The sequence below is a fragment of the Coregonus clupeaformis genome, chromosome 36 (assembly GCF_020615455.1).
Source record: "Coregonus clupeaformis isolate EN_2021a chromosome 36, ASM2061545v1, whole genome shotgun sequence".
In the NCBI taxonomy this organism is placed as follows: domain Eukaryota; kingdom Metazoa; phylum Chordata; class Actinopteri; order Salmoniformes; family Salmonidae; genus Coregonus; species Coregonus clupeaformis.
The window spans coordinates 12,883,384-13,027,562 of NC_059227.1; the positions used below are offsets into that span (position 1 = coordinate 12,883,384).

Here is a 144,179-nt window from a genome sequence, read left to right on the forward strand (position 1 = left end):
GAACGACAGGGTGTTGTCCAGGGTCACGCCAAGGTTCTTTACACTCTGGGAGGAGGACACAACGGAGTTGTCAACCGTGATGGCGAGATCATGGAGCGGGTACTCCTTCCCCGGGAGGAAGAGCAGCTCCGTCTTGCCGAGGTTCAGCTTGAGGTGGTGATCCGTCATCCACACTGATATGTCTGCCAGACATGCAGAGATGCGATTCGCCACCTGGTTATCAGACGGGGGGAAAGGAGAAGATTAATTGTGTGTCGTCTGCGTAGCAATGATAGGAGAGACCATGTGAGGATATGACAGAGCCAAGTGACTTGGTGTATAGAGAGAATAGGAGAGGGCCTAGAACTGAGCCCTGGGGGACACCAGTGGTGAGAGCACGTGGTGCGGAGACAGATTCTCGCCACGCCACCTGGTAGGAGCGACCTGTGAGGTAGGACGCAATCCAAGAGTGAGCCGCGCCGGAGATGCCCAACTCGGAGAAGGTGTAGAGGAGGATCTGATGGTTCACAGTATCAAAGGCAGCAGATAGGTCTAGAAGGATGAGAGCAGAGGAGAGAGAGTTAGCTTTAGCAGTGCGGAGAGCCTCCGTGACACAGAGAAGAGCAGTCTCAGTTGAATGACCAGTCTTGAAACCTGACTGGTTTGGATCAAGAAGGTCATTCTGAGAGAGCTAGCAAGAGAGTTGGCTAAAGACGGCACGCTCAAGAGTTTTGGAGAGAAAAGAAAGAAGGGATACTGGTCTGTAGTTGTTGACATCGGAGGCAATCGAGTGTAGGTTTTTTGAGAAGGGGTGCAACTCTCACTCTCTTGAAGACGGAAGGGACATTCAGCAGGGAGGAGAAGGTGGCAAAGAGCTTCCTGGGGTTAGAGGCAGAGGCTTGAAATATAGAGTGGTAGAAAGTGGCTTTAGCAGCAGAAAATGTAGAGAGGAGGGAGTGAAAAGATGACAGGTCCGCAGGGAGTCTAGTTTTCCTCCATTTCCGCTCAACTGCCCGGAGCTCGCAATGAGTCGTCAAGCCACGGAGCAGGAGGGGAGGATAGGGGACATAGAGAGTCAAAAGATGCAGAAAGGGAGGAGAGGAGGGTTGAGGAGGCAGAATCAGGAGATTGGAGGGAGAAGGATTTAGCAGAGGGAAGAGATGATAGGATGGAAGAGGAGAGAGTAGCGGGAGAGAGAGAGCGAAGGTTGCGATGGCGCATTACCATCTGAGTAGGGGCAGAGTGAGTAGTGTTGGAGGAGAGCGAGAGAGAAAAGGATACGAAGTAGTGGTCGGAGACTTGGAGGGGAGTTGCAGTGAGATTAGTAGAAGAACAGCATCTAGTAAAGATGAGGTCAAGCGTATTGCCTACCTTGTGAGTAGGGGGAGACGGTGAGAGGGTGAGGTCAAAAGAGGAGAGGAGTGGAAAGAAGGAGGCAGAGAGAAATGAGTCAAAGGTAGATGTAGGGAGGTTAAAGTCACCCAGAACTGTGAGGGGTGAGCCAGCCTCAAAAAAACATGCATCCTGTTTGCAATAAGGCACTAAAGTAAAACTGCAAAAGATGTGGCAAAGAAATGAACTTTATGTCCTGACTAAAAAGTGTTATGTTTGGGGCAAATCCAACATAACATATCACTGAGTACCACTCATCATATTTTCAAGCATGGTGGTGACTGCATCATGTTATGGGTATGCTTGTCATCAGCAAGGACTAGGGAGTTTTTTTTAAATAAAAGAAACGGAATAGAGCTAAGCACAGGCAAAATCCTAGAGGAAAACCTGGTTCAGTCTGCTTTCCAAAAGACACTGGGAGACCAATTCATCTTTCAGCAGGACAATAACCTGAAACACAAGGCCAAATATACACTGGAGTTGCTTACCAAGACGATATTGAATGTTCTTCAGTGGCCTAGTTACAGTTTTGACTTAAATCGGCTTAGAAATCTATGGCAAAACCTGAAAATGGCTGCCTAGCAATGATCAACAACCAACTTGACAGAGCTTAAAGAATTTTTGAAAGAATAATGTGCAGATATTGTACAATCCAGGTGTGCAAAGCTCTTAGAGACTTACCCAGAAAGACTCACAGCTGTAATCGCTGCCAAAGGTGATTCTAACATGTATTGACTCAGGGGTGTGAATGCTTATGTAAATTAGATTTTTCTGTTTCATTTTCAATAAATGTGCAAACATTTCTAAAAACATGGTTTCACTTTGTCATTATGGGGTATTGTGTGCAGATGGGTGAGAAAGCTAATATATTTAATCAATTTTGAATTCAGGCTGTAACACAACAAAATGTGAAATAAGTCAAGGGGTATGAATACTTTCTGAAGGCAATGTATATCTTGTCATAAGCGCAACCTAATTGCAAAAGAGACAATTATCTTCAAATTAATGGAAGTTTGAGTGAAATACAGGACAAATCAACCTTTTTTTGTAAATTAGTGGTGTTTTAATATGTTGATAAAATGTGGGATTGTTTGGTTGGGAGACACAGGACAAAGGGCCAAAATGCTTGACTGTCCCACACAATCCGGGACATGTGGTGATCCTAGTCCTATTATGGAGGAAGCGAGGGAAAGGAGGAGGGTGCATGGGGAAAAAAGCATTTACTTATCATAGGGTCCTGGGTGAAAGAGGTCTGAATGCAAACTCAGATGCTGCAATACTTCCCACTAGGCAAAAACTGGTTGAATCAACGTTGTTTCCATTTCATTTCAACCCCAAAAAATGAATGTGTTAACGTTGAATCAATGTGAAAAACTGATTGGATTTGCAAAAAAGTAATCCATTTAAGGGCATTTTGTGGGGGGTTTTCACCCACATTTTAACCTAAATCCAATGACAGGGTGACATTTTTTGTTGATTTCACATTGAATTCATGTTAGTTGAAAACTCAACCAAATGTAAATCAAAACTAGATGTTGAACTGCCATCTGTGCCCAGTGAGTTCCCTTTACCGTGCATTAGTCGTTGGTTATTGGTTTTTGTGAAGTCTTTATCTAGGTATCTTTATGCAAGGTGATTTGTAGATTTGTTTCTACATAGTCCAACTGCAATGTAGTCTATCTCAAACACACCCATTATTTCAGCTCTGTTCTTCTCCATGCATCCATGAACCCTTTTTGAACCTGAGAGAGGATGTGAGGGTTTGCGACCGATTCAAAACAAAGTCAAGAGGAGGACAGGAGTAGTTGCCGCTTTTAGGTTGTCGCGGGATAGGATATCCTGCGTGAGCAAATGGCTCTTTCTGGTTTCAGGGGGGCAGCCAAAACATACTTAAGCAGTTTATTTCACTCTGTTCTCAGTCCTAGGGCTTTGGGTTCGAAGAGTTCATTTGCAGAACGTACATTCTTGCCCTCTGGAAGCCCTTTTGGGCCAAATATTGGACCTTAGCAGTGTTAGGTGGAGAGAAACTGGGATCAAAATTATACATAGCACACATAAGTTTGGTACATTTACGTAGACGCTCTTATCCAGAGCGACTTACAGTTAGTGAGTGCATACATTATTTTTTTCATACTGGCCCCCCCGTGGGAATCGAACCCACAACCCTAGCGTTGCAAACAACATTCTCTACCAACTGAGCTACATCCCTGCCGGCCATTCCCTCCCCTACCCTGGACAATGCTGGGTCCAATTGTGCGCCGCCCCATGGGTCTCCCGGTCGCGGCCGGCTACGATAGAGCCTGGATTCGAACCAGAATCTCTAGTGGCACAGCTAGCACTCCACTGCACCACTCAGGTGGTACCAGCCCACATACAGTATATCATGACCACATATAATATTGGATTTTCATTGATAGTTTTCATTCATCATTTTCATTCACTTTCTCTTCAATGTAAAATAATTATTTATCCCAAGCAGTATTCGCCGGTATGTTCAGTCTATTATTTAATTCCATTATTTTACATTTAGATTTGTGTGTATTGTTGTGAATTGTTAGATACTACTGCACTGTTGGAGCTAGGAACACAAGTATTTCGCTAAACTGCAATAACATCTGCTAAATATGTGTATGTGACCAATAAAATTTTATTTGATTTCTTTACTTGCCGAAAAACGTCTCAATGGGTGGATCCGGTTGTGTGTTCCACATAATGGCAGAATCATGTACGTTCTATACATTACGTTTCTATCTAGGGAAAAAGGCAAGGGGTATGACTGACCAGCAAACCCTTCTTGAATTAACTAATGAGTTAGAGTCAGGGTTATGGGTTGGCTTGACATCCCTTTAGTCAGTCCCTTCTATCCATGACATTTTACTAGATAAGCCCAAAAGTCAACCAAATCCACCTGGACCAGAAAGACAATTCTCTCTTAGGATAGGAGAAATGAACTGGCCATAAGGCAGTTTGGGCAAACAGCAGATGGGCTGGACCATCTTTAGCCCCCATAGGCTTATATAAATTGGGGTTTTGCACAGAATTATAATTATTTGGCTAATAATGGGGAACTAGAGGGCTAGGAAGTGGCAGTTCCGGCAAGAAAAGGGGGAAAACATTTGTCCGTCACTGTCAAGTGTCTTCGCTCTTGTTATCCATTGCAAAACCTTTTTCTATTGTGTGCACTAACGAATACTCACTAGAAGTATACTTAAGTACAGTATCCTGCATGCACAGACATACTGTAGCTACATTTGAGTCCCTGTTAGATTTGCATGTAGCTGATTTATACTTTAGGTTTGGCCTGAGTCTGCGATAATGCTGCTTAAACATGAAGAGTCAGATTCCTCTCAAAGTGTGGTATGACATTTCCCCATTCCTACATCTGCATCCCAAATCGCACTCTATTCCCTATATAATGCAATACATTTAACCCTATGGACCCTGGTCAAAAGTAGTGCACTATATAAGGAATAGGGTGTCATTTGGGACGTGACCTGCCTCTATAAAGGTTCAAATGTGTGCGACAGTTTATTCCCACACTTGTCTGGCAGTCTACCAGTGTTGTTTCTCAGTTATGCATCAGCCACGACCAAATGCCATGATACAAGGTTAGAATTTGAATTTTTGTTAGAATTTTGACACTGCATTAACAACATTCAAAAACACATGTCAATGTTAAAAACACAACCCTCTTGGAAATTCAGATAGGATAATATGTAGGTGCTGTAACGTTGTGTTTTGACCGTGAAGTAAACTTCACTATCACTGTGACATCTAAACATTCATTCATGTCCAGCCCCATGCAACGCTTAACAAACATTAAATGGTCTGCTATATAATGCTTCGGCAACCATATTTAAAAATGCCTAAGGGGTTCTTGGGTATGAGCATTGGGAAATAGCAGAATATTTTTGTCAAAAATGGGACCTAATGCCTCTGCTCAGCACTCAGAATTAAGGAGATGGATTGGGGGTAAGGCCCTGCAACAGACTTGCGTCCTGTCCAGGGGATGTATTTGTACATCAAATGCCTCTTATTACATAAACAGAATTGGAACGCAGCCCTTATCTGAAAAGTCTGGTAAATGGGATATGGAGAACCTTGCTTTCACCTATCCAGTCACATGCAGAACAGAAATCACTGTAAGGGAGGAAGGAAGGTAGGATGAATTTCAAAAGTACTGGAACTGGCCTCAGTCTTAGACCCCTTTAGAGTAAAAGCATGGAACAGGCCCCATCCAGCAATAACCATTAGTCCCTGCCCCATATATAGGCACTTGGTGTAATCTGAAAATAATTGAATGTATACATTGGCTTAAGAACATCAGTGGCATAACATTGGTATTCCATTGGCATCGTTTTTACAACTGCTACACTGCTAACGCCTAAAATAGTTTAAAAAAAGACAAATCTCCATTAATTTAAGACCGATCTCAGGAATAGGAATTTATATCCTGTGACCAGCTGAAAACTATCCAATCATCTATGCAATTGCAGGCATATTGCTACGGCAACAACGTACCCCTCTGCATCCCAACATGACAATATGAGCTCACGATGAAAATGCAAGGACATTACGGAAAGGCAATCCAGCACACTACAAGATTTGAGATGTAATTTATTTGCGACTGTGGATTACAATATACCACATTTAATCATGACTGTTCGCCACAGCCTTTAAGCATCAGGGCGTATTCATAAAGTGCCTTAGAGTAGGAGTGCTCTAGGATCAGGTCCCCCCCTGTCCATGTAATCTTATACATGGGTGGGTTGACAACGTCACCAACGTGTGCCTCACCAACAATTTCACAACCGCCCTCCCCCACTCTCTTTCCTCAATGATTAAAGATAAAAGAGAGTCGACGCAAGAGGTCATACATTCAGGCAGGGGTGCTCTATCAACTCTCAAAGGAAGAACCCATGAAAAATGGATGAGGAGAGAAATCTCCCCCCCCCCCAACCCTAACCCTGGGAGGGAGGGAGGGAGGGAGGTCTACAAACCCCCAACAGTGCCCAACACCCCGCCTCCTTGAGGCCCCACCCCCCTCCCGCGCCTCATAATCCTCTTCTTCACCACTGCCCCCACCTCCTCATCTACACACACTTCCACCAGTGAGCCACTGCTGGGGCTATCTGGGCACTTATTTGCGTCCCTATCTGATGACATGATGCCTCTGGACTGGTGAGAGGAGAGGGTCGTGCCCGGCGGGTGGGGGGAAGCCTTGTCTGGCACACACACACACACACAGCCTTTGTCAATCGGCTTCACGTTCATACACATGTGCATACAAACACACATCTCTCTCTCTCTCTCTCTCACACACACACACACACACACACTCCAGGCTCCTTTTGAGGTGCCTGATAAGATGCGTGTGTGACTGAATGAAGACTGACGGTGGAGTGTTGAGAAACTTGTGCTATGACTCCTCTGTAGGAAGTGGTCGCCTAAAAGGTGGTCAGGAATTCTGAAGCTGTGAGTGGATTGTTTGGCAAAGTGCCAGAACAAGCAATGGATGTCAGTGACGTTTGCCAAAGGAGGGCCTTTATTGCTTATTTCCTGTCAGACAAAAAAATAGAGGCCTATCGATAAGTAACTCAATATCTCGCAGTCACAAGTAACTTACAGTATATTGCAGAAATCGAAGCGCATTATCCACACTGGTAGCCTAATGAGCCGATGTACGGAAGAGGGCGCTCTCAACTACATTAATTCAGCAAAGCCCACCGTCTGTCTGGGTCTACTTATGCTGTGATAAATCGATAAACTCGTTATTTTACGCTATTTTAAAAACAATGGGTAAAGCCCATGCTTCGAGTAAAGTGAAATCAATGTTGTAGGCTATTTGCCGAAAATGTTAATTCATACAGAATACATTCATTCAACATTTGAAAAAGGATCTTAGATTCACAACAATTAGTCTAGTGCAAATCAATTGCATATTGCCCGTTGTAAATTGGCTGTGAGCGGCTGAATTAAGACATAGGCCTACCCAGAGAATAAAATTGCAAACCTACAGCCTAAACCACGGTATTCAAAGGGCCTTTTAGCCTGTATTTGGATGTATTTCTCAAATTTTGTATTTAAATAACATATAACCTGACAGACATAGCCTATCACACACAATGTCCATTCGGTCTGTCTATGCGGCTTCTCAGTTTTCATGTACCCAAACCATGTAATTCAAGGTTTTTGGAAATAATCCGCCCCCGGTGCCAATGGTTGGCTCAGGGACGGCTCTTGCCAATTGCAAGCATGCAGATTTGTGAGTGGTTTGTTGAGCTGCCAATCAAAAACACATCCTCAGGCGTGCTGTAGCTGGGAAACATATCAGTTGCTGTGGAGTGATTTGACCGAGGTTCTTGTGGCTGGACCATCACCGCGCTGTGTCCGCTGTCTGTTACACACGCATGTCGGTTTATATTTCGGTGAATTTAGGAAAAATACGGAGGAAAAAAAGCACGCTGTAAATTTTGCATGTCAGGAGCGGAGAACTGTGTCGCCGGTCAACGGCTCTTTTCCGTTTTGGATTGCTTTTTCCCTATGACATACTAATTGATCGCAGGCATGTGGAATTGTACAAGGATTACGAATTGCCTCTCAATACTGTGCCTGCTGTTGACGATATGGACGGAGGTAAGAGGGCTGTTGTCAAATATTACGCCAAATAAATTTGATAAATATCTAAACAATCGTTGTCAAAAGTTAGTGGGCGTGGGCCTATTCATTTGCCTATTCCGTATTCAGATAATATTAATCGATAATTAAATTACGCAGCCGTCAATTGAATCATGTGATCATGCATTGTAACCATGACGAGGTTGAAGTGTGAGGAATTGTTACTCTCCATTTTGCTGTCATGCACTTGGCATATTTGGCTATATTTTAAATAGCCTACATGGTCTAAGTTTCATTGCAATTAATTGTTTCTAACGATCTTAGCAAATATGATCCTCATGCATAGGCTACTACACAGATGCAATACTAGCCTATGTATTTTCTTGGAAAGATATAGGCCTATTGTTGTAGGTTAATGACAGAGCATTTTGTGCCAAAGGTAGGCAACATGAGTAAACAACGCTTTGTAATATTATTGACCCAATTATCCCCAACCTATTAATTACTTGGTAAACAAGCCTATCAAACTCGGGAGATACTAACGTTAAAAGGACACAACTGACGCTTAAACCGACTAGCCAAAACCTAAAACGGAGCCTTACCTTAACCCTAAACTTAACCCTAACTCTAACCTAATTTTAATATATTCTGAAATGAAATATCGGTTTGGGCGTCAGGCGTGTCCTTATAGCCTTTCCATCAAATTCCCGGTGGTCGCGTGCAACACTATCTGTTTACGCACGTATGTAGTTACCCGACCAAACAAAGAATTTCCAGTAATTCTTTAACATTTTAATGTTATTTTTAGGTGTCCAAGTGCTCTGGCTATTTTGAGCTGCAGCTGATTACGGTTCAGAATGTAAACGGTGAGTTGTCGGACGGGGAATGCTGCGACGGCACAAGGAACCCACAGGATCTGCGCTGTAGTCGGGACGAGTGTGATACCTACTTAAAAATTTGCTTAAAGGAGTACCAAACCGAGGTCACAACCACTGGCTCTTGCACCTACGGAGTTGGATCTACAGACGTTCTTGGTGGAAATATTTTTTCTTTTAAGAATTCGAAGAATAACCAAAACAAAATCAACGACGCTGGCAAGGTTCTCATCTCTTTTCAGTACGCATGGCCGGTAAGTGTGCATCTCGTTTCCTAATCAATCCACCACCATTAAATGTTTTAATAAGCCATAGTGTATTTTAGGTTATTTCGAATGTTTTATTGGATCTTTGTCAGTGCCATACACAGTAGTAGGTGTCACTATCAGGCAGTGTATAGTGTTCGTGTTGACAGGCTCCATAATTTCCAAGGTAGCCTTTGCCACCGAAATACCATAGAGTGTATACGATTGTTATTCTAGACAAAGGTCATGATGCATTCGTGTGATTTGGGATGACTGCTATAGCTCCCTGTTGCTAGACCCGAATTCCCTTGAGTCCATGTTACAGCAGTAACCTCAATTGCAACGGCACTACACAAGGCTAGTGTCCCCTTAGATTATTATTATGAGGGTTTGTTATTCGGAGCGTCCGAGTGCACTAGTTTGTGACGAGCTCTTATTAAAACGAAATTACAGCTGCCTACAGGCAAGCGAGGCAGTGCATATAAGGTGACGTTCTTGATCCCGCTCTCTTTGCATAGAGCTCACGCAGCTTCTCCTGCTGTCTGCGTGGGTGGCAGGTGGCACCTTGGGCGCAATTGCGTGTGCCTCACCGTGTGTCTGTCTGTGTGCATACGGATTAGGCAAGTACATACTTATTTTCACCACTATGGTAAGAAAACAGTTGTATTTGAATGTAATGTAAAGGTGTATAGAGAATAGCAGTCTCAAAAATGAGCTTCTCTGCGTTTTTTTCAGTAGGCCTAAAACCTCCCAGGCGCATTTTATTCATTGGAAAATTAGGTTAAGATTACGCATCCCTTACAACATAACAAAACTGAATCTATTTTTGAAAAAAAATGACAATTGGCTGGGAATTGCCAGGGACATCAGGATACTATATGTATTGCTCGCTATATGTCTGCTGCAGAGAGACAAGAGCATGAGAAAAGGCCAACACTCGCTCACCATTAAAAATGTTGGCTCACTATTTAAAAAGATGGAGAACAAGGTATAGGTTGAAAACTACCAGCGTTTTGGTGCAGATGCAACCGACTAGTGCTACTTAATGCTACCCCCCCCCCACAAGTGTACATCTACCATAAATTCCAATATTGCAGAGACTACATTTTTGCGCTGTTTAGTCCATACACACTTGGGAAAGTTGGATCATGTCATTGGTTAAATCATTGTTATTTAGCCTATAGCTGATGAACCTCACCACCAAAAGCAGATCTCAAACGTTTTTATCTCGTCCACAAACTTAAGTCCCTCATTCCGTTCCCTTGATCATCCTGAGGGAGCTGAAAGGGATATGTCTCAAGTCCCTAAGCAACATGTATGCCTTACGACACAGGCAAACAGACCTGTTCTTGTCCAGCGCCCCTGTCATTCCCTTAAGTGCCCAGCAGCTGCTACAGCGGACGCATCTCAATAGTCTCAAGTAGCTCTCTCTCGCTCCTCCCCCCTCCTCTCCCCTGAAAACACAAGCTAGGTTAAACGAAACACTCGGAGGACACCTAGGTAGTTGTCCTCACAAGTATAGATTTGGACTGTCAGTGGTGTGGAAGCCACGTTAGACTGTTGAGATGGGCCCAGTGCCCTACTACTCCAGTGGCAGATGTCACAGCTAGCTGGTCTACTCGCTGCTGTGTGTTACAGGTTGCTAGCTGAAGCAACAAAGATGCAGTGTAGTATTGACTGTCAGCCGTGGCCAGATGCCCAGTTGGAGCCTCGTTGCGGGCTGGCACACACACACACCGTCCATTATCTACGCCTGGCTTCTAGTAGCCCATATAGCCTACAAGCAGTAGTTGATGAAGTTGCCCTTACTCACAGATCTTAGGTCAGCTTGGAGGGAGGGGTTCCCCTAATGGTCAAGGTTTGGACTTGGGGGGACGGTAAGCTTATCCTAGATCTGTGGTTAAGTGCAACTTATACCTGGTAATGAATTGGCTTTAACTAGCCTGTGGCAAATACCAGTGTTTTCCCTACCATTGCTTAGACAAGGAGGTCCACCAATAATAATAATTTACAGTGCATTCGGAAAGTATTCAGACCCCTTGACTTTTTCCACATTTTGTTATGTTACAGCCTTATTCTAAAATCAATTGACTTGTTTTTTCCCTCATCAATCTACACAAAATACACCATAATGACAAAGCAAAAACAGGTTTTTAGAAATGTTTGCAAATGTACATAAGTATTCAGACACTTTACGCAGTAGTTTGTAGATTACAGCCTCCAGTCTTCTTCAGTATAATGCTACAAGCTTGGCACGCTTGTATTTGTGGAGTTTCTCCAATTCTTCTCTGCTGATCCTCTCAAGCTCTGTCAGGTTGGATGTGGAGCGTCGCTGCACAGCTATTTTCAGGTCTCTTCAGCGATGTTCGATCAGGTTCAAGTTGGGCTCTGGCTGGGCCACTCAAGGACATTCAGAGACTTGTCCCAAAGCCACACCTGTTGTCTTGGCTGTGTGCTTAGGGTCGTTGTCCGGTTGGAAGGTGAACCTTCACCCCAGTTTGAGGTCCTGAGCGCTCTGGAGCAGGTTTTCATCAATGATCTCTCTGTACTTTGCTCCGTTCATCTTTCCCTCGATCCTGACTAGTCTCCCAGTCCCTGCCGCTGAAAAACATCCCCACAGCATGATGCTGCCACCACCATGCTTCACCATAGGGATGGTGCCATATTTCCTCCAGATGTGACAGGCCAAAGAGTTCAATCTTAGTTTCATCAGACCAGAGAATCTTGTTTGTCAGGGTCTGAGAGTCCCTTAGGTGCCTTTTGCCAAACTCCAAGTGGGCTGTCGTGCCTTTTACTGAGGAGTGCCTTCTATCTGGCCATTCTACCATAAAGGCCTGATTGGTGGAGTGCTGCAGAGATGGTTGTCCTTCTGGAAGGTTCTCCACAGAGGAACTCTGGAACTCTGTCAGAGTGACCATTGGGTTCTTGGTCACCTCCCTGACCAAGGCCCTTCTCCCCCGATTGCTCGGTTTGGCCGGGCGGCCAGCTCTAGGAAGAGTCTTGGTGGTTCCAAACTTCTTCATTGGAGGCCACTGTGTTCTTTTTTTTATTTATTTTTATTTCACCTTTATTTAACCAGGTAAGCCAGTTAAGAACAAGTTCTCATTTACAACTGCGACCTGGCCAAGATAAAGCAAAGCAGTGCGATTAAAAACAACACAGAGTTACATATGGGGTAAAAAACAAAGTCAATGCTTTGGGACCTTCAATGCTGCAGAATTCTTTTGGAACCCTTCCCCAGATCTGTGCCTCATCACAATCCTGTCTCTGAGCTCTACGGACAATTCCTTCGACCTCATGACTTGGTTTTTGCCCTGACATGCACTGTCAACTGTGGGACTTTATATAGACAGGTGTGTGCCTTTTACAAATCATGTCCAATCAATTGTATTTACCACAGGTGGACTCCAATCAAGTTGTAGAAACATCAAGGATGATCAATGGAAACATAATGCACCTGAGCTCAATTTCGAGTCTCATAGCAAAGGGTCTGAACACTTATGTAAATAAGGTATTTCTGTTTTTTATTTTTAAAACGTTTGGCAAAATTTCTAAACCGGTTTTCCTTTTGTCATTATGGGTTATTGTGTGTAGATTGAGGAAAATGCATTTAATCCATGTTAGAATAAAGCTGTAAGAAAACAAAATGTGGATAAAGTCAAGGGGTCTGAATACTTTCCGAATGGACTGTATATAGCGCCTTTACAGATGCTCCTCAACCACTAATGTGTGGCACTCTAGGGTGATGCACTGCATCAGCTATCAGATGGGGATACAATAGAACTAGCTTCTCAGTCACTCACTCAATTGATAAATGTTCTATCACCCCCTTTCTCTTATCTTCTCTTAATCTCTTCCCTTTTTACTTTATCACTTCAGTTCCCTTATTCAATTAATTATCTTTCCCTCGATCTCTCCTGTACTGTGAGAAAGGCTTCCGTTTGTCGATTGACTGCCCTAGGCCCAGCAGGGGCACAGTTGATCCAAGGCTAACCAGCAAGCACAGCCACACCTGATTGGGAGCTCGCTTGGGCTGTCGCTAGGCAACGGTTAGATAGGCCTTTAGTAAACAATTATGTGGCTCCCTCCCTTTCTCCTGCCCCCTATGGTGCTTTCAGCGGAGAAAAATACATATGTCCCAAATGGCACCCTATTCCCTATATAGTGCACTACTTTTGACCAGAGAGAGCCTTATGGTAGTGAACTATGTAGGGAATAGGGTGCTATTTGAGAAGCAACCAGAGAGACACTCGTGTGAGGCTCACCTGGGAAGCTAGGGTCCCAGCCACCACGTTGATTACACTATTGATTGTGCATTTAGCCAATTTAGAGAACAGTTGGCTACCGATTGCACTCCAGTACGGATGGAGTGTCTAGCTCATGTCCGACTGGGCTAAAATCATAATTTTACATTTGGTTGATGTGTAATAATGGTTAGTTTCAGAAGGGGTTGGAAAATATGACTACTAGATCTGATTTACCTCTAGGATGTGTGCATGTCACCTGAACCAAAATGTCCTATTTAACCAGATAAAGATCAGGGTTGTATAGGGCTGTCACAATCATGAAAATAAAATAACCGTTATTTTATAAAAATAATAATTGTGTGGACCAAACAGCTGACTGAAGACGGGATGGCTGGCATTCGTGCGGTTGAGTCAATTTTTTGGCGTAAAATGATTAAATTTTGTTGCACCTTGCTGAAACAAGGAAGGTGTGGCAAAGCAGTCTTCCACAATGCAGCAGCACACATATAAATATAATTAATACAAAGGGCTTGGTACCTCTGGTATTGTGATACAATAATTTCCATGGTAATGTAGAATGTTAACAACAATTTAATTAACTGATGTGGCTCATGCAATACTCAGAGTTGATATTCACGTAATAATAAGGAGTTCTCCTTGACCACACGCACAAATTGAGCAAAACAAACTTTCTTTCCCATTGACCCCCATTGTAAAAGAGACGACTTCGTAGTCAATTTTGAGTTACACAGAAATGACAAAACATGCCAAAAAAGCTGCTGTATTTAAGGCTGGCCCCATTTAGTCGATTGGTCGATAGTCTGTTGGTCGTCCGAGATTTGTTTAGACGAGCAGTAGCAAAGAAAAAAAAAAAGACCTGTCTGAATCGCGCGTCTGAATGGACTAATCATTGTGTAGGCCGTGGGGATGGCACAGTCCATCACTCTTAAGACGTGATACTGAATTGTATATGCTTATATTATGTAAGAACAATGGTGCAACACTAGTACAAATTATATTATTTTATAACAAAGGCACTTTCTCCCGCGTTTCTGAAACGCATCAGTGCACTGTTGAATTGACACATTTTCCTAGACCATGTTGCTACACTACAAAAATATGTGCACACCCCTTCAAATTAGTGGATTCGGCTATTTCGGCCACATCCATTGCTGACAGGTGTATAAAATCGAGCACACAGCCATTTAATCTCGATAGACAAACATTGGCAGTAGAATGGCCCGTACTGAAGAGCTCAGTGACTTTCAATGTGGCACTGTCATAGGATGCAACCTTTCCAACAAGTCAGTTCGTTAAATTTTTGCCCTGGCAGAGCTGCCCCAGTCAACTGTAAGTGCTGTTATTGTGAAGTGGAAACATCTAAGAGCAACAACGGCTCAGCCGCGAAGTGGTAGGCCACACAAGCTCACAGAACGGGACTGCTGAAGAGCGTAAAAATCGCCTGTCCTCGGTTGCAACACTCACTACCGAGTTCCAAACTGCCTCTGGAAGCAACGTCCGCATAAGAAATGTTCATCGGGAGCTTCATGAAATGGGTTTCCATGGCCGAGCAGCCACACACAAGCCTAAGATCACCATGTGCAATGCCAAGTGTCGGCTGGAGTGATGTAAAGCTCGCCGCCATTGGACTCTGGCGCAGTGGAAACGCGTTCTCTCAAGTGATGAATCACACTTCACCATCTGCCAGTCCAACGGAAGAATCTGGGTTTGGCAGATGCCAGGAGAACTATAATAATATTTATAATAATAATAACTCTCCTTATTATTGTTATTATTATTGTTATGGTCATCATTATTATAATAAGTAATGTCAGTATCATTAGTAGGCTTAGTATAGCAGCCTTGTATAACCACCATCGAGCTGTAGGCCTAAGAGCACATCCTGTTTAGTCTTAATAACTTACCTTACGCCAAAATTTCAATACTTATATAGGCTTTTTGTTTTTATTTTATTTCACCTTTATTTAACCAGGTAAGCCAGTTGAGAACAAGTTCTCATTTACAACTGCGACGTGGCCAAGATAAAGCAAAGCAGTGCGACTGTATCAATCATTCATTCGTTCATCACACAGCATACGATTCATTCATTATTTTAAATGCAATCAAGCATTTTAGTTATAAAATAAAATAACAGTGACCTTTGACTAATTAGCGTAAATAAGAATTGAACTACTCCATTTCGGAAATTGCATTCACGAATGAATGTGACTGTTTTTAGTCTTTGCTGTAATAAAGGCTTAGCTATTTTTTTTTGAACAGACTCTATGGTACGCTTAATTGATTTAATGTTTACATTTGTTCCAAATGTTCAGAGAAATTATATTTATATAATCTATCAGAAATTATATTTATATAATCTATCTATATATATATTATATAATCTATCAGCACCAGTTTGGCACACATAATATGCACGCAGCACTTGCTCCGTACCTTCTTTTTCTTGATCGCCAGTATTTTCCACAACTAGTCAAATTTATTCCACACATCTGACTTCCCCTTTTACCTCCTGAGCAACCAGTAAACATTCCCCGTTTCGAGTTTATTTGTCGTGTCCTCTGCATCCATTTTGCTGTTACGGTGTTCAGAGTTTATAACCAATTTATTGATGTGATTATGATATGCTATATGTCAGGCCCTATTGGTGACATGCATGTGACACATAAAGAGAGCAAGGGTTGAGCGAATAGGGAATGTTTTCCTAAACAACTGAGCGATTTCTAGATTTAACTTTGGATTGGAGATGCTTAATGTGAGTCTGGAAGGAGAGTTTACGGTCTAACCAGACACCTAGGTATTTGTAGTTGTCCACATATTCTAAGTCAGACCCGCCGAGAGTAGTGATTTTAGTCGGGCGGGCGGGTGCAAGCAGCGTTCGATTGAAGAGCATGCATTTAGTTTTACTAGCGTTTAAGAGCAGTTGGAGGCCACGGAAGGAGTGTTGTATGGCATTGAAGCTCATTTGGAGGTTTGCTAACAGTGTCCAATGAAGGGCCAGATGTATACAAAATGGTGTCGTCTGCGTAGTGGTGGTTCTGAGAGTCTCCAGCAGCAAGAGCGACATAATTGATATACACAGAGAATAGAGTCGGCCCGAGAATTGAACCCTGTGGCACCCCAATAGAGACTGCGAGAGGTCCAGACAACAGGCCCTCCGATTTGACACATTGAACTCTATCTGAGAAGTAGTTGGTGAACCAGGCGAGGCAGTCATTTGAGAAACCAAGGCTATTTAGTCTGCCAATAAGAATGCGGTGATTGACAGAGTCAAAAGCCTTGGCCAGGTCAATGAAGACAGCTGCACAGTACTGTCTTTTATCGATCGCGGTTATTATATCGTTTAGGACCTTGAGCGTGGCTGAGGTACTCCCATGACCAGCTCGGAAACCAGATTGCATAGTGGAGAAGGTACGGTGGGATTCGAAATGGTCGGTGATCTGTTTTATTAACTTGGCTTTCAAATACTTTTGAAAGGCAGGGCAGGATTGATATAGGTCTGTAACAGTTTGGATCTAGTGTCACCCCCTTTGAAGAGGGGGATGACCGTGGCAGCTTTCCAATCTCTGGGGATTTCAGACGATACGAAAGAGAGGTTGAACAGGCTGGTAATAGGGGTTGCGACAATTTTGGCGGCTAATTTGAGAAAGAAAGGGTCCAGATTGTCTAGCCCAGCTGATTTGTAGGGGTCCAGATTTTGCAGCTCTTTCAGAACATCAGCTATCTGAATTTGGGTGAAGGAGAAGTGGGGGGGCATGGGCAAGTTGCAGCGGAAGGTGCAGAGCTGGTGGCCGGGGTAGGGGTAGCCAGGTGGAAAGCATGGCCAGCCGTAGCAAAATGCTTGTTGAAATTTTCGATTTATCGTATATTTATCGGTAGTGACAGTGTTTCCTAGCCTCAGTGCAGTGGGCAGCTGGGAGGAGGTGCTCTTATTCTCCATGGACTTTAGTGTCCCAAAACTTTTTGGAGTTAGTGCTACAGGATGCAAATTTCTGTTTGAAAAAGTTAGCCTTTGCTTTCCTAACTGATTGTGTATATCGGTTCCTGACTTCCCTGGTTGAAGACAGCGGAGGTGTATTTAGAGGGTAAATTAGTCAGGATGATATCTATGAGGGTGCCCATGTTAACGGATTTAGGGTTGTACCTGGTAGGTTCCTTGATAATTTGTGAGATTGAGGGCATCTAGTTTAGATTGTAGGACGGCCGGGGTGTTAAGCATATCCCAGTTTAGGTCACCAAGCAATACGAACTCTGAGGATAGGTGGGGGGCAATCAATTCACATATGGTGTTCAGGGCACAGCTGGGGGCTGAGGGGTGTCTGTAGCAAGCGGCAACAGTGAGAGACTTATTTCTGGAAAGGTGGATTTTTAGAAGTAGAAGCTCAAACTGTTTGGGCACAGACCTGGATAGTATGATAGAGCTCTGCAGGCTATCTCTACAGTAGATTGTAACTCCGCCCCCTTTGGCAGTTCTATCTAGACGGAAAATTTTGTAGTTGGGAATGGACATTTCAGAATCTTTGGTGGCCTTCCTAAGCCAGGATTCAGACACTGCTAGAACATCAGGGTTGGCGGAGTGTGCTAACGCAGTGAATACCTCAAACTTAGGGAGGAGGCTTCTGATGTTAACATGCAAGAAACCAAGGCTTTTGCGGTTACAGAAGTCAACAAATGATAGCGCCTGGGGAGCAGGAGTGATACTGGGGGCTACAGGGCCTGGGTTAACCTCTACATCACCAGAGGACCAGAGGAGGAGTAGAATAAGGATACGGCTAAAGGCTTTAAGAACTGGTCTTCTAGTGCGTTGGGTACAGAGGAAAAAAGGGGCAGATTTCCGGGCGTTGTAGAATAGATTCAGGTCATTATGTACAGACAAGGATATGGAAGGATATGAGTACAGTGGAGGTAAACCTAAGCCTTGGGTAAAGATGAAAGAGAGAGCATCACTGGAGGCACCGATTGAGCCGGTCTCTGCGTGTGTGGGGGGTGGGACAAAGGAGCTATCTGAGACAGGTTGAGCAGGACTGGGGGCTCTACATTGAAAAAGTACAGTTAGAACTAACCGAAACAGCAATAGGCAAGGCATATTGACATGGGAGAGAGGCATAAAGCAGTCACAGGTGTTATTCGAGAGCGCTAAGACAACAGCTGGTAATGGCGACGGAAGTTTGAGCTGAGGCTAAACAGATAAACAGGATGGGGTACCGTATAAAGGAACAGTCCAGCAGGCATCAGCTGTGTAGCTGAGTGATCATAACGTCCAGTGAACAGCAATAAGTAAGTCCGGGAGCAGTTCAGTGGCTGCTACGCCACAAGCAAGCTGGAGGCACGGCTGTTGATTGCGTGTGCTAGCGGACAATGGCTAACAGATGGATCTTCGTGGTAGTCGCAACGGGAAGCCTGTTGAAACCACATCAGACGATTACGTCGGCAGACCAGTCGTGATGGATCAGCAGGGCTCCGTGTCAACACTAGGGGGTCCCGTCCGGTTGACAGAGAGGTAGATAGCCGGGAGATGGGTCTGGCTCGAGGCTAGCTCAAGGCTAACTGGGGTTAGCTTCAGGACAGTGGTGATTAGCCAACAACGACAACAGCCATTCGGTTGCAGCTAGCTAGTTGTGATGATCCGGTGTTAAGGTCCAGTGATTCCGGCAGAAAATCCAATATGCTCTGGCTTGATAGCGCGATGTGCAGACTGGCCGATAATTGTCCAGGCTAGAGCTGGCTGGTAGGTAGTGCAGGCCACGGACAATGGTGAAGACCGCTAATGGTGGCTAATAGCAAGTAGCTAGTTAGCTGGCTAGCTAGCTAGTTTCAGCTAGAGGTTCTGGATAAAAATGAATGAATAAATAATAGAATCCATTCCACATTGGGTGAGGCTGGTTGCAGGAAAGTATATTTAGTTAATGGATGGAAAGTGAGATTGAGAAATATATACGAAGAAGACAAAAAAAAAAAAACTGGCTATTTACATGAGGACACTACAGAAAACACGACCGCACTGCTATGCCATCTTATGTGTGTGTGTGTGTGTGTGGGAAAACCTTTCATCACAGGTAAGACATTTAACTTGTTTAGTATAGTCCATTTGTAACTCCACTCACTATTTGTAGCTGTATAGTCAGTTTGTGTTGTCTTGGCTAGCTTATTGTTCTGGTTGGTAGCTAGCTAGCACTCACTCACTCATGTGGCTGCTTGCCTCGTCATGAAAAGGGGCATGTTTTACGTTTTTCCTAAGTAGTGAGGATGCTTGGGAGCAGGCAATGTTGAAAAGTAATCTTTAGACAGGTTGTAGTTTTCTTAAATGTAGTTTTGTAATTGAATAAAACAAGCAGACAACAAGAAAATTGCATTTGAAAAAGGTCAAGTATTTGCTGTGAGCCAACCTAGGTAACCACAGGTTGTTTCCCCCATAGGTGGAAATCTAGTACCAACAGGGACTATCACAGCACGTATTTTACTTCCTGCTTTGCTCCTATGGGTACACTTGCAAATGGCCACCAGTCCGCCCATTATACCCCTGTTCTATTCAACAACAAAAAAATAAGTTCTTATTAGACAAGTTCTTGTAGGTCCTTCCTCGTTTGGTTCCCGTAGGCTTTGGGGTTTGGGACTCAATCTATTTGACATTGTGCCATGATATTATTTTTTAAAGAATAGATCAATCATGTGACAACTCAAAAACAAGGTCAAATCCAATTCAACCTTTATGAAACATAAAGGTTGAATGGCGCAGTGGTCTAAGGCACTGCATCGCAGTGCTAGCTGTGCCACTAGAGATCCTGGTTCGAATCCAGGCTCTGTCGTAGCTGGCCGCGACCGGGAGACCCATGGGGCGGCGCACAATTGGCCCAGCGTCGTCCAGGGTAGGGGAGGGAATGGCCGGCAGGGATGTAGCTCAGTTGGTAGAGCATGGCGTTTGCAATGCCAGGGTTGTGGGTTTGATTCCCATGGGGGGCCAGTATGAAAAATTAAAAAATAATGTATGCACTCACTAACTGTAAGTCGCTCTGGATGAGAGCGTCTGCTAAATGACTTAAATGTAAATATGCTGTATCAATCGGAGTCTTTCTTCTCTATGCTTTTCATGCCAGTCCCCAGATGTAATGTCAGTGGACGTTCAGACTCTGGGGCACGTTGTCCTCAATTGCTACAGTTGTGTTGTCGTGACGATGCAGAAATGTTGTGCAGTGAACCGTCGTTGATTTTCTCACACCATTTTGCCAGGAAGTCTGCATTCAGAAGGAATCTGCGGGTCTATCTCTGGCCTTTTTTCCCTTTCCTCTGACACAGACAAAATCGCTTTTTGTCTGCCAGCTCAATAAAGATTTTCCCTCTTTTGACCCTGAGGCTGTGTGGGGCTTTTTGCAACATCTTCCCATGAAAGGGAAAGGAATGGACACACTTAAGAGGCCACATTCTCCTCTCCCCGGCCGTCATTGCACCGGTCATGGGAGGAAGATATTTTTAAAAGTATGGCTGGGCAATATGGCCAAAAAAGAATTAGACTGTTTGACTTATGTTTTTTAATATGAAAGATCAAAATTTGCTTTGAGTAGTGTGTGACCCTAGGGTGGCAACACATACATTCTAAGTGATTTCAATGGTTCCTTTTCCATTCTGATTTGTTTTATACTGTTCAACTTCAACCAAAACATTTGTTCAGCATTTTCATTAGTTTCTGCATTTCCTGCAATCATTTGAGAGCATTTCCACACTGCCATGTAGGGCTGCACGATATGGGCAAACAATCTAAGCCTTATTTTTAACCAAATGTTGCAATTGTGATTTTACTTGTGATTTAGAGCACTTGGGTGAACTGTTGAAATCATGGAAAGACTGATTTATTCCAATTCTATAGTTAGAATATAATAGTGGGCACTTTGAATACAGTGTTTGACATGACAACAAATGAAAATGCCAGGGAGGAGTTATTGTGACAGGGTAGGAACCAAAGTGTTGATAAGTGTTTCCTAGGGAACCCTATAATCTTTGGCTACGTTTAATGTTTTATCTTAGCTTCTTCATGTAGCTAACATATTCATGCTTCGCCTGTTCCTCTTTGATTTAGAAGATACTGTTGCACAAACATGCTGATTTAGGTCTATACCATCACTGGTATTATCAGGCTGTATAGCTAATTACGTTTGTTCTGACTCGGTACATTTATTAGCTTGCCAGCTAACTAGCAATTAGCATTAGCGGCTAACAAAACTTAGGCCCAACTTGCTAAGAAAAGACAAACTAGTAGTTTGCAGATGTAAGAAACACAAACTAATAGTGTAATTATAGAATGCTAGTGGATTTAGCAAAGTGAAAACCGCATCATTGTCATCAACATTGTTGCTTGTGCTGCATTGACCATGCAGACTGAACGCAAGTGTCTAGTGTTCGAGGAACAACAAATGCGGTCCTTGAGTGACTGGGCGGGGCTAGGTCTGTGGAAAGCGGCATGGAGAGAGAGAGTGAAAAATGTATGCACTCACTAACTAAGTCGCTCTGGATAAGAGCGTCTGCTAAATGACTAAAATGTAAATAGCTCAAGTAGCGAAGTAAACTATAAAAATGGACATTACACACGGCGTATAACATTTTAACAAACTAATTCAAATACAGTTATAGAAGGTAAAGTAAAAACCCAAACCGGTCAGTGCATCAATAACGTTATATCGTAAAATACGGTATACCGCCCAGCCCTAAGCTGAAGACACCACCAATTGGCAAGGCCAAGCGCTCCAAAGGTGAACCATTTATGAAACGCTTCCCCCTGCTTTTTACACCATATCAGAGGTTCCCAAACTGGTTTCAACTGGGTTTTTCTTTGTGACCCACCAAGTCATGACCCCACAATAAACCATTCATTAAACAAATCAGTGAGATTATTTGGGCATGCTAATTTGGGGTACATTGACTTCCGTTGGTCTTTGGTTAGAAAATGCTATTGCTTTTATTTTACATTACATTTTAGCAGACGCTCTTAACCAGAGTGACTTACTGGAGAAATTAGGGGAAGTGCCTTGCTCAAGGGGCACATCGACAGATTTTTCACCTAGTTGGCTCAGATATTCGAAAAGACGACCTTTCGGTGACCGTAGCGAGGTAAACACACCTAAAGCTTTGATTGCTGTCTCTGCTTGTCCATAAATTGCCTTTGTGCAAGATGGTGTGGGTCTCTCTCTCGTGCGTGTGTGTGCATATGTGCAGGTGTTTGTTTAGTCTATGTGATCGCCGCAGGTAGCCTACGTGTTTGTCTATTCAAACACTCACACAGTCGTGTAGCCTCCTTTTTCTTACTCCCTCTTGGAGTGCGTCCCAAATTGCACCCTATTCTCTTTTTATAGTGCACGACTTTTGACTAGAGCCCTTAAGGGAATCTGTGGCCATTTGGGACGCAGACTTGGGAAATTAGTTGCGTGCAGGTGGGCCTCCTTGCCTAGGTAATTAAAGAGTGTTTTTACACGGCCAGTTGAATTCTCACTCGAATCTTGAACCTGTTTGAAATGATAATGGGCCTCAGCTTGAGGTGGCCTGGCTTCCGCATAAGCACTCACTAGGCATGCAGCCTCTTGCACTAGCTCCAGGGTGTAGTTTTCCCTAGGTACAGATCCAGGATCAGCTTCCCCTCCCCAATCCTAACCTTTACCATTTAATGTGGAAAATGCTAAACTGACCCAAGATCAGCGTCTGGGGGCAACTTCACCCTACTTTGCTGGGCTCCGTCAGGAGCTAGTGCTAATGCGTTTTTTTTTTATGGCTAAACATGCTGATTTAGTTATGGTAGAGATGTAATTCGACCATGCTTGCTACAAGTTTAGATAGTCTACTGGCCAGCTAACTTACCAATCAAACAGTGCAAATGAGCAGATTAATTTGTGAATAGATGTGAGCTTTTTCCCATTGGTCTGTTTTGGGTGGCACACCTGTTCAAATACATTTTGTTCCCATTTGGAGATTTCTGAGTGCGCCAGGTAGGGCTGCTGCAGTACCTGGGAATGTGTGGCTGTTCAGAGATCTAAGCAGAATGACTTAATCCCACAATATACTTAATGTGCACGTCCATATTGCAGCGGCTATAGCCTAGAGCAGGGATGGGCAACTTTGATGGGGGTGGGGGCCACAAAAAAATTAAACTCAGGGGCCGCAGTGGGTCTGCGTAACCACATCCATAATGTATGTATGTGTGTAAGTGGGAGGGCACTAAAATGGGAATGTGCTATCATATAAATTTCCAACCCGCTTTCTCTGTATCCCATCCTCCCCGGCCTGTTGTATGGCTGCTTTATCTGGTGCGCCCCAGGTGCAGTATGGGAGATGTAGCCCTAGACTGGTGTAGACTTGTTTGGCTGTTCCTCTGACAGGCAGACAGAGACAGACCGAGATGTGGTGTTGACCTGGCTGTGAAGGGTGGTGCTGTTTGGCTTAGTTTTTAGAACATTGCATTTGCAACTCCAAGATCGTGGGTTTGATTCCCGCTGGTGCCCACCCATACGAAAAATGTATGCTCGCAATGTCGCTTTGGATAAGTGTCTGTTAAATGGCTTAATATATACTAAACAAAAATATAAACACAGTGTTGGTACCATGAGCTGAAATACATTTTCCATATGCACAATCCATAAGCTGCCTCCAACGTCGTCCTCACCAGGGTCTTAACCTGACTGCAGTTGTAACCGACTTCAGTGGACAAATGCTGACCTTCGATGGCCACTGGCACGCTGGAGAAGTGGGCTCTTCATGGATGAATCCTGGTTTCAACTGTACGGGGCAGATTGCAGACAGCGTGCATGGCGTTGTGTGGGCGAGCGGTTTGCTGTGTCCCATGGTGGGGTTATGGTATGGGCAGGCATAAGCTACGGACAAGGTGATGGCAATTTTAATGCACAGCGATACTGTGACGGGATCTTGAGGCCCATTGCCGTGCCATTCATCCGCTGTCATCACCTCTTGTTTCAGCATGATAATGTCCAGTCCAATGTCGCAAGGATTCCTGGGAGCTGAAAATGTCCCCAGTTCTTCATGGCCTGCATACTCACCAGACAGGTGGTGGTCAAGGTGGGCTACATCACAACCCATGGCTAACCAATGCACTCCCTAATCAGACATCCTCCTCGTCTCGTTTTCCTCCGCTGTCTGCAATCTAAATGATTTAGAAGGGTGGTGAAGCATCTAGTTAGGATTCAGTCAGTCATTCAGACGCATTGCTCGCTCACCTAACCTGTCTCCTCAGATCAGTGCAGATGAAGGGAATGAGTGGAGGAAGCCACTTTGGCCCGAGGCTGTTGAGATGCATCTGGTCTGAAACTGGTGTTCGCCTATGTCATCGTGTTCTGGTCTGTCAGGGGGTTAATCAATAGTCTCTAGTGGATTCCTCTATTTGTTTCCTTTAAAATAGGTAGGCCCTAAATTGTATGAATATCTTTATATCCTTTAATGCCAAATGTAATATACATAAATCCTTGCACATCCATTATTTTTTTGAAAATCTGGAACTTGGGAGAGTTCCCAATGACATGCATTTGACTGTTGCAGGGTTCTACAGTGCTACCATTTTACTCGCATATGCGGCTAAATATTTTTCTGTGCGACCTGGAATATTTATTTAGGAGCACCAGTGTGCCTAGAGAAATTATGGATTCTAGCTTTATTATCTCATTGTGCTCCTACATTTCTTTAAACACCTAAATTCACAAAAAATAGAAAAGGTCAGCGTAGAGCCCTGTGTTGGTTTATGATTCCGAAGTGATGGTTGTCGGGGCAATAAAATAATGAACATTGTGTGTCTGTGGGCGCATGTCAGTGTGTGTGTTTGCGTGTTCCCTTCAGGTAGGTGCTTACCCTTGAACCCTGCACTGGTTTATTAGCACCCCAGAGGGGAGGTGTTTTTTTTATTGTTGGCGCATGGCTAATGACTTTGTTGGCATAGTAGCGGCATGCTCAATGGGCCGTGTGTGTACACACAGCGGAGTGTGTGCGTGCCGGCCAAGTTCTCAGCGTTAAGCGCCACATCTCTTGGCACACTGCTCCAGTAAACGGCCTCGTCTACATCATTTTTTTTCTTGTACAAGGATATATGGCCAGGCACTAGGGCTGCCATTTAGCCACTCTGTCTCGTGAGTCGTAGAACACTACAGATGGCTGTCTTTTGTAATGTTCCAGAACGGGGTCATGTTAAGTATGAACCAAACAGAAGAAACAGCTCTGAAACTGTGTGAAACAGGAAAGTAGGCTATTCTCTGAACTTGTCCATACGCGTTCTGTTGCGTTTTGCTACAAGGTGCTCTAATGAACCTGACCCAGCATTTCATTTGTCCAGCGGCTGAAACAAAAACCATTTGGAAAGTTGGGTGTGTGTTTGTGGGAGGTGGTCTAGGGCCCTATAAAATCAGTTTTATTTTTTGTCCAATTCCATTTTGCCCACATTCAGTTTTTCCAGTTTTCAGATTTTCCTCATTTTTCACTCTCAATCTAAAAATGTTTTTATAGAAAAACAAAAAAATTGGATGTTCTAAGTACACAACAATGGTTAAACTACAACAGGAGACTACTTTTGAGGTGTGGTAAAAATCTAAAACTGATGTATATGTAGTTACCCTTTTAATTCAAGTGTGCGCCAGCCAGAGACTGTTTGGTTAGCAACGTTTCTGTAGCGCTCGTGATTGCAGAGTTTGCTAAACAAATTTAGGGATGGGGGTTTCAAATAATTTCACTATTCGAATAGTATCATGATATCCGGATATTGTATTCGAAACGCAAGGGTTTTTTGAAACTAACTTTTTTTAACCTGCGCACTGCTGCGCAAGGGGGAGACGCTGGCACTACAGAGGGGCCATGTGTGCATGAGCAAGCAGAAAGGGGGGGGAGACGCAGTAGCCGCTACAGCCAAGACTAGCTAATTTGTAGCAGCCACAGTTACACTATTTATGCAACAGTATGTGGACACCCCTTCAAATTAGTAGATTTGGCTATTTCAGCCACACCCGTTGCTGACTGGTGTATAAAATCGAGCACACAGCTATGTAATCTCCATGAACAAACATCTGCAGTAGAATGGCCCTACTGAAGAGCTCTGTGATTTTCAACGTGGCACTGTCATAGGATGCCACCTTTCCAACAAGTCAGTTCATCAAATTTCTGCCCTGCTAGCGCTGCCCCGGTCAACTGTAAGTGCTATTATTATGAAGTGGAAACGTCTAGGAGCAACAACGGCTCAGCAGCGAAGTGGTAGACCACACAAGCTCACAGAACGGGACCGCCGAGTGTTTTTCATGGTTCGGCCTAGCTCCCTTAGTTCCAGTAATGGGAAATCTTAACGCTACAGCATACAATGACATTCTACACGATTTTGTGCTTCCAACTTTGTGGCCTTTGGGGAAGGCCCTTTCCTGTTTCAGCATGACAATGCCCCCATGCACAAATCGAGGTCCATACAGAAATGTATTGTCGAAATCGGTGTGGAAGAACTTGACTGGCCTGCACCGAGCCCTAACCTCAATCCCATCGAACACCTTTGGGATTAATTGAAATACTGACTGCGAGCCAGGCATAATCGCCCAACATCAGTGCCCGACCTCACTAATGCTCTTGTGGCTGAATGGCAGCAAGTCCCAGCAGCAATGTTCCAACATCTAGTGGAAAGCCTTCCCAGAAGAGTGGAGGCTGTTCTCGCAGCAGAGGGGGACCAACTCCATATTAATGCCCATGATTTTGGAATGAGATGTTCGATGAGCAGGTGCCCACATACTTTTGGTCATGTGGTGTATTTATCATCCGATATAACAGTGCCTGTCTTGACTGGAGAAGCAAGCTAAACTAGCCAGCTATAGCTAGCTAGGCTAATTGAGGCCACGTGCTATGCTTTATCCCCAACCCCATTCAGATAAAACAGCCTAACTGTTGGTTGCTCGATGTAGTCTACTCTTTCTCATTTCGCTAACTTTTTTAATTCTGTAATTTTATTGGATTAGTTAACTCTCTCTACACATTGAGCTGCTTTGATTGGCTAACATAAACAAGCTACACACGTGAAGGCTACCGGCCTTTTTATGGGGCGCACGTCATCAAAACTAAATTGAAGAGTTTGTTTTATTAAGTTAATAATTTGAAATGTCATGGTATATCCTTGTACAGTATGTAACAATGTCACATGGATATCTTAATTTAGAAAAATTATTTTAAGTGATACAGTGAGGGGGGAAAAAGTATTTGATCCCCTGCTGATTTTGGATGTTTGCCCACTGACAAAGAAATGATCAGTCTATAATTTTAATGGTAGGTTAATTTGAACAGTGAGAGACAGAATAACAACAACAAAAAATCCAGAAAAACGCATGTCAAAAATGTTATTTCCCTCATTAAAATGCAAATCTATTTATAAGTATTTGACCCCCTCTCAATCAGAAAGATTTCAGGCTCCCAGGTGTCTTTTATACAGGTAACGAGCTGAGATTAGAAGCACACTCTTAAAGGGAGTGCTCCTAATCTCAGTTTGTTACCTGTATAAAAGACATCTGTCCACAGAAGCAATCAATCAATCAGATTCCAAACTCTCCACCATGGCCAAGACCAAAGAGCTCTCCAAGGATGTCAGGGACAAGATTGTAGACCTACACAAGGCTGGAATGGGCTACAAGACCATCGCCAAGCAGCTTGGTGAGAAGGTGACAACAGTTGGTGCGATTATTCGCAAATGGAAGAAACACAAAAGAACGGTCAATCTCCCTCGGCCTGTGGCTCCATGCAAAATCTCACCTCGTGGAGTTGCAATGATCATGAGAACGGTGAGGAATCAGCCCAGAACTACACGGGAGGATCTTGTCAATGATCTCAAGGCAGCTGGGACCATAGTCACCAAGAAAACAATTGGTAACACACTAAGCCGTGAAGGACTGAAATCCTGCAGCGCCCGCAAGGTCCCCCTGCTCAAGAAAGCACATATACAGGGCCGTCTGAAGTTTGCCAATGAACATCTGAATGATTCAGAGAAGAACTGGGTGAAAGTGTTGTGGTCAGATGAGACCAAAATCGAGCTCTTTGGCATCAACTCAACTCGCCGTGTTTGGAGGAGGAGGAATGCTGCCTATGACCCCAAGAACACCATCCCCACCGTCAAACATGGAGGTGAAACATTATGCTTTGGGCTTATGCTGAAGGTTCGAGTTGCCAAACGTCAGCCTCAAACTTAATGACTTGGAGAAGATCTGCAAAGAGGAGTGGGACAAAATCCCTCCTGAGATGTGTGCGAACCTGGTGGTCAACTACAAGAAACGTCTGACCTCTGTGATTGCCAACAAGGGTTTTGCCACCAAGTACTAAGTCATGTTTTGCAGAGGGGTCAAATACTTATTTCCCTCATTAAAATGCAAATCAATTTATAACATTTTTGACATGCGTTTTTCTGGATTTTATTGTTGTTATTCTGTCTCTCACTGTTCAAATAAACCTAATATTAAAATTATAGACTGATCATGTCTTTGTCAGTGGGCAAATGTACAAAATCAGCAGGGGATCAAATACTTTTTTCCCTCACTGTATATGCAGTACCAGTCAAAAGTTTGGACACCTACTCATTCAAGGGTTTTTCTTTTATTTGTACTATTTTCTACATTTTAGAATAATAGTGAAGACATCAAAACTATGGAATAACACATGGAATCATGTAGTTACCAAGAAAGTGTTAAACAAATCAAAATATATTTTGGATTTTTCAATGTAGCCACCCTTTGCCTTGACAGCTTTGCACACTTGGCATTCTCTCAACCAGCTTCACCTGGAATGCTTTTCCAACAGTCTTGAAGGAGTTCCCACATATGCTGAGCACTTGTTGGCTGCTTTTCCTTCACTCTGCGGTCCAACTCATCCTAAACCATCTCAATTGGGTTGAGGTCGGGTGATTGTGGAGGCCAGGTCATCTGATACAGCACTCCAAGTCTCTTCTTCTTATTGGTGTCCTTTTAGTAGTGGTTTCTTGGCAGCAATTCGACCATGAAGGCCTGATTTCACGTAGTCTCCTCTGAACAGTTGATATGTTGTGTCTGTTACTTGAACTCTGAAGCATTTATTTGGGCTGCAATTTCTGAGGCTGGTAACTCTGCTGCAGAGGATAAGTTCATTAGAGGTAACTCTGGGTCTTCCTTTCCTGTGGCGGTCCTCATGAGAGCCAGTTTCATCATGGCGTTTGATGGTTTTTGCGACCTGCAATTGAAGAAACTTTCAAAGTTCTTGACATTTTCCGGATTGACTGACCTTCATGTCTTAAAGTAATGATGGACTGTCATTTCTGTTATTTGATCTGTTCTTGCCATAATATGGACTTGGTCTTTTACCAAATAGGGCTGTCTTCTGTATACACCCCCCCACAAATTCCACAAATTAACTTTAACAAGGCACACCTGTTAATTGAAATGCATTCCAGGTGACTACCTCATGAAGCTGGTTGAGAGAATGCCAAGCGTGTGCAAAGCTGTCATCAAGGCAAAGGGTGGCTACTTTGAAGAATCTCAAATATAAAATATATTTTGATTTAACACTTTTTTGGATACTACATGATGTATTATTTCATAGTTTTGATGTAGAGTAATAGTGAAGACAATGTAGACTTGTGAAAAGGGAGCTAACGAAGCCTAACACACACCCTCTGCAGCGTCAGTATGGGGAAGACTGGGACTGGGATTGTGGCTGGGGGTGGGGTGCAGGAGAGCAAATGTCACCAACGTTGCCTGTTCAAGACTGAGAACAGGCCTCTGCATTTTTCTCACCACCTCCTCACTCCCTTTCATTACTCCGGCTTAAAATATTCTCCTACAGGAGAGGGGGGGCTTTGACCGTTGTCATTCTTTGCCTAGACCTGGTAGTTGACCTAACGTCTGTCTCTTGTAAAGGTATTAACATCTGGAGGTTTGCAAGAGTTTTGATGGCCCGTCACCCTAGTTCAGAGATATGTTGTAAAGGGAAGACTGTTAGGACTTAGCCTTGGTCCCTGGTGGGTCTTGGAAACCTCGATGTTGGGCGTAGCTCTCCACCACCTGTTTGCACCCACAGCAGGGACCTTTGTGAGCACCCCATGGGAGGCGAGGGCACTCAGGGAGTGGGTGATGGAACGAGCAGCAGACCATCCTTTTCTCCTACCCGTCAGAGGGACATAATGTCACTGTGTGTCTCGTCCTGTGTGTCTCGTCCAAGAAGACCAGACTACATTCTTTCCCATCTTGTCCGCCAAACGACATAAAAAAACAGACACCGTAATTGGCAAGGCAGTGTCCCTCATTTGGGCGTGGCTGAGAGCAGCTGTCGTTTGTGCATGCCGTCTTCCTGCCGAGGTTGCCTCCCTCGGTCGATTGCGCCTCCCAGAAACCCATTGACTCAGCCCTGGTAAAACCGAAAGCCAGGATTGACATCCCAGATTAACGAAGATTACATGCACGGCTATTACTAGCCACGGGATGAATGGACAACCTTGCATCCCCTGGAGGGCAATAAATCATCAGAGGGACTGTCACTCTAATTCTTCCAGGGGGTGGGTGGGAAGGCGAGTGTTGTGACGTCTGATGTAAGGGGTGGGTGGCGTTAGTCGAGATGGTTGGTGGAATCCGGGCTGATTCTAGAATCCTCAAACTCTTCACTTTGGTGTTTAGCAGGAAGGGAAGGTTGGTGTGCATAAATACCCTTATTGAATCCTCAGGAGGGATGTCCCCCAGCTGTTTTGGTGACTCTGCTTTACTGGAGGGAGGGAGGGGGGGCTCGCTCAGAACATTCTGAGATGTTTCTCTCGGAAAGGACAAAGCCGGAAGTGGACACTCTCTCCCTCTATCTGTAAGGGCAGTGGCTGGCTGCTGAGGCTTTAAAGAAACCAACCAAGCTATCTCGCCCTCTCTTTATCTCTCTCTCTTTCACACACCACTTTGGCTGCAGACGAGGCGTGTTGACGGAGAGCGCAGAGTGGCGTGCACTGACAGGGTCAAGGCGACCTTTTCAGGGGTGGCCATGGCGAGGGGAGTTAGGTCAGCCTAAGCTGACAGCGGGTCACAGAAAGAAGGAAGAGGAGCTCGTCCTTCTTCCGTGTGTCCCAAATCCGCCTGAGATCAGTTGAGCGATGCGTCACAAAGCAGGGTAGAAGCACGCTGAACGCTGAATTCCAAATCAACCACTAGCCCCTATACTCCCTAGCCACTCCTCCTGTAGATCTGGGGCTGTATGTATCAAGCTACTCAGAGTAGAAGTTCTGATTTTAGGATCAGGTTTGCCTTTTAGATCACAATGAATAAGACTACATGGACAATAGAGCTGCATGATATGGGCAATTATTATTTATTAATTTGACAAATATTGTGATTTGACTTGCGATATAGATCAAAACACTTGGGTGAACTGTTGGAATCATAGAAAAGGAATATTAAGAAGCAAAGTGGAAAGCAGCATCGTTCTTGTTTGGAACAGTCCTGCATTTGACCTAACAGAACAGGATGCAAACTCAAAGCGAATGTAACAGCGAGGAGGAGGAACTGCGCTGCTTGAGTGACAGGGGCGGGGCTTTGTGTGTGTGGGAAGCTGCAAGAGGAGGGAGAGAGACGACAGAGTAAATGATAGCCACGTTACATCCGTTTTTAGTGGGGGTTCAAAATATTGCATGCAATATGGATCTCTTGCGACATGGATATTGCACATGTCAATACTGTGATTTCGATGTGAGTTTGATTAATTGTGCATCCTAGATCAGCACTCCTAACTCTGAGACGATTTATGAATATGGCCCCTGAAAGGAATCGGATAGTTGGAAGCAAGATGGCGACATTACCATCATTCTTATATATCCAATCATCTCAGCTCTACAGATGTGCCTGCAGAGGGTGGACGGGTTAGGTGCTTCTTAAACCTTAGCCCCTTCCCCTTAGGCATTTTGCAGATCTGAAAGCATTGGACAAGTTCTCTTTAGCATATTGCTCATACCTATCCATTTCTTTCAGATATAAAGTGCCTTCAGAAAGTATTCACACCTTGACTTTTTCCACATTTTTGTTAGCCTGAATTTAAAAAGGAATAAATTGAGATTTTGTCACTGATCTACACATAATACCCCATAATGTCAGTGGTTTTAGAATTTTTTACATATTAATAAAAAATGAAAAGCTGAAATGTCTTGTCAATAAGTATTCAACCCCTTTGTCAAGCGTAAATAAGTACAGGAGTAAAAATGTGCTTAATACATTGCATGGACCCCCATCTCTGTACCACACACAAGGTCCCCTCAGTTGAGAAGTGAATTTCAAACACCGATTCAACCACAAAGACCAGGTGCCTCGCAAAGAAGTGCACCTATTGGTAGATGGGTGAAAAATTAAAAAAGCAGATACTTAACTTCACCTCAAAGAGATAATCAATTACTTTGGATGGTGTATCAGTACACTCAGTCACAACAAAGAACAGATGTTCTTCCTGACTCCTACACCCAAAGGAAGGAAACCATTTAGGTATTTCACCATGAGGCTAATGGTGATTTTCAAATGGAGTTTAATGGCTGTGATAGGAGAACTCTACAATACAAACCTAAATGAGTGAAAAGAAGGAAGCCCATTCAGAATACAAATATTCCAAAACATGCATCCTGTTTGCAATAAGGCACTAAAGTAATACTGCAAAGAATGTGGCAAATAAATGAACTTCTTGTCCTGAATACAAAGAGTTACAGTAAGGGAAAAAAGTATTTGATCCCCTGCTGATTTTGTACGTTTGCCCACTGACAGACATGATCAGTCTATAATTTTAATGGTAGGTTTATTTGAACAGTGAGAGACAGAATAACAACAAAAAAATCCAGAAAATACATGTCAAAAATGTTATAAATTGATTTGCATTTGAATGAGGGAAATAAGTATTTGACCCCTCTGCAAAACATGACTTAGTACTTGGTGGCAAAACCCTTGTTGGCAATCACAGAGGTCAGACGTTTCTTGTAGTTGGCCACCAGGTTTGCACACATCTCAGGAGGGATTTTGTCACACTCCTCTTTGTAGATCTTCTCCAAGTCATTAAGGTTTCGAGGCTGACTTTTGGCAACTCGAACCTTCAGCTCCCTCCACAGACTTTCTATGAGATTAAGGTCTGGAGACTGGCTAGGCCACTCCAGGACCTTAATGTGCTTCTTCTTGAGCCACTCCTTTGTTGCCTTGGCCATGTGTTTTGGGTCATTGTCATGCTGGAATACCCATCTACGACCCATTTTCAATGCCCTGACTGAGGGAAGGAGGTTCTCACCCAAGATTTGACGGTACATGGCCCCGTCCATCGTCCCTTTGATGCGGTGAAGTTGTCCTGTCCCCTTAGCAGAAAAACAAAGCATAATGTTTCCACCTCCATGTTTGACGGTGGGGATGGTGTACTTGGGGTCATAGGCAGCATTCCTCCTCCTCCAAACACGGCGAGTTGAGTTGATGGCAAAGAGCTCGATTTTGGTCTCATCTGACCACAACACTTTCACCCAGTTCTCCTCTGAATCATTCAGATGTTCATTGGCAAACTTCAGACGGGCCTGTATATGTGCTTTCTTGAGCAGGGGGACCTTGCGGGCGCTGCAGGATTTCAGTCCTTCACGGCGTAGTGTGTTACCAATTGTTTTCTTGGTGACTATGGTCCCAGCTGCCTTGAGATCATTGACAAGATCCTCCCGTGTAGTTCTGGGCTGATTCCTCACCGTTCTCATGATCATTGCAACTCCACGAGGTGAGATCTGTTGTCACCTTCTCACCAAGCTGCTTGGCGACGGTCTTGTAGCCCATTCCAGCCTTGTGTAGGTCTACAATCTTGTCCCTGACATCCTTGGAGAGCTCTTTGGTCTTGGCCATGTTGGAGAGTTTGGAATCTGATTGATTGCTTCTGTGTACAGGTGTCTTTTTATACAGGTAACAAACTGAGATTAGGAGCACTCCCTTTACGAGTGTGCTCCTAATCTCAGCTCATTACCTGTATAAAAGACACCTGGGAGCCAGAAATCTTTCTGATTGAGAGGGGGTCAAATACTTATTTCCCTAATTTAAAATGCAAATCAATTTATAACATTTTTGACATGTGTTTTTCTGGATTATTTTGTTGTTATTCTGTCTCACTGTTCAAATAAACCTACCATTAAAATTATAGACTGATCATGTCTTTGTCAGTGGGCAAACGTACAAAATCAGCAGGGGATCAAATACTTTTTCCCCTTTACTTGGCTCATTGCGCTCTAGCGACTCCTTGTGGAGGGCCAGGTGTCTGCAGGCTGACTTCGGTCGTCAGTTGAACGGTGTTTCCTCCAACACATTGGTGCAGCTGGTTACCGGGTTAAGCGGGCGGGTGTTAAGAAGCGTGGTTTGGTGGGTCATGTTTCGGAGGACGCATGACTCAACCTTCGCCTCTCCCGAGCCCGTTGGGGAGTTGCAGCGATGAGACATTGGGGAGAAAAAGGCGGTAACCTTAGACAGTCCCTTCAATACGCAACTTTTTGATTAGGTTTATTTGTTAAACATTTCACTGAAGTAAATTATTTTCTCGGCATACCGACCCACACCATTTATTTCAAGGGATATGTTGCCTGGACACTTTCCGCTCTCAAATTGGATGATTAACTTTGTTACCAACATACAGTTGAAGTCGGAAGTTTACATACACCTTAGCCAAATACATTTAAACTCAGTTTTTCACAATTCCTGACATTTAATCCTAGTAAAAATTCACTGTCTTAGGTCAGTTAGGATCATCACCACTTCATTTTAACAATGTGAAATGTCAGAATAATAGTAGAGTGATTCATTTCAGCTTTTATTTCTTTCATCACATTCACAGTGGGTCAGAAGTTTACATACACTCAATTAGTATTTTGTAGCATTGCCTTTAAATTGTTTAACTTGGGTCAAATGTTTCGGGTAGCATTTTACAAGCTTCCCACAATAAGTTGGGTGAATTTTGGCGCGTTCCTCCTGACATAGCTGGTGTAACTGAGTCGGGTTTGTAGGCCTCCTTGCTCGCACACGCTTTTTCAGTTCTGCCCACACATTTTCTATAGGATTGAGGTCAGGGCTTTGTGATGGCCACTCCAATACCTTGACTTTGTTGTCCTTAAGCCATTTTGTCACAACTTTGGAAGTATGCTTGGGGTCATTGTCCATTTGGAAGACCCATTTGCGACCAAGCTTTAACTTCCTGACTGATGTCTTGAGATGTTGCTTCAATATATCCACATAATTTTCCTTCCTCATGATGCCATCTATTTTGTGAAGTGCACCAGTCCCTCCTGCAGCAAAGCACCCCCACAGCATGATGCTGCGACCCCTGTGCTTCACGGTTGGGATTGTGTTCTTCGGCTTGCAAGCAACCCCCTTTTTCCTCCAAACATAACGATGGTCATTATGGACAAACAGTTCTATTTTTGTTTCATCAGACCAGAGGACATTTCTCCAAAAAGTGCAATCCTTGTCCCCATGTGCAGTTGCAAACCGTAGTCTGGCTTTTTTATGGCGGTTTTGGAGCAGTGACTTCTTCCTTGCTGAGCGGCCTTTCAGGTTATGTCGATATAGGACTCGTTTTACTGTGGCTATAGATACTTTTGTACCTGTTTCCTCCAGCATCTTCACAAGGTCCTTTGCTGTTGTTCTGGGATTGAATTGCACTTTTCACACCAAAGTATGTTCATCTCTAGGAGACTAAACGCGTTTCCTTCCTGAGCAGAATGACGGCTGCGTGGTCCCATGTGTTTATACTTGCGTACTATTGTTTGTACAGATGAACGTGGTACCTTCAGGCGTTTGGAAATTGCTCCCAATGATGAACCAGACTTGTGGAGGTCTACAACTTTCTGAGGACTTGGCTGATTTCTTTTGATTTTCCAATGATGTCAAGCAAAGAGGCACTGAGTTTGAAGGTAGGCCTTGAAATACATCCACAGGTACACCTCAAATTGACTCAAATGATGTCAATTAGCCTATCAGAAGCTTCTAAAGCCATGACATCATTTTCTGGAATTTTCCAAGCTGTTTAAAGGCACAGTCAACTTAGTGTATGTAAACTTCTGACCCACTGGAATTGTGATACAGTGAAATAATCTGTCTGTAAACAATTGTTGGAAAAATTACTTGTGTCATGCACAAAGTAGATGTCCTAACCGACTTGCCAAAACTATAGTTTGTTAGCAAGAAATTTGTGGAGTGGTTGAAAACCGAAATGTATGTAAACTTCCGACTTCAACTGTACATAAATGCATATATAATACCGTTCAAAGGTTTGGGGTCACTTAGAAATGGCCAATAAAAATAAAAGATTGATGGGCAGTCTGAGATATGGCTTTTCTTTGCTACTCTGCCTAGAAGGTCAGCATCCCGGAGTCGCCTCTTCACTGTTGACGTTGAGACTGGTGTTTACACTGTATTTCTGATCAATTTGATGTTATTTTAATGGACAAAAAAATGACATTTCTAAGTGACCCCAAACTTCTGAACGGTAGTGTGTGTGTATATACAGTGGGGAGAACAAGTATTTGATACGCTGCCGATTTTGCAGGTTTTCCTACTTACAAAGCATGTAGAGGTCTGTAATTTTTATCATAGGTACACTTCAACTGTGAGAGACGGAATCTAAAACAAAAATCCAGAAAATCACATTGTATGATTTTTAAGTAATTAATTTGCATTTTATTGCATGACATAAGTATTTGATCACCTACCAACCAGTAACAATTCCGGCTCTCACAGACCTGTTAGTTTTTCTTTAAGAAGCCCTCCTGTTCTCCACTCATTACCTGTATTAACTGCACCTGTTTGAACTCGTTACCTGTATAAAAGGCACCTGTCCACACACTCAATCAAACAGACTCCAACCTCTCCACAATGGCCAAGACCAGCGAGCTGTGTAAAGACATCAGGGATAAAATTGTAGACCTGCACAAGGCTGGGATGGGCTACAGGACAATAGGCAAGCAGCTTGGTGAGAAGGCAACAACTGTTGGCGCAATTATTAGAAAATGGAAGAAGTTCAAGATGACGGTCAATCACCCTCGGTCTGGGGCTCCATGCAAGATCTCATCTCGTGGGGCATCAATGATCATGAGGAAGGTGAGGGATCAGCTCAGAACTACACGGCAGGACCTGGTCAATGACCTGAAGAGAGCTGGGACCACAGTCTAAAAAAAAAACAGTAACACACTACACATACTACGCCGTCATGGATTAAAATCCTGCAGCGCACGCAAGGTCCCCCTGCACACGCCAGCGCATGTCCAGGCCCGTCTGAAGGTTGCCAATGACTATCTGGATGATCCAGAGGAGGAATGGAAGAAGGTCATGTGGTCTGATGAGACAAAAATAGAGCTTTTTGGTCTAAACTCCACTTGCCGTGTTTGGAGGAAGAAGAAGGATGAGTACAACCCCAAGAACACCATCCCAACCGTGAAGCATGGAGGTGGAAACATCATTCTTTGGGGATGCTTTTCTGCAAAGGGGACAGGACGACTGCACCGTATTGAGGGGAGGATGGATGGGGCCATGTATCGTGAGATCTTGGCCAACAACCTCCTTCCCTCAGTAAGAGCATTGAAGATGGGTCGTGGCTGGGTCTTCCAGCATGACAACGACCCGAAACACACAGCCAGGGCAACTAAGGAGTGGCTCCGTAAGAAGCATCTCAAGGTCCTGGAGTGGCCTAGCCAGTCTCCAGACCTGAACCCAATAGAAAATCTTTGGAGGGAGCTGAAAGTCCGTATTGCCCAGCGACAGCCCCGAAACCTGAAGGATCTGGAGAAGGTCTGTATGGAGGAGTGGGCCAAAATCCCTGCTGCAGTGTGTGCAAACCTGGTCAAGACCTACAGGAAATGTATGATCTCGGTAATTGCAAACACAGTTTTCTGTACCAAATATTAAGTTCTGCTTTTCTGATGTATCAAATACTTATGTCATGCAATAAAATGCAAATTAATTACTTAAAAATCATACAATGTGATTTTCTGGATCACTTGTTCTCCCCACTGTATATATGTTATCATCCAGAGTCACATTTTCTGTTTATTTTCAAAGCTATAGCACACAGAATTTTACATACAGCAGGTTTTTAAAGGACCAAAGAGTTTGGACCGCTTCGTGTTTTCATTTTTGCCATGGAAAAAAATATTGTGATACTGGTATTGTCACAGCCCTAGGATTGGGGGAGTGGAAGTTGATCCACATCTGTACCTAAGGGAAACTTAACCTTGGTGCTGTTCTGATGAGGTCTCAAGGGATCTAAAGCACAATATTACGCCTAGGCCTGCATAACCTCCCCCTCCCTCCACTCCATCGCCACCGTTTCTCAACTCCCCAGCCCTTTCATTTGAGGCCACTTTCCTCCAATCCTCTTCTCCCACCATCCAACAAGCCAACTCTGCCTCTCATCCCCTGGCGTGGGAACCTGCACCTGTGGCAGTCTCACCCCACATCGAATCCCTCCCCCGCACCATGCTGTCTAGTCTGCTCCCTCAGCCTGTAGCCGCCACCACCACCCACCAGACCCCACCTGATTGACAAGGTGTGAGCCAATTAGACCTCCCTATTTAGCCGAAGTCTGAGTGGTGGACTTTGTTGTAAACATACAGTACTAGTCAAAAGTTTGGACACCTACTCATTCCAGGGTTTTTCTTTATTTTTACTATTTTTTACATTTACATTTTAGTCATTTAGCAGACGCTCTTATCCAGAGCCACTTACAGTTAGTGAGTGCATACATTTTCATACTGGCCCCCCTTGGGAAACGAACCCACAACCCTGTCGTTGCAAGCGCCATGCTCTACCAACTGAGCTACAGGGGACTACATTGTAGAAAAAATTTGAAGACATCAACAGTATGAAATAACACATTGAATCATGTAGTAACCAAGTAAGTCTTAAACAAATCAAAATATATTTGAGATTCTTCAAAGTAGCCACCCTTTGCCTTGATGACAGTTTTGCACACTCTTGGCATTCTCTCAACCAGCTTCATGAGGTAGTCACCTGGAATTCATTTCAATTAACAGGTGTGCCATGTTAATTTGTGGAATTTCTTTCCTTAATGTGTTTGAGACAATCAGTTGTGTTGTGACTAGGTAGGGGTGGTATACAGAAGATCGCCCTATTTGGTAAAAGACCAAGTCCATATTATGGCAAGAACAGCTCAAATCAGCAAAGAGAAATGACAGTCCATCATTACATTTTACATTTACATTTTAGACATTTAGCAGACGCTCTTATCCAGAGCGACTTACAGTTAGTGAATACATATTTTTTTTTATACTGGCCCCCCGTGGGAAACGAACCCACAACCCTGGCGTTGCAAACGCCATGCTCTATCAACTGAGCTACATCCCTGCCGGCCATTCCCTCCCCTACCCTGGACGACGCTGGGCCAATTGTGCGCCGCCCATGAGTCTCCCGGTCGCGGCCGGCTGCGACAGAGCCTGGATTCGAACCAGGATCTCTAGTGGCACAGTTAGCACTGCGATGCGGCGCCTTAGACCACTGCGCCACTCAGGAGACATCATCACTTTAAGACATGAAGGTCAGTCAATCCGGAAATTCCAAGAACTTTGAACGTTTCTTCACATGCAGTCGCAAAAACCATCAAGTGTTATAATGAGACTGGCTCTCATGAGGACCGCCACAGGAAAGGAAGACCCAGAGCTACCTCTGCTGCAGAGGATAAGTTCATTAGAGTTAACTGCATCTCTGATTGCAGCCCAAATAAATGCTTCACAGAGTTCAAGTAACAGACACATCTCAACATCAACTGTTCAGAGGAGACTGCGTGAATCAGGCCTTAATGGTCGAATTGCTGCAAAGAAACCACTACTAAAGGACACCAATAATAAGAAGAGACTTTGCTTGGGTCAAGAAACATGAGCAATGGACATTAGACCGGTGGAAATCTGTCATTTGGTCTGATGAGTCCAAATTTGATATTTTTTGTATTTTGTGAGACGCAGAGTAGGTGAACGGATGATCTCCGCATGTGTGGTTCCCACCGTGAAGCATGGAGGAGGTGTGAGGGTGCTTTGCTGGTGACATTGTCAGAGATTTTTTTCGATTTCAAGCCACACTTAACTAGCATGGCTACCACAGCATTCTGCAGCGATACGCCATCCCATCTGGTTTGCACTTGGGACTAACACACCTCCTGGCTGTGTAAGGGCTATTTGACCATAAAGGAGAGTGATGGAGTGCTGCATCAGATGACCTGGCCTCCACAATCACCCAACCTCAACCCAATTGAGAAGTTTGGGATGAGTTGGACCGCAGAGTGAAGGAAAAGCAGCCAACAAGTGCTCAGCGTGTGTGGGAACTCCTTCAAGACTGTTGGAAAAGCGTTCCTGGTGAAGCTGGTTGAGAGAATGCCAAGAGTGTGCAAAGCTGTCAAGGCAAAGGGTGGCTACTTTGAAAAATCTAAAATATATTTTGATTGAACACTTTTTTTGGGTTACTACATGATTCCATATGTGTTTTCATAGTTTTGATGTCTTCTCTATTATTCTACAATGTAGAAAATAGTAAAAAATAAAGAAAAACCCATGAATGAGTAGGACTGGTACTGTAACGCTTTATTGGTCAGGGGGTGTAAGGCTTCTCGTTCTCCATATCCCCCTATACGTTTTTAAGTCCTGTAATCCTCTAAGGAAGGGTCTATGTGTGTGTCGAGCATCCAAGGGCACTTGGGGTTTTCTTGTGCGTGTGAACTATGTTCTTACTAACACACTTTAGAACAGCGGTCTAGTATTGTGGTTCCCAGTCTTGTCTATATACGTGTTTAGATGTCATATGATCAGCAGCAAACGGCTCCTATCGCCTGGGGTGTACAACATGGGGAGAACATCGGGTTCATCTCATTTATAATGTTGTGTGTGTGTGTAATGCACTTGCAAAGCACTTAACCCTAATGTGCTCCAGGGGTGCCGTACTACTATGGCTGACCCTGTAAAACGACACGTTTCACTGCAGCTATCCGGTGTATGTGACAATATAAATGTTTTATTAAAAAAATGTGTATGCTTGTGTGCCCACAAGCATGTGGGTGGGGGTATTGGTGTTTGTAGGTATATTTGAGCTCTCAACGTGTGTGTGTTGTGCCTGGAATGCGGAGCACCGGTGTCTCTTTAGGGGAGGGGGGGATGGTTGACAGTGTTGGGGACCGAGAGTCTTTGTTCCATCCCCCCCCAATCCATCTATCCATCCATCGCTCGCTCCATCCATTTTGGCAGCTGTCACTTAATCCATCTAATCACTGAGGGAGAGGGTGTGTGTTAAACGAGACTGACTGGCCCTCTCTTCGCTCGCGCGCAACTGACGCTGTCTCTCTCCTGATGCTAACATCACTCTCTTTATGACATACTCACACAAGAATACAGACACTCTCTCGCGCTACCGCTCTGTTTTTCTCACATACACACAAACACGTAATAGAAACGCACACACACACACACACACTCCCCTCTTGCGCTAACAAGTCTCTCACTCACACACACACACGCATACCCCCCCCCACACACACACACGGATGCACACATCTTATACACAGATAATCACCATTCCGGACCCCCATTAATGTACATATTCATACGAGGCCCCTCACGCATGGACACACACTCAGACAGGGGCGGGGGGGGATGGGCGGAAAGGTCAGAAGCCGCGCTGCATGTCGTGGGATGATCCATGTTCATGTCAAATAATCCATCTTTGGCGAGGCGCATCTGTTGTGTGTCTGCATCGGACAGGAGGGTGGCAGACAGGCAGCCATCCTACGTGCGCCATAGCCAAGCCCCCTGTCCCCAGCCTGCCTCTCTTACACACACACACACCCCCAGACAACACACTTTAATCCCACAGCAGTGCACAGCCAGCCAGCCAGTAGGATTCCCTCGATCAGATCAACAACAAACACACACACACACACACACCACCATCTCCCCCCCCTTTTTCTCTCTCTCTGTGCCTCTCCCCCGTCATACTAACTTTACGATCTCCCTCATTAGACACACAGTGCCGTTATCATAGCCACAGAGTTAGTCATAAATACTGGAGACCTGCCCATGACGTTTGACATGATGACAGTGGTTGTGTGACGTACTGCAAAGAGGCTATTTAGGTCAGCTGGTTGCTTAGCAGTGTGCCCTGCTGGCCAGCTAGATTTTTACCCCAGCAGTGGTCATGTTATGACGCTGTGTTTGCGGTCGGTTATTGTAAGCTGTTGCGTCAGCTGTAGAGACCGCTTGTGACGTTTTGTTACATCACATTGGCAATGGTGGAGGGTAGTAGGACTAACGACGTGGGTTGAATGTAGTGGTTGCAAAGTGTTATTGGCCCGGTCCAGACAGCAACAACCCTTAGCCCCTAGAGGCACGTATAGATTTGAAACCATTGCGTAGGTGTAAGTAATATGAAAATGTCAAATTTGCCTACCAGAGGACAAAGTGGATCTACAACTATATTGGTTGTTATCCAATCTTTCTATTAAATGCCTATAGGGGGAGTAGTCTGGATGAGTTGTTCCGTTTCACTTCACGATTTCATTCCCAGAGGGGGGGTGGGAGGGAGGAAAAGGGACGTGTCTGAGTCTGACCCTGTTTCTGCTCCCCATCACCTGACTGATGGTACAGTATCCTCAGTTAATCATGGTATATCCTACACTGAGTGTATAAAACATTAGGAACTGTGTAACATTGTGGTCCTCTGTAGCTCAGCTGGTAGAGCACGGCGCTTGTAACGCCAAGGTAGTGGGTTCGATCCCCGGGACCACCCATACACAAAAAAAAAATGTATGCACGCATGACTGTAAGTCGCTTTGGATAAAAGCGTCTGCTAAATGGCTTATTATTATTATTATAATATTATTATTATTATATTAGGAACACCTGCTCTTTCTATGACAGACTGACCAGGTCAATCCAGGTGAAAGCTATGAGCACGTATTGATGTCACTTGTTAAATCCACTTCAATCAGTGTAGATGAAGAGGAGGAGACAGGTTAAAGAAGGATTTTTAAGCCTTGGTATGGTAGTAGGTGCAAGGTGCACCGGTTTGAGTGTGTCAAGAACTGCAACGCTGCTGGGTTTTTCACATTCAACAGTTTGCCGTGTGTATCAAGAATGGTCCACCACCCAAAGGACATCCAGCCAACTTGACACAACTGTGGGAAGCATTGGAGTCAATATGGGCCAGCATCCCTGTGGAACGCTTTCGACAACTTGTAGAGTCCATGCCCAAATTGAGGAAAAAAAACCCAGAAAATCACATTGTAGGATTTTTAATGAATTTATTTGCAAATTATGGTGGAAAATAAGTATTTGGTCACCTACAAACAAGCAAGATTTCTGGCTCTCACAGACCTGTAACAACTTCTTTAAGAGGCTCCTCTGTCCTCCACTCGTTACCTGTATTAATGGCACCTGTTTGAACTTGTTATCAGTATAAAATACACCTGTCCACAACCTCAAACAGTCACACTCCAAACTCCACTATGGCCAAGACCAAAGAGCTGTCAAAGGACACCAGAAACAAAATTGTAGACCTGCACCAGGCTGGGAAGACTGAATCTGCAATAGGTGTGGTCCTCTGTAGCTCAGCTGATAGAGCACGGCGCTTGTAACGCCAGGGTAGTGGGTTCAATCCCCGGGACCACCCATACACAAAAAAAAAATGTATGCACGCATGACTTGTAAGTCGCTTTGGATAAAAGCGTCTGCTAAATGGCATATTATTATTATTATTATTATTATTATTATTATTATTATTATGTAAGCAGCTTGGTTTGAAGAAATCAACTGTGGGAGCAATTATTAGGATATGGAAGACATACAAGACCACTGATAATCTCTCTCGATCTGGGGCTCCACGCAAGATCTCACCCCGTGGGGTCAAAATGATCACAAGAACGGTGAGCAAAAATTCCAGAACCACACGGGGGGACCTAGTGAATGACCTGCAGAGAGCTGGGACCAAAGTAACAAAGCCTACCATCAGTAACACACTACGCCGCCAGGGACTCAAATCCTGCAGTGTCAGACGTGTCCCCCTGCTTAAGCCAGTACATGTCCAGGCCCGTCTGAAGTTTGCTAGAGTGCATTTGGATGATCCAGAAGAGGATTGGGAGAATGTCATATGGTCAGATGAAACCAAAATAGAACTTTTTGGTAAAAACTCAACTCGTCGTGTTTGGAGGACAAAGAATGCTGAGTTGCATCCAAAGAACACTATACCTACTGTGAAGCATGGGGGTGGAAACATCATGCTTTGGGGATGTTTTCCTGCAAAGGGACCAGGACGACTGATCCGTGTAAAGGAAAGAATGAATGGGGCCATGTATCGTGAGATTTTGAGTGAAAACCTCCTTCCATCAGCAAGGGCATTGAAGATGAAACGTGGCTGGGTCTTTCAGCATGACAATGATCCCAAACACACCGCCCGGGCAACGAAGGAGTGGCTTCTTAAGAAGCATTTCAAGGTCCTGGAGTGGCCTAGCCAGTCTCCAGATCTCAACCCCATAGAAAATCTTTGGAGGGAGTTGAAAGTCCGTGTTGCCCAGCGACAGCCCCAAAACATCACTGCTCTAGAGGAGATCTGCATGGAGGAATGGGCCAAAATACCAGCAACAGTGTGTGAAAACCTTGTGAAGACTTACAGAAAACGTTTGACCTGTGTCATTGCCAACAAAGGGTATATAACAAAGTATTGAGAAACTTTTGTTATTGACCAAATACTTATTTTCCACCATAATTTGCAAATACATTTTTCCTCAATTTGTCTGTCATAGTTGACGTGTACATATGATGAAAATTACAGGCCTCTCTCATCTTTTTAAGTGGGAGAACTTGCACAATTGGTGGCTGACTAAATACTTTTTTCCCCCACTGTAAATGCCTTAATCGGCGCATGTGCTAGCACCAGCCGAGCGAGCCTCCCTCTTTAGCGCGAGTTAAGTGAGTTCAGAACAACTGACAGTATGTGAAAACTACCTAAGCATACAAACTTTTTATGTCCGAAATCAATCAAATATGCTTAGCAAAAATAACATGGTCGCTGTGGAAGAACGTTTATTTTGATTGCCGGTTTTCTTCATTTATCGGAGTGCCATCAGGTAGCCTGATTTCAGATGTGTCCATGTAAACAGGATTAATAGAGAAATCCTTCTTCTTGAAAAGCATATACATTTTAATCAAACTATTATATTAATCTGACTGACTATCCACAATAATCGCATTGTGTGCATGTAACCGCACTCACTGTTTTTAAAGTCACCATTGGCCTCATGGTGAAATCCCTGACCGGTTTCCTTTCTCTCCGGCAACTGTGTTAGGAAAGACGCCTGTATCTTTGTACTGACTGGGTGTATTGATTCACCATACAAAGTGTAATTAACTTCACCATATTCATATTCAAAGGGGTATTCAATGTCTGCTTTTTAAAAAATTTACCCATCTACCAATAGGTGCCCTTTTGTGAGGCATTGGATAACCTCCCTGGTCTTTGGTTGAAATCCTATTTGAAATGAACTGCTTGACTGAGGGACCTTACATATAATTGTATGTGTGGGGTACAGAGATGAGGTAGTCATGAAAAAAATCATGTAAAACACTATTATTGCACGGAGTGAGTCCATGCAACTTATGTGACATTTTTACTCCTGAACTTATTTAGGCTTGCCATAACAATGGGGTTGAATACTTATTGACAAAATATGTAAGCTTTTCATATTTTAATTTTTTGCAAACTTTTCCAAAAACATAATTACAATTTGACATTATGGGGTATTTTCTGAAGGCACTGTATATTATACCTACAACCCAATGTTATGTTTTAAATCTTTAAACATCTTTAATTAGGGTCAAAGTTTGAACAATAGATTTTTTTTTTTTATTACTCTTAGTTAACTACATAAAACCATGTGATTAACTATTTATTTGTGTAATAATTTGACAGCCCTATTTTCAACGCACACACATTGTGCATAGGCCATGTGGCTCCCATGGCTCTCTTTTTTTCAGGCAAAGTTCACCTGTGGCGCATTCCTAGTCGAGGGGTAACACTCTTTGGCAGAATGCACACGTTAGAGCCCCGATGGTCATGAGTTCAATCCCTGCCTTCGCCTTTCCAGCATTCTCTCTTTGTAACTTCTATCCCCCATCCATTTCAATAATGTCTCAATAAAGCTCGAAATGTGCATAGATATAATGTATCAATAAAGTTCGAAATGTGCACGGAAGGTGGAATTACACTGATAATGCCTTTTGTAAATTGTTCTTTATTTGTTGTTTCCAGAGAATATGACTGACTCTCTCCATCTCTCTGTCTAGCGGGCGTACACCCTCATCGTAGAGGCCTGGGACTGGGACAACTCCACCCGCAACAGTGAGTACAAGAATGCATACACCCACTCGCCCTGTCTTTCCTTGCCATTACAATGGTTACAGCTGTTGTGCAATTTTTGGAGACACTTTATTGACACTGCAGCGCTTCTGTAGCTAGCAGAATAGAATTGGAGCATTTGCTAACTAAGTGTAAACGGTTTTAGCTGGCTAGCTAATCATCTTGGCTAACTTTGGGAAGTGAAACAATTCACTTATTTACTGATGATTAGCCATTGGAAATCTCTTTGCCATTTTGGAGACTGCTAGTTTAATGCTAGCAAAGTGTCTCCAGTAATGTTTGTCACAATTTGTAACGTCTCCACTTTCCAATCGTATAATGGTCCCACCTGACCAAAGGGAACATCAGAGGGTAGCTAGGTGGCCATTGTTTTAGTTCCTTGGAGTTTAGATTAATGGAAGTGATGCAATTTTAGATTAAATGTACTGCTCCTCTGTAGGGAGATAAGGGGTTTAGGTGTGTAGCAGTGGGTTGCTCAGATATCTGGAAATGTCCTGGCTTGCCTCGACCAAAACACCTGGAGTGCCATGGGCTCGACAGTAAAAAATGTAAATTTCTTCAAACAGTTTTTTAGCCTAATAAATCCTCAATGGAGTTATATTAAAAAATATATAATAATTGAGCAAAGTGTTCAAGGCTGGAGTGAGTGTGTGTGCGTGCAACTACATGTGTTTGCATGCTCGCCCCACTTTTGCCACATGGGCATGTCCTTTTTTGATAGGATTGGGGTCCCTACCACAAATCCGGTGATCGTAGAACATTTTGGTGTCGGATACTCTGTCAACCCCCTCGCACAGACCGGTCTGCTCCTACCTTGACAGAACATAGACATTAAGTCCTAGCTCTGCATAACAATCTATAGGCCAATTGGTGGAAATGTCTAGAGAAAACCCTGTATGGATCTTTGCTCCGAGGGTCTGCCACTGCTCGCTCCGTGCGCCACCTTTCGGCAGCTGTATCCTGTTTTCTCTCTGGGCTGTCCTCTGGGTGTGCTCCCATCTCCCCTTTTTGCCGCTTGAGGAAGTGTTGGGAGGAAGGCGCAGCACTGATAGAGGAATGTAGCGTATGTGAGAAGAGGTGGTGGTGGACGCTAGTGTCTGTGCGTGTGGCCCTTTGACTGTCCTACTGAACAAACTACTAACTGCACAGACTACTGAATGCATTGATTGTGTATCCTGGTGAACGCTGCATGTACTATAACTGCTGCACTTTGCATTGACCTTTCACGTTTAGGCGGCGGTCAGAAAGGGATTGTATAAATCTGTAAAAAAAAAATGGATGATCCAATAGCTTTTCAGTGGCTCGTATGTTGACGGAAGACAATGAGGACGGAGAGCATCCACACTTATTACGCAACTTGTTACTTTTGATGGACTAATGTAAATGTGTACATGCTTTTCATCCGTTTTTCATCAGTGTATGTCTGGCCACGGCCTGATGCGTCATTCACATTAACCATAAGTACTCCGTTACGTTGCGCCGGATGTCAATCATTTGAATGGGGACCGTCCATAGTGTGTAATCGCAATGCCCCCTTGCGGTTGAAGGCTCCGTTTCGAGACGGATACTCTGCGTCTTCAGTCCGGCCAGAGTCCATCGATTAACAGGAAGTTACCAAACCACAGAAGATGAAAATATGTGGTTTATGGGATAGCTAGCAACTTGTAAACAATTACCCATTCCTATAAGTGAGTACTGTTTTATGTTAAAAAGAATAAACATTTAAGCCAATTATACTTTCTGTTGTGTCCCCTTTTAGTTTGTGATTGTAATGGCGTTTGTTTTTGATGATTATTAGGTGGAGGTCGCTAGCTACAGTAAAGCCTAGCTTTTAGCTAGCTAGCTGCTCTGTAAGATGGCTTGACTTGCTAGAACGTTATAGAAACAAGTTGAGGAAAAAGTAACTAAACAAAATATTTTATCAACTGAAACGATATGTTTCTCCTGTCTTGAATGGAAATGTTATATTTAGCAATCTCCCATATTAAATGCGATCTCTGACAAGAGACTCCATCTTGTCTTGCGTTGTGAAACAACGAGATTGAGTGAAGTTGACATACGGCGTAATGAAATGCGTCACGATGCAAACGGGGCATTAGTCCTAGTTTACTTGTTGAAATTAAATGAGTGTGGCTGTAAGCCATTAAGGCAGACTTAGCTGACTGGGTGGCTAGCTACTGGCTAATTAGCTCTGCAGCTGCAGCGCTAGCCCTTTAGCCCCATGCTGATGTCACCATGCTCTAATGGCTGCCAAACTGCAAAGTACTGTGGCATCCACATGAACTCAGCAGCAGCTCTCTCTATCGGTCTGTATGAGTTTGAGTTGATTTGATTTATTTTATTATTATAGTTTCATGCATATTCAGGATGCACAGCCCACATGGGCTTATAAGACACATTGCTATAGCAAAATTAAATAATCATATATGTCAATCTATTCATCTACACTACATGGACAAATGAATATGGACACCCCTTCAAATTAGTGGATTCGGCTATTTCAGCCACACCCGTTGCTGACCGGTGTATAAAATCGTGCACACAGCCATGCAATCTCCATAGACAAACATTGGCAGTAGAATGGCCCGTACTGAAGAGCTCAGTGACTTTCAACGTGGCACCTTCATAAGATGCCACCTTTCCAACAAGTCAGTTTGTCAAATTTCTGCCCTGCTAGAGTTGCCCCGGTCAACTGTAAGTGGTGTTATTGTGAAGTGGAAACCCGGGGGGGGTGGGAGAGAATTTGTTTACATCCCTGTTAGTGAACATTTCTCCTTTGCCAAGATAATCCATCCACCTGACAGGTGTGGGATATCAAGAAGCTGATTAAACGGCATGATCATTACACAGGTGCACCTTGTGCTGGGGACAATAAAAGGCCACTCTAAAAGGTGCAGTTTTGTCACACAACACAATGCCCCAGATGTTTCAAGTTTTGAGGGAGAGCATGCAATTGGCATGCTGTCTGCAGGAATGTCCACCAGAGTTGTTGCCAGAGAATTGAATGTTAATTTCTCTACCATAAGCTGCCTCCGATATAATTTTAGGGAATTTGGCAGTACGTGCAACCGGCCTCACAACCGCAGACCACGTGTATGACGTCGTGTGGACGAGCGGTTTGCTGATGTCAATGTGAAGAGTGCCCCATGGTGGCGGTGGGGTTATGCTATGGGCAGGCATAAGCTACGGACAACAAACACACTTGCATTTCATCAATGACAATTTGAATGCACAGAGATACGGTGACGAGATCCTGAGGCCCATTGTCGTGCCATCACCTCATATTTCAGCATGATAATGCATGGCCCCATGTCGCAAGGATCTGTACACAATTCCTGGAAGCCGAAAATGTCCCAGTTCTTCCATGGCCTGCATACTCACCAGACATGTCACCAATTGAGCATGTTTGGGATGCTCTAGATCGAGGTGTACGACAGCATATTCCAGGTCCAGCCAATATCCAGCAACTTCGCATGCACGCACACATGGCAGTGGAAAAACAATTGAGAAAACAAAACAAAAGTTATTGACTTTCAAGTAGTATGTATGTGACAACCAGAGAGGCACAGTAAGATTTAGCATTTGTGTGTGTTGACTCACCAGCATTATGTCCTCCAGTGGGGCCCCCGGGGACCTCAGGAAAGGGCCTGAAAGGCTGTTTGCGTTGTTGTGTTTATCAAGCAGGATGTGCTGCGGACGACTCAGTGTTTAGACACTGAACAGCGCGGCCCGGGGGGGCCATTGTTCTCTATCTGGAAGCACTGGGGGTTATTTCTGTTATTGTTGCTTAATTCGTCCGACGTTGTCAGAGGAAGGTGTGTGTGTGTGTGTGTGTTTGCGCTCATGAGATTGGGATGTGTGTTGCAAGGGAGGGGGGGCAGTCCGGCGCATTGGGGCAGAGGAAATTGCAGGCCCCGTATTTCCTCTGCGTTTGTCATCTCCGATCCCACTGTGATAAAGATTGCCTTCTTTGTCGGAGCTGGCAGAGCAGAAAAATGTAATAGTTATTGTGAGCGTAGCGCGCTGTTGGCTAGCAGCTATCCAACCCCCCCCACCGCCTCCCTCCTGATAGACGGCAATGCCCTTTTGGATGCAAAGAGCGTAGCGTTATTAGCATACACCACTGAGGATAAGAAAACGGGCCGTTTTGCTGTAGATTGAGATGGGTACTTAAAATTCAGGTGGTCATTTGCCGATTGGACCACCATATAATATATTTGTGAGCATCTCCCTCACACCACAGATAGATTTTTATCTACTCTTTGTGTTGGTTGTATCTGTATGAACTATTGAGATAATAGTTCAGACTGCTGAGTTGGATGTGGCCGGTCTTCCCAGGTTCATCGGGGCAAGTTGTGTGTCTAGTGAAAGTTGGTTTCCTTTCTTTGGGTGTTCCTTCATTATCACTGATTGAATCGTTGGAAGCAATAAACTAGAATCCAATTTACCAACAGTGGAAAGGAATCCATTTTAGCATTGATGCGCAGTCCTGGTGTATTCTGGCAACCGTCAATGACAATGCCCTAGGTCAAGGGTCACCTTTTGGGTCGACGGCCACATCGGGACTTTGAAATTCAATGAAGGGCCGCACAGTTATTTTTTGGGACCGATTTTTTTGTTTTGTTTGTCAAAATCAATTTGCAGGCTAGAAAAATGATAGTTATTTGAAAATGTTATACCCTTGCAAAAGCCATTCTCTGTTGACAATTCCATTGACCCTCAGGACCATTTCAAAACTTTTTTATCTTCATAACCTGAAACTTTCGTTTTAATCTTCCTTTTTTGGCAGATGACGAGGAGCTGCTGATCGAGCGGAGCATCCACACAAGCATGATCAACCCTGGTGACCACTGGCAGACCATCCAGCACGATGGGCCCGTGGCGCGCCTCGAGTACCGCATCCGTCTGAAGTGCAATGAGAACTACTATGGCAGCAAGTGCAACAAGCAGTGCCGGCCACGCGACGACTACTTCGGTCACTACCGCTGCGAGCAGTCGGGCAACCGCGTGTGCCTGGAGGGCTGGATGGGCGAAGACTGCCGAACGGGTGAGTTGGTGATCTTGGCACGTTAGCATGTGATCCCAATTCAGCAGATGGGGGGGGGGAATTCCATAATTCCATAATTCCATCAGGTGGCAATGGTATATGGGTACTGGGCATGCTAGCAAGCTCCGAGTGCTATAGGTCTGGCCTATTATTAAATGTGGCCTTTATTAAAAGCCACTCTATGGCCTCCACTGCTTGATAAATGTACATGGCTCGCTCCCCTGCTTTTATAGTCCATTGGTAATCCACCTTGATGTGCTGAATACATGCTTCCAATACAATGTAGTCGGTTTAAAGCTGCTATATGTAACATTTTAGCGATACGTTCAATTCCAATTGTTTTTGTGTATGACTTAGAAAAACACAATGGCTTTGCATTAGTTTCTTTCCTGATCATACTCTTGAAAGAAGTGATTTCAGAGACTTGCACTATTGTTATATTGTTTTCAACCTCTGAGGACCTATTTTCTTGTATACGCTGAAGCTGGCTAGCTAGGCCACTCTGACAGTAAAGAAACATAATGTCCATCAGGGCCATGCATAGACCTTTGCCCCGACTTTCATTATTCACAACTCGAAATTCATAACGTTCCAACTGCCTCTGTAGCCAAAATGTCAACATTTATAGGCCTATTTATTTTCTGCAACAACAACACTCACTCATCACACATTGTAAGCAAGCTAGTGCCGGTGACTCCTAGGCCTAGAGACGACGAGAGTTGATTGAAATCGGGAAAAGAGTGGCTATCAGCTGATCAGAGCGAATGATGTAGATATGCTAGTTAGCTATGCTTTCAAAACAAACTCCTTCTTTACTTGATTTGAGTTTGTTCTGCTGCTGGTATGTCTCTTACTGACAAGCAGTCGAATTGCCCCATTCTTTGTCCCTAACAGTGTGACAGATCCAACTCAAAAGTAGCCTCCTACCAGTATTCAAGTCTCTGTACGCCTATGTAGATATTCCGTTTCCAGCTACAATAGCAAGTAGCTACAATTTACAACGTTAACAATGTCTACACTGTATTTCTGATCAATTTGATGTTATTTTAATGGACAAAAAAATTGCTTTTCTTTCGAAAACGTGGACATTTCTAAGTGACCCCAAACGTTTGAATGGTTTTGTGTGTGTACATACATACATACATACATACATACATACATACATACATACATACATACATACATACATACATACATACATACATACATACATACATACAGTGGGGGGAAAAAAGTATTTAGTCAGCCACCAATTGTGCAAGTTCTCCCACTTAAAAAGATGAGAGGCCTGTAATTTTCATCATAGATACACGTCAACTATGACAGACACATTGAGGATTTTTTTTCTCCAGAAAATCACATTGTAGGATTTTTTATGAAATTATTTGCTAATTATGGTGGAAAATAAGTATTTGGTCACCTACAAACAAGCAAGATTTCTGGCTCTCACAGACCTGTAACTTCTTCTTTAAGAGGCTCCTCTGTCCTCCACTCGTTACCTGTATTAATGGCACCTGTTTGAACTTGTTATCCGTATAAAAGACACCTGTCCACAACCTCAAACAGTCACACTCCAAACTCCACTATGGCCAAGACCAAAGAGCTGTCAAAGGACACCAGAAACAAAATTGTAGACCTGCACCAGGCTGGGAAGACTGAATCTGCAATAGGTAAGCAGCTTGGTTTGAAGAAATCAACTGTGGGAGCAATTATTAGGATAGGGAAGACATACAAGACCACTGATAATCTCCCTCGATCTGGGGCTCCACGCAAGATCTCACCCCGTGGGGTCAAAATGATCACAAGAACGGTGAGCAAAAATCCCAGAACCACACGGGGGGACCTAGTGAATGACCTGCAGAGAGCTGGGACCAAAGTAACAAAGCCTACCATCAGTAACACACTACGCCGCCAGGGACTCAAATCCTGCAGTGCCAGACGTGTCCCCCTGCTTAAGCCAGTACATGTCCAGGCCCGTCTGAAGTTTGCTAGAGTGCATTTGGATGATCCAGAAGAGGATTGGGAGAATGTCATATGGTCAGATGAAACCAAAATATAACTTTTTGGTAAAAACTCAACTCGTCGTGTTTGGAGGACAAAGAATGCTGAGTTGCATCCAAAGAACACTATTCCTACTGTGAAGCATGGGGGTGGAAACATCATGCTTTGGGGCTGTTTTTCTGCAAAGGGACCAGGATGACTGATCCGTGTAAAGGAAAGAATGAATGGGGCCATGTATCGTGAGATTTTGAGTGAAAACCTCCTTCCATCAGCAAGGGCATTGAAGATGAAACGTGGCTGGGTCTTTCAGCATGACAATGATCCCAAATACACCGCCCGGGCAATGGAGTGGCTTCGTAAGAAGCATTTCAAGGTCCTGGAGTGGCCTAGCCAGTCTCCAGATCTCAACCCCATAGAAAATCTTTGGAGGGAGTTGAAAGTCCGTGTTGCCCAGCGACAGCCCCAAAACATCACTGCTCTAGAGGAGATCTGCATGGAGGAATGGGCCAAAATACCAGCAACAGTGTGTGAAAACCTTGTGAAGACTTACAGAAAACGTTTGACCTGTGTCATTGCCAACAAAGGGTATATAACAAAGTATTGAGAAACTTTTGTTATTGACCAAATACTTATTTTCCACCATAATTTGCAAATAAATTCATTAAAATCCTACAATGTGATTTTCTGGATTTTTTTTCCTCATTTTGTCTGTCATAGTTGACGTGTACCTATGATGAAAATTACAGGCCTCTCTCAAGTGGGAGAACTTGCACAATTGGTGGCTGACTAAATACTTTTTTCCCCCCACTGTATATATATATAGTTTGCTCCCCCGGCTGCATTCCAGTCCCCGTGGGCACGCAGCTCGACAATCTCCCAAATTAAGGTTTTTGATCATACCTAGGGTATAACAACACAATGCAATAATGCATTTTATATTTTTTTTCTAGTGAGTAAAGAATTCTAGTCTAGGCTGTAAACTGCAGTGAATATGCCATTTCAATAACCGCTAAAAGCCCTGCGTTTTTAAATACATGTTTCATTCCGAAATAATAATCTTTCCTAGGCCTTATTTTAGGCAACCGTTTGGATCAGTAATGGGTCTCTTCTCGACAGTTTACAAGGTCCAGAAAGCCACATTAGCAGGCCAGTAGGTGTGTATTTCATCAGGATGTATCGACGTTAACAGATAGACCTACCATCGGAGAATACAGCCTTCTGTTGCGCTGTTTGTCGTGGATCGTCATTCTCCGAAGTCGTCCTATAAAGAATTGCTCTGAAAGTGATCCAAACGATACCTCTCATTATTCACTCTTTGTAATTATCACTGTAGTGTGAACGCTCCTGTTCACTTGAATTAGAACTAATTAAACATTTGTATTGTTATATTTACCGTCCTTGGTGTGGACTGCCCTTTAGAATGGGCCAGCTGCAGTGTAAAAGAGAGGTAGGGGGGAGTTGGTGGTAGTATGGGGGAGATGGTGGGGCTCACTAAATCACCCGATTTTGACCTTAGTAGTCAAGGGGTTAGAGGAGGGTGGAGAAGAGAGGGGATGTTTTCTTTGGGGGTCCACTTTGTGTTGCACATGTTTGAGTGAAAGCAAATAAAAGAGCCCCCTACTCCTCCATATGCCCTTCCCTCTCTTACTCTCTTTCCTCCTCTTTCTGGCTCTTTCTCTTAATACTTTCTCTTCTCGTTCACCCTCTTTTACTTTATCTCCCGCTCCTCTTCCACCCTCTCTACTCCCTCCCCCTCTCTCTCACAGCGATCTGCAAGCAAGGCTGCAACCTGTTACATGGAGGCTGCTCAGTCCCGGGGGAATGCAAGTAAGATCCTTTTAACATCTCTCCCTATCACAACTAATTTGAGCTAAGCGATACAAAGTAATATTGTTTTATGACCAAGGTGTTCTGCCTACGATGTAACTTAGAAATATGATATCAATATTTGTGGTTGAGCTTAACTATTAGAATGGAGTCATGAGTGCATTGAGACATGGTCCGTGTCAAATTTTCTTCACAATACAACAGGCTCGTTCTCTTCAGGACAACTCAGGGTATAACTCCATGTCATTTTGTAACTGTACATCAAACATAGTGATCATAAATGTTGACGCTGTATATGAGTTTTATGATATGGAAATGTGAAGTGCACATTTGGACTGGTGTTTTGCTTGCTTGTATGACATCAAAGCTGTATTTATTAGAATCCTCAACGTCTCATCTTTCAAAATGCATAGAGTCCTCGTAATTTACAGCATTTCCCCCTCTCAGACAACAAAACATTTGCAAAAGTTTCCCAAATAGCGGTAGGAATGGGGGCAACTTCTTCAGAACGACTGTCAGTCAAAACCCGTACAGAGCTGTGATGCATAGACCGTGAGCTCTGACGTCATGTATAGCATGTTACTGAACAGCCACTGCGTTCCAATTTAGGAGCTTATCAGTGTCCAAATCTGCCCATTTCAACCCGTATAAGGGTACGCGTGTAAAGGGCTACGGAAATGGAGAGCCTGATATATATGGTTCCCTGTGAAGGGAGGATATGACACAACAGGAAATGACACAATATCCTGTCAATCACCTAAACTTCCCGCCTTCCCCCGCCTTCCCAATTCCCCCAACCAACCCCCAGTCTTACAGGATGGACTGACTGGCTTCCCTGCCGTCATCAGGAAGGGAGCACTGGTACGAGCCAGACTATTGCTAACAGACCACTCAGAATGTGCCGGGGTTGAGTGAGCGGCAACCTCACTTCCTCGCTCCGTAACAACGAATCCAAAGGAAAGGCCTCTTCCTAACTCGATCCAAAGTAATTTTTTGTTGAGGCACCTCCCAGCGGGCCCGGACAGTACAGGCAAAAGAAACGTGACAGGGGAATGTGAGGTCTTGAGCTGCTGCGGTTCACTGTGTGGGTGGGTACACGGGCTGTTATATTGGTCGTAGCAATAGACTTGCCCTGACACATAATTTTTTTTTTTTTATCAATACAGTAATATGAGATCTGTATGTAAAATACACAGGATACAAATATTACATTCCAGCTAAACAATGGATATATATCGTTTTGTGACAACCCATTTTAATACACATGTAAAAACTGATAATAGTCATATTTTACAGACACATAAAGGTACCCATAAGCATTCATTTCTGAAGAAAAAACACAAATGTAAAAAATTTCTATATAATGTTTTGGAAATACTATGTGATACTACTAGTAAACGCGTATCCTGGCAACCCCATGGGCCGAGTGTACACTTAAGTTTAAATATACACACAATCGCCCTTGGGCAGCCTCATAGGCACACAGAGTTTGGAAAGCTCTCTGGGGGGGGGGGATTGGACTGGAGCTGTTTTTGTTGTATAGGCTGGAGACATTAACAGTTTCTGTCTTGCTCTTTGGGGTCTAGTACTGTAAAGCACATTTTATAATATAGAAATACATTTGAATTTGATTCTTGATTTGTTTTTACATAGAACAAATTCACATCTCTTTGTGGCTATATATTGCTGCATAAGGTATCTTTAGTTTGAGTATAAGTGGAGAATGGGCCTAAATGTCTGAACCCTTTGAGTTTGAAATACCTAGCTTCAATCTTACTTTTATTTATACTCCTACCATGACAACAATGGACGAAGGGGAAACATTTGACTGGCCTCCGATCAAATTAACTGACTTCAACCATGCAAAAGATCGAACTAATGTTTTGCTTCAACGTTAGCCTGAGGCATTTTACCCGTTAGCGTAGCATTAGCCTTACAACAAGGGGACCTCCCTCTAGTGCAGGGTTGTCAAACATATGGCCCGCAAGCCCATTCAATCTGTCCCACAGGGAAAAACGATCTTAAGCGACATTGAAATGACCGAAACTGTGTAGAAATGATAATGGACCTACATTGTTAGTCTTTTCACTCAGTCCAGCTTGCTAACAGTCATTAAAATGAAAGCTAAAGACAATTTTTGGCAGTGAGAAAATATTATACAGTTTAAGTGCAGCACTCTGGACCTTGGTGAAGACCGAATGCGGCCCACGGGGCGAAACGAGTTTGGCAACTCTGCTCTAGTGGTTAGCATAAATATTCGCACAGCTGCAATTAATGTGCTTGTGTTGGCGCTACTGCTAACAGGACTCCTCAAGCCACTCCTATACGGTGGAGCAGCATGGTAAGTATGCGTCAATTCCCCCTAGTTAGCATGGCTAGTAGTAGAAATTCTGTGCTTGTGTTAGCGTTACTGCTAACAGGACTCTTCTCAAGACTCTTCTACAGTGGAGGCGCAGCATGCTAGGTATGCGGCTAGCAGAGTTATGGAGACCTTGCCTGTGAGAGGAGCAGCAGCTGGACGTGCTGGTGCTGCAGGAGAGCGAGGCTCAAAATAGCCCCAGCCGCTTCGAAACTGACAAGACAGCTGGGCTGACTGACGGCTCTGGATCGGAAAACCACTGGCCTTGGAATAGCAGGGTGCTGCTGTGTGAAACGATGATTGGTGTGCACACACACTGATGCTTTGACTCGCCACACACACCGCGTACCGCCACAACAGCCTAGGAACCCCTCCACTCACACACATACCCCCCCCCATGGTATGGGCACCCCATGGAAGTATTCTTAACCTCTAGTGCCCTGGAATGTCTGCTTCTGCTAAGATTAGTTGGCACAAGGCCTTGAGAGGTTCACTGTCTGTTGGATTCATTAGAATTACTTGCTCAGGCTTATGATGGTGCTCTTTCGTCCAATCCCAACTAAGCCCCTATCCCCTATTGCTCTTAGCAATATGTCTACAATTCCACCTTGCCTATTAGAAGGAAAAGGTGAGCTTGTTCATACAATGCTTTACACCTATTCAATCCTATCAGATCCACACAAGTGCGGTCAAAAGGGTTCAAGGGTTGGTTTGTGATTGACAGTAGCCTGACTTTTTCCACAGAAGAAAATGTACTGAAACACTGACTACCTGGACTTGTCTCATGAGAAACGCTCATTCTGTTAAAACACATTTTCCATTGCATGCCTTAATGAACATGACGCGTGTGTTGATGGCGCTTGCCCTTGATGTCCACAGGTGCAACTATGGCTGGCAGGGCCAGTTCTGTGACGAGTGTGTCCCCTACCCAGGCTGTGTTCATGGGACCTGTGTCAACCCCTGGCAATGTAGCTGTGAGCGCAACTGGGGAGGCCTGCTCTGTGACAAAGGTAAGGCATAGGCGCACATACAAACACGCGCACATACACACAATGGCTTGTATTTTAAGTGAAATCAAGTCAAATACTGTACATTTTAAAAGGGATGTTTCCACCCAGGTAGATGCCAATCTTTCACAGTGATTTGGGATTGAGGTCTGACGACAATACCTGATGCATGTAACAGAAAAGTGGTGTGGAATAAGGACTGAGCATGACCAATTTTAGATGTAATTTATGAAAACTTTAAACTGTATGCGCATATTAAACTGTCTGTGTGTGAGTATATACGCACGCGCACACACTACATTACCAAAAGTATGTGGACACCGGCTCGTCGAACATCTCATTCCAAAATCATGGGCATTAATATGGAGTTGGTCCCCCCTTTGCTGCTATAACAGCTTCCATTCTTCTGGGAAGGCTTTCCACTAGATGTTTGAACATTGCTGCCATGACCAGAACATGCCTACTAGTGCCAGCGAAGCAAAACTATTGCACCGTGACAAATAGCATTACTGCCTCTTACGACAAGCATGTTTTCTGCTTGTTGTGGCGTCAGCATTGCCGGCTGCTGTGGAGACTAACCTTATCCCCTTAGTGACTGATCCTGGACCTGTTTATGTTGCTTTATTTCCTATACATAATGCATGAATTAAAGTACAAAACGGCCTGATTTCCCAAATGCATCTTAAGGCTAAGTTTATCGTGAGAACCTTTTGTAGGAGCATTGTTTCTCAAAACCATTTACTATAGTTGCACTTGAAATTGCTTGTTATTTACCGACTGCCTCAGAACAGCTCAGTCCGTCATTAGATGCATTTTTCCCTACCGCTTCATTTTATACACAGAAAATCTCAGCTAAACATAGAATCAAGATGTTTATCTGTCTACTTGACTACAAGTCTATAGTTGCCAATGTCGTTGCAATTGTTATAAACAAGCGAAGGATAAAAAGATGCTTCAAAGGAAAACCGAGATGACGGCATTAAAAGATAAATAGCCTACAGTATAGGCTACACATGCCTATATAATTAAATAATATTGAAATCAATTTCATGTTCATTCAATTGAACATGAAATTGATTCAATTTCATGATATGTAACAACATGTGCGCAATGTGCCAAATATTGATTTAGTATGTTATTATAGGGTAAGCATTAGAGTAAGCCACCTCAATATTTGCAACCATAGGTGATGATATATTTCTAGGAGCTAACCCATCGTCCGTATTGTGGAATTGGAATGTTAAGGTAAGAATTTCATGTAGAAAGCTAATCTGAGAGCAGCATTACCTTTCTTTCGATCCTATCTGTATCGACACTGCCTTAACCACGCACTTAGCGAACGTTCTGTCTGCGTTTTGGGGAACGCATGTTACATCTTTGGCCGTTGTGGGGAAAAATCCATCGTTAAAACAATCGTAAGCCTAAATTCCATCGCTATCGGGACACCGAGCACAAAGCCTGACTATTTTTATGAAGTTGCCTCATAGACAATGATCTAAGATCAGTTTTGCCTTTTTACCCCTTGTAATACTTAAGCTTAAGAGTTGGCGAGGGGAAACTAATCCTAGAGGAAACCTCTAACCAGAGCAAACAATCAGGCCCTACTAATGAGTGGTGGAGATGGATACTGGTGACTACTGCAAAGGGACGTCCATCTAGCTCAGGGTTCTTCAATCCTGGTCCTGGAGGGCCGAAACACTTCTGTTTTTTATTTCTACCTGGTAGTTAATTGCACTCACCTGGTTTTCCCAGGTCTGAATTAGCCCCTGATTAGAAGGAGAGGATGAAAAACAGAGGTGTTTCGGCCCTCCAGGACCAGGATTGAAGAACCCTGATCTAGCTGTTAGCATAGTTATATAAACACATAACATGGCTACTACATAGTAATAGTAGTAATGCTGCATTTTTGTTAGCGTGGTGTTAGCGTTACTGCTAAAAGGATACTGGTGTTGGGCCCTTATTTGAGTTGATACTGATGGTTACAGCAGAGGACATCCCTCTAGCTGTTAGCATAAACAACTAGCACATAGTAGTAATTCTACATTTGTGTTAATCTCTCCACTTACTTCACTCCGTTGTTATACGTGTGTGCGCTTGGGGGGAGTCCGTTTATTTTAATTTTTTTACGCATACCTTTTGGTAATATGATACCTTGCCGGTCCATGCATTCCTAGCCTCCCAAATGGCAACATTCACAAGGGAGTGTTGTCTTCCCATTTTGTGGTAAAGGCAAAGAAGACTGACTTTGAAAACATCACTACTCTAAGCTAATTTGAAAGAAAACCAACTGCATATTTAAATAATAGCTAAATGTAATGAAAGTTTAGGTTTGTTTTACATTACCTTGTTTTTTGCCTGCCAGTAGGCTACTCTGCTAGCAGCTTGCTAGCTAGCTGGCTAAAATCAGCAAGCAAGCTAGCCGTTTAGCGTCCCACATTTCCCCTATGTGAAATAATCAGATTTATAAGTAATATTCCCTGGCAAATATTTTTATACTTGCCAGTGTTTCCTACCACATTATCTCAGTTTGATATGCTGCTTGAATATATTAGCTCCCTTATCAGATAAATAGAATGTCATAATTTTTCCTCAGAGAAAAAAAGTACATGGCTGCAGCTTTTTACCATTTCAAAACAGCCTAGAATCATGTACTTTTTACTTCTAAACAAAATACCTTTTGGGGGGATTTTAAGGCTACAATGTTTGGTGTATAGTTTGAACAGTCGCTGAGATTATATTTGGTTATCAATGCAAAATAGACCGCTTATTTGATGCGAAGCCTATAGGCAGGACTACGTACTACAAGGACACACCCATTTTGTGACGAAAAATGACATTCACATACTTCATTACACTCTGAATCATTGTGTACAGTCTGTCGAGCTTCTTAGGGTGACGTTAGCATAGTGATAGTGTCACCGCTAACAGGATACTGGTGTCAAGCCCTTATTGTAGTGGCCATAGGGACACCCAATCCTCCCTCTGCCCTCCGTCACTGAGTGCTTTCTAGGATGAGAGGAAGCCCAGAGGTCCCTAGTGGGGTCTGATCCCTCTTTATTTATTCACAAGTCCTTTAGGGGGAAAAACAGAACAGCCTCATGGCTCGATACATAGTACTACGGAAGTGTACGGTGTTGGCTGACATTGGTTGCGTCCCAAATGGCACCCTACTCCCTTTATAGTGCACCCCTTTTGCGCTATTTGGGACGCACCCAGTGTATGCTTTCCAAATCTAAATTCCCCTAGCCTGTAGACAAATACTTTTTTGTAGAACTGAACAGTATTTAAATATGCGCTGTATTGGCTATATGGGAATACTTTAGCTCCATCTTTCCTTCAGATAGGCTTACACCTTTCCAGTCATTTCAGATCTACACAAAGTGGGTGGTAGGGGCTGGAATTGTGTATGCTGACTATGCCCAGGATGACTGCACAACTGCTAGCATGTAGAGAACCAGAATGATAGGGATGTGGGTTTGATTTGGCGTTCATAATCTGTGTGTATTTCATGTGTGTGCATGCCCAGATCTGAACTACTGTGGCAGATACCAGCCGTGCGTGAACGGCGGCACATGCATGAACACGGAGCCGGATGAGTATCGCTGTGCCTGTCCCGACGGCTACTCTGGCAAGACCTGCGAGATAGGTGAGACACAGAATTCAAGCTACTACTCAAAAAGGCTAAAAGGCCCAGCTACTCCCTGCCCCCTTCACCTAGTTCCTAGCTGGCTACCTCCTTGTTTTTCACAAATACTTTGGATGGGCTTAAAGGCCCGTTCCATGTTGACCCCCCTGCCCTCTTCCCCTAGCTCCTAGCTACCACTTCTGTTTTCACAGGTTCTCCAGGTGACCTTAAAGGACCTGTTCCATTTTGACCCCTTGAGGACTTTTCCCAGATGTTGACCTGCTCGTTTGTATAGTGATGTGTTTGTGTATCTGCACGTGTGTGTGTGTGTTCTACAGCTGAGCACGCCTGTGTGTCCAACCCGTGTGCCAACAGCGGCACGTGCCATGAGGTCCCGTCTGGCTTCGAGTGCCACTGCCCGCCGGGATGGGAGGGGCCCACCTGCGCCAACGGTGAGAAGAACACCCCTTCTTTCTGTTTATTCATCGCCCTCCATATCTGTAACTCATCCCTGCAGTAGCGTCTGTCTGTCTGTCTGTGTGTGTGTGTGTGTGCGTGCATGCATGTTTCTGTGAGGGGCCCCGGCTTCATAGGGGCCAGGATTAGACACCCCACTGACACCCATCAGGCAGAAGACTCACCCGGAGGAGGGGGGGATTTGCATAATCTGCCCTCCCTTTGAACCAGGCTGCATTGGTGGCACTGGGAATGTGTCTTTGCCCACTTCTTATCCATCTCTCATCGTTGTGGGATTCTCCATAGAACACATCTCTCTCTCTCCACCCCCGTTACTGACACACACACAGGCACTCACGCCCCCCCCATGCTTTCCCTAGCCCTCGAAGGTGTGTGTGGCTGTCTGGCCTAAAGCCTTGCACTGGTGATGGAGTGTGACTATACGATTGCAGAAGTGCTGTGTGTTTGCTTGTGTGTTTTTCATTATGCCCGTATCAGAAGTGCAAGGATAGGGCTTTAATGGCAGCTAATCACGTTACGCTACCATGACAGGCTTCTTCTCTCTCGGTCTCTTTTGCTTTCTCTCTCTGTGCTCTTTTGCTTTCTCTATCGCTCTTGCTTTATTTTTCTTTTGTGTTCTCTCTTTCTCTCTTGCTTTCTCTCCCTCTCCTCCATCGCTGACTCTACCTCTAACCATCTCATTCATGTCTCTCTTTCTCTCTCGCCTTCATAACTTGGACTCCCCCCTTTAACCATCTTATTCCTCGCTCTCACTCCCTACCTCTTTCTCAGTGACTGCGTAAGACTCTTAGAATGTGGTGCTGCTATAACAGCTATTGATGCTTTCTCTGGCAACAAGCTCCTGAAAATAGGCTTTGGGGTCACTTTAAAATAATTAAACGCAGTTAGCCAATGCCTCTGCACTAGCGAGCTCAGGTACGCGTTAACAAGATGCCGAAGGTGAATTGTAGCGAAGGGTAGCGTTTTGATATTTGGGTATACTATCCTGGTTGGACGTTTACTGGAATCAGGACGGAATTAGCAGGACACCCTGTAATCTTCCCAACAGATTTTTGGTAAACCTGGTAATTTTGAGAAAATTACCGGAACTTTGCAACCTTTATCCTTTATATAGGGGAGGTGATTATCTAATAATAATGTCATACATGCCTCTTAGCAGACACTTTCATCCAAAGCGACTAACAGTACATTGAGTGCCTGCATTTTTACTATGTGATCGCTGCAGGAATTGAACCCACAACCTTGTCCTTGCTAGCACTCTGTTCTAACCATCTGAGCCACACAGGACCATTGTGTTTATAGAAATTATTTGTTACTGGATACTTTGATAGGAGATAACTCTCTGAGTGATGTAACAAACTAGAGGTTCTATTCAATCGAAATTGGTCACCACATTATTTCATATTAAACACTGTATTGTAAAATGTTGAACACTGACTTAGTATAGTATGCCATATGTGTGGTCATGTGTTTGTGCTGTTGTTTATTTAATTTTATGTGTGTTTTTGGTTTTACTCAGACATGGACGAATGTGCTTCCAGTCCATGTGCCCAAGGTGGGACATGCATCGATCTGGAGAACGGCTTTGAGTGTGTGTGCCCCCCACAGTGGGGTGGGAAGACCTGCCAGATTGGTAAGACCCCCGGATCACACACCCCACCCAAATCAACAGACTGCATGAGTGTCTCAGTGGTGCATCCAATCATGTTACGATCGTAGCTGACTCTACAATGATTTTAGAACAATCCATTAAAATAGGGCTGACCCCATTTAGTCAACTGGTTGATTGTTTGGTGATTTATAGGATATTTATTTTTATCAGGCTATTTTCTACCTGCATGCTGCAATGTTTTTATTTGCTGGTTTTATGTAGGCTATATTTACATAGTTGACAATAGAAGTTACTTTTAGAATTTTGATTAACCACATTATAGTGATTGAGATACGAAGACTTTATTATAAATTAAATGAAACTGTTCCACGAAAATGTGCATATGAAAATCATAACTGGTACGCAGATTGGTAGAAATGGTAAGATAAATTGGCACTCCAAGTAGAAATGGTGTAGCCTATTATCTACCGGCAACTTCAGGAACTTAATGGCTAAATCTGCGAAGGCCAGCAGCAGCTGGGTCCGGAACAGGTTTTCTTTCTTCTGGTTAGGCGATCTTGATCTCTGGCTCGCTCTTTAGTTATTTGTGTGTCTTCATTATTTAATCACAGTGTGCTTAAAGCATCAGCCAAGCTCAGTAGCCTACATATAGTTTATTTTATTAAAACACATAGGGTATGTCTATATAGGAGAAAATACAAGTTTAAACATTTCGACCATTCTTTGGATTTGTTAAACTAGCTACTTCCGCCAACCGCTAATATTAGCGTTTGGGTGAACTATCCCTTTAAGTACACCCATTCATCGATCAATGGAGAGTCCACTCGCATGACTATTACCAATGGTTACTTCCATAGCCCCAGGAAGTAGGGGTGTTTTTAGTGCACTGGGAATTTACTAGTCCTGTATTAGTGGACCGATATAGCACGGGTTATTTGTTTTATTTTTTCACAAAAGTAGTGCACTGGGCCTTACTTATTCTCAGCCCCCCTACTGTCTGCAACACGATCCTAGTGCCTTCAGAGTACAGCGATGTACACCGGAAACTGCTTGGCAACCGCTACCCATATCATGAGTGCTGTTGTCTGTGACCAGAGTCCCGCGTCACATTTTTTATCTTTGTTTATTTACGTTTGTTTATTTATCCACTCATACCTGATGAGAGGAAGCAGAGTGTGGTGTGCCAGGAAGCGGATTATGACCTGGAAACAAGCTCGGGGAGGGGAGGGAACCCAAAACCCAGCCCGCAGTCTCCCCTTACGGAGCTGGAACCGTAACCTGGTCTCCCCTTACTACCTGAGCGTTGGATGTTCGGGTTTCGTACAGGTGTGCGAGCGGACTGGCCATGCTCCCCGGGGACGGCCCCCCCCCTCCTGAATATTTAATATGCAGCAAGGCTTTATTTTTTTGGAGGGGGGGGGGGGGTTTAAAAATATTAGTGTCTCAGTTGTCATCTGCTTTTTTTGAAGGGATAGGCCCAAACAAGTTAGATGGGTGGATGGATGGAGGGAGTTGAGAGAGGACGGGTGGAGGAGAAGGAAGGGGGAGGTTGGGGACTGTGACTCTATAATGGTGTCTGCGGGATAGGCCCAAACAAATGGAAAAGAGGGAGTTGAGAGAGGATGGATGGAGATGGAAGGGGGAGGTTGTGGACTGCGACTCTATGCCACTCATTTAGATAATTTAATAGGTTCAAGCAATATGGGAATTACTTCAACTTGACGTCCTGGGTAGAGTTCCTGCCATATTTGCCTTTCAGATCTACAGGAGCGCGTAGGAGGGGGGACTAGGGGTTGATTTAGGATTCAGGGATAGAGTGGAACCTCTTCTTCTTGTTGGACTGAAATGGCTGACTGGACAATGCTAAGTGTATTGCTCCCACCAATAGTATAGGCTTATACATCAGGATCAGAACATTGACACCTGTGAATAGAATAATACACCTTTTAGAAAAAAAATCCCTCCAGTTTCCAATAATGAGGGGAGCTTTACACAATCCTTTGTATTGTAAAGGGGTTTGGTACCGTGCTTTACTGTAATTCGTTATAAGTGGAAGAGACTGACAAGAAGACTCATTCTTGGACTCCTTTGTGCCGATGTGTTGGTGGTGGGGCTTCAATGTGCCTTTTCACCTCTTTCTTCCCCCTCTCTCTCTCCCACTCATCTTTCTCTCACCTCTCTCTATCCCTCTTACCTCTCTCTTTCCTTTCTTCCTCCCTTTACCTGTTGACTCTGACTCCCTCCCCCCTTTCTATGTCCTGACTCCACAGATGCGAATGAGTGTGTGGGGAAACCGTGTGTAAACGCTTACTCTTGCAAAAACCTAATTGGCGGATATCACTGCGACTGCTTTCAAGGATGGTCCGGACAAAACTGTGACATCAGTCAGTATTCGTCTCCCCCTTATTGTCATCACCGTCTCTCTCGCTCTCTCTCTCGTTATTTTCACTCTTGCTGCTGATCTTACCGCTGTGGCTTTGGGCCACGTCTCGTTGGCACGTTCTAGCACTGTCACCTCCGGCCGAGGCTTTGTCACTTTCTAAAGTGGCCACTGTCTCCCTAGCTGTCTCTGCAAAACTCACCAACTTTGCCTCTGTGGTTTTTATTGCATGAAGGGTATAGATTCTTGTCAACTGCATACAGTGCCTTCAGAAAGTATTCATAACCCTTGACTTATTCCACATTTTGTGTTACAGCCAAAATTTATTAACTATATAAAAAAGACCCATCTATACACTACCCCATAATGACAAAGTGAAAATATGTTTTTAGAAATGTTTGCAAATGTTTTGAAAATGAAAATACATAAATATCTAATTTACATAAGTATTCACACCACTGAGTCAATACTTTGTAGAAGCACCTTTGGCAGCGATTACAGCTGTGAGTCTTTCTGGGTAAGTCTCTAAAAGGTGCTGAATGGTCAATCCGATGTCTACAGTGGCCGTACAGCATTTACTACTATACGACCTGTTCAGAAGTCAGGGCATTTATACTTCTTGCGCGTCGCAGAGCTGTTGTGAAAGAAGTTGTCAAGGAAGTGAGTTTGTGTTTATACTAGACCTCCCGCGCAATCATGTCAATGCGGAGCTATACGGAGCCCTCCACATTGTAAAAAAAATTGCCCGATGCGGTACGGAGCTCAATTTTCCCTCTGCGTGCCTCCGGAGGCTCCGTAATTGTGTCACACCATCCGACCACATTTTCGGATCAAGCATAAATTGTCTTTAAGAGTTTTTCACACCTGGATTGTGCAAAATTTTCAGGTCTTGCCATAGATTTTAAAGTAGATTTAAGCAACTCCATGGTAGATTTTCCTGCTGAAAGGTAAATTCATCTCCCAGTGTATGGTGGAAAGCAGACTGAACCAGGTTTTCCTCTTGGATTTTGCCTGTGATTAGCTCCATTCAGTTTCTTTTTTTATATTGAAAAACTTGATTACAAGCATACCCATAACATGATGCAGCCACCACTATGCTTGAAAATATGGAGAGTGGTACTCCGTAATGTGTTGTATTGGATTCATGACAAAAAGTGTATTACTTTGGCCTCATGGTGAAATCCCTGTGGTGTCCTTCCTCTCCGGCAACTGAGTTAGGAAGGACGCCTGTATCTTTCCAGTGACTGGGTGTATCGATACATCATCCAAAGTGTAATTAATAACTTCACCATGCTCAAAGGGGTAATCAATTTCTGCTTTTATTCCATCTACCAATAGGTGCCCTTCTTTGCAAGGCATTGGAAAACCTCCCTGGTCTTTGTGGTTGAATCTGTGTTTGAAATTCACTGCTCAACTGAGGGACCTTACAGATAATTGTATGCGTGTTGTACAGAGATGAGGGAGTGATTCAAAAATCATGTTAAACACTATTGCACACAGTCCATGCAACTTATGTGACTTGTTTTATTTTTACTTCTGAAGTTAAAAAAATGAAAAGTATAATTCCACTTTGACGTTATGGGGTATTGTGTGTAGGCCAGGGACAAACATCTAAATTGAATCCATTTTAAATTCTGGCTTTCACAAAATGTGGAAAACATTTAAAGGGTTGTGAATACTTTCTGAAGGCACTGTATGTTTGCTTTGTTCATAATTGAAGAATAACCATGGACTAACTTTCCATCTTCGATTCATTAACAAAAACACCTGCCTTGATTGCACATTAAAATGGTGGATCTGTTTTTATGCTATAGTTATTTAAAAACCCTTCTGTGTGTAACCATCTTTCTCTCACCTACCTCAGATGTCAAGGGCTGCCACGGCCAATGTCAGAATGGAGCAACGTGTAAGGTAGGTGCCCTTCTCTGTGGCCTCATGACTCAATGCCACACAGAAAATAAATTAATAATGTAATTCTTTTTTTATCTGCTCATCCATTTCTGTAAATGTTCATGTAAAATTTGCAACTCTGAACTATATGTATGACATGACCAAATCGAGATTTAAGAAGGCTCTTAGACTGAAACCTAGAGGACATGCTCACCTATGGATAACTGGATATCTATCACATACTGTCAAGTTCTTTCTCTTGTATTCAACTTGCCCTTTGACCTGTTAGCAGGTCAAACCCTGTCCTATAGGATTCTCATGTGTTAGATCTGTCATTTATATCTATCTTTTCCCACCATCTTGCTCTCTCTTCAGGAAGGTCCCAGGGGGTATTTCTGTCAGTGCCCGTCAGGCTTTGTGGGCACGCACTGCGAGATCCAGCGGAACAGGTGTGCCAGTGGGCCCTGCCAGAACGGCGGGCGCTGCCACAGCATTTTGGATGGCTTTGTGTGCGAGTGCCCGACCAAGTTCTCCGGGGAACTGTGTGAGGTGAGCCTTGGGTTCAAAGGCTGAAGTCTTGGGACCAGTTTACTCTAAAGTGTTGGTCCTTTGGTGACACACACAGAGCAAATTGAAATCTGACCCTCCAATTAGAGACTGATATATATCTCACAAAAGTGAGTACACCCCTCACATTTTTGTAAATATTTGAGTATATCTTTTCATGTGACAACACTGAAGAAATGACACTTTGCTACAATGTAAAGTAGTGAGTGTACAGCTTGTATAACAGTGTACATTTGCTGTCCCCTCAAAATAACTCAACACACAGCCGTTAATTGGGCCCAATTAGCCATTTTCCCTCCCCGGTGTCATGTGACTCGTTAGTGTTACAAGGTCTCAGGTGTGAATGGGGAGCAGGTGTGTTAAATTTGGTGTCATCGCTCTCACACTCCCTCATACTGGTGACTGGAAGTTCAACATGGCACCTCATGGCAAAAAACTCTCTGAGGATCTGAAAAAAAGAATTGGTGCTCTCCATAAAGATGGCCTGGGCTATAAGAAGATTGCCAAGACCCTGAAACTGAGCTGCAGCACGGTGGCCAAGACCATACAGCAGTTTAACAGGACAGGTTCCACTCAGAACAGGCCTCGCCATGGTCGACCAAAGAAGTTGAGTGCACGTGCTCAGCGTCATATCCAGAGGTTGTCTTTGGGAAATAGACGTATGAGTGCTGCCAGCATTGCTGCAGAGGTTGAAGGGGTGGGGGGTCAGCCTGTCAGTGCTCAGACCATACGCCGCACACTGCATCAAATTGGTCTACATGGCTGTCGTCCCAGAAGGAAGCCTCTTCTCTTCTAGATGATGCACAAGAAAGCCCGCAAACAGTTTGCTGAAGACAAGCAGACTAAGGACATGGATTACTGGAACCATGTCCTGTGGTCTGATGAGACCAAGATAAACTTATTTGGTTCAGATGGTGTCAAGCGTGTGTGGCGGAAACCAGGTGAGGAGTACAAAGACAAGTGTGTCTTGCCTACAGTCAAGCATGGTGGTGGGAGTGTCATGGTCTGGGGCTGCATGAGTGCTGCCGGCACTGGGGAGCTACAGTTCATTGAGGGAACCATGAATGCCAACATGTACTGTGACATACTGAAGCAGAGCATGATCCCCTCCCTTCGGAGACTGGGCCGCAGGGCAGTATTCCAACATGATAACGACCCCAAACACACCTCCAAGACGACCACTGCCTTGCTAAAGAAGCTGAGGGTAAAGGTGATGGACTGGCCAAGCATGTCTCCAGACCTAAACCCTATTGAGCATCTGTGGGTATCCTCAAACGGAAGGTGGAGGAGTGCAAGGTCTCTAACATCCACCAGCTCTGTGATGTTGTCATGGAGGAGTGGAAGAGGACTCCAGTGGCAACCTGTGAAGCTCTGGTGAACTCCATGCCCAAGAGGGTTAAGGCAGTGCTGGAAAATGATGGTGGCCACACAAAATATTGACACTTTGGGACACTTTGGACATTTTTCATTTAGGGGTGTACTCACTTTTTTGTTGCCAGCGGTTTAGACATTAACAGCTGTGTGTTGTGTTATTTTGAGGGGACAGCAAATTTACACTGTTATACAAGCTGTACACTCCCTACTTTACATTGTAGCAAAGTGTCATTTCTTCAGTGTTGTCACATGAAAAGATATACTCAAATATTTACAAAAATGTGAGGGGTGTACTCACTTTTGTGAGAGACTGTATATAGTCCAATTACGGTGAGATTGAAAACACAGGTATGTCCTGAATTCAGTCAAAACGCATACCTCCTGCATAAAATAATTGACACACTCACTCCTAGAATTATACACACATACAGCTCTGTGCTGTTTTGCTTTGACTGAACGGCAGACAGTACTGATTGCGAGCCCAGTCCTGTACTTGGCGTAAAAGGCTATAAATACGAACCCTCTTCAATGAGGCAACTCTACTATGGCCCGGTGCCCACTCAGTCACTCCAGGTCATTGAGAAGCTACATTTATGCCTATCGTGGAATTGTGGCTCTATTACACTCCTATGCACTCCTATCACCATCATATGACATATTTATGACACTTACTACACTCATACGGCATTCATATGACACTCCTTTTACACTTGTACTGCAATGATATGACACATGCACATCCTGCTACACTAATACAACATGCGTATGATATCCCTATGCACTCCTGCTAAACTCATACAGCATACATAATGACACTATGCACTCCTACTACACACGTACAATATACATATGAAACTCATATGCCCAGGGGTGAAAGTAGATTTAGTTTCTTACGGGAATCCCTATGTGTGTGAGCGCTTGCACACCTTTTTTTTGATAGCCTAGGTGTAATCATAGAATTACATAGGCCTAGAATCCCTATTTCATATGATCCCTATGGGTATTGTAATGACATTCTGCGATTGTCATTAGGCCTACACTTGATGCATCCACTGCTGTCTGCATCTCTGTATCGGCAACTCATCTCCGCCTTGGCAAAATGTAAGTGTTTTCATCTAACCACAATGCAATTCTGAGCATATACCATCCGGTTTCAAGACAATTCGCTCATATTTCATGTGGCTGACATGCGGTAATGTTAAATAATGGTGTAATAGCCTACAGTTTTCTTTACATTTTGTTTGAATTATTGTGATAGGCTCATGTTTTACCGGTACGGCGTACCCCCACTATTTATTTTGCTGGGACGACGTACCGGCTTACTTTCACCCCTGCCTGCCTACTACACTTGTACTGCATACCTATGACACACCTATGCACTCCTATCAAATCAAATTTTATTGGTCACATACACGTGTTTAGCAGATGTTTATTGCTGGTGTAGCGAAATGCTTGTGCTTCTAGCTCCGACAGTGCAGTAATATCTAACAAGTAATATCTAACAATTTCACAACATATACCCAAAATACACAAATCTAAATAAGGAATGAATTAAGAATATATACATATATGGACGAGCAATGTCAGAGCGACATGGACTAAGAAACAGTAGAATAGTATAGAATACAGTATATACATATAAGATGAGTAATGCAAGATATGTAAACATTATTAAAGTGGCTAGTGTTCCATTTCTTAAAGTGGCCAGTGATTTCTAGTCTGTCTACTGTTTAACAGTCTGATGGCCTTGAGATAGAAGCTGTTTTTCAGTCTCTCGGTCCCAGCTTTGATGCACCTATACTGACCTCACCTTCTGGATGATAGCTGGGTGAACAGGCAGTGGCTCGGGTGGTTGATGTCCTTGATGATCTTTTTGGCCTTCCTGTGACATCGGGTGCTGTAGGTGTCCTGGAGGGCTGGTAGTTTGCACCCGGTAATGCGTTGGGCAGACCGCACCACCCTCTGGAGAGCCTTGCGGTTGCGGGTGGTGCAGTTGCCGTACCAGGCGGTGATACAGCCCGACAGGATGCTCTCAATTGTGCATCTGAAAACGTTTGAGGGTTTTAGGTGCCAAGCCAAATTTCTTTAGCCTCCTGAGGTTGAAGAGCCTCTGTTGCACCTTCTTCACCACACTGTCTGTGTGGGTGGTCCATTTCAGTTTGTTGAAGCTTTCCATCTTCTCCACTGTGATCCTGTCGATGTGGATAGAGGGGTGCACCCTCTGCTGTTTCCTGAAGTCCACGATCATCTCCTTTGTTTTGTTGACGTTGAGTGAGTTTTTTTTTTCCTGGCACCACACTCCCAGAGCCCTCACCTCCTCCCTGTAGACCAGGGTTCTTCAATTCCGGTCCTGGAGGGCCGAAACACCTCTGTTTTTCATCCTCTCCTTCTAATCAGGGGCTAATTCAGACCTGGGACACCAGGTGAGTGCAATTAACTACCAGGTAGAAATAAAAAACAGTGTTTCGGCCCTCCAAGACCGGAATTGAAGAACCCTGCTGTAGACTGTCTCGTCATTGTTGGTAATCAAGCCTACTACTGTTGTGTCGTCTATAAACTTGATGATTGAGTTGGAGGCGTGCTTGGCCACGCAGTCATGGGTGAACAGGGAGTACAGGAAGGGGCTGAGCTCACACCCTTGTGGGGCCCCAGTGTTTAGGATCAGCGAAGTGGAGGTCTTGTTTCCTACCTTCACCACCTGGGGGCGGCCCGTCAGGAAGTCCAGGACCCAGTTGCACAGGGTTGGGTTCAGACCCAGGGCCTCGAGCTTAATGATGATCTTGGAGGGTACTATGATGTTGAATGCTGAGCTATAGTCAATGAACAGCATTCTTACATAGGTATTCCTCTTGTCCAGATGGGATAGGGCAGTGTGCAGAGTGATAGCGATTGCATCGTCTGTGGATCTATTGGGGCGGTAAGCAAATTGAAGTGGGTCTAGAGTGGCAGGTAAGTAGAGGTGATATGATCCTTGACTAGTCTCTCAAAGCACTTCATGATGACAGAAGTGAGTGCTACGGGGCGATAGTCGTTTAGTTCAGTTACCTTTGCTTTCTTGGGTGCTATGACACTCCTATGCCGTTGGCATACCTATGACACTCCTTTATCTCTGATAGCACACCCCTATCCCACCCTTTTAACACCCCCTATGTCCTTCGGCAAACCAATTTGACTGAGTTGATTTGGGATCGGGCATTTGAGACGTGCATTACAGTTGGTCACAGTGGGTTTGGATGGTCTGTTCGAAAGACGGTGTTCTTTTAGTGTTCTTCCTCTTCTGAGGAGGGGCTTAGATTTTATGGGGCTTGTCCCAGCCTTTAGCCCTCAGACCCGTCAGTTTACATCCCACACATACTTTTCATGGCCACAGCACTCGGAGAAGCCTTTAAACAGAATAGAATAAATACATCTCTGCCCCATCAGATAAAGTCAAATAAACAAGTCGTGTGCATGTATCTGTGTGTGTGCGTGTGTCTGTGCAGGCTGAGTTTGTGTGTGTGCGTGTGTATTAATCTGTGTGCGTGTGTGAGAGCACCATGACCCAAGTGGATCAGCCCACCCCGTTACACCACACTACTGACAGACTCAGTGCCTTAAATGGCAGTGAGTGGGACCCCATGGTTTACAGTGCGGTTTTAGTTGTGAATTTTCCTACTCTTGATGTCCTGAGAACACAGAGAAAATGTAGAAACTGGAGCTGCTGCCATGTCACTGCGGTGTCCATGATGGCTCTTAAACGGAGGGTCACCTGGTTGAATGAAAGTTACATTAATTAAAACTACACACACTTTAGGTACCTTTGAGCTTATGCTTATGTCAGGCTTCCACAGCTTACCCCTCTGTGTTTATCTATATACTTAAAGAAGAACGGCCTCTCTCACACACTCTCTCTTTCTCTCCCGCACTCTCACACTCACTTATACCATTTCTGGCCGTACTGGGTGGCAAGGATTCATTCTATCTGAAGTACTTGCATAAAGTGGATGAAATAAAAGTACGAAACGTGTTTGTACGTGTGCATGCGGATGTGTACTTGTTTGTGCATTCGTGCTTGTGTACATGCTTGCATGTGTGAACGTTCTCCCTCCCTCCCCTGCAGGTCCCAGGTTGGTCTCCTTCAGACCCGTGTGAGCCCATCCCCTGTGAGAACGAGGCACCGTGCCATGCCCTGACGGGCGATTTTTACTGCGCCTGTCCCGATGGCTACGAGGGCAAGACCTGTGCCCACCTCAAGGACCACTGCAGGACCACCCCCTGCCAAGGTAGAGCCACACACGGTTACTGATTCTGGACCGTTTTTTGTTGTTTTGTTCCCTATACATAATGCCCGAATGGAAATCGAAAAGGCTGATTCCAAATCAGTTACTAAGAGTGAACTTGCCAGAGCCTCAGAGTACTATGATGGAGTTGCCTCTAGACTTTGATCTTGGGTCAGTTTTGCATTTCCCCCACTAATGGTTAAGATTTGGATTCGGGCGGTGAAGCTGATTCTAGATCTGTACCTAGGGGAAACTAGACACCGGAGCAGATAGAGGCAGACACCTCATTCATCCCTACTGTTTTTTGTTTCTCTCAGTAATTGACAGCTGCACCATTGTCATGGCGACCAACGACTCTGCGGCCGAGGGCGGCGTTCGTCACATCTCATCCAACGTGTGTGGCCCCCGGGGACGCTGCATCAGCCAGCCCCACGGCAACTTCACCTGCTCCTGTGACTCCGGCTTCAGCGGCACCTACTGCCACGAAAGTACGTACCACTGTGTGTCTGTCTGTCTTTCTCGATGTCTGTCTATTATTTGTCTGTTTGTCTGCTGTCTGTACATCTGTTCTTGTGACCAGTAGGCTTGGGCAATATACCATTTATACTGTATACTGGGGTATTTAGAAATACCGACGGTATGATTTTCAAAACTGTTGAGGGTACCTCGCCTCGCGGGGGTGAGTGCTACGCCACTGCTTATAACTAAGTTAAGTATAACTATAAAAAAATCTAAGGTGTCAAATTATATCCAGCTCAGGGCTCCAGCAATGCATTTGGTTTGCTAACTTACTAGCTAAGTGGCTAGATGTCAAGATCAAGCGTATTGGTTAAAGCAGAGACATTCAATCCCCTCCAGGATCAAGGTCCCTGTTGCCTAAATTGTTTTGTGCGTCAAAAATAAATAGTTTAGCCCCTTGTGTGCACTTCCGGTAATACCGTATACCCCGGTATGGTACAGAATCGTTATGACGGTCCGAAAATCTGGATACCACCAAACCTTAGAGACCAGGGATTCAGTGGCATTTACTGCCACGAGAGTATGTCTGTCTGTCCTATCTTTGTCTGTATGTCTGCTCCTGTGACCCGGGCTTCAATGGCCAGGGTTTGGGTCAATTCCACAAATTAAATTCCAATTCGCTTCGCTATCCCTATAAATTCCTTCAATTCAAAATTCCTGAGCAGTTCAATTCAGAGTCAGTTCATTTCCTCTCAAATTCTAAGTAAATTCAAAACTACAATTCCGAATTCAATATTGTGCCACAAAAATTCACTCAATTCAATTCCTTTTACTTCTTTCAACTCAAGCAAAACTCAAGCCAACTACCTCCAATGGATGACGGGTTCGAAAGACAAATTTGACCATTACATTTTTGGAAGTAATATTCCTGCAAACCTTAAATGCACCCTGAATTAAGCCTTTCAGGAACCTTGGAATTTGTATAACATGTACAATTTATAAAATAATACAATACAATATGTTTCATATTAAAACATAATCATAAAGCTGTAGAACATTATCATAAATATTAAACCATCCTATGGCAAAGCTGCATAAGGATGTCAATTCAGATATGATGTCATTGTTTTAGCACCATCTACAGTTTAAAACTACGGCGCTACATGGTTCAATGTACCAATAAATCAGCACAATCTACTTTTTCTGTTTTTAGGATTGGCAGCGTCTTGGAGCTAAAATTGGGATCATGTATACTGTGCTAATGACAATACAAAAAAAGAGTAACAGTGAGCAATGTGTACAATATGGCGAACTTAGCCAACAAGACTTGTGGTAAGTGCATGGGGGCTGCCATTTTTTTTAATGCACATCCATTATTAGGCAAAACTATTGATTAAGTAAAAGCTGTTTTAATTTGAACAGCATGGAATAATGCTGTAAATGCAAAATACTTCCCCACTGGAGACCAGGGTTCAATTCCTGTCTGCTCCTTTCATTCAATGACTCCCTCTTTATTCTCACCCAATCTGTTTTTGTGTCTAAATTAAGCAAAAATACTAAAGGTAGAGTGAAATTCTACTCTATTATTATTATTATTATTATTATTATTATTATTATCTATTTATTTTGTATTTTTTTAATGAGAGGATTTAATAGTCATTGGTCACTAAACATTTGTGTGGAATTTACTTTTAGTGTGTGTAAATCTTCAGTGATACAGGTTATACATAAATCAACAAGGCAGTAACTTCACACATGTAGCTGCGGCGGGGGCGTTGTGTGTGAGATGGGAGCGAGCAGACTGAGGGGAGAGATACGCCAAGGCAACTCTGCTACAGCCAAGAATAGCTAACTTGTAGCAGCCACAATGTTATTTATTATCCCATATAACAGTGCCTGTCTTAACTGGAGTAGCCTAGAGAAGCTAGCTAGCTAAGTCAGCTATAGCTTGCTAGGCTAATTGAGGCCACATGCTGCGCGTTTCCCCCAACCCCATTCAGATAAAACCTACCCGTTTGCTTGTTGTAGCCTACTCCTTCTCATTTCGCTAACTTTTATTTCCGTAATTGTACTCCATCTTGCATTGCATTGCTACACATTGAGCCTCTTTGCCGCTTTGCTTGGACAACATAAACAACAAGCTACACAGCTGAAGGCTACCGGTTATCTACCGGTCTTTTTATGGGGCGCACAGTGCACGTCATAAACTACATTGAAAGGTTTGTTGTTTTATTAAATTCATCATTTGAAATGTCATGGTATATCCTTGTAACAATGTCACATGGATAGTTTTTATTTATTTAGAAAAAGCCTTTTCAGTGTTAAAATAGGCCTATAATTAGTATTATTAGTGTTCGGATATTGAAATAACCGTGCACGTCCCTAGTTAGTGGTTGAGCATATTTCACCTAATATTGAAATGGTTGTACCAGTTTAATTTTCCATACCTTCCACATTTGGTGAATGGTGCAATTTCCCAATTCCTGGATATTCTCTCTATGATTGGATTCCAAATTACACTGATCTCCGTAAACTAGCACATTTTCTGCAAGCCTGCGTTGTATTAGGGCAGTGGTCTTCAACTTTTTCTTGCCCAGGTACCCCCTCCCAAGCAATCCGGCAACCCAGGGACCCCCATCATACGTAATAAAAAATGTTGACTTGACTTATCAGGTGAATGATAATGGAAAGGATAAGTAATCAACATTTTAAAATTAATAGGTTGGTAGATTGTGTTTTTATTATTTTCACCTCCCCACATTATCATAGGAAGAGGAAGTGTGTAAACTAAGTCAAATCAAATTTTATTGGTCACATACACATTTAGCAGATGTTATTGTGGGTGTAGCGAAATGCTTGTGTTCCTAGCTCCAACAGTGCAGTAGTATCTAACAATTCACAAATCTAAAAGTAAAAGAATGGAATTAAGAAATATATAACTATTAGGACGAGCAATGTTGGAGTGGCATTGACTAAAATACAGTAGAATAGAATACAGTATATACATATGAGATGAGTAAAGCAGTATGTAAACATTATTAAAGTGGCCAGTGATTCCATGTCTATGTATATAGGGCAGCAGCCTCTAAGGTGCAGGGTTGAGTAACCAGGTGGTAGCCGGCTAGTGAAGGGTATTTAAGTCTGATTGCCTTGAGATAGAAGCTGTTTTTCAGTCTCTCGGTCCCAGCTTTGATGCACCTGTACTGACCTCGCCTTCTGGATGATAGCGGGGTGAACAGGCCGTGGCTCGGGTGGTTGATGTCCTTGATGATCTTTTTGGCCTTCCTGTGACATCGGGTGCTGTAGGTGTCCTGGAGGGCAGGCAGTGTGCCTCCGGTGATGCGTTGGGAAGACCGCACCACCCTCTGGAGAGCCCTGCAGTTGCGGGCGGTGCTTTTGCTGTACCAGGCAGTGAAACAGCCCGACAGGATGCTCTCAATTGGGCATCTGTAAAAGTTTCCTGAGGGTCTTAGGGGCCAAGCCGAATTTCTTCAGCCTCATGAGGTTGAAGAGGCACTGTTGCGCCACCTTCACCACACCGTCTGTGTGGGTGGACCATTTCAGCTTGTCAGTGATGTGTACGCCGAGAAACATGAAGCTTTCCACCTTCTCCATTGTGGTCCCGTCAATGTGGATAGGGGCGTGCTCCCTCTGCTGTTTCCTGAAGTCCACAATCAGCTCCTTCGTTTTGTTGAAGGAGAGGTTATTTTCCTGGTACCACTCCGCCAGGGCCCTCACCTCCTCCCTGTAGGCTGTCTCATCATGGTTGGAAATCAAGCCTACTACTGTTGTCGTCTGCAAACTTGATGATTGAGTTGGAGGCATGCGTGGACACGCAGTCATGGGTGAACAGGGAGTACAGGAGGGGGCTGAGCACGCACCCTTGTGGGGCCCCTGTGTTGAGGATCAGCGAAGTGGAGGTGTTGTTTCCTACCTTCACCACCTGGGAGCAGCCCGTCAGGAAGTCCAGGACCCAATTGCACAGCTTGGAGGGTACTATGGTGTTGAAGGTTGAGATATAGTCAATGAACAGCATTCTTATGTAGGTATTCCCCTTGTCCAGATGGGATAGGGCAGTGCGATGGCGATTGCATCGTCTGTGGACCTAGTGGGGAGGTAAGCAAATTCAAATGGATCTAGGGTGTCTGGTAAGGTAGAGGTGATATGATCCTAAACTACCCTCTCAAAGCACTTCATGATGACAGAAGTGCTACGGGGCGATAGTCATTTAGTTCAGTTACATTTGCTTTCTTGGGTACAGGAACAACGGTGGACAAATTGAAGCAAAAGGGGACAGCAGACTGGGAGAGATTGAATATGTCCGTAAACATTCCGGCCAGCTGGTCTGCGCATGCTCTGAGGGATGCCGTCTGGGCCGGCAGCCTTGCGAGGGTTAACACGCTCAAATGTCTTACTCACGTCTGCCACAGAGAACGAGAGCCCACAGTCCTTGGGAGCGGGCCGCATCGGTGGCACTGTGTTATCCTCAAAGCAGGCGACGGTGTTTAGCTTGTCCGGGAGCAAGACGTCATCTGTGTCTGCGACGTGGCTGGTTTTCTCTTTGTAATCCGTGATTGTCTGTAGACCCTGCCACATACGTCTCGTGTCTGAGCCGTTGAATTGCGACTCCACTTTGTCTCTGTACTGATGTTTTGCCTGTTTGATTGCCTTACTTCGGGAATAACTACACTGTTTGTATTTGACCATATTCCCAGTCACCTTGCCATGGTTAAATGCGATGGGTCACGCTTTCAGTTTTGTGCAAATTCTGCCATCTATCCATGGTTTCTGGTTTGGGAAGGTTTTAATAGTCACTGTGGGAACAACATCTCCTATACACTTTCTGATTAACTCAGTCACCGTGTCAGTATAGACGTCTGTTATTCTCAAAGGCTACCCGGAACATATCCCAGTCCTCGTGATCAAACCAATCTTGAAGCATGGATTCCGATTGGTCAGACCAGCGTCGAATAGACCTTAGCACGGGTGTAGTTCCTGTTTTGAGTTTCTGCCTATAGGAAGAGAGGAGCAAAATGGAGTCGTGATCTGATTTGCCGAAGGGAGGGCGGGGGAGGGCTTTGTAGGCATCTCAAAAGGGGGGAGTAGCAGTGGTCTAGTGTTTTTCCAGAGCGAGTACTACAGTCAATGTGTTGATAGAACTTCAGTAGCGTTTTCCTCTAATTTGCTTTGTTAAAGTCCCCAGCTACAATAAATGCAGCCTCAGGATATGTGGTTTCCAGTTTTCACAAAGTCGAGTGTAGTTTCTTGAGGGTTGTTGTGGTATCTGCTTGAGGGGGAATATATATACGGCTGTGACTATAACAGAGGAGAATTCTCTTGGGAGGTAATACGGTCGGCATTTGATTGTGACGTATTCTAGGTTGGGTGAACAAAAGGACTTGAGTTTCTGTATGTTATCACAATCACACCATGCATAGTTAATCATGAAACGGACACCACCGCCTTTCTTCTTCCCGGAGAGTTCATTATTACTGTCTGCGCGATGAACTGAAAACCCAGCTGGCTGTATGGACAGGGACAGTATATCCCGAGAGAGCCATGATTCCGTGAAACAGTATGTTACAGTCCCTGATGTCTCTCTGGAAAACACTGCCTATTAGCTAGAAGGGTAACTCCAAACACATTTTCGCTTAGAGCAGCTGTTTAGCTGGTTAAACAAATGTTAGCCATGTATTGGCAACCATTTAGTTTTCAAGTCAAGAAAGCTTACCAGCAACTAGCTACAGATTGTAACACCAGATAATGTGATTTAACCCCCGAAAATTGGTATCCATTATAATGGGAATTACAGGTTAGGTACTGTTTGGTGTAGCATAGAGAATTTTCGACCAGCCTTAGCTTGGCGATATGGTCTTCGTCCTCGATTTGTGGAAAGTCTCAAAATGTCCTTGTCCAATTGCAGGGGGTCTGTTTTGAATTCAGAAAAGTGTTCTGTTAATCAAATGAATATTTTTTTTGCTCCATTAAGTAAATAACAATGTGTGATGCCACCATTTTGGGTATTTCATGTCTTCTCTCAATCTATAGCTAGCCAGCAGCACTTGCCGCACTGGTAGCCAATTCGCTTTGTCAGATACTTCAGTGAGTGTAATCTGCTCAATATTACGAGTTGAGAAATAAAGTTGACATCACTAAAACATATTAAAATGTTCTACTGTAGGTGCAGTGCCTACAGAAAGTATTCACACCCCTTGACCTTTTCCACATTTTGTTGTTACAGCCTGAATGTAAAATTGATAAAATTTAGAATTTTTTTGTCACTGGTGTACATTAAGGGGTATGGTGTAAATATACCCCATAATGTCAAAGTGGAATTATGTTTTTCAAAATGTTTAACAAATAAGTCAAGTATTCAACCCCGTTATTATGGCAAGCCTAAATATGTTCAGGAGTAAACATTTGCTTAACATATAAATAAAAAGAAAAGATTAAGATGGGCAGTCTTAGATATGGCTTTTTCTTTGCAACTCTGCCTAGAAGGTCAGCATCCCGGAGTCGCCTCTTCACTGTTGACGTTGAGACTGCTGTTTTGTGTGTACTATTTAATAAAGCTGCCAGTTGAGGACCTGTGAGGTGCCTGTTTCTCAAATTAGACACACTAATGTATTTGTCTTCTTGCTCAGTTGTGCACCAGGGCCTCCCACTCTTTCCATTCTGGTTAGAGCCAGTTTGCGCTGTTCTGTGAAGGGAGTAGTACACAACGTTGTAAGAGATCTTCAGTTTCTTGGCAATTTCTCGCATGGAATAGCAGAACAAGAATAGACTGACAAGTTTCAGAAGAAAGTTATTTGTTTCTGGCCACTTTGAGCCTGTAATCGATCCCACAATTGCTGATGCTCCAGATACTCAACTAGTCTCTTAGAAGGCCAGTTTTATTACTTATTTAATCAGCACAACAGTTTTCAGCTGTGCTAACATAATTGCAAAAGGGTTTTCTAATGATCAATTAGCCTTTTTAAATGATAAACTTGGATTAGCAAACAACGTGCCATTGGAACACAGAACTGATGGTTGCTGATAATGGACCTCTGTACGCCTATGTAGATATTCCATTAAAAAATCTGGCGTTTCCAGCTACAATAGCCATTTACAACATTAACAATGTCTACACTGTATTTCTGATCAATTTTATGTTATTTTAATACACAAATAAATTAATTTTCTTTCGAAAACAAGGACATTTCTAAGTGTCCCCAAACGTTTGAACATATCCTTTAAAAAAATGTATTTCCCTTTATTACTTTCCAACCCCACCACCCCTTCCCTAATTGGAGTAAACTAGTGAACAACAACGCTCAGGCCTCTACTTCCAGCTTATACATACTATATACAGTTGAAGTCGGAAGTTTACATACACCTTAGCCAAATACATTTAAACTCAGTTTTTCACAATTCCTGACATTTAATCCTAGTCAAAATTCCCTGTTTTAGGTCAGTTAGGATCACCACTTTATTTTAACAATGTGAAATGTCAGAATAATAGTAGAGTGATTTATTTCAACTTTTATTTATTTCATCACATTCCCAGTGGGTCAGAAGTTTACATAATCAATTAGTATTTGGTAGCGTTGCCTTTAAATTGTTTAACTTGGGTCAAACGTTTCGGGTAGCCTTCCACAAGCTTCCCACAATAAGTTGGGTGATTTTTGGCCCATTCCTCCTGACAGAGCTGGTGTAACTGAGTGAAGTTTGTAGGCCTCCTTGCTCACACACGCTTTTTCAGTTCTGCCCACACATTTTCTATAGGATTGAGGTCAGGGCTTTGTGATGGCCACTCCAATACCTTGACTTTGTTATCCTTAAGCCATTTTGCCACAACTTTGGAAGTATGCTTGGGGTCATTGTTCATTTGGAAGACCAATTTGCGACCAAGCTTTAACTTCCTGACTGATGTCTTGAGATGTTGCTTCAATATATCCACATAATTTTCCTTCCTCATGATGCCATCTATTTTGTGAAGTGCACCAGTCCCTCCTGCAGCAAAGCACCCCCACAGCATGATGCTGCCAAGCCCGTGCTTCACGGTTGGGATGGTGTTCTTCGGCTTGCAAGCAACCCCCTTTTTCCTCCAAACATATCGATGGTCATTATGGCCAAACAGTTCTATTTTTGTTTCATCAGACCAGAGGATATTTCTCTAAAAAGTACGATCTTTCTCACCATGTGCAGTTGCAAACCGTAGTCTGGCTTTTTTATGGCGGTTTTGGAGCAGTGGCTTCTTCCTTGCTGAACAATTGTTGGAAAAATGACTTGTCATGCACAAAGTAAATGTCCTATCTGACTTGCCAAAACTATAGTTTAACAAGACATTTGTGGAGTGGTTGAAAAACGAGTTTTAATGACTCCACCCTAAGTGTATGTAAACTTCCGACTTCAACTGTACATTTTATGGACACTAATTACAATAATTATATTTTGTTTGTTTTTACTCCTGAACTTCCTCAACCTTTCCGATCATTTTCATGATGTCCGTCCGGTTTGCTTCTATATGCCATATATTTCTAACTGTACTCTTTCACAAAAGCTCTCAACCTATAACCTATATACTTATTATCGACACAGTATGCTTTACATTAGTTATCTTGTTATTAGTTGTTATTAGTTTCATCCTTCAGCTCCATTCAACACCTCCCATCTATCTCTTAACACCATCCATATTGGATTTCTATTTGCCATATATTTTTCAACTGTACTGTGATGTTTCATAAAAGTTCTGAACACATCTATTCTCATTGTTTCTACAGATTGTAAATTAAAAATAAACATTTTTGCTAAAAATATTATTGATCAATTGACTGACTTTTCAGATCACCCAGTAGTGCTATCTGCAGGGTTCGCTCCAGGTAAATATTGCAATCCTTCAGCCATTCCTGGACCTGTGACCAAAAACAAGCTACAAATGGACAGTACCAAAACAAATGATCTAATGATTCTCTTCGCAGCAAAATCTGCAGTGCTGGGAAGATTGTTTCCCCCATATAAATAACTATATATTGGTAGCAAGAATATTGTATAATAATTTAAATTGAAACATTCTAAGTTTTGAATCTGGCGTCGTTTTGCGTATCAGTTCATAAACACAATGCCATGGAATCGGTACGTCAAAAGTATCTTCCCAACTATTTTGCAATCTACAGTGGGGGAAAAAAGTATTTAGTCAGCCACCAATTGTGCAAGTTCTCCCACTTAAAAAGATGAGGCGCCTGTAATTTTCATCATATGTACACGTCAACTATGACAGACAAAATGAAAAAAAAAATCCAGAAAATCACGTTGTAGGATTTTTTATGAATTTATTTGCAAATTATGGTGGAAAATAAGTATTTGGTCAATAACAAAAGTTTCTCAATACTTTGTTATATACCCTTTGTTGGCAATGACACAGGTCAAACGTTTTCTGTAAGTCTTCACAAGATTTTCACACACTGTTGCTGGTATTTTGGCCCATTCCTCCATGCAGATCTCCTCTAGAGCAGTGATGTTTTAGGGCTGTCGCTGGGCAACACGGACTTTCAACTCCCTCCAAAGATTTTCTATGGGGTTGAGATCTGGAGACTGGCTAGGCCACTCCAGGACCTTGAAATGCATTTTACGAAGCCACTCCTTCGTTGCCCGGGCGGTGTGTTTGGGATCATTGTCATGCTGAAAGACCCAGCCACGTTTCATCTTCAATGCCCTTGCTGATGGAAGGAGGTTTTCACTCAAAATCTCACGATACATGGCCCCATTCATTCTTTCCTTTACACGGATCAGTCGTCCTGGTCCCTTTGCAGAAAAACAGCCCCAAAGTATGATGTTTACACCCCCATGCTTCACAGTAGGTATGGTGTTCTTTGGATGCAACTCAGCATTCTTTGTCCTCCAAACACGACGAGTTGAGTTTTTACCAAAAAGTTATATTTTGGTTTCATCTGACCATATGACATTCTCCCAATCCTCTTCTGGATCATCCAAATGCACTCTAGCAAACTTCAGACGGGCCTGGACATGTACTGGCTTAAGCAGGGGGACACGTCTGGCACTGCAGGATTTGAATCCCTGGCGGCGTAGTGTGTTACTGATGGTAGGCTTTGTTACTTTGGTCCCAGCTCTCTGCAGGTCATTCACTCGGTCCCCCCGTGTGGTTCTGGGATTTTTTGCTCACCGTTCTTGTGATCACTTTGACCCCACGGGGTGAGATCTTGCGTAGAGCCCCAGATCGAGGGAGATTATCAGTGGTCTTGTATGTCTTCCATTTCCTAATAATTGCTCCCACAGTTGATTTCTTCAAACCAAGCTGCTTACCTATTGCAGATTCAGTCTTCCCAGCCTGGTGCAGGTCTACAATTTTGTTTCTGGTGTCCTTTGACAGCTCTTTGGTCTTGGCCATAGTGGAGTCTGGAGTGTGACTGTTTTGAGGTTGTGGACAGGTGTCTTTTATACTGATAACAAGTTCAAACAGGTGCCATTAATACAGGTAACGAGTGGAGGACAGAGGAGCCTCTTAAATAAGAAGTTACAGGTCTGTGACAGCCAGAAATCTTGCTTGTTTGTAGGTGACCAAATACTTATTTTCCACCATAATTTGTAAATAAATTCATTAAAAATCCTACAATGTGATTTTCTGGAATTTCTTTTCTCAATTTGTCTGTCATAGTTGACGTGTACCTATGATGAAAATTACAGGCCTCATCTTTTTAAGTGGGAGAACTTGCACAATTGGTGGCTGACTAAATCCTTTTTTCCCCACTATATATGGGACGGCTGTCAATCCTTTGGTCCTTAAATGAAACTGGTATACTTTTTTATTTATCACAATTTTCTTCAATCAATTATGTTCTGTAATGCAGGGCCGACAGACAAGTTCCGTACTTTTCCCCCCTTCCATTTTTGCGGTAATGCTGCAATTATTTGGTTGTAATTTTGAATAGAATACTGGGCAAATGTTGCACAATCCAGGTGTGGAAAGCTCTTAGAGACTTACCCAGAAAGACTCAAAGCTGTATTCGCTGCCAAAGATGATTCTAACATGTATTGACTCAGGAGGTTGAATATGTATCTAATCAAGAGATATTAGTGTTTTATTTTCAATAAAAACATTTACAAATGTGAAAATGTTCTTCCACTTTGACAGAGTATTTTGTGTAGATCGTTGACAAATTACAAATCCATTTTAATAGCACTTTGTAACACAACAATGTGGAAAACGTCAAGGGGTGTGAATACTTTCTGAAGGCACTGTATGTAATTTTAAATGTTTATTCTGTTGCTAGCAATATTCATAAAAACATTGAAATAACGTTAGTATTTTTTAAAATCCTAAATCCATTAACTGGAATTTGAACAATTATAATACAATTCAAGTTTAAATTCTATTCCAAGGCTGTTTTTTTTTCTCCAAATTCCAATTAAATTCCAATTGACAGTCTAAATTCCAATTCAATTCCAATAAAAAAATAATTAAGATTGCTTAAATTTCAATTCCAAGTAAATTCTCCACTTCATGCTTGAATTCTAATTGACCCCAAGCCTTTAAGTGGCACCTACTGCCAAGAGAGTAAGTACATTCGACACAGAAAGTCTTAACGTTATTTTCATGCTGTCAACTGGTTTTCTGGTTGAGTACACTATATCTAACCACAAAAATGGGAAAGATTACAGCATTTTTTCTGGTCGCTAAAAAAAGCTGTGAACGTCCTTATACATCCAGTATACAACCTGACCATGATGGCATAAAATGACAATGACGTCTTTGCAACCAGTTTTTCCAGCTGGGCACTGTCTGTCTGTCTCTCTGCCTGTCTGCCTGCCTGCCTAACTGGTACCTCAGTCTGGGTAGAAGTTCTCTGATTTTAGAATCAACTTCGCTTCCTGAGGATCTCATTCAGTGGGGGTGGCAACAACAATCACAACCACTCTAGGCCAAGGCTATGTCCTAATTATCTTTCCTTCTTCCCAAAGTGTGTTTTTGTTCACTTCACTGATTTGCAAGAGAACTAGTATAGACTAGTACAAGAAATATGGTGGAAACTCCCACTAACCCATGCATCCACCAATCCAATGCTTTTAGATTTGTGGGAAGTAGTGAATGAGTGCACACTTCAGGAGAAAGCAGATGTTATTGTTATAAGAGGTCTCCTGACCCAGTGGTTCCCAAACCAGGGTCCTGGGAACCCCAAGGGTCCGTGGCGGTACTGCAAGGGGTCCGCGGCCAGATCTATTTTATTTTTTATAAATACTGCAAGCAACTACAGATTAAACAGATTTGGCCAAGTGTTCTGTGAAATAAGTTGAGGGTGCAATACATTGCAATGGAATATAGTTCATCTACATTATAGGCTATCCTTAGATGCACAACAGGGCCTGGGAGGCTCACAGGGATCTACAGTACTCTCATTGATCCAGTTTTCAACTCAATACTTCTTGTATGCCCTAGAAATGTTTTCAACATAAATGCACTGTAATTTAACTCTGATGTGAACAGGGGGGGGCCTTTTAAAATGTTATTTCCCAGGGCCCGAGACTTGGTTAGTCCCGCCATGCTCTGCAGCAGTCATGGTAAAACTCCTTGAATGCTATTTTTATCGCACTCTAAAGTCAGTTGTCTTCTGATTTTGAGGAGGTCCCTGATGAATTTGCTATCACAAAAGGGGTCCCAGGCCCCAAATAGTTTGGGAACCCCTGTTCTGACCTCAATGGGACAAATAAAATTGAATGTATATTTTTCAATTGTAGACGTGAACGACTGTGTGAGTAGTCCGTGTCGGAACGGAGGCACCTGCATCGACGGGGTCAACTCCTTCCAGTGCTTCTGTCCCGACGGCTGGGAGGGCCGGCTGTGTGACCTCAGTAAGTTGGCTCTCCTCTTCCACTTTCTCCTCCTACTTTTTGTCTCCTCTTCTTCATCCTCGTCTTTCTCCTATTCTTTCTTCTCCTCTTCCTACTCTTTTTTCCCCTGTCGTTCTTCTCCTACTCTTTATCTTCTCATCCTCCTCCTTGTCTTTCTCCTCTTCGCCTTTCTACTCCTCTTCCTCCCCTTTCTCTTTCTCCTCTGTCTTCCTTTCCCTCCCGTTCTCCTCTTCCTCCTCATAACACAGCCATAAAAATGTGTTATTTTCCTTTTCTTCCTTCCTCCTCCCTCCCTCAGATGTGAACGAGTGCAACCGTAACCCGTGTAAGAATGGTGGCCTCTGTGTGGATCTGGTCAACGACTTCTACTGCGAGTGTACCGACAACTGGAAGGGCAAGACCTGCCACTCCCGTAAGTGTGTGTGTGCAGGGCTCGACATTAACGCTTGCCCGGGGCAAGTTAAAAAAAATTGTCAGACAAGCAGATTATATGGACAAGTTATGGACAAGTTAAAAGAAATCACGCGACAATCACAATATCAATAAATTAGGCTACTCTGAATGAAATCAGATCCAAGTGTCCTCCGGATATTATTTTATGAAGTGGTTCCTAGCATCAAATCAAATCAATTTTTTTTTGCCACATGCGCCGAATACAACAGGAGTAGACATTACAGTGAAATGCTTACTTACAAGCCCTTAACCAACCATGCAGTTTAAGAATAAATAAATAAAAAAGCTAATAATTAAAGAGCAGCAGTAAAATAAAATAACAGTAGGGAGGTTATATACAGGGGGTACCGGTACAGAGTCAATGTGCGGGGGCACCGGTTAGTCTAGGTAATTAAGGTAATATGTACATGTGGGTAGAGTTAAAGTGACTATGCATAAATAATAAACAGAATAGCAGCAGCGTAAAAGAGGGGGTTGGGGTGGGGTTGGGGCCAATGCAAATAGTCTGTGTAGCCATGATTAGCTGTTAAGAAGCCTTTTGGACCTAGACTTGGCGTTCCGGTACCGCTTACCGTGCGGTATCAGAGAGAACGGTCTATGAATAGGGTGGCTGGAGTCTTTGACAACTTGTAGGGCCTTCCTCTGACACCGCCTGGTATAGAGGTCCTGGATGGCAGGAAGCTTGGCCCCAGTGATGTACTGGGCCGTACGCACTACCCTCTGTAGTGCCTTGAAGTCGGAGGCCGAGCAGTTGCCATACCAGGCGGTGATGCAACCAGTCAGGATGCTCTCGATGGTGCAGCTGTAAAACTTTTTGAGGATCTGAGGACCCATGCCAAATCTTTTCAGTCTCCTGAGGGGGAATAGGCTTTGTCGTGCCCTCTTCATGACTGTCTTGGTGTGTTTGGACCATGATAGTTTGTTGGTTATGTGGACACCAAGGAACTTGAAGCTCTCAACCTGTTCCACTACAGCCCCGTCGAGAATGGGGGCGTGCTCAGTCCTCTTTTTTTCCCCCTGTAGTCCACAATCATCTCCTTTGTCTTGATCACGTTGAGGGAGAGGTTTTTATCCTGGCACCACACGGCCAGGTCCCTGACCTCCACCCTATAGGCTGTCTCATCATTGTCAGTGATCAGGCCTACCACTGTTGCGTCGTTGGCAAACTTAATGATGGTGTTGGAGTCGTGCCTGGCCATGCAGTCATGGGTGAACAGGGAGTACAGGAGGGGACTGAGCACGCACCCCTGAGGGGCCCCCGTGTTGAGGATCAGCGTGGCAGATGTGTTGTTACCTACTCTTACCACCTGGGGGCGGCCCGTCAGGAAGTCCAGGATCCAGTTGCAGAGGGAGGTGTTTAGTCCCAGGGCCCTTAGCTTAGTGATGAGCTTTGAGGGCACTATGGTGTTGAACGTTGAGCTGTAGTCAATGAATAGCATTCTCACGTAGGTGTTCCTCTTGTCCAGGTGGGAAAGGGCAGTGTGGAGTGCAATAGAGATTGCATCATCTGTGGATCTGTTGGGGCGGTATGCAAATTGGAGTGGGTCTAGGGTTTCTAGGATAATAGTGTTGATGTGAGCCATGACCAGCCTTTCAAAGCACTTCATGGCTACAGACGTGAGTGCTACAGGTCGGTAGACTTAGTGTTCTTGGGCACAGGGACTATGGTGGTCTGCTTGAAACATGTTGGTATTACAGACTCAGTCAGGGACATTGTCAGTGAAGACACTTGCCAGTTGGTCAGCGCATGCTCAGAGTACACGTCCTCGTAATCCGTCTGGCCCTGCGGCCTTGTGAATGTTGACCTGCTTAAAAGTCTTACTCACATCGGCTACAGAGAGCTTGATCACATAGCTGATGCTCTCATGCATGCTTCAGTGTTGCTTGCCTCGAAGCAAGCATAGAAGTGATTTAGCTCGTCTGGTAGGCTTGTGTCACTGGGCAGCTCGCGCCTGTGCTTCCCTTTGTTGTTTTCAAGCCCTGCCACATCCGACGAGCGTCAGAGCCGGTGTAGTACGATTCAATCTTAGTCCTGTATTGACTCTTTGCCTGTTTGATGGTTCGTCGGAGGGCATAGCGGGATTTCTTATAAGCGTCCGGGTTAGAGTCCCGCTCCGTGAAGGCGGCAGCTCTACCCTTTAGCTCAGTGCGGATGTTGCCTGTAATCCATGGCTTCTGGTTGGGGTATGTGTGTACGGTCACTGTGGGGACGACGTCATCGATGCACTTATTGATGAAGCCAGTGACTGATGTGGTGTACTCCTCAATGCTATCGGAAGAATCCCGGAACATATTCCAGTCTGTGCTAGCAAAACAGTCCTGTAGCTTAGCATCTGCGTCATCTGACCACTTCCTTATTAACCAAGTCACTGGTGCTTCCTGCTTTAGTTTTTTGCTTATAAGCAGGAATCAGGAGCATGGAGTTATAGTCAGATTTCCAAATGGAGGGCGAGGGAGAGCTTTGTACGCATCTCTGTGTGTGGCATAAATGTGGTCTAGAGTTTTTTTTCCCCCTCTGGATGCACATTTAACATGCTGGTAGATATGAGGTAGAATGGATTTAAGTTTCCCTGCATTAAATTCCCCGGCCACTAGGAGCGCTGCCTCTGGATGAGCGTTTTCCTGTTTACTTATAGCCTTATACAGCTCATTGAGTGCAATCTTAGTGCCTGCATCGGTTTATGGCGGTAAATAGACAGCTACGAAAAATATAGATGAAAACTCTCTTGGTAAATAGTGTGGTCTACAGCTTATAATGTGATATTCTACCTCAGGCGAGCAAAACCTAGAGACTTCCTTAGTATTAGATTTTATGCACCAGCTGTTGTTTACAAATATACACAGACCGCCACCCCTTGTCTTACAAGAGTCAGCCGTTCTATCCTGCCGATGTAGCGTATGTCCTGCCAGCTGTATGTTATCCATGTCATCGTTCAGCAACGACTCGGTGAAACATAAGATATTACAGTTTTGAATGTCCCGTTGGTAGGATAACCGTAATGTTAAGTCGTCTAATTTATTTTCAAATGATTGAACATTGGCTAATAGGATTGATGGAAGAGGCAGTTTACTCGCTCGCCGTCTGATCTTTACAAGGCACCCCGACGTACGTCCACGATATCTCCGTCTCTTTCTCATGCATAGGGTTGCAAAATTCTGGTAATCTTCCCAAAATCCACAGGTTTTCAAGAACTCCCGGTTGGAAGATTCCCAGAGTCAGGAGAGAATAAGTAGGAAATATAGAATCCTCCAACCAGGATTTCTGGGAAGCCTAGGAATTTTGTCAAAATCACTGGATTTTTGCTACCCTAATCATACAACACAATTCTCAGTCACCTTTTTGGCCCATGATGTTTGACCTTTTTGGGGGGGGGACAAGTAACTTGAGCTTTAAGATAAGTAAAAAATATGTCCTACTTATCTGAAGGACAAGTGGCTAAAAAAAGGTAATGTCAAGCCCTGGAGTGTCTGCATGTGTGCTAATCAGATGCGTTGAATTAAATGAATTGTATAATAATTTTAATTGGTCAGACCGAGTTCTAATGGGTCTAAGCGTCTTCGGTATGACCTCTAAAATATGTGTGCGCACAGGTGAGAGCCAGTGTGATGCCAACACCTGCAGTAACGGGGGCACCTGCTATGACCACGGGGACGCTTTCCGCTGTGCATGCCCCCCTGGGAGGGGCGGCAGTACCTGTAACACAGGTGAGGGGGTGTGTGTGTGCTTTTATGCATTATTTGAATATCTCTCTGTTTGTATCCCTGTCTGTCCGTCTTTCTGCCTGCCTGTCCGTCTGTCTTACTCTCTGTTTGTCTGTCCGTCTGTCTCGTCTCTATCGATTCATTGTATTCTGTCTATCATATCGTGTCTCACCTCTTTTTTTTTGTTGTCTCTTCCATTCCAGCCAAGAACAGCATGTGTGCGTCCAGCCCCTGCTCCAACGGAGGCACCTGTGTCGGAGGCGGCGACGCCTTCACCTGCATCTGCAAAGAGGGCTGGGAGGGCCCCACCTGCGCCCAAAGTAAGTCGCTTCTTGGATCCAACCACTGCTACCAGTGTATCCCACTGCTGCCACCAGTGTCACGCATAGAGACTACGTCCCAATTATCTCTTTCCTCCCAAAGTGTGGACATCTTCACTGATTTGAAAGGAAATGACTGGTATAAGAAATATGGTGGAAACTCCCTCTATCCCATGCATCCAATGCTTTTAGATTTGTTAGAAGTAGTGAACGAGTGTACACTTCAAGATAAAACAAAACCCAGAGAAACTGTTTTTCTCAGCACCTCAATCAATCTTACTCCTGCACAAATCCATGTAGATATGTCAATTTCAAGGCCTTTGTCCTGACTCGAATGCACCTATGCAACTTAAAGATTTTGCCATTTTAGCTTAATATTGAGGTTTTTTAAAGCATGGTTTTCACTTTCTTATGGCTTTGTCTTGTATTTTTCTCCACAGACACCAACGACTGTAACCCTCACCCCTGGTACGTGTGTTTCCTCCTCTCTCCTCCCCCCTTGTCAAGACTGGTGTCATGCCTTTTCTCTGTTTTGACCCTCACCTTTGCTGTACAGCAACGGCCATGAATTGTCTCAACACACACACACGCATGCCCCCCCCTCCAGAGCGGATACGTCCAAATGGGGGAGGTGGGGGAGCTCGTAAAATAGAGGAAAGATGTTCCTTAATCCGAAACCCAGGGTTGGTTTTAAATGAACGGGAGGGGACAATGGAGGCTCTGGGGGCCTTAAAAGAGTCGCCCCTGCCCCATAGAGAGAAGGACGACGGGGGAGCAATCTCTCCTCCGCCTCCCCTCCCCTCCTCCTGCCCTCCCCTCCATTCTTCACTGGTGACCTAGGGAGCACGGGAGGGGAAGGGGGAGGGAGGGGTGAAATCGGGAGGAGTGAAGGGGTTGGATTGAGGGGTGGGGGGTAGATATTAGCATTTGAAAGGTGTGTATTGATGAGCAGAATTTAGCCTTTGTGACCTGGAACCCAACTCATACACTCGCACTCTCTCCCCTCTGCTGTTTCGTGTGAAATGAGTCAAGAGTGGTGTGCTCTGTTTTGGCCTATCTAATTTAACCTCACTGCTCTCTCACTTTCTCTTCTCTCTTTCTTTTTTCCCTCATTCTTTTCAGCTACAACGGTGGTATCTGTGTGGACGGTGTCAACTGGTTTCGATGCGAGTGTGCCCCCGGCTTCGCCGGACCGGACTGTCGTATCAGTAAGTCACAATATAGTAATCCAAATTATTTTGTAGTGAACACGCTGCTTATGCTCATTGAAATGTCCAGTGTAGCAGGCCTTTGACTCTCACACACACCAATGCTTCAACTACCCGAGCTGTCGGGACACCACAAACGTAACCATGACGACAAAGAAAGCACAGGGGGATAGGAAAGGTGGGCGACACGTCCCTTTGCCCTTTGACCTATAGGGGAGTAGAGGTCATCCTTCCTCTTTCTCTCTCTCTCACACACGCGCAAACTATCTTTCTCTCTGTGTCTTTCGCACACACACGCACATAAACAAACTGAGTAGATTAATTATTCAATGACCCTGAAATTCCTCTCTCCTCTCTCGCCTTTGTGTCAGATGGCTAGCGGTTGTCTTTCATTCAGACTTTTACACACTGTCTTTCTCACACTGGCTAGGCAAGAGATCAGATGATCTTCTAACATTGTGGCGTATTGGACATCCCAAAACTATTCGAATTTAGACTGCGTTAAAGAGCGACTGCCCCTAAAAAGCAACTTCTCTTTTTGAAAACTGCCAATGTGTCATAAATTTGAGTCTGAAACATTTTATTATAGTGTCAAAATTGACTACAAAGTGTAAATAGGATAATTTTGGTCTTAAAGTCAGAGATTTGCGAGATGATAGGAAACATTGTATGTCACGGAATGAAGGGTACTGTAACAGTTTTCCTTGGGTTGGGTTTATTTTAATCCTGCCCACAGCTGGCAGGTCCCAAATGATCATCAATTCGAGCTGATAGTAATGCCCATGGTCAATTTTGTTTGACATTCGGTATCCCTATGGGGCTAGTTGGGGACCATCAGTCAATTACCCCACGTACATGGGACAATATTTTAAAATGTCAATAGCTCCAAATGTCAATTACTTAACCTCAAACCAACTATAAATTGTAGAAATTAATTTGCAAATATTGAAAGCATTTGAGACAACTAAAAGATGTCCAACATGAAAATATTGTCCCATTTACATTGTGTAATTTATTGACGGTCCCTAACTAGCCTCAGAGATGGGCTATCCAATGTCAAACCAACTTTGCCACGGTCGAACTGCAGCCGGCTGAAGCTAATTGGCGAAAGAAGTTTAAACCACTTTATTTTGGCTTCAGTCATGGCCTTTGTATTTCTTAAAGACCAAGCGAGAAAAATGAGGCCAAATCAGGTAATTCAGCCCCTCTTTAACCATCCTTTAAAAATGCCCTGTCTCAATGATATGTAGCCACCTAAAACGGGCCAACGTCAAAACAATGTTGAATTTTTGTCGGCAATAATCTCTTATGGACAGATCTACTTAAACATACAGTGAGGGAAAAAAGTATTTGATCCCCTGCTGATTTTGTACGTTTGCCCACTGACAAAGAAATGATCAGTCTATAATTTTAATGGTAGGTTTATTTGAACAGTGAGAGACAGAATAACAACAACAAAAATCCAGAAAAATGCATGTCAAAAATGTTATAAATTGATTTGCATTTGAATGAGGGAAATAAGTATTTGACCCCTCTGCAAAACATGACTTAGTACTTGGTGGCAAAACCCTTGTTGGCAATCACAGAGGTCAGACGTTTCTTGTAGTTGGCCACCAGGTTTGCACACATCTCAGGAGGGATTTTGTTCCACTCCTCTTTGCAGATGTTCTCCAAGTCATTAAGGTTTCGAGGCTGACGTTTGGCAACTCGAATCTTCAGCTCCTTCCACAGATTTTCTATGGGATTAAGGTCTGGAGACTGGCTAGGCCAATGTGCTTCTTCTTGAGCCACTCCTTTGTTGCCTTGGCCGTGTGTTTTGGGTCATTGTCATGCTGGAATACCCATCCACGACCCATTTTCAATGCCCTGGCTGAGGGAAGGAGGTTCTCACCCAAGATTTGACGGTACATGGCCCCGTCCATCGTCCCTTTGATGCGATGAAGTTGTCCTGTCCCCTTAGCAGAAAAACATCCCCAAAGCATAATGTTTCTACCTCCATATTTGACGGTGGGGATGGTGTTCTTGGGATCATAGGCAGCATTCCTCCTCCTCCAAACACGGCGAGTTGAGTTGATGCCAAAGAGCTCAATTTTGGTCTCATCTGACCACAACACTTTCACCCAGTTCTCCTCTGAATCATTCAGATGTTCATTGGCAAACTTCAGACGGTCCTGTATATGTGCTTTCTTGAGCAGGGGGACCTTGCGGGCGCTGCAGGATTTCAGTCCTTCACGGCGTAGTGTGTTACCAATTGTTTTCTTGGTGACTATGGTCCCAGCTGCCTTGAGATCATTGACAAGATCCTCCCGTGTAGTTCTGGGCTGATTCCTCACCGTTCTCATGATCATTGCAACTCCACGAGGTGAGATCTTGCATGGAGCCCCAGGCCGAGGGAGATTGACATTTATTTTGTGTTTCTTCCATTTGCGAATAATCACACCAATTGTTGTCACCTTCTCACCAAGCTGCTTGGCGATGGTCTTGTAGCCCATTCCAGCCTTGTATAGGTCTACAATCTTGTCCCTGACATCCTTGGAGAGCTCTTTGGTCTTGGCCATGGTGGAGAGTTTGGAATCTGATTGATTGCTTCTGTGGACAGGTGTCTTTTATACAGGTAACAAACTGAGATTAGGAGCACTCCCTTTAAGAGTGTGCTCCTAATCTCAGCTCGTTACCTGTATAAAAGACACCTGGGAGCCAGAAATCTTTCTGATTGAGAGGGGGTCAAATACTTATTTCCCTCATTAAAATGCAAATCAATTTATAACTTTTTTGACATGCGTTTTTCTGGATTTGTTTGTTGTTATTCTGTCTCACTGTTCAAATAAACCTACCATTAAAATTATAGACTGATCATTTCTTTGTCAGTGGGCAAATGTACAAAATCAGCAGGGGATCAAATACTTTTTTCCCTCACTGTAACTACTACCGTAGAATCTGTTGTGAATGGAATTGGATGTGTGAGATAACGAGCAGCAGTAGTTCCGGTGTTTGGGTTTTTCGTCACAGGTTATTTGGACAAATGACGATTTCGTAGGTGTTAGCGTCTTTCAATTTTCAGAAGGGGAGGGGACATTCGGCTCATAACTTGCAAGGAGAGAGGGTGGAGCTCCTCGTTCTAGCATCTCTTAATCCCTTCTCTTAACATGTGGGTTAACAGAGTACTCCAAACCAACACGAGACATTTGATCGAACGTTTGTGCAACTAAGGTACAATCTCACGTAGTGTGTTCAGAGTTGTCATCGAGTGGGTAACGCTCCCGGCAAGCACATAAACATGCCTCCCCACCGGATACCTGGGTTCAATCGCAGTCTCCATCCTTCCTCTCCCCATCTGTTTCATGTCTGTCTGTAAAGCCTCCCGAGTGGCACAGCGGTCTAAGGCACTGCATCGCAGTGCTTGAGGCGTCACTACAGACCCAGGTTCGATCCCAGGCTGTGTCACAACTGGCCGTGACTGGGAGTCCCATAGGGCGTCGCACAATTGGCCCAGCGTTGTCCTGGTTAGGGGAGGGTTTGGCTGAGGGGGCTTTACTTGGCTCATCGCTCTCTAGCGACTCCTTGTGGCGGGCGGGTGTTAAGCGTGCGGACTCATGACTCGACCTTCGCCTCTCCCGAGCCCGTTGGGGAGTTGCAGTGACGAGACAAGATTGTAATTGTATCACAATTGGGGAGAAAAAGGGGGTAAAAAACCACCCACTTCTGTAATAATTATCTCACTTCCACTCATCTTCTCCTCCTCTCTCATTCAGATATAGATGAGTGCCAGTCGGCTCCCTGCGCGTACGGCGCCACCTGTCTGGATGAGATCAACGGCTTCCGTTGCGTCTGCCCGCTCGGACGAACGGGCCCACAATGCCAAGAGTGTGAGTCTCACTCCTCCCTCGTGGCACACACACAAACACACATGAGGAGGAGTGTCACTTCATTAGAGAATAAAGGCCTTCATGTCTTGTTAGGGCAACATGATCTTACTGTCTGCCTAGACACGATTGACCTTAGCCTCTGAGTTTACGTCAGTTGATTGACAGCAGTGTGTTTCTGTGTGTGTGTTTGTAGTTATAGGTATCAGGAAGACCTGCCACTATGCCGGCCTGCAGTTCCCTCATGGCAGTCGCTGGGAAGAGGAGTGCAACAACTGCCAATGTGTCGATGGCAAAGTGGAGTGTACCAAGGTGAGTGTACACACTCGCACCTAATTCACACATACACAAACACACACTGTACACACACATCATGCGCGCACACACCACACACTCATTCCTAATAAATTTAACGATTTGGGACTTCAATACCTGGAGCATACAACACTGAAATGGGGCCTGTTATTGGTCCACAGGCTTATGGGTGACCCCTCCCTCTGACCCTCTGACCTTTGACCCCAACAGGTGCTTTGCGGGCGGAGGACGTGCCTTCTCCCAGGGTCGGCGAAGTCGACGGGCGAGGAATGTGCCCAGGCGTGCCCAGGCGGACGAGAGTGCCAGGAGCACAGCTACCTCGCCTGCTTCTCGCCCCCCTGCCACCGGTGGGGGGTGTGCTCGTCCTCCTCCTCGGGTGGTGGTGAGCCCGCGCCCCACGACCACACAGAGTGTCATCCCAACAGTGGGCACCTGGACAACAGCTGTGCCCGCATCACGCTCATCTTCAACCGAGCCAAAGTGCCAGTGGTGAGTGTCTTTGTACACACCAATGGTTGATATTATCAGCATAGAATGGAAGTACCAGCTTTTGGTGATCTCTCCATACCTTTATAGTAAGCCCTGTGGTGCAAGTTGCTCTCCTCCTACGTTCACTTATTGTGTGTAATCTCCAGGGCACGACGGTGGAGAACATCTGTTCAGAGCTGAGGTACCTGCCTGCCACCCGATCCCTGGCCAAAGACCACGCCCTCCTTGTGCTGTGTGACCTCTCCTACACCAATCAGGATGCAGTGGAAGTGGCCATAGTAAGTCCGCTCCCCTGGCTAGCCAATCGAAATCCATTCCTCACCTCGGGGACTTCCGTCATTAGGGACGAATGTTAACTGCAGGTTGTTGTGCTTTTCCGACATTCTGGTAAATCATGCATTGATGTCAATGGGAGATTCATGCAGGGGCGCTACTTTGGTTTTAGAAGTGAGGGAGACAACTTGGCTGGGGGGTCTGAGGGTCCTCCCAATTTTTTGGGCATCTAAAGCTCATTTCCTGAATTTCTACGCAATCTAATATGATGCATGGTCGTTCTAGCCGTCTCTATTTAGAACAACAAAAAGTAAGCAAAAATACCCACAGTCATCAAGCAAGGTGAGACCATTATTAAATATGTTTAAGTGATTGATAAGACTGAACTAGATCAATGATAATTCAATAGTCAATATTGTGTTTCACCTTTAACCAATAGCCTCACAAGTGAACAACTCTTACAAATAAAGTACAAACACCTAACTTGTTTCTTTACGACATCCTCTATCAAATTTCAGCCAGACCGCCCAGCCAACCCGAGCCGCCTGCAAGCCCGACCCCCACCAGTCTAGTCAATAACTCAACTCTCTCCCCAACACAACTTCCTTCCCATTTTTTTTTATGTATCAAGGGAAAGGTTTGGAAATCAAACATTTAATAAAAACACACATTCACCTACACATTAACACACAGAAACAGTACATCATCCATAGAATTAATATCATAGGCCTAATAATACTGTAGATCTCTTTTTAGCTGGGTCACCCCGTCCTGCCCCTAGGGGTCCATGGCCCTGCAGCGCCCCACCCCACTCAGCTTTAGGATCTTGGTGAAACATTAATTATTGGTTTCAGGTATGATAGGCCAAGGCCAGAGTGACAACCAACAGTACGGCAGACCCCCAGGGCCAGGACTGAGCAGCCCAGCAGCTAGGGATTGCCTAAATAGATATCTTCCCTGAAATGTTTTCAATACAGACTCCTTTTGTCGTACAGTATTCCATATAACGCATCCAGTATACCCTTAATCTTGTAATAAATCAAATCAAGTGATGCATAACTTGACATTTTTGCCATCCATTGTGACATTGTGGGAGGATAACCAATCTTACAATTAATGGCAATGCATTTCTTAGCCGCTATAAATGCTAGGTTACACAGTTTCTTCTGATAAGTCTCCAGTATCAACATTTCCAAGGAAACAAAAACAGGGAGAATCTGTAGACATGCTGAGATAAAAGAACATAGTCTTTGCCAGAATTCAGCCAGCCTTCACAAGACCATAATATATGCAAATATGTCCCCTTTTGTTTTACACCTCCAGCAGAAGAATTACATTTCTGAGTGCATGATATTCAGTTTAACTGGCATATAGTGCGTTCTATGGAAGGTCTTAAACTGCAGTAATTTCTCAGATTATATGAACATGACTGGGCATTCTAAAGTATTTGTATCCATTCATCATCAATAGCGTCTCCCAGGTCTTCCTTTTTGTTTTACATATTTTGTGTCATCGGGAAAAGCCGCTATCAACCCTTGATACAGTTTGGAAATCAACTTAGAGGTTTGTCAGACTGCCTTAAAATAGTTTCAATCTTTAAAGCTTCTTGCTTGTCCAGTGTTTGCTGCACTGAGATGAGCATAGTGTTGTGTACTGACTGTGCACCATGACAGTGAAGCCTGTAGAGCTGTTTATACCGTGTCAGTGTGAAAAGCTGGGAATTAGCTAGGGAAACTTGACAGATCAATAACGTTACATTGCTATACTGACTAATAAAAACTCACATTACGCTGAAGAAACGTCAGAATATATCGGTCTTCAATCGTTTGGCCACTTGTTTCATCATTTAATTCAGGTCTAGTGTGATTGAGGCAAAAATAAAAGCAAAAGTTAGTGAGCTAGCTAACGTTAGTCAACTTTTGGCCAGTTCTAGCTAATGGTACATCAAATTTACTTAAGTTGAAACGGGACAAAACAAAAGGCTACAAAACATTTCAATACACACAACAGCTGTTAGATACTGCTACCTGACAGATAGCTAGAGGTTAGCTAGAGCTGAATTGGCTGTGGTAGCTACTAGCTAGCTGCTAGTAGTTCATTTACTTCAGTCAAGAGCTAACGTAACATGTCAGTTACAATACTAGCTCAGCACTGGGGAATACATAATTATTTTTCTCTCAAACAACAGTTACCTTGCCAGCTAGATCAGTCAACTAAAGAGTAGCCAGTTTCTGCTCTGCTTGCTTTTACAACTCGGAGAAAAAGCGCAACACAGACAGCAGCTGCCTCTGATCATCTTTCCAGTGCTAGTCCTATACACCAGCCTTTCAGATGCTTTGCATTCACACAGCCTATCCGCGCACACTGTGGTATCCGTGTGAACCTAAATCCAGCCGGCTGAAACCGGAAAACAGCCTACCTGACCGCTCTGAGGCTGCCACATGGTACTAAAGCACACCGGTGCCGCTTTTTGTATCACAGTGCAATTATAAAACTGGCAGGGACAAAAATGCAATTTCAGAATGTGGGGGGGTCATGTCCGTCCCCAGTGAAAGTTGCGCCCCTGAATTAATGCGAGAAGCGGAGTTACTTAGGCATATTCAATAATCTGCGTAAAGTGCCCACCTGTTGAGGAAACAAAAAGTTGCCTACATTCAATGGAATAGATTTGATACTCATTGACACCATCCAAAACACTGAGATGGCTTATTAAGGGCTTCCCTGGTTTGGAACTAGCTAATTACAACTGTTCATGACATCCGTTATGTCATTGGCACTGTGCTATGCAGGCAGGCTATGTATGACAGTGGGTACAGGAAAAGCAAAGCATTGCCAACATGTAAAGGTGGAGCCTCAACCCTTTGATACATATCTTCCCAATCTTTTCTGTTTTATGGTTGGCCATAAATTATCAAATGGAAATCAGATTTCCTTCCGTGAGATCTCCTTGATATTCCCTAACGGAGCACCACGTCATTAAAGATAACTGCCTGGTCTCTAATTGGATTCACTTGAATAAAGTCAGGAATACCAGGTGGGGCAGAATATTTTTCCCAAGCTGTTGGGGATACAGGGTAAGGATTTGAATTTATCAATGAATTCCAATTTTTTTTAGGAGGGCATGTGCCACAGAACGCTTCACAAAACTCAGACCAACCAACCTAAAAGCAAATGTGTATTGTGACAGGGGCGCAGAAAATGGGGCGACAGTTGTAAATTGAGTCTTTGGAGTGATACCACACAACTAAAGGTGAATTTAGGTCTAGCCAACTCTGAAGAGCCAACTCGGAAGAGCTAAGTACCATTAAGTGCCATCGCTTGTATGTGAATAGAAATTCGTAGCATGTGTGTTGGAGGCTGTTGGTTGAAATTCTCCCAGAGAATCTGATGGTCTCAAATAACAAGCCAATTACCACAGAACGCGGGGCCTTTCCAAAGCATACTTTCTGGTGCCCACGTGGAAAGAAAGCGCTTGCGGTGTTGAATTTGATAAAATGCAGGCAATATAATCATTTGATCTCTCCTCTACGTAAAATGTTGTGGTTAACTGTGCAACGCATCTGATTTGGTGGCGACCGGGGCTGTGTCACTTTTTACTCGCTCAGGTTAGGGGAGACCGGGGGCCTATAGGCAATTTTATTAGACTATTTTCAACATTATTAGAAAGACCAAGGTCTTGGGTTGAAATTGGTTCCCTTTTCAAATCAAATCAAATTGTATTTGCCATATGCAAGCCCTTAACCAACAATGCAGTTTTTAAGAAAATAAAAAGAAAGTTAAGTAAAAATATATATAAAAAGGCAAATAATTAAAGAGCAGCAGTAAAATAAAATAACAGTAGGGAGGCTATATACAGGGGGTACCGGTACAGAGTCAATGTGCGAGGGCACCGGTTAGTCGAGGTAATATGTACATGTGGGTAGAGTTAAAGTGACTATGCATAAATAATAAACAGAGTAGCAGCAGCGTAAAAGAGGGGGTTGGGTTTGGGTGGGGGGGGGGCAATGCAAATAGTCCCGGTAGACATGATCAGCTGTTCAGGAGTCTTATGGCTTGGGGGTAGAAGCTGTCAAGAAGCCTTTTGGACCTAGACTTGGTGCTCCGGTGCTGTGTGATAGCAGAGAGAACAGTCTATGACTAGGGTGGCTGGAGTCTTTGACAATTTGTAGGGCCTTCCTCTGACACCGCCTGGTATAGAGGTCCTGGATGGCAGGAAGCTTGGCCCCAGTGATGCACTGGGCCGTACGCATTACCCTTTGTAGTGCCTTGCGGTCAGAGGCCGAGCAGTTGCCATACCAGGCGGTGATGCAACCAGTCAGGATGCTCTCGATGGTGCAGCTGTATAACTTTTTGAGGATCTGAGGAGCCATGCCAAATCTTTTCAGTTTCCTGAGGGGGAATAGGCTTTGTCTGTCCTCTTCATGACTGTCTTGGTGTGTTTGGACCATGATAGTTTGGTGATGTGGACACCAAGGAACTTGAAGCTCTCAACCTGTTCCACTACAGCCCCGTCGATGAGAATGGGGGCGTGCTAAGTCCTCTTTTTTCCCCCCTGTAGTCCACAATCATCTCCTTTGTCTTGATCACGTTGAGGGAGAGGTTGTTATCCTGGCACCACCCGGCCAGGTCTCTGACCTCGGTATACGCTGTCTAATCGTTGTCGGTGATCAGGCCTACCACTGTTGTGTTGTCGGCAAACTTAATGATGATGTTGGAGTCGTGCCTGGCCATGCAGTCATGGGTGAACAGGGAGTACAGGAGGGGACTGTGTTGAGGATCAGCATGGCAGATTACCTACCCTTACCACCTGGGGGCGGCCCGTCAGGAAGTCCAGGATCCAGTTGTAGAGGGAGGTGTTTCATCCCAGGGTCCTTAGCTTAGTGATGAGCTTTGAGGGCACTATGGTGTTGAACACTGAGTTGTAGTCAATGAATAGCATTCTCATGTAGGTGTTCCTCTTGTCCAGGTGGGAAAGGGCAGTGTGGAGTGCAATAGAGATTGCATCATCTGTGGATCTGTTGGGGCGGTATGCAAATTAGAGTGGGTCTAGGGTTTCTGGAATAATGGTGTTGTGAGCCATGCACCAGCCTTTCAAAGCACTTCATGGCTACAGACGTGAGTGCTATGGGTCGTTAGTCATTTAGGCAGGTTATCTTAGTGTTCTTGGGCACAGGGACTATGGTGGTCTGCTTGAAACATGTTGGTATTACAGACTGTCAGTTCTTTTTTTTATCGTTATAACTTATTCCAAAATGGGAGTTATTACCTATCAAACACACTGTCCACTTGAAATGAATACATCGATGTTGCCTACAGTCTTAGAAATAGCCAGGCTATTGTGATTTTGATTTAACAATATTCTTTACAAAATTCAAATTTATACTTTGTAAGTATAACTTTTTATATAACGATCAACTGAGCATAAAGGCTATGATTCTAATTTCCACATGGCTTTACCTAGCAACTCTGAAATAAGTTTGAAATATAGCTCTTCCGTTCCTCATTTCAACAGTTGTTCATGAATATCCTACTCCCATAATTCAAACAATAAAATGACAAATTTTCACTTTCACCTCTCATAAAGACACACAAATTCCCCTCACCTCAGTATTTTGAGATGCTGATATGAATTAACAAGTGGATGACCTCTTGCAAAGTAGTCACACATTTTAATCTTATTAGGCTACACAGCACCCTCTAGATTGAGAGTAACAGACTAAACTATACTGTGAAAAACAACCTACAGTGCCTTCGAAAAGTATTCAGACCCCTTTACTTTTTACACATTTTGTTATGTTACAGCCTTATTCTAAAATAGATTAAATAAAACATGTTCCTCAGCAATCTACACACAATACCCCATAATGACAAAGCGAAAACAGGTTTTTAGAAATTTTTGCAAATGTATTAAAAATAGAAAAAGATACCTTATTTACATAAGTATTCAAACCCTTTGCTATGAGAATCAAAATTGAGCTCTGGTGCATCCTGTTTCCATTGATCATCCTTGATGTTTCTACAACTTGATTGGAGTCCACCTGTGGTAAATTCAATTGATTGGACATGATTTGGAAAGGCACACACCTGTCTATATAAGGCTCCACAGTTGACAGTGCATGTCAGAGCAAAAACCAAGCCATGAGGTCGAAGGAATTGTCCATAGCGCTCCGAGACAGGATTGTGTCGAGGCACAGATTTGGGGAAGTGTACCAAAAAATCTCTGCAGCATTGAAGGTCCCCAAGAACACAGTGGCCTCCATCATTCTTAAATGGAAGAAGTTTGGAACCACCAAGCCGCCCGGCCAAACTGAGCAATCGGGGGAGAAGGGCCTTGGTCAGGGAGGTGACCAAGAACCCAATGGTCACTCTGACATAGTTCTAGAGTTCCTCTGTGAAGATTGGAGAACCTTCCAGAAGGACAACCATCTCTGTAGCACTCCACCAATCAGGCCTTTATGGTAGAGTGGCCAGACGGAAGCCACTCCTTAGTAAAAGACACATGACAGCCGCTTGGAGTTTGCCAAAAGGCACCTAAAGACTCTCAGACCATGAGAAACAAGATTCTCTGGTCTGATGAAACCAAGATTGAGCACTTTGGCTTGAATGCCAAGCGTCATGTCTGGAGGAGACCTGGCACCATCCCTACGGTGAAGCATGGTGATGGCAGCATCATGCTGTGGGGATGTTTTTCAGCTGCAGGGACTGGGAGACTAGGCAGGATCAAGGCAAAGATGAATGGAGCAAAGTACAGAGATCCTTGATGAAAACCTGCTCCAGAGCGCTCAGCACCTGAGACTGGGTCGAAGGTTCACCTTCCAACAGGACAACGACCCTAAGCACACAGCCAAGACAACGCAGGAGTTGCTTCGGGGATAAATCTCTGAATGTCCTTGAGTGGCCCAGCCAGAGCCCGACTTGAACCCGATCGAACATCGCTGAAGAGACCTGAAAATAGCTGTGCAGCAACGCTCCCCATCCAACCTGACAGAGCTTGAGAGGATCTGCAGAGAAGAATGGGAGAAACTCCCCAAATACAGGTGTGCCAAGTATTCATACCCAAGAAGACTCAAGGCTGTATTCGCTGCCAAAGGTTCTTCAACAAAGTACTGAGTAAAGGCTCTGAATACTTATGTAATATTTCAGTTTTTTATTTGTTATGCATTTGCTAACATTTCTAAAAAAACGTTTTTTGCTTTGTCATTATGGGGTATTATGTGTAGATTGAGGGGGAAAACAACAATTTATTCAATTTTTGAATAAAACTGTAACGTAACAAAATGTGGAAAAAGTAAAGGGGTCTGAACTTTCCGAATGCACTGTATTATCCCTTTCAAACCAAGATGAAGCCGCTAACTTTACCATGCCGTTAACTTTTTGCAACCTTTTCTTCATATCTGAAAGGTGTTGCCAGTAACAAAGCCTGTACTTACAGTGGGGAGAACAAGTTTTTGATACACTGCTGATTTTGCAGGTTTTCCTACTTACAAAGCATGTAGAGGTCTGTAATTTTTATCATAGGTACACTTCAACTGTTAGAGACGGAATCTAAAACAAAAATCCAGAAAATCACATTGTATGATTTTAAAGTAATTAATTTGCATTTTATTGCATGACACAGGTTTCTAAAGCACATACAGGCCAAGCTCTCAAAAAGGACAGGGCTTGGGCTCTGTTTGAAAATATCACTTTTTTGTTGCATGTGCTCTGTTTAGAAATAACTTGATGAACTACTGATTTCATTTGCATGGCGCAGCCATGTAGCTTATAGGCACAGACCAGTAACATAACTAAACTCAATATGATATTCTATTCTTTATAAAGTTTCTTAGGACCTAACTATATGAAGTAAAAAATGAGTTCTTTGTGATGCTGTATATTCAGTGGTTTTATTAAAATAGACTCCCACCCACATCGGCCCAGTGCGATGGTGTGATCACAGAGGCTGGTGATGAATCAATCAATACATTGTTGCACTGATGTATTGCGAACGAACAGGACAGGCAGAGAGAGATGAGCACATAAAAAAATACCATCCTAATATTAAGAGTCCTCCCACACCCCCAGCCCTGCCCCTTTTTTTCCCTCACCGTCGGGACCACCATTCGAACTGGTCTGAATTGCTAGTTGGGTGATGCGTTGGGGGCATTCCAATTGGTTGGTTCTGTGGAACCGAATCTGATGGTTGTCTATTGTATTTAATTTGAGCTTAAAAGGGCATGGAACAATTCTCTGATTGTATTGGTATAAAGAGTGGGCATTGTCTGGTAACAACTGTGCTGCCTGGAGCTGTATGCATGGAAATGTGTATTGGTGGGGTTACTGTTAAGGTGAGGGGTTTATTATTAATGAAAATGGGGGCATGTGTTTTGGGGGTTTGTGTAAGAGGTTCTTATGATCATTAACCACATTGCCGTTTTGGTGTGATTTAATGTGCCTTTCGTTAAATTATTGGTTTCATTACCCATTACGTGTGCCCACACAAGCTAAGACACACACACAGCTACATAGACTTAACGACACACGCGCACACACACAGGATGATGCCTCTTGAGGAGTTTAATCCTGTAAATAAAATGCGACACACACTTCCTCTCTTTCCTTTTCTCCCGCACTCACCCCTTTCCCCCTTTCTTTACTGTTTTCCAGTCGTTCCAGCCGGATGAACAGCTGGACCACAGTCTGATCCAAGAGGTAGCCAGCACCATCGTGGGCACACTGTCTAAGCGTCACAACAGCACAGTCATGCTGGCAGTCATTGAGGTCAAAGTGGAAACGCAGGTCATGCCCCCCACAGTGGGTAAGTAAAATGCCCAAGGTTGACCCCCAGGGCTGTGTTGTTGCAGAACGTTTACTTCCTCATTTAGGCTCTGCCTTCCTAAAGGCACTAAGTGGACCTGAAGCCAATTGATTTTATAGCCGCGGGTCATAAAACACTGTGACAGCGGCCGTCAGCCCGGTCTAGTGATTTGACGTGGCGTACATCTCTGAAACAGGACTTAAAAACCCCTGCGTGTTACCTTAATGGGGTGACTCACTAACAACCTCACTGTCTGCGCACTTGGCGACGTGCAGTGCATCCATGTACAATATTAAATGTCATGAGACCTTAAGATGACCAATGGCACATAGGGAGAATGGTCTTTCATCCTTGCATTCTAACTTGGCTGCCTCAGCTCCTCTACTTAAATATGCACTATGCAGAAATTGCTCCACCATTTCCTGATTGCAAAAATGTGAGTAATTTGCTTAATTTCAGTTTACGTGACAGAACAAGCAAGTATAGGGTGGAGCATCATTGTACCATCAAAAATATTGTGTTTGCAGATGTTTGAACCGAAAGCGAAAGACTCAAAAACAAGACTTGAGCACGGGAAGCATAGAAATGGAACAGATCTACCACTTCTTAGACTTCCTTTAATGAGTGACAGATCTATAACTCACATTTCTATGTGAATTTGGTCAGGTCGCCCAAAAAGTTACATATTATTGCTTTAAACATTTTGCTGTGTTTTATGTTATTGAGCAATCCATTTGAACCCAGTTTCTTCTCTCTCTTTCTGTATTTCCCTCTTTCTCTCGGTGTCGTGGCATAGACTACCTTGTGCCCATTCTGTGCGTGGTCTTCTGCGTGCTCTGGCTGTTCTGCATCATTGTGTGCGTGTGGTGGACGCGCAAGCGGAGAAAAGAGCGTGAGAGGAGGGCATGCGGCCCCGTCGAAGAGAGCGTCAACAACCAGTGGGAGCCCCTGCGGCCTGTTGGAGGACGTCAACAACAACAACAGCAGCAGCTCAAAGACAACAACAAGGAGGCCCAGCAGGAGCGCAAGAAGCTCATGGGCTCCCCCTATAGGATGCGTGATGGAGGGGAGGACGAGGAGGAGACGGAGGGAGAGATGGAGTTCGAGGAGGAAGATGTAGAAGTGGAAGCGGGCAAGGGGCCCATCTGTAAGTACTCTAAAACCGGGGTGCAGTCCAAAGGGGACGTGATCTGCACTTCACGGAGTTTGCCCTTAAAAGCACCCAACCGGACCACCACCAAAGACAACCGCTGGAAAAATGTCAACGCCACCCTGGCTGGCCAAGACGTCAAAGACCATTTTGTATGAACGAACGGAACTCTGAAACGGACTCACGCCACAGCACCGACCGAGGAAAGAGGGGGAGGATCCTATATATTGTACTATTAAAAGAGAAAAAGAGGCTTTTGAGTTCAAAGAACCATTCTTGTTTTATTTTTTTTTATTTTGCTGTCATCTGTAAGATTTGTTTTGGGGGGGCCGAGTGCTAACGCAAAGAGGGCGTTTCTTTTTTATGTACAGATGAAGCATAATTGTATTACTTTCAAAAGAGGAAAAGTGAGGCCTCGCCTTTGTTTGAATTGTACTGTTAAAATTAGCGAAGATAAAGTCCAAATGGAGGGGGAAAAATAACCTGTATAAAGACGTTTTTTTGTTGATAGATTGTGATTTTGTTTAATTGTGAGTGGGCCCTTTTGGTTGCGACAGACACGTGGGGGAGGGGGGGGGGGCTTTTCGGGGGACTCTGTTGACCGCTGCAACAGAGGTTACTGCAGCAACCCACCCATCTCTCTTTCTCAGCCCGGCACGCCCGCCTTGCCAGTCTGCAGCCGTCCCGTGCCAGCCTTACCAAGAGCACAGCCTCGAGGGGGAAAGAAACCCCAGTGCCTACTATGTGGCCTTCAATTATTTTTTCTCTCCTGTCTCTCGGTTTTCTAGGCTGAAAGCTCTGTTTAAAGGATTGCAGTATTTGAGTTGGTAGCAAGTGCCTTTCTATGAGCCCTGTAGTAAACCATGCTACACCCGAGGTTCCTGAGTCTCGCTGCCCAGTTTGACCCCTGTGATTACCACTCAAAGGGATAGGTGTGTATCCGGAGAGTCCGCCCTCATAGCAACACCATTTCAAAGGTATTCAAAAAATAAATAAAAAATAACATCTGTACATAGGTGTATATAAAAAGAGTCGCTGTGTATATTTGAAGTTAGTAACTTAAAGACGACGTCACACTTTTTTTTATTGTTATTATTATTATTTTTATTATTTTTTACAATGCCATTCCTTTTATTTATGCCAGTTGAAATAGGCAGGTTTTATAACGGTTCAAAGGAGAATATACAGCGTCCCACAGTCAAGAGCATTTGCATTAAGGTGCCCCTTATAAAGGACTTATGAAGGGTTGCAAGTAGTTCATAAACTCTTGATATTTCTGTTAAATATATGTTATTGATCCTCGATCCACATTTACAGAGTAACGGTTATAATGTATTGATAGGTGACTGTTGTTTTAGTGCTTGCCAGATAGTGAGCCTATAGACATACGGCTATTATCACTGTTCTTTATAAATTGGCTTGATGTCTTCTGAATGACTACATGCTTTACGAACAGATATTTGCATTTTTGGTGTCAAACCCTCATGCAGTTCCCTTTCTGAGCATGTTTTGCCTGGTGGGAGCAGAAACACTGTCTGGATGATGTTTACTGAATTTGGTAACAAAAATGGGTGAAATCATAATATTCCCAGCTCTGCTCCTGATTATTACGGGTGCCACCAAATCATCCTGGGAAATGTAACTGTAATGACCAGGGTCCTAAATAATGTCTGATGTGGAACCAGGGTCTGTGTGAAGGATTGATAATAGCCCTCTATTTGGCGAGCACTACCACAATGATTTATGAACGTTATTTAGGTATCTATTCAATACTGACAGTTTGTAAACTAGTGTAAAAACTCCCAAAATTGTAAAGCCTTTATAGAGGGTTCCTTAATGTAAAGTTATATTTATCTAATCAACGGTCATCTTTTTGTTGTTGGTTTGTTGTCTATTAAGGAAAGTATCTCTTAAAAATCGCGTGGTGTATCGTGGCGTGTTTTGTTCGCCTCAGTAAAGCTCTCTCCCCTGTTTCACTCTGCTGTCAATGGAGTTTTCTGGAAAAATAGTGATGGACGTTCCTAACCTGTGGAAGACTTGTAACATTTTATCTGGAGGTTAGTTTGTCAAATATACTGTATTGTTCGCATCTGCTTTTAGCCTGCTCTGGTTCAAGGCTTTAATGAAGGGAACATATTTTGTTATAATGCAGTTGTGTTTTGAGGTACCAACTCAATCCAAAAAGATTTACCTCAGAAATTGGCGAATTACAGATTTGTTTTTCTGTTCTCTTTTGCCGTTCATATTCATGTTAACATCTCGAACAGCCATCATGTTTCCTCTATGGCACGCAGCAAAATAAAGAATTTAAAACTCGTAATAGCTGGTAAAGTAAATGTCGGGTATGCTTAATATTGGAGAGGATGATGGCAAATGGAGGGGGGAGGGAAGGTTTCTGTGACTGTCATTTGTTTTGTACAAAAGAAAAGTGTTGCTGTTGCAAAAGTTATTTGGATAATTTAGTGTCATTTTTTAAAATTTGTTATTGGTTAATAAATAATTTGGATTTATTTTCTGTCCCGAGACCCCAGCAAAAATCAACATTTAATGTATCTGAATTTCATTTATCTGCATGTCCAGCCCTTATATTTAGCCTCCGAATGAAGTGTTTTACCCAGAAATCTGTAGGTCAAACACACAATGTTTAAAAGGGATTAAAGTCCAAATTGCGCCAGTGTTGTGGTGGGACTCATTGGGTTAAAGCATTTTATACACTGTACTGGAATGGAGGGAGGGGAGGAGGAAGAAGAGATCAAATAATTTTTTTTGTAACCAGCGCAGAGCTGGCATTCGCCCAAGTAAGTCTTCCACAGCTGAATGTTAAATCAAATTCTCTCTTGTTAATAAATGAGTATCAAAATTAAGTGATTTCAGTTCCCCATTAGCACCATAATTGGACAACTGGAATTCACTAGCTCTATACCATTCCAATACCTACATAAATTAAACCGCCTCATTTGGGGGCCTAACTTGCCAAATATGTCAATGACAAAGGTAAGAAACAGAGCAATGTTTGCCCTTGCTTCAGCCAAGGGCTGAGGATGAGTCGAGATCAATACAATACTGCCCCACTCGATCACTCCACCCTGGCTCCGACCCACCAATGGCGCATGGTCTCCAGTTCTCAGCCGATCGGGGCTCCACCAATAGGAGGCTGGCGTTTTCATCCCAGCGTTTATGGGGGGGAGTGCTATTCCCATCTCCCGTGGGTGCTCTGCCTGCCCGAGGCTAATGGGACCATCCCTCGATCTAGTGGATGGAAGTCTGGATCGGCTTACACCCCAGGAAGGAAGTGCCCGAGCCCCAGCCGCAGGAGGCTTTTCCGGACAGCAACAGATGAAGGATGGAGAAGGGCCAACGTTGAAAAAGACAATGAATGTAGTAAAAAAAAAAAGAATGAGTACTACTGGTAATGGTGATGATGAAGGTAGTTAAAGTAGAATTGATTGATGATGATGATTGGGTTCTTGAACGATAGATGAGGGGTGAGTGTGATGATGGTGGTAAAAAGATGATGGATGTGGGGTTATAACGATGGTGATGATAATGGGATTGATGAAGAAAGCGGTGTGAAGGTGGTAAGGATGAACAATTGTAAAATGAAGGACGACGGTTATGATCATAACCATAAGGGATAAGGATGTGCAATAGAATTGTTACCCACAGGCGTAAGGGCTATATTGCCATTAAAGGTAGACTCAGAGTTATGACGATGCCACAAGCAGCACCACTGATAGAGGGCACGTTCGACATTGCAGACAACTTTAAAGGTGAGTCGAGACTGACTGATCTACAAATCACCTTGTATCATAAATAACTAGATTAGTCACTCAGTCACAATTTACCCATGAGACATCATGGTTTTTATGCTCTCAAACATGGCCATCGAGATGAGTGCAACGCAAGAATGTTCTCTGTGCAGGTGCGCTTCATGCTCCTACAACTTCGTACACTAGCTACAGGACCAAAACAGCAGAGAAGTTTAGCCTCGCTTCAACGTTCTTAGGGCTGGATTCAATCCGAATTGTGGAAGTTCAGCGTTATTGCACAATTGAAATGTAAAGGTAATTTCCGACTGAGCCGACATATACAGCATTTACCGTGAATGCAGTCTCCGCAGGAACATTGCCTTTAAATGTCAGTCACGCTACAACGCGGATCTTCAGCGCTACAGATTGAATTGAGCGCTTAGTTGTTGCGGAAGTCGGCCCGATATTGCTGTTTACTTTGTGCCTCGCTGAGTCTACCTTTAAGACATCTCAAGTTTCAATCAGTGTTGATGCTGTGGATCTGTCATACAGGATGATGGTTTTATAGTTCTCTATATGGGTTGACTATGTTGAGTAAGGCTCAGTTCAGTGAGGGCTCACTGCTCCCTATTCCATCAGTGACATGGGGAATGCAGTTACATCTGATCTCCAATCAGTTTGGTCATTATGATTTCCAGTAAAACGTGCTTTAAAACCAATTTCCCCGTCATGCACATCACTTGTCTTATTTGAGAGGGCGTAGGGTTGCTAAATCCCTCTATCACTTTGTATGGATAGTCCCACATAGATGGTTTGGAGATGTTCAACTACCTGTCTACATTTCAACTAACTATCCACTAACCTTAACCCTTGCCCTATGCCTAACTTTAACCCTATCTTAACCCTTACTCTAAACCTAACCCCTAGCAAGCGGTTGCATATTAAAATAGTTGTAGTTGATAGTGTAATTAATTAATGCATTTTTATTTTTGTCAATTCGCCAATTTTGCAACCCAGGTTATCCAAACAATAATTATATCCTTAGAGCAGTAAAATAATATACATACATACATAACCAGTCAAAAGTTTGGACACACCTACTCATTCAAGGGTTTTTCTTAATTTTTACTATTTTCTACATTGTAGAATAATATTGAAGACTAGATGTTATATTTGAGATTCTTCAAAGTAGCCACCCTTTGCCTTGATGACAGCTTTGCACACTCTTGGCATTCTGTCAACCAGCTTCACCTGGAATGCTTTTCCAACAGTCTTGAAGGAGTTCCCACATTTGCTGAGCACTTTTCTGCTTTTCCTTCACTCTGCAGTCCAACTCATCCCAAACCATCTCAATTGGGTTAAGGTCGGGTGATTGTGGAGGCCAGGTCATCTGATGCAGCACTCCATCACTCGTCTTCTTGGTCAAATAGCCCTTACACAGCCTGGAGGTGTGTTGGGTAGTCCCAAATGATAGTCCCACTAAGCGCAAACCAGATGGGATGGCGTCTCGCTACAGAATGCTGTGGTAGCCATGCTGGTTAAGTGTGCCTTGAATTCTAAATAAATCACTGACAGTGTCACTGGCAAAGCACCATCACACCACGTCCTCCATGCTTCACAGGGAGGAACCACACGTGGAGATCATCCGTTCACCTACTCTGCTTCTCACAAAGACACGGTGGTTGGAACCAAAAATCTCTAATTTGGACTCATCAAACCAAAGGACAGATTTCCACCGGTTGAATGTCCATTGCTTGTGTTTCTTGGTCCAAGCAAGTCTCTTCTTCTTATTGGTGTCCTTTAGTAGTGGTTTCTTTGCAGCAATTCGACCATGAAGGCCTGATTCACGCAGTCTCCTCTGAACAGTTGATGTTGAGATGTGTCTGTTACTTGAACTCTGTGAAGCATTTATTTGGGCTGCAATTTCTGAGGCTGGTAACTCTAATGAACTTATCCTCTGCATCAGAGGTAACTCTGGGTCTTCCTTTCCTGTGGCGGTCCTCATGAGAGCCAGTTTCATAATAGCGCATGATGGTTTTTGCGACTGCACTTGAAGAAACGTTCTTGAAATGTTCCGGATTGACTGACCTTCATGTCTTAAAGTAATGATGAACTGTTGTTTCTCTTTGCTTATTTGAGCTGTTCTTGCCATAATATGGACTTTGTCTTTTACCAAATAGGGCTATCTTCTGTATACCAACCCTACCTTGTCACAACAGAACTGATTGGCTAAAACACATTAAGGGGGAAAGAAATTCCACAAATTAACTTTTAACAAGGCACACCTGTTAATTGAAATACATTCCCAGGTGATTACCTCATGAAGCTGGTTGAGAGAATGCCAAGAGTGTGCAAAGCTGTCATCAAGGCAAAGGGTGGCTACTTTGAAGAATCTCAAATATAAAATCTATTTTGTTTTGTTTAACACTTTTTTGGTTACTACATGATTCCATGTGTTATTTCATAGTTTTGATATCTTCACTATTATTCTACAATGTACAAAATAGTACAAATAAAGAGAAACCCTGGAATGAGTAGGTGTGTCCAAACTTTTGACTGGTACTGTACATACATGCATACATAAACAGATAAATAAATACAGAAAAATGAAACAGAAGGCATTTGAAGCCAGTCTGGCACAAAGAGAACATTAATGTGGGAGACAAGCCTATACACAATCTATATACACAAGTACCATTTACCACATAGAAGATAAATATTTGTATAATTTAATTATAGGTAGTCCTTTTTCTTTTATTCCAGGCTTTATCTCAATATTTCGCAAACGGAAATACACAATGGACAAATAACAATTTTAGTTTCTCCTCATCACTCAGCCACATAATGCCAGGGTATATCTAGTGTGCTTTCTGGAATAAGAGCAAGCGTATATCGTGGTAGAAAGGGCAATAGAAGATCAAATGAGTTTCATTCTCTATTTCTTCAAGAGTTCACAATAGTTACATAGTCTTTCCTGTGATAGTGTTCATTTGGATAGTCATCTATAGTAACATATACAGAATACTGAATATATTTGTTATCCAATATACATCCGTAAGTCACTTTGCATAAAAGTGTCTGCTAAATTATTTCAGGTAAAATAACAACCCAAAGTTTATCTCCCAGGACAAATGATCTAGCAACAGCAAGCTAGCTAAATGTCCATGAATGTTTCATGTGTGTTTTAACCTGTCCCCAAATTAATATAGTTGGTTCTCAGTTGGTTTTGGTATTTTAACCTGCGTGTCATGAAAGTGCCTGGGGGGATAGACAAAATCAACATGCGCACGCAGACGCACGTGCGGAGCCGGTTTGGTCAGCATGTTAGTTCAACTGTCGTACCCCATCAGAACCGAAAATATAAGATTGTTTTACTACAATGTTTGTAAACAAAGTTAATATAAAGAAACACTATATACTGTAGCCCCAAAACAGGTTTAAAATGATAATGTTGATATCATGGATGGTCAGTCCTTGCATCCATAGCTCTGTCTATGAATTTGAGAGTGGCTATATTTCTCCAGCCCCATCCCTCAGCTTTTCACCCAAACAGGGAGAAACCTTTGTTATCATTTCTAAAGCTGATTGCGGCTATAAGCAACATCTTAGTCGTGAATTCATTCCCTATCTTAGAATATTGGAATCTTAGAACTTCCCTTCCCATCCCTGACCCACATGCAGGAGTATGAGAAGTATGATGCATTGGAGCTCCTTGTCTCCATATCTCATACTGCAGTTGAAAGCGGACACCGGATTCCTTCCAGGAGTGGCTCCCAGCAGTCAAGGGCGTCTGAGCACCGTGCGTTTATAAACACACAGTGGGTCCGTCCCACACTGAAAACGTCAGGCACACACGTACACACACACACACACACACACACACACACACACACACACACACACACACACACACACACACACACACACACACACACACACACACACACACACACACACACACACACACACACACACACACACACACACACACACACACACACACACACACACACACACACACACACACACACACACACACACACACACACACACACACTTTAGTCAGACATAGGCACCAGGTACAATGTTTCCCCAAACCACAGATTTGAAATCATCTGTCCTTACCCCAAACTATTATTTAACGAGTCAAACTGATCCAAGATCTGTAGATACAAGTCACAACGGTTTCAGAGCCTATGCCCTCTAGCCACTCCTTTCTTCTCTTCACTGTCCTCAGATCAGTGCTTGGTGCAGACACTTACAATGACTGATTGCATTGCAGTCCTTTGTTAGTCAATGAGCTCACACACGATGAGAGACACTAGCAACGGTCATCAAAAATGTTAAAAGGTTTTAAAACCAATTCAAATAAATACAACAGTTGGACAATGGATGAAGATACTCCAGACTTTTTGCATTTTTTAAATCCATCAGCTATTGACTGAATTATAGCACATAAAATATTTTACTGGCACAGACAAATAATGAATGGAGTTCAGGGATTTTAGTGGGAATTTAGGTATTACATTTATTGTAAAATGTACTTTTTATGCACATACATTTTCTACTGGTATGAGATATATTTTTTATGTGTGTTAAAAGAAATACAATTATTTTAGTGTTAAAATAAGTACAATTGTATGTGTCTCATTTGCATACATCCACACACTGGGTGAATTTGCATATATTAATAAAGTAACAGAAAGAAGTGGAACAGGGCTGCAACCACCAAACACTTGCTCTGTCTAGGCCTACCTGCACTCACCTGAGCTGTCTACACTGCCACCTTTTGCAGCAATTATAGCTGCAAGTCAATTGGGGTATGTCTATATAAGCATGGCACATCTAGCCACTGGGATTTTTGCCCATTCTTCAAGGCAAAACTGCTCCAGCTCCTTCAAGTTGGATGGGTTCCACTGATGTACAGCAATCTTTAAGTCATACCACAGATTCTCAATTGGATTGAGGTCTGGGCTTTGACTAGGCCATTCCAATACATTTAAATGTTTCCCCTTAAACCACTTGAGTTTTGCTTTAGCAGTATGCTTAGGGTCATTGTCCTGCTGGAAGAATTTCCCTGTATTTAGCGCCATCCATCATTCCTTCAATTCTGACCAGTTTCCCAGTCCCTGCCGATGAAAAATCGGATGGTGTTCTCGGGGTGATGAGAGGTGTTGGGTTTGCGCCAGACATAGCGTTTTCCTTGATGGCCAAAAAGCTCAATTTTAGTCTCATCTGACCAGAGTACCTTCTTCCATATGTTTGGGGAGTCTCCCACATGCTTTTATTTTTTTCTTTAAGCAATGGCTTTTTTCTGGCCATTCTTCCGTAAATCCCAGCTCTGTGGAGTGTACGGCTTAAAGGGGTCCTATGGGCAGATACTCCAATCTCCGCTGTGGAGCTCCTTCAGGGTTATCTTTGGTCTCTTTGTTGCCTCTCTGATTAATGCCCTCCTTGCCTGGTCCGTGAGTTTTGGCAAGTTTGTTGTGGTGCCATATTCTTTCCATTTTTTAATAATGGATTTAATGGTGCTCCGTGGGATGTTCAAAGTTTCTGATATTTTTGTATAACCCAACCCTGATCTGTACTTCTCCACAACTTTGTCCCTGACCTGTTTGGAGAGCTCCTTGGTCTTCATGGTGCCGTTTGCTTAGTGGTGTTGCAGACTCTGGGGCCTTTCAGAACAGGTGTATATATACTGAGATCATGTGACATATCATGTGACACTTAGATTGCACACAGGTGGACTTTATTTAACTAATTATGTGACTTCTGAAGGTAATTCGTTGCACTAGATCTTATTTAGGGGCTTCATAGCAAAGGGGGTGAATACATATGCACACACCACTTTTCCGTTATTCATTTCTTTAGAATTTTTTGAAACAAGTTATTTTTTTAATTTCACGTCACCAATTTGGACTATTTTGTGTATGTCGATTACATGAAATCCAAATAAAAATCTGTTTAAATTACAGGTTGTAATGCAACAAAATAGGAAAAACACCAAGGGGGATGAATACTTTTGCAAGGCACTGTATACATACTTTACATTGTTTGTGAGATCAGACATAATATCACTATAATCCGAGTGTTCATTATCGGAAGTTGCTTTCATTTGAGTGCATCTAATTTCTAAACATTTCAACTGTATTAAATTATTACTTTTTTCAAGTCCACAAAAAATGAACACCCATCAAAGTAAAGTTATCTTTCTCTTTCTTGTGATGTAAGTGTCGAGACGATGCGTTAAATCCCCAACGAAGCTTTAGCGTTCTTATAGATGAAACAGAAAGACAATGTATTCCATTGAGCCCATTTCAGCCATTTCCAGGTTGTGTTTGACAGGTCATTACAAACATTTCTGCAGTTGTAACGTTAATGGGAAAAAACGACAGGCACAATCAAGAGTATGAAAGAGTCGCAGGAGTAAAATCAAAGCAATCAAGTGGATTTTGCACCCCTCAAACACAGGAAATAGATGGCTGAAAAAGACAGATCCTCAGGTGGGTGTTGCATGTGCATTTTGTGACGTCACAAGAGGCTACACAGCTTTCAGCGGGATTGCTCAAGTAGTGCAAGGAGACAAGGTTCAAACAAAACAAGGATTTTATTATAGGTCTTGGGAAATTAACGAAAATATAACAAAATTCTGTTCTCTTGTGGCTCTTTAAGGGTTAACAGTTCAGGGATGTCTCTTCCACATCCAAAGTCATAACTCTCACTCGCTCAGATAACTTTTCCCCAGCCTTACTGTAGTCCACGTTGCAGCTAGTGGCCAACCCAGCAAAAAGTCCTTCCAAATGTCTCTCACGTATTTCCACAGGTGCATATATCCAAAGGTGAGTATTTCCCAAAGGTAAGTATCTCCAAATCCTTAGATTCCTCATGGAAGTGGACGTGCAGCACTCTTGTCCTCCAGAGAGCCCAGGTTGGAGACTGTCTCTTCCCTTCCCCAAACCTTCAGCTCATCAGCTCCTCATTTGTTTCAGCTGCGTGGGAAGATTGGCCATAGAGGGGTGGAGTTCCCGACCATACCAGCAGATGGAGCCATAGCTGTCTGGGTTTGCAGCCATCTCAGGGGGATGTAACGTCCCTCCAGGACACAGCCTCTCGTGACATCACACATCCCCCTCCTCGGGACCGACGTCCTCGTCGGGGTAAAGGCAGCGAAGAAGGCATCACGCCGGGAGAGGGCGTCCGCATTGCCGTGGTGCTTGCCAGCCCTGTGGACAACAGAAAAGTTAAACGGTTGCAAGCTCAAAACCATCTGGTTACTCTACTGTTTGATTCCTTGTTCTTGGCCATCCACTGCAGAGGGGCGTGATCAGATACCACCATGAAACGTCGGCCCAGGAGATAGAACCGAAGGGGACTCCAGGGCCCAGACTACAGCCAGACATTCTTTCTCCACCGTTGAATAGTTCTTCTCTCTTGGAAGTAACTTTCTGCTTAGGTAGAGAATGGGATGTTCTTCACCGTCATGTGCCTGGGTGAGGACAGCACCCAGACCCACCTCCGAAGCATCCGCTTGGACAATGAATTCCTTCTTGAAGTCTGGTGCCACCAGGATCGGACTGGAGCAGAGTGCTCGCTTCAGGTTGAGGAAAGCCGCCTCCGCCGCAGGGTTCCACTTCACCATTCGTGAGTGGCGTTTGGTCGTCAGCTCCGTCAACGGTGCAGCTATGGTAGCAAAATCTGCAATAAAGCGTCTATAGTAGCCAGCGAGGCCCAAAAATGACCTTACTTGCTTCTTGGTGATGGGCTGCGGCCAGTCCTGTATGGCCCGCAGTTTGGCTTCCTGTGGTTTGACCAACCCCCGCCCAATGGTGTACCCCAGGTAGTTTGTCTCACTGAAGGCCAGCTTGCACTTCTTCGGGTTTGCCGTGAGCCCTGCTTCCCCTGAGCGAATCCAGCACCGCTTGTACCCGGGTATGTGGCTGGCCCAATCCGGACTTTGTATAACAACATCATCCAAATAAGCCGCTGCGTGCCTCTTGTGGGGCGCAAGGACCTCGATCCATCAGGGCGTTGGAACGTGGCAGGTGCCCCGTGGAGACCAAACGGAAGTCGGGTATACTGGTAGAGCCCCTCCGGGGGTGGCAAAGGCTGTCTTCTCCTTAGACGCCGGGGTCAGGGGCACCTGCCAGTAGCCTTTTGTGAGATCAAGAGTGGTTAGGAAACGAGCATGCCCCAAGGAGTCTATTAAATCATCGACACGAGGCATTGGGTATGCATCAAATTCAGACACTTCATTCAACTTTCGATAGTCATTACAAAATCGTACTGAACCGTCTGGCTTGGGAACTAGTACGATGGGACTTGCCCAGGCACTGTGGGACTCTTCGATTACTCCCAACTCCCGCATCTTCCTTACCTCCTTCTGTATAACCACTTTACGAGCCTCTGGCACGCGTGGGCGCTGGTTTACCGTTCGGCCAGGCATGGTGCGGATCTCATGTTGGACCACCTCTGTGTGACCGGGAAGGGAGGAGAAGACATCCTGGTTCTGCTCCACGAGTTCCAGGGCCATCTGTCGTTGATGTGGGGACAGATTTGGACCCAGCTGAACCTCTTCTCGCGCCGGTTCCTTGGTCTCTGTGGGGGGTAGACAGCTGAACAGCGCCTCTCTGGCGTGCCACTTCTTTAAAAGGTTAACATGATAAATCTGCTCAGTTTTTCTTTTATCTGGTTGCCTCACCTTGTAGTTTACTTCTCCCATGCGTTCAATGACCTCATATGGTCCTTGCCAGGTTGCCAGGAATTTACACTCAGCGGTTGGCACCAGGACCAGCACTCTGTCCCCCGGCTTAAACTCCCTGGGTTGAGCAGATCTGTTGTAGGAGGCTTGCTGTTGCCGCTGACTGGCCTCCAGGTGTTCCCGCATCATGGGATAGATGGCCTTCATTCTCTCCCTCATAGCCCCGACATGGTCGATCAGTGTCCGCTGTTGGCATGGCTGCTCCTCCCAGGCCTCCTTGGCGATGTCGAGCAGTCCTCTGGGTCTGTAGGAAAGCAAGAGCTCAAAGGGTGAAAACCAGTAGAAGACTGAGGTACCTCTCTCACCGCAAATAATATGTAGGGTAACAGCTGATCCCAGTTGCGCCCATCTTCCCCTACCGCTTTCCGCAGCATGGATTTTAGTGTTTTGTTAAAACGTTCGACTAGGCCATCTGTCTGGGGGTGGTAGACCGAGGTTCTCAGCTGTTTGATTTTCAGTAAAGCACAGAGTTCTTTCATCACCCTGGACATGAATGGAGTCCCTTGGTCCGTCAATATCTCTTTTGGGATTCCCAGACTAGTTGAGAGACGGAACAGCTCCTTGGCGATTTGTCTGGATGTAGCCTTCCTCAGTGGAATGGCCTCCGGGTACCGGATGCATAGTCCAGAATGACCAGAATGTATTGATGTCCCCTGGAACTTTTCGGTAAGGGCCCGACTATGTCTAATCCAATCCTCTCAAAAGGAGTTTCGATAATGGGCAAGGGAATGAGCGGGTTTCTATATGTGGGCTTTGGCGCAACCTGCTGACACTCAGGGCAACTACGGCAGTAGTTCTCTATCTCTTTGTGTACTCCTGGCCAAAAGAAACGTTGCATGATTCTTTCCTTAGTCTTCTCTACCCCCAAGTGGGCCCCTAAGCGGGTGTGTGTGTGCTAGGTTGAGTACTGTGGCCCGATAGGGCTGTGGCACGAGGAGCTGTTCATGCACTTCATCATTTTCTTGACTATCTGATATACTAACCCCCGGTTTACTGCGAAATGGGGGTAAGTAGGGTTTGTCTTATCACCTAACACTACACCTTCTAATACCTGCACATTTCTTAAGGCATTTGCAAGAGTAGGATCTTGTAATTGAGCCGTACCATACTGGCCTGTGAGAGGGGGAAGCTCTTGGGTGCCTGGGACGTCTTCTTCACTGGAGAACGGAGCACTTTCCTGGGCTGCGTTCTCTTCTCCCGTATCCGGACCAGTTCTCGGTGTCGGTCTGGGCACCTGCCATCCCTATCAGAGCCCGGGCGGAGTAAGTAACTCGGAGGATTGCACCGGAGCCTTCCCAGGATGAGTCTTGCCTCTCCGTTTCCGAGGTACTGGGTTATCCTCTCCTGAGACTCTCTCCAGAGTGGGTAAAAGGCTGGGCAGTCTCGTCCAATTAGGACAGGGACGGGGAGGGAATCAACCACCCCGCCGTCGTGTGTATGGTTCCCCGTGTGCTGGTCATTGTAAGTTCAGTAATGGGGTATTCTCTGGTGTCCCCATGGACACAGGAAACTGGGAGGACTTTCCCGGGGTCAGACACGTTGGGCCCACCAAATCCTTACGCACCAGGGTGGCCCGGCTACCAGAATCCAGTAAGGCCTCCACATCATGGTGATTCACAGTTACCGGGCAGGTGGGGGTCGATCTGGGCCGCCATCTACGTCTCCCAAGAGCGAGGCAAACGGTGTGTGGGTGCTGAGCTGGAGGACTCCGCAGTGGGCATAGGTTCATCGGCTGGTTTCCCACACTGCCAGGAGATATGTCCCATCTCCCCACACCGGTAACACTGTCGAGTTTCCCCCTCCTGGTGTACTCTTCTTGGACCCGTCTGGTTACTGGCTCCCCTGGAGCCGGGATAAGTCCTGACGTGGCTGGGTTCGAGACCTTGGGGGTCCTTTGGACGGGTTCTTCCCATTTGTGGTGGGGCCGCACTCCTGGGGTCTTTTCGGGAAGCATTCAGCATCTCCGCTGTGGCCTGGTACTTTTCCACAGCTTCCACGGTCAGATCAGCCGTGGTCAAGGCCTGTTGACTGATGAACCGTTTTGCCTCATAAGGCAGGGCGCGTAGGTAACGATCCACCACAACGGCCTCCACCACCGCCGCTGCTGTATTCCTCTGCGGATCCAGCCATTTCCTTGCGGTCGGACAAGTTCATGCATCTGCGCCCGAGGAGGTTGGTCTGGTTGGAAGGTCCAGCTGTGAAAGCGCTGGGCCATACCAAACTTTGTGAGTCCATATCTGCTGAGGATCTCAGACTTCAGGGCATCATAGTCAGTAACCTGGTCAGGGCCCAGGTCCCGGACAGCATTCAGCGATTCCCGGTTAGAAAGGGGGCTAACAGACCAACCCACTGTCGCTTGGGCCAGGCTTCCCTAGTGGCCGTGGCCTCAAATGCATGCAGGTATGCCTCAATGTCATCAGTAGCTCCCATCTTAGATATAAAGTCACTTGCCTTTATTGGGCGGGTATTTTGGACCACCCTCTGTCTCTGCAACTGCAACTCCTCTGCCTTCAGAAGGTTGGCTTTCTTTTGCTCCTCCAAGAGAGCCACGTTTGCTTGCATCTGGGCTTGCTGGCCAGCAACAAGGGCTTTCAATATGTCCTCCATTTCAGTCGGCGGGGAGCCTGACGGCCAACTTGGAAAACTGGGTGATCAAACCTTCGGTATCCTCCTCTGACATGCACTATTAACGCTTGGCGTGCCCGTATTCTCCACCATCTGTGACGTCACAAGAGGCTACACAGCTTTCAGCGGGATTGCTCAAGTAGTGCAAGGAGACAAGGTTCAAACAAAACAAGGATTTTATTATAGGTCTTGGGAAATTAACGAAAATATAACAAAATTCTGTTCTCTTGTGGCTCTTTAGGGTTAACAGTTCAGGGATGTCTCTTCCACATCCAAAGTCATAACTCTCACTCGCTCAGATAACTTTTCCCCCAGCCTTACTGTAGTCCACGTTGCAGCTAGTGGCCAACCCAGCAAAAAGTCCTTCCAAATGTCTCTCACGTATTTCCACAGGTGCATATATCCAAAGGTGAGTATTTCCCAAAGGTAAGTATCTCCAAATCCTTAGATTCCTCATGGAAGTGGACGTGCAGCACTCTTGTCCTCCAGAGAGCCCAGGTTGGAGACTGTGTCTCTTCCCTTCCCCAACCTTCAGCTCATCAGCTCCTCATTTGTTTCAGCTGCGTGGGAAGATTGGCCATAGAGGGGTGGAGTTCCCGACCATACCAGCAGATGGAGCCATAGCTGTCTGGGTTTGCAGCCACCTCAGGGGGATGTAACGTCCCTCCAGGACACAGCCTCTCGTGACATCACAATTTCTAGACTCACTACACAAGTGGAGTATACTTCAAGGTCATACATATACCTAACCTTGTGAAAGTGAAAGCAATTAATGTGTCATTGATTCCTTAGCAGAAAAATAGAAAGAAAAGGTACAAAATCCCCTAGAATAGGTTGGTGTTAATACACATTATACCCTGATTGTGTGTGTGTGTCTTTTTGACCAGCCGACTGTGGTGGCAGCTGGGTTGCAGGATGTGGGGCTAAGCCCTCGCCCCTTCCTCCCCCTCTCCACACACACACACAGAACACACACATACAGACAAACATAACACATCCCCACACACATAAACTCTCCTTACTGGGCTATAAGCTGGCACGCTTGGGCATGCAGGCTGCAGCTGGCACCACCGGCTGGAGCGAGGCATGGCACCCAGGCAGGGCACCCAGAGAGGGCACCCAGCCATGGCACACTGGCTGGCTAGATTGGACAAGGGGTCACTGAGCTTGGCTGGCACAGGAGCTTCCCCTGGGCACTGTGGCATAGCCTGGCCCCCACCCTCTGCTGCCTGAGGTAGGCACCGACATGGTACGGAGGGTAAACACTGGTGCAACAGAGAGACATGGAAACAGTTGGATTTTCTGGGGAAACTGTGCTTCTTTTAAGGTTGTGTGTGTGCGTGTGTGCAGGCGTATGTGCGTGCATGCATGCTTGTGTGGTGGGAAAACAAATCTTGGTGTGATTTTTTTGTATTAACCAATAAAATATAAATATCATTATAAAATATTATACTGAACAAAAATATAAACGCAACATGCAACAATTTCAAAGATTTAACTGAGTTACAATTTAACTGCCAAATTCTCTAAAACAATGTTGGAGGTGGCTTATGGTAGAGAAATTAACATTAAATTATCTGGCAACAGCTCTGGTGGACATTCCTGCAGTCAGCATGCCAATTGCAGGCTCCCTCAAAACTTGAGACATCTTTGGCATTGTGTTGTGTGACAAAACTGCACATTTTAGAGTGGCCTTTTATTGTCGCCAGCACAAGGTGCACCTATGTAATGATCATGCTGTTTAATCAGCTTCTTGATGTACCACACCTGTCAGGTGGATGGATTGTCTTGGCAAAGGAGAAATGCTCATTAACAGGGATGTAAACAAATGTGTGCAGAAAACTTGAGAGAAATACGCTTTTTGTACGTAGGGAACATTTCTGGTATCTTTTAAAATGTTATACATTTATTAGCATTTTAATGAGGGAAATATGTATGTGACCCCCTCTCAATCAGAAAGATTTCTGGCTCCCAGGTGTCTTTTATAGAGATAACGAGCTGAGATTAGGAGCACACTCTTAAAGGGAGTGCTCCTAATCTCAGCTTGTTACCTGTATAAAAGACACCTGTCCACAGAAGCAATCAATCAATCAGATTCCAAACTCTCCACCATGGCCAAGACCAAAGAGCTCTCCAAGGATGTCAGGGACAAGATTGTAGACCTACACAAGGCTGGAATGGGCTACAAGACCATCGCCAAGCAGCTTGGTGAGAAGGTGACAACAGTTTGTGCGATTATTCGCAAATGGAAGAAACATCTAGAAATGTCAATCTCCCTCGGCCTGGGGCTCCATGCAAGATCTCACCTCGTGGAGTTGCAATGATCATGAGAACGGTGAGGAATCAGCCCAGAACTACACGGGAGGATCTTGTCAATGATCTCAAGGCAGCTGGGACCATAGTCACCAAGAAAACAATTGGTAACACACTACGCCGTGAAGGACTGAAATCCTGCAGCGCCCGCAAGGTCCCCCTGCTCAAGAAAGCACATATACAGGGCCGTCTGAAGTTTGTCAATGAACATCTGAATGATTCAGAGGAGAACTGGGTGAAAGTGTTGTGGTCAGATGAGACCAAAATAGAGCTCTTTGGCATCAACTCAACTCGCCGTGTTTGGAGGAGGAGGAATGCTGCCTATGACCCCAAGAACACCATCCCCACCGTCAAACATGGAGGTGGAAACATTATGCTTTGGGGGTGTTTTTCTGCTAAGGGGACAGGACAACTTCACCGCATCAAAGGGACGATGGACGGGGCCACCGTCAAATCTTGCATGAGAACCTCCTTCCCTCAGCCAGGGCATTGAAAATGGGTCGTGGATGGGTATTCCAGCATGACAATGACTCAAAACACACGGCCAATTCAACAAAGGAGTGGCTCAAGAAGAAACACATTAAGGTCCTGGAGTGGCCTAGCCAGTCTCCAGACCTTAATCCCATAGAAAATCTGTGGAGGGAGCTGAAGGTTAGAGTTGCCAAACGTCAGCCTCGAAAACCTTAATGACTTGGAGAAGATCTGCAAGAGAGTGGGACAAAATCCCTCCTGAGATGTGTGCAAACCCTGGTGGCCAACTACAAGAAACGTCTGACCTCTGTGATTGCCAACAAAGGTTTTGCCACCAAGTACTAAGTCATGTTTTGCAGAGGGGTCAAATACTTATTTCCCTCATTAAAATGCAAATAAATTCATAACATTTTTGACATGCGTTTTTCTGGATTTTTTAATTGTTATTCTGTCTCTCACTGTTCAAATAAACCTACCATTAAAATTATAGACTGATCATGTGTTTGTCAGTGGGCAAACATACAAAATCAGCAGGGGATCAAATATTTTTTTCCCTCACTGTAACTACAGTTTGCCAGCCATTTTGTATAGGCAAAATAACACCCCTGCTAGTGACCACTAGTATGGGCAGGCCAGAGATCACATATGTGTACCAGCTCAGGAGGGACACTGTACTGGAGGAAGAGGAGATTGCATCTGCAGGACCAGCCCTAACCTTTTGGGGGCCCTAAGCAAGTTGGCCCTAGTCTTTTGGGGCCCCTCTTGGGCCGCAGGGCCCTAAGTGGCCATTATGTTGCTTATTGGCTGGGCCGGTAAGCAGAACTGTAATCTCAATGGAGAACAGGCATCTCTGGAGGATTCACTTTTCATCCCGCTGACCCCAGATGACCAGATGATGATGATCCAATCAAGAATCCAGACCAACATTGTGATTCATCAACCTGGAATTTGGAAAATCGAAAATGTGCGTACCTCTATAAGCAAGCTCCAGACCACGTGTAACTACAAACTATTCTTCTTTGTATCTGTAAGAGTGCAATTTCATTGAGCCCTGCTAACTTGTTACATTTTTTATAAACTCAGAGTGAACGAATCCTCCACCTCTAACTTGCTTCCTCGCAGACTAACTCAACACAAGCCTGAATTTTACATGCTCTCAACCAATCAAATCAGATTCACTCCATATCTACAGTAATCAAATCATGTCAATCAAGACATTGTAATATCATATTAATACTCTGTTCAAAGAGTATCCCCCTGAAGTTCTGAATAAGTTGCTGGAAAATTACTGAAACGTTTTAAAACTGATCAAACAGACGTAGATTACTTTCCATTGTCTACCAGCAACCACAAATAGTCTGTAGGGTATAACCCAAAATAACAAACTCACTGTCGTTTTAAAAATATGTATTTCCAAATTGATGACACGAGTCATCGTTATGTTTAGTTTGTAGCTCTTGAGGCTTGATTTGAACAAATGGAGTTGAACAATCGAAGAGGGTTGAGCGCATGCCGCAACAGGTAGCATCACCACCTTGGGTTACGGTGAAAGAATGGTGAAGTTTGGACCTGCAGGCTAGGTAAAATCAACAACATACATACCCACATTCCTGGCAGAATCCAAAGCCAAAAAGTCTCAGTAAATTTCCACTTCTAACTTCATGTTGATGTTGTTTTTACCACAGTTGAACACTATGGCACAAACGATCCATTATCATAAGGAATTCTGTACAGTATTCTGACAGTAGCTGTGTCATGCCTGGGTATAAAATTAAGTAAATGTAAAGACATGTGCACATGAGAATGCAGTAGGCTTTGAGTGGCAATGTGCTTTGATTGAATTCCATCAGTCTTTAGTCTTAAGTATTTCATGGTTGACACACCTGAATGATTAGGGAATTATCACTTTTCAGATCTAGAATGCACATTTTTCCACCATCTCATTGCCAGTGGACTGCACTTACTTGATGTGTGCCTAGGTCTGTACCTAGGGGAAACTTCACCCCGTAGACTCCATAACTCCATAATGTAATTATTTGACACACGAGTCAAAGCATCTTCATGACGTCAGAAATATTTTTGGCTCCCTTCTAATCATATAGTGATGCTTCACTCAGGATAAAACAAATTCAACGCAATCAAAAGTATTAAACTGTGTGGTTGTGTTTTGGCATGCAGGTTTTCTCTACTCCTGGCACTTTGATTGTGAGGACATGTCAGGCCAGGTGTTGCGCAGTTGTTTTTCCGCCGTAAGTTCCTCTTTGCCCATTTTTGGTAGTGTCAAAAGCATGTGTGTGTGCGTGGGTGTGTGTCTTTGTGTGTGATAGCTACAGGGAGCTCCAGAAGTATTGGGAGAGTGGTTTTGGCTCTGCACTCCACCTCTTTGGATTTGAAATAATACAATGACTATGAGGTTAAAGTGCAGACTGTCAGCTTTAATTTGAGGGTATTTTTATAATTTTCATTGAACCGTTTAGAAATTATAGCACTTTCTGTACATAGTCCCCCCATTTTAGGGGACCAGAATCAACAACCTCTGCATCATCAAGACAGTTGCTTTGTGAGGTGTTAAAGTTCACAGTTAGCCATTGTTATGTAAATGTCAGCTGAAAAGTACCTGGAATTGGCCCCAAGTCAGAGCACGTCCGCCAGAGCCATGTTGTCACGACTTCCGCCAAGGCTGCCCCCCCCCTCCTGGTTCGGGCAGGCTTTGGCATTCGTCGTCACCGGAGTACTAGCTACTGCCGATCCCATTCTCATCACTCCACTTGTCATGTCTTGTCAATCACACACACCTGGTGCTCATTCCCCTAATTAGTACATGTATAAGTGTTCCCTCTGTTCCCCTTGTCTTTGTGAGCGGTTGTTTGTTGTGAGAGCGTGTAGCTCGGTTGAGCTACTATTCACTGTGTTTGTGCCAAGGTGGATGTTTTCCCTTGTAATAGTTTCGTTTGACGCTTTGGGCGTTTGATTTATGTCAACGGTATAAACTCTGGTATTTTACCTCCTGCGCCTAACTCCTTCATTCACACCTCGTCACACATGTCCCAGTGAGACACGGTGCTGGCCCGTGTAGATGAAAACAGAAAATTCTGAGCATTTTGGGTAAAACACCGGGGTAAATCGTAGATGGAACCTCGACATTAGGCCAACAATGAAGAATTTTTAAACAACTGGAACAGTGGTAAACTTTTCTAGTATTGGACGCAAGTGTATCTTGTCCCCACGCACAGTGAGGAAGATGGTTTCGGGAAGCAAAGAAAAATCCAAGGGTTGAAGAATTACAGAACTTGGTCGCATCTTCGGCTCACCAAGTCTCCAAATCTACAATAAGACGCCACCTCCATGCCAATAGGCTCTTTGGAAGGGTTATATTTATTGAGAGCAACCAACAAATGGGTGATTCCACGCCATGACAGCCTGAAAATATCTTTGGTACCTCAGATTGTTCTGGCAATTCTCATATAGAAACTTCATTGGGAGGAAGGATGTTTGACATGCTTTTTACTCCTTATAGTGTGCTCTAGCATATGGAGTATGTCTCGATTCTGAAATAATAAATAAATCACATTAATTTATTTAACATTTACAGTATGAATATCTCAAAAGTACCCTTTTTGATTTTGTTCATTTTAAGACATTGTTTGGAACAATATACTCTAGTACCAAATTTAACAATGTACAAGTATAACATTTCCAGAGAAGGCGCTCTACAAATGTTTAAGTTATGATACATTTTATGAGCACCACCAGAGTGAATAGGAAAATGGATTCAAAGGGAACTCTGCTAGTGATTTGCTAAATGTGAAATCCTAAAGGAGGGCTACGATTGGTTAATGACCTATTATGTCAATTTCTATGTATAAAATGGGTCATATCTTCAGTACCAGAGCCCACTCTGAAAATTTGATGTGTTTGAAGAGTTTATTTTTTCTAATAATATGTAAAGGGTACTTTTGAGATATTCATATTAATAATTGTAATGTTGAATAGATGCATTTGAAATGTTTTATTTCAGAATCTAGCCATCTACATGACATTTTAGTCATTTAGCAGATGCTTTTATTCAGAGCGACTTACAGGAGCAATTAGGGTTACAGTGGCTTGTGAAAGGATTCACCCCCCTTGGCATGCTTACTATTTTGTTGCCTTACAACCTGGAATTAAAATGAATTTTTTGGAGGTTTGTATCATTTGATTTACACAACATGCCTACCACTTTGAAGATGCAAAATATATATATTTTTGTGAAACAAACAAGAAATAAGACAAAAAAACTGAAAAATTGAGCGTGCATAACTATTCACCCCCCCAAAGTCAATACTTTGTAGAGCCATCTTTTGCAGCAATTACAGCTGCAAGTCTCTTGGGGTATGTCTCTATAAGCTTGGCTCATCTAGCCATTGGGATTTTTGCCCATTCTTCAAGGCAAAACTCCAAGTTGGATGGGTTCCGCTGGTGTACAGCAATCTTTAAGTCATACCACAGATTCTCAATTGGATTGAGGTCTGGGCTTTGACTAGGCCATTCCAAGACATTTAAATGTTTCCCCTTAAACCACTTGAGTTTTGCTTTAGCAGTATGCTTAGGGTAATTGTTCTGCTGGAAGGTGAACCTCCATCCCAGTCTCAAATCTCTAGAAGACTGAAACAGGTTTCCCTCAAGAAATTCCCTGTATTTAGCGCCATCCATCATTCCTTCAATTCTGACCAGTTTCCCAGTCCCTGCCGAAGAAAAACATCCCCACAGCATGATGCTGCCACCACCATGCTTCACTGTGGGGATGGTGTTACCGGGGTGATGAGAGGTCTTGGGTTTGCGTCAGACATAGCGTTTTCCTTGATGGCCAAAAAGCTCAATATTAGTCTCATCTGACCAGAGTACCTTCCTCCATATGTTTGGGGAGTCTCCCACATGGCTTTTGGCGAACACCAAACTTAGTTGCCTCTCTGATTAATGCCCTCCTTGCCTGGTCTGTGAGTTTTGGTGGGCGGCCCTCTCTTGGCAGGTTTGTTGTGGTGCCATATTCTTTCCATTTTTTTATAATGGATTTAATGGTGCTCCGTGGGATGTTCAAAGTTTCGGATATTTTTTTATAACCCAACCCTGATCTGTACTTCTCCACAACTTTGTCCCTGACCTGTTTGGAGAGCTCCTTGGTCTTCATGGTGGCGCTTGCTTGGTGGTGCCCCTTGCTTAGTGGTGTTGCAGACTCTGGGGCCTTTCAGAACAGGTGTACATATACTGAGATCATGTGACAGATCATGTGACACTTAGATTGCACACAGGTGGACTTCATTTAACTAATTATGTGACTTCTGAAGGTAATTGGTTGCACCAGATCTTATTTAGGGGCTTCATAGCAAAGGGGGTGAATACATATGCACGCACCACTTTTCCGTTATTATTTTTTTAGAATCTTTTGAAACAAGTTATTTTTTTCATTTCACTTCACCAATTTGGACTATTTTGTGTATGTCCATTACATGAAATCCAAATAGAAATCCATTTAAATTACAGGTTGCAATGCAACAAAATATGAAAAACGCCAAGGGGGATGAATACTTTTGCAAGACACTGCTCAAGGGCACATCGACAGATTTTTCACCTAGTCGGCTCGGGGATTATATTTACATTTTACATTTTAGTCATTTAGCAGACGCTCTTATCCAGAGCGACTTACAGTTAGTGAGTGCATACATTTTTCATATTTTTTTTTCTTTAAGCAATGGCTTTTTTTTCAAACCAGCAATCTTTTGGTTACTGGCCCAATGCTCTTAACTGCTAGGCTACCTGCCGCCCATTAACTATTGCTTGCTCTAGTGGTTGTCCTCAACAGCTCAGGGAACCTGGCACCTGGAACAGGCTAATACTAACGTCAACACTTGCTACAGTGGTCCCTAACAGTAAGCCAGGCCTGGAGTGCACACAAAGAAGACTCTAAACCTTGCATGCTCCAGTTCTTCTGTAATAGTTAGTATTGAACTTGATGGGAAAGTGTGCGTATCTCGACGTACAGCTCAGAACATGCGTACGCACAACTTCTAGTGGTTGATCAATTGTATTGCAAGCTAATATTGTTATTTTGGGAGATGGAAGTGTTTGATGCCCAGGAATTCTAATAATGGTGGGCTAATAAAAACATTAAAATGTAGGGCTCATGATAAAACCGATGCATTTGATGTTGGTAAGATCGCATAGCAGCATGTAGTCTAATAGATTTAGTTTACTTTTATTATATAGGTCTAAATCCTAATTATAATGTAATCATATGTCTCTCCTTTTCTGACATGACTGGTTTTTTCCTGCTACACAAAGAATTGTAGGCTAACATCGCTCATTCAACATGCTCGAAAGTAAATAGACCGGTAGGTAGCCTATTTCAAATATTTGACAGTATGGGCAGTGGCGATATTAGCATGTAAATCTTGGTGGGGCAAACTTTAAAAAAGTAATGTTGATGCATGCCAGCAAAGCCACTACACAATACTAAACAATACGGTGCCCACAAACTGTTAGGGCCTACATAAAGCTGTCCCAACAGCAGAGCTTTATTTTCAGCAAAATGGAGTGAATCCTTACCACTGCTACACCTGGCTATCCTCGGAGCCTTGTCTGGCAGCGAAACAGTTAATTCAGCCTAATTTACTGCCTTTAAAAAATACATACAGTGGGGGAAAAAAGTATTTAGTCAGCCACCAATTGTGCAAGTTCTCCCACTTAAAAAGATGAGAGAGGCCTGTAATTTTCATCATAGGTACACGTCAACTATGACAGACAAAATGAGAAAAAAAATCAAGAAAATCACATTGTAGGATTTTTAATGAATTTATTTGCAAATTATGGTGGAAAATAAGTATTTGGTCAATAACAAAAGTTTCTCAATACTTTGTTATATACCCTTTGTTGGCAATGACACAGGTCAAACGTTTTCTGTAAGTCTTCACAAGGTTTTCACACACTGTTGCTGGTAGTTTGGCCCATTCCTCCATGCAGATCTCCTCTAGAGCAGTGATGTTTTGGGGCTGTCGCTGGGCAACACGGACTTTCAACTCCCTCCAAAGATTTTCAATGGTGTTGAGGTCTGGAGACTGGCTAGGCCAATCCAGGACCTTGAAATGCTTCTTACGAAGCCACTCCTTCGTTGCCCGGGCGGTGTGTTTGGGATCATTGTCATGCTGAAAGACCCAGCCACGTTTCATCTTCAATGCCCTTGCTGATGGAAGGAGGTTTTCACTCAAAATCTCACGATACATGGCCCCATTCATTCTTTCCTTTACACGGATCAGTCGTCCTGGTCCCTTTGCAGAAAAACAGCCCCAAAGCATGATGTTTCCACCCCCATGCTTCACAGTAGGTATGGTGTTCTTTGGATGCAACTCAGCATTCTTTGTCCTCCAATCACGACAAGTTTAGTTTTTACCAAAAAGTTATATTTTGGTTTCATCTGACCATATGACATTCTCCCAATCCTCTTCTGGATCATCCAAATGCACTCTAGCAAACTTCAGACGGGCCTGGACATGTACTGGCTTAAGCAGGGGTACACGTCTGCACTGCAGGATTTGAGTCCCTGGCGGCGTAGTGTGTTACTGATGGTAGGCTTTGTTACTTTGGTCCCAGCTCTCTGCAGGTCATTCACTAGGTCCCCCCGTGTGGTTCTGGGATTTTTGCTCACCGTTCTTGTGATCATTTTGAGCCTCTTAAATAAGAAGTTACAGGTCTGTGAGAGCCAGAAATCTTGCTTGTTTGTAGGTGACCAAATACTTATTTTCCACCATAATTTGCAAATAAATTCATTAAAAATCTTACAATGTGATTTTCTGGATTTTTTTTTCTCAATTTGTCTGTCATAGTTGACGTGTACCTATGATGAAAATTACAGGCCTCTCTCATCTTTTTAAGTGGGAGAACTTGCACAATTGGTGGCTGACTAAATACTTTTTTTCCCCACTGTAGCTGATATGGCTGACTTGCTTAAACAAAAGTGGTTTCTACTGACAATTGAGATGTACAAACTATAGCATAAGGGGACGACGAGTGGATAAGAGGCAATCCGTAATTTCGATTAAGACATTAATGAGTGAGCTAGGATGGACGTAGTCAAGCTTGGAAAAGAGACCCTTAAACCCAGACATGGACCACACACCCACTCCACTGAATAGCACGCTAGTGATTGCTTTGCAATGCTTCCAAACCACTCATTGTTGAATTTGCGATTTCCAACTTGTTGTGTAATGTTTATGTCCAATGGCCGATGAGCAACGATACATTTTCTCTATAATTTCTCTTCATATGACAAGGATTGAAAAGGATTTGCCAGTAGATTGCCGACTTGATTCATGATGATGACTGCTTGTCTAGCTTGTTAGCTAAGATTTCGAAAGTATGATGTTGACATGATCAGTCCAATCAAAGCAACTGTAGATATAACGTGATTTGACATAATTTTATCTGTGGCCAATGACCTTGAGCCATCTTGGATGGGCACTATTTTCCGCTGGCTGCCCCACCACTACAGAAAGCACTGCGCTAGGTTGAAACACCTGCATTTTGGAGCTGCCTTACTCAAGAAAGCGATATGTGACACTGATATGTGACACGTATTAATGCCAAAATAATATGCAAAACAGGCAACAACAACAAAACAATTATATATACAGTGCCTTTGGAAAGTATTCGGTCCGTTTTTTTTCTCTCAATCTACACACAATACCCCATAATGACAAAGTCAAAACAGGTTTCTAGACATTTTTGCTAATTTATTAAAAATAAAAAACGGAAATATCACATTTACATAAGTACTCAGTACTTTGTTGAAGGACCTTAGGCAGCGATTACAGCATCGGGTCTTATTGGGTATGACTCTACAAGCTTGGCACGCCTGTATTTGGGGAGTTTCTCCCATTCTTCTCTGCAGATCCTCTCAAGCTCTGTCAGGTTGGTTGGGGAGTGTTGCTGCACAGCTATTTTCAGGTCTCTCCAGAGATGTAAGATCGGGTTCAAGTCCGGGCTCTGGCTGGGCCACCCAAGGACATTCAGAGACTTGTCCCGAAGCCACTCCTGCCCAGTCTGAGGTCCTGAGCACTCTGGAGCAGGTTTTCATCAAGGATCTCTCTGTACTTTGCTCCGTTCATCTTTGCCTCGATCCTGACTAGTCTCCCAGTCCCTGCCACTGAAAAACATCCCCACAGCATGATGCTGCCACCACCATGCTTCACTGTAGGGATGGTGCCAGGTTTCCTCCAGACGTGACGCTTGGCATTCAAGCCAAAGAGTTCAATCTTAGTTTCATCAGACCAGATAATCTTGTTTCTCATGGTCTGAGAGTCTTTAGGTGCCTTTTGGCAAACTCCAAGCGGGCTGTCATGTGTCTTTTACTGAGAAGTGTCTTCCATCTGGCCAATCGACCATAAAGGCCTGCACAGATGGTTGTCCTTCTGGAAGGTTCTCCCATCTCCACAGAGGAACTCTGGAGCTCTGTCAGAGTGACAATTGGGTTCTTGGTCACCTCCCTGACCAAGGCCTTTCTCCCCCGATTGCTCAGTTTTGCCAGGCGGCCAGCTCTAGGAAGAGTCTTGGTGGTTCCAAACTTCTTCCATTTAAGAATGATGGAGGCCACTGTGTTCTTGGGGACCTTCAATGCTGCAGAAATGTTTTGGTACTCTTCCCCAGATCTGTGCCTCGACACAATCCTGTATCGAAGCTCTACGGACAATTCCTTCGACCTCATGGCTTGGTTTTTGCTCTGACATGCACTGTCAACTGTGGGACCTTATATACACAGGTGTGTGCCTTTCCAAATCATGTCCAATCAATTGAATTTACCACAGGTGGACTCCAATCAAGTTGTAGAAACATCTCAAGGATGATCAATGGAAACAGGATGCACCAGAGCTCAATTTCGAGTCTCATAGCAAAGGGTCTGAATACTAATGTAAATAAGGTATTTCGGTTTTTATATTTAGTACATTTGCAAAAATGTCTACAAACCTTTTTTCGCTTTGTCATTATGGGGTATTGTGTGTAGATTGCTGAGATTTTGTTATATTTAATCAGTTTTAGAATAAGGCTGTAACGTAACAAAATGTGGAAAAAGTCAAGGGGTCTGAATACTTTCCGAGGGCAATGTATATATGTATATTATTTTTTGCTAAACAGGTGGGGCTTTACTAAGAAATGTACGCACGGTTGATAAATGAGGCCTCTGGAGTTTGATAAATGGCATTGACACTTGGATTGGAACCAGTGCTATGGTCAGATGTGTTATAGGCTTTGCGGTGTTGCTTGATTTAGTTTTCGAAGTTTGTTCTGTTTGGATGTGGCTTGCCCTGAATAGAATCCTACTTGTTGGACAGGATGTGTTGCACTTGTCGCCTCGTTAGGCAGTCGTTAGTTTCACCTGTGCTGGCACAGGTAATATTAACGTAAGAGCGACTGGCCCAGTGCTCCAGTTGGCATCAGTAGCGGTGTGTGTGTAAAATCAGTTGGTAAGCCAAGCCAGTAAAAAAGCCATATCCCAACCTAAGTTGTGATAATTGTGTTGTTTGCTCTATAACCCATTCGTTCATACGCCACTGTGACATACAATAAGGCCGAGACAACAAAAAGACAGCAGTCACACAGTGGCAGAATACATTTAACTACTCATATGTTTGTTTCATCACAAAACCGGAGAGCAACATCTGTCTGGTAAAGTCCACAAAGCAAATATTGCATGTTACAAACAGCTATATGACCTGCAGCATGGTCAAGCAAGGTAATGTTTTCGACAGTTTACTAAACAACTACTGATTTAGAACCACAGAGTTACCGCAAGTCAGCACACAGACAACCTGAGCACTGCCTCTGCTATTCCAGCACCATTTCAACTTAAACATTTAAACATAATCCCATGTAGCTCAGTTGGTAGAGCATGGCGCTTGCAATGCCAGGGTTGTGGGTTTGATTCCCACGGGGGGCCAGTATGAAAATGTATGCACTCACTAACTGCAAGTCGCTCTGGATAAGAGCGTCTGCTAAATGACTAAAATATAAAATGTAATAATCAAATCAACAAGACTATATGCTTAGTTTAATACACTGAAAACCAACTTAAAGGCAGCAGAAATAACTTAGTCCAATCAATGTTGCTAAATATCATGTGGCTGTCTATGGTACCGATTTCTGTGTGTGTGCTTGTAGACTAGTTGAAAGCCAATGCCATCCTCCTCTCTTTCATGATGGCAAAACGGTCTATGGCTCTGTCGTACAGTACACTTTTAGATTTTGTTGTCAAAGACTACCTAGCTAAAATGCTTGCTAGCCTAACTTCCTGGCATGGGCAACAATGAACCAGCTAAGTTAGCTAGCTATTTAACGTGAGCCTACTAGGCTACATCTAGGCTACATATTGAACTTCAATCGTCTCAGGCCAGTGGCACAACATATTAACTTATGGTTAGATCAGAATCACCGTCATAATAATTGACCTGTACAGAGAATTAAGTAAAAACCACAAGTCCAAATCCCCATCTCCATCCATGGCTTAGGAAAGGGCCGATTTAGCAAGCTAGCTACTGCAGGATAGATCTGTGACAGGCAAGGACAGCGCCCGCTGTGTGTATTTTGGGGAGAGGGATAGATAGAATGAAAGTCTGTGACACAGACAAGGACAGAGATGCTGTGGGTCTGTGTGTTCGTGTGCATGACAGAGAGATAAGAGGGTGAGCATGTGGAGTCTGTGACACAGGTATAGGGACAGTGCAGTGCTTATAGAATGGCAAGAATGTGTGTGGTTGTGTTTCCAATTGGGTGTATCGTGTATGTCTGTGTGTGCCTGTGTGACACTGTGAGTTCCTGTCACATGAAAGTGTGTAAATGCACAAGAATCCTCACTTGTGTATGTGTGTGTGTGAGAGAGAGAGAGAAAGAGGGAGTGTGTGAGAGAGGGAGAGAGAGAGAGAGAAAGAGAAAGAGAGAGTATGTGTGCTGTGCATGCGTATGTTTATTCTCTCTGCATGTTTGAGTATGTCAGTGTGAGCAAGCTGAAGTGGCGGCGGTATGTGCTGGTGCAACCTGATGCCATCCCACCCATGTGATATACAAGGTCATTTTCCACCTACCTCTCTGTAGTTGACTGAGGCTGAGCATGGAAAAGCCATAGTAAAAGCCATACAACTCACTCTGCAGATCTACTATATCTCTCGTTCTCCAACATAAAGCTAGGTTTTAAGAGAACCTTTTGTAAATATTGCACTAATGTTTTCAGAATTCCAGAGGGGACATTCAACATTGAAATTAATTTTCTGATTGAAAATTCCTCAGAATATAATGGACAATTTTCAAAAATATTTATAGGTCCTGAATTGAACCATGGTTAGCACTGTATTTATAAATTATGTAAAGGTGGGTTGTACTGAAAACCTTCCCCTCCTCATGTCCTCTCCTCTTCGATTAGTAATCTGACAGCACATGACCAGAAGAGGCAATGTTTTGGAATCCTATCCAATCCTTTACCAATCAGTGGAAATGAAGGAAAGGGCATGGAGAAAGGCCATTTCAGAGGATTGAGACTCCTGTTTTCTCTAGCCTGTCTATAAAGCGCAACAGCCTAACCTATCTAAATTAGGGGCTAAGCAGATGTGGTCTGTGGTGGTCTAGCGGTTAGTAACACTGCCCCCCAGTGCACACATGTACCATGTTGGTGTGGGTACGAATCCTTGACACTGTCGTCTCCTGTCTCCTTTACTAACTCTCCTGTGTCTACCAATAAAAGCTTGTGAAAAATAACAGATGAGTACAACAAAGTGGTCACCCCACCAAATGTTCGGGGTAAACAGTTGAGGGATGGGTCTGGAGAAATGTAACCACTCTGATTGTGCATTTGGACAATGCGCCATTTAAAGGTATTTTCTGATTGAGCCTAGATTATGCAGCATTTCCGTGAATGTGGTCTTCGCCAACACGGGAACATTGGCTTTAAAACTTGCATTGCGTACAAAACGCAATCGGATTGAATCACGGCCCATGTTTTAAGATATGTAGGGGCCATACTTGTGAAGATTGAAACTATTTAAATTTAAACCGTTTCTCTGTCTCAAAATGCGCATCAGCCAATTAAAATAGTTGATTTACTTGCACGTGATAGAGTGCTACATTGAGTACGTTTACATGCACACTAATAATTTAATATTAAACTGATTTATTGCAGAAGGGCGATTGCACCATTAGTAATGTAAACACCTTAGTCTGCTTATCTTAATCGGCGTAAAGTCATAATCGAAGTAAGCACACGCCGATTAAAACACCTGGTTTTCTGAGCAATCTTTCAAATGATTAGGACACGGAAACAGCTTAATCGGCGTTCCAGCGGTGTATTTGATCTGCTGCATGTGCCAGCACCTTTAGCGCAAACCTCCTTCTTATGTACGAGTGAAGTGAGTTCCAGAAAAACTTAAAGTATGCATCTTAGAAATAGTTTTCACACACAAACGTTATATGTCTGAACTCAGAATCAAATAGTCTTCACAAAAATAACATGGTCACTGTGGTAGAACCTTTATTTGGATTGACGATTTTCTGCATTTATCAAAAGTCCCATCAGGTAGCCTGATTTCAGATGTGTAAACTGGATTATTAGGAAAATCGTTATTCTTGCAAAGCATGTAAATGTTTAAACAGATTATTATATTAATCTGACTATCCACAATAAATGTATTATTGTGTATAATTGTGTGCATGTAAGTAACCGTACTCATTGTAGCCACAAAGTCATAATCCCTGCCTATCTTCTTGAAATTTGATTTTAAACCTAACCTTAACCACACTGCTAACCTTATGCCTAACCCTAACCTTCAATTAAGACCAAAAAGTAAATTGTGTTTTCATTAATGTTTACGATATAGCTTTATGGCTGTGGTAACTAGTGGAAACCAATAACCTGGCACACATTAGACCTATGCTAACCTCATCAGATGACAGTAATTATTTCCTGTAACAAAATTCTGCATCAGTCTATCAAAGATCTTATAATTTATATCCACCAACGAATGGCATTTCTTAAAAGTACTAAGTCATGTTTTGCAGAGGGGTCAAATACTTATTTCTCTCATTAAAATGCAAATCAATTTATAACATTTTTGACATGAGTTTTTCTGGATTTTGTTGTTGTTATTCTGTCTCTCACTGTTCAAATAAACCTACCATTAAAATTATAGACTGATCATTTCTTTGTCAGTGGGCAAACGTACAAAATCAGCAGGGGATCAAATACTTTTTTCCCTCACTGTATTTGAGGAAAGAAGCAGGCTTGTGCTTGCTAATTGCTGTATGTAAAACAGGCCTACTATAACATAGGCCAAATTAACTGTCGGGAAATCCAAAGGAATTGGAATCCATTAGAAAAATGGAAATCATTTGCAAACCACTTTTTTTATTTTTTATATTTTTTCTTCTTTATTTAACCAGGTAAGCCAGTTGAGAACAAGTTCTCATTTACAACTGCGACCTGGCCAAGATAAAGCATAGTAGTGCGATAAAAACAACAACACAGAGTTACATATGGGGTAAAAAAACATAAAGTCAAAAAAAATAAAAAATACAACAGAAAATATATATACAGTGTGTGCAAATGTAGCAAGTTATGGAGGTAAGGCAATAAATAGGCTATAGTGCAAAATAATTACAATTAGTATTAACACTGGAATGCTAGATGTGCAAGAGATTATGTGCAAATAGAGATACTGGGGTGCAAAAGAGCAAAATAAATAACAATATTATTAGGTTGGGTGGGGGACTCAGGTGCAGAGACGGACACACGGACAAAGAGGGTGAATTAGGATGTAGTTTATTCAGCGTGTTTTGGCAGAGAGAAGCAGTTCAGGGTGGAGTAGCTTCAGGCCGGGGTAGGAGCTGAGTGGGGTGGAGAGCCAGTAGTCCTGAGAGCTGGATGACGAGGATATCAGACAACAGAGGAGCAGGTTGCGGCGTGGGAATGGCAGGCAGGCAGGCAGGCAGGCAGCAGGAACAGACGGGATCACAGGTGGTGTAGGAACGAACTGGCGCTGGAGAGGTGTCCAGCCCGGGTAGATAACTGCTGGTTGATTGGTGACAATGAGCCGCAGCTGGAGGTAACTGAGCATGAGAGAGAATGGCCACGCCCCTGACCTAGATCCTCTGACTGGGCTGCACAGCAGGGGGAGACAGACACAGACAACACACACAGGGGAAAAAGGAAAAGGGAAACAAGCGGGGGCAGGACCAACAGTGCCGGATCGTAACAGTACCCCCCCTCAACGTGGCGCCACCCGGCGACCCACCCGGCTTGTCAGGGTGGTCCCTATGGAAATCAGCCACCAGCTGAGGATCCAGTATAAATCGTCGGGGAATCCAGGACCTCTCCTCGGGACCGTATCCCTCCCAGTCCACCAGGTACTGAAGCCCTCTACCACGCCTCCGGACGTCCAGCAGTCTCCGCACCGTGTAGGCTGGATGGTCAGCCAATAATCTGCGGTGGCGGAGGGGGATCCACAGGCGGACACAAAGGGCTGGAGGAGACCAGCTTCAGCTGGGACACGTGAAATGTAGGATGGACTCTCATGGCCTGGGGAAGCTTCAACCGAACAGCCGAAGGGTTGATGATGGAATCGATCTCGAAAGGACCCAAATACCGGGGCGACAGCTTACGGGAGTCAGTGCGCAGGGGGATGTTGCTGGAGGAGAGCCAGACTCGCTGACCAGGCTGGAACTGGGGAGCGACTACCCTGTGCCTGTCCGCCACTCTCTTGTTACGCTCTGCTGTCCGTAGAAGGGCCTCACGGGTGTCCACCCACACCTTGCGGCAGCGACGAAGGTTATCCTGAACTGACGGGATGGCTAACTCCCTTTCCTGAGACGGGAACAATGGCGGTTGGTACCCCAAAGCCGCCTCAAATGGTGAGAGGCCGGTGGCAGAGGAGGTGAGGGAATTGTGGGCATATTCGACCCACGGGAGATGTTTGGCCCAGGTGGACGGGTTCTGGGATGTCACACAGCGTAGAGCAGCCTCCAGGTCCTGATTGGTCCTCTCAGTCTGGCCATTGGACTGGGGATGAAAACCTGATGAGAGACTGACAGAGGCACCCAGAGCAGAACAAAACTCCTTCCATACCCGAGAAATGAACTGTGGGCCTCTATCGGACACTATGTCCACAGGTATTCCATGGGGATGGAATACATGTAGGACAAAAAAGGTCGGCTGTCTCACTGGCAGATGGTAATTTTGGTAATGCAACAAAATGGGCAGATTTAGAGAATCTGTCCACGATGGTGAGTATGGTGTCATTACCCTCAGACATAGGAAGTCCAGTGACGAAGTCCAAGCCCACGTGAGACCAAGGACGACTCGGGACTGGGAGAGGCCGCAGCAGGCCCGAAGGAGCCCGATGGGAAGCCTTATTTTGGGCACAGATGGAACAGGCCGCCACGTATTCCCGGACGTCAGTCTCGACGGATGGCCACCAAAAGTGCCTCTTCAGTAGCGACAGTGTACGGTTCATACCAGGGTGGCAGGAGAAGCGCGAGGTGTGGATCCAGTTGAGCACTTGCGGCCGCACGGCTGCGGGAACATAGAGAAGGTCGGGGGGCCATCGGCCGGTCCAGGTTCCGACTCTTGTGCCGATCGGACGAGGGACTCGATTTCCCAGTGAACAGCCGCCACCAAACAGGAAGCGGGCAGAACAGGTTCGGGATTGCTGGAGTCTTCATTGTCTGTAAACTGGCGAGAGAGAGCATCAGGCTTGACATTACGTGTGCCAGGACGATATGTTAAAATAAACTTGAACCTGCTGAAGAACAGAGCCCATCTGGCCTGACGGGAGTTTAGCCTCTTGGATGACTGGATGTAGGCCAGGTTCTTGTGGTCTGTCCAGACTATGAAGGGTTGTTCTGCTCCGTCTAGCCAGTGCCTCCACTCCTCCAACGCCAACTTGACAGCAAGCAACTCCCGGTTACCCACGTCGTAGTTCTTCTCAGCAGGGGTCAATCTCCTGGAGAAAAAGGCCACAGGATGGAGCTTCTGGTCCGTGGGGGAACGTTGTGACAGGACAGCCCCCACCCCCAAATCAGAGGCGTCCACTTCCACAATAAACTGCAAACTAGTGTCTGGATGAATAAGAACAGGTGAGGTGGAGAACAGTTCCTTCAATGTACTCACGGCTGACTCGGCCTCAGGCGTCCACAGGAATGGCAC

At 44.0% G+C, this 144,179-nt stretch overlaps 1 protein-coding gene across 2 annotated transcripts; it reads left to right on the top strand.

Moving 5' to 3' along the window:
* Positions 1-7,724: 7,724 nt before the first annotated feature.
* Positions 7,725-111,728, top strand: jag2b (jagged canonical Notch ligand 2b). Of its 2 annotated transcripts, XM_041864812.2 has the most exons (26): positions 7,725-8,007; positions 8,798-9,118; positions 46,679-46,733; positions 51,541-51,798; positions 55,566-55,626; positions 58,865-58,995; positions 62,519-62,638; positions 62,956-63,069; positions 64,614-64,727; positions 66,977-67,090; positions 68,951-68,997; positions 69,352-69,525; positions 75,017-75,179; positions 75,494-75,664; positions 88,371-88,484; positions 88,783-88,896; positions 92,529-92,642; positions 92,843-92,959; positions 93,400-93,427; positions 94,082-94,167; positions 97,920-98,033; positions 98,227-98,342; positions 98,556-98,834; positions 98,981-99,112; positions 107,754-107,904; positions 108,701-111,728. In XM_041864812.2, the coding sequence occupies exons 1-26, from the start codon at positions 7,939-7,941 to the stop codon at positions 109,210-109,212; spliced, it is 3,789 nt and encodes a 1,262-aa protein (XP_041720746.1). In that variant the 5' UTR covers positions 7,725-7,938; the 3' UTR covers positions 109,213-111,728. The 2 variants fall into 2 exon arrangements, with proteins under 2 accessions (XP_041720746.1, XP_041720747.1); XM_041864813.2 differs by lacking the exon at positions 66,977-67,090.
* The last annotated feature ends 32,451 nt before the right edge of the window (positions 111,729-144,179 follow it).

Excerpts from the sequence above, each read along its gene's own strand:
- jag2b (XM_041864812.2), top strand. The coding sequence starts at position 7,939 with ATGTGGAATTGTACAAGGATTACGAATTGCCTCTCAATACTGTGCCTG. Across the intron at positions 92,643-92,842 it reads CGGCAGTACCTGTAACACAG|CCAAGAACAGCATGTGTGCG; the intron begins GTGAGGGGGTGT and ends CTTCCATTCCAG. Across the intron at positions 107,905-108,700 it reads GGTCATGCCCCCCACAGTGG|ACTACCTTGTGCCCATTCTG; the intron begins GTAAGTAAAATG and ends GTCGTGGCATAG.